Source organism: Pelobates fuscus, chromosome 12 (assembly GCF_036172605.1).
Source record: "Pelobates fuscus isolate aPelFus1 chromosome 12, aPelFus1.pri, whole genome shotgun sequence".
NCBI classification, from domain to species: Eukaryota; Metazoa; Chordata; class Amphibia; order Anura; family Pelobatidae; genus Pelobates; species Pelobates fuscus.
In genome coordinates, this window is record NC_086328.1 from 89,647,206 (window position 1) to 89,771,385 (window position 124,180).

Sequence of the window (124,180 nt, forward strand, 5' to 3'; positions counted from 1 at the left end):
TCCTTACCAAGAATAACGTAGGAAGTGAAGAAAGAGATTCAAACACTGTGTAAGTATATATAGTAATGAAAGGAAAGAAAAACAAAGGAAGAACGATCACATAGTTGAGTAAGAGTTAAAGGACATGAAGTCCAAGCCAAGAATTACACAGGAGCCGACTTTAATCCAACCATTTTAATGTATTTACACAGACAGGAGCAAAGGGATCTGAAAGCTAATTACTTTGTAACCGAGGCACTTACACACACAACCACAAACAAAGCACTTGTCAAAACAGAGACATCATTCATACCACTTTAATATAGAGAATAAATCAAAATGTACACACAAGCACATCAATAGCCTCTCATGTTCTTATTATTAGGGATATGTCACTGTCACATGCATCGCCTCTCAAACATATTTTATGATACATGTTTCCCCCTCCAAGAATATTGGCAGACATACATTAGTTGCCGTCATGTTTTTATATAATGATATCCATGAGATGTGATATAAAAGCACATATACACCCCTTTTTCTAATTTATTTCCGGATATCTCCAGTGTAGTAGCATGCACGCTCAGGGATATATCTTTACATTCTAATATTCTGACCATTCCTCAGCGTGGGAAAAAAAAAAAAAAAAAAAGAAATCTTCTCAAAGGTTATGAACACTTAATTTGGAAGATTTGGGGACCTGATTACACGAAGAAAACAAATTCATAGGATTATTTTGTAATGTACAAAACATAGGAACTGTTTGTCTATGAAAGTCAAAGATCTAGGATGCTTTTCGATGTAAAAAAAAAAAAAGCCAATTTTAATTACAATTTTAATGTGGAGAGCAAGGCCTAGGGGGCCCAAGAAAATGCTTTGCCCAGGGTCCTATTCATATTATAGACGGCCCTAATTAGAGTGCATCAAAATTGAGACTGTGCCAGTGGTAACAAAATCTGGCCGATTTCTGAAATGGATTGCCTTTGTCAGGATCATATCCTGACAAACAAGACTTCTGTTCCTTTTTATTTCTGTTCCTTTAAAACAAGTTCCTGCTCTGATTTTATTATTTATCACTAGTGGCCTCCCTTGCCTCTAGTTCTGGAATCTCACCTGCTCATGTTTAATGACTTTCTTCAGCTACAAAAGGCTACACCCAACTAACCTCAAGGCCTTTACATTGAAGTTGGTGATTTGCCCGAAATACTTCAGTTGCTGGCTCCTGTGAACCTGCTCCATACTTACCCTCAACCCTGCTCCATACCAACCTACTCCAGACTTGCCTTCAACCCTGCTCCATACCAACCTACTCCAGACTTACCTTCAAACCACTCTTACGTATAATTTTGACCTCTGCCTCTGTTACCAGCCTTCCACTATTATCAACCTGCCTCTGTAACCAGCCTGCCTTTGATACCAATCTGCCTTTGTTTCAAACCTACCTGGAGATCACAGACTTTCTTTATTATTTGCAAGTATCCTGTTTTGTGACATATTGCCTTAATTCCGTTTTTTCTCAAGTTTCATAACTATGAAAAAAAGCACCAATAAATAATGTCTAAAAGCACCAATAAAGTATCAAATAACAACCCTGGCAAAAGTCTCCTATCTGACCTGCACAAGATCATGACAGCCTTCTAGACCTCATCAACAAAATAATTAAACAGTATGGTAGTGCAGGGGAGAAGGGAAAAGTATTGGGTGGCAAGGAAATCGGAAAACATTCCAGCAGAACGTTCTGCGGCGGGGGATATAGGTGGATATTCAGGTAAATATATGGGGGATACCTGGATAAAATGAAGAGTATGGATGTGATAGCATTTCAGTATACTGTCATTGGACTTATACTACGGCAATACTAGACTAATTTGTGCTAGAGCTGGAAGACTCTCAAGTCCTAGGATGAAGGGAGAATTTTGAGGGAAAGAAATTATGAAAAAGGAGTCACTGCAGAAATTATAGGAAAGAAAAACAAATAGACTGGTGGGGGAAATATAAAAGAAATAACTTTGGGAATAAAAGGTAAAGACGTGGCTGTGAGTGCGGGTAATATAAATTCTAGGTTAAAATTCTTCATCAAAACAGTGGTTATAAAGGGGGAAATCCCACAATGTTTGCCAAACAACTTGAAATGGTAATATAGATCACACTTTTATAGTCATTGAATCATAACCACTATAAGTTGAATAGAAGACATCTAAAGGTAATCTAATGCTCTATGGTAGTTGGGATCCTAGGGAACCAAGTTAAGATGCTGGGACAGGACTCCAAAATAAACTAAATAAAATAACTAAATCAGGACAGTTGGGATTCATGGAGAATGGACGCACACCTATAGTAACACACAAACATGAGTGATCCCAAGCACTTACCAACTCAACATGATTCTAAGATTCTAAGTTACAAACACCGGAGGTATGTAAATAACAGCTCATATATCCCAGTCACAGAAAAACACATGCATAAGTCAAACTAATACACACTCATCAATTATTACAATTACATTCTTCTTAGTTCCTCAATATTCCCTTACTAAATACATCCCAGTATCCTCCCAAGAGCTCAAGTAAAGAATAGATCATTGCTTTTTGCAAAGTAGGCAATCAATGATGGAGTTTTTATTTCTCATGCCCGTCTGACATTTCTTGGAGTGCAGTGTTTGTCTTCGGGGACTGTAAAGGCACAATTTCCTTCTGTTTTTTTTGTGTTTTTTTGCTGGATAAAGACAAAGATAAAGAATATACCATCATATAGTGTACGTATTATATACAATACAACTGAATAGGGGCACTTCGTTTATTTAATTAATTTTTCAACTCTATATTTTTATTTTTTCCTAATCATTTACTTACTGTCATTTACAGTGTTGTTTAAAGTGTTGTTTTCCATTGAAAAAACATCAGTAGTCTTCTTGTTCTATGCTTATTGTATGCAGATCACCTACTTGACCCAAACCAGAGCAAGATGACTTTCCACCAATCAGTGGTGAAACAACAGGGGGTCTACATCTGCTAAACTCATCAATCCAGATGTCTAAAATAAGATTGTAGAGATAGCCACCATGCCACCAATGGTATATAGCTCTCTTTTTTTTTGCTGTCCTCAGTCACATTAACCAAAAGCATGATAAGATTTGACATTTCAGCATTTTATGTCACAACATCTAAGGAGCATACAAATTTGTCAAATTGACCCTTATCACTTAATTCCAACAGTTTGTAGATTTCACTGGAAATTAAGACGGTTAAAAACAAATTAAGATGCCAAAGAATGATACTTCTTCTGCAAAAATAAGGATGATATAAATGCCTGGTCTCAAGACCCTGTTATCCCCCCCCCCTCCCCCCCCCCAGACCCTTCTTCCTTTCTGTACCCCTACCTCCCTCCTTAAAAAATTGAAAAACAATAAAAACCTTGAATTAAAAAAAAAAACAAATTAAGACCCTCCATTTGTCCCCTTCCTATATAAAAAATTAATATATATATATATACATACATACGATATATATATATATACTCAATATAACATTTATAGAGAACCATAGCGGACCCTTTAAACTGTAAATAAAAGTCCTCCTACAACCAAAATTAATTTTAAAATCATATTAATGACCTCTAATATGAAAACAAATTGATCATCATGAAATTTAAATTTTTGTATTTTATTTAAATGTTTCACACCCCTTCTGATGTACAATTGTGTTGCATAAACTAGTGACATTGCAAGTAACAAATACATAATCATTAGAATATTTAACATGTAGAATAAAACTTAACTTTTAATACTGTCAAATATAAAAATCCTAATTCCTAAACACCCACAAAGAAAAGAAGATTAAAACTATATACATATTAAAAAAATGAGTCCTGAGTAGTGGTCAATAGTGAACTATCTACTAAATAGTGACATGATCACCAGTGGTGTATCCTGGTTTTGTGCTGCCCTAGGCATGACAAAACTCAGGCAACCACCACCACCCCCTGGCCCGCCTTCTAAATACACACACACACATTCACTGACAGACAGACATACACGCTAACTGACAGACACACATACACGCTCACTGACAGACACACATACACACTCACTAACAGACAACATACACATTTAATAACAGACACACACACTCACTAACAGACACATACAGTCACTAACAGACACACACAGTCACTAACACTCACACACTCACTAACAGACACGCATACACTATCACTAACAGACATGCATTCACACTCACTAACAGACACACACCAACACACTCACTAACAGACACACCCCAACACACTCACTAACAGACACACACATACCAACACACACACTAACAGACACACACATAGTAACACACTCACTAACAGACACACATACTCACTAACAGACACACACTCACTAACAGACATGCATACACACTAACAGACACACACACTAACACATTCTCTAACAGACACACACACTAACACACTCACTAACAGACACACACACTAACAGACACACAGACACACACAAACAGACACACACACACTCACATTTTTTTTTATTCAATCCCCCAGCCTCTCTACCTTTGGTAGTGATGGGGTGGATTCTCGATTTCCCTGGGCAGCCGGCCGGTCGCTGCAGTCAGCGGGGGGCATTGTTCCTCCTGTTCAGCTCCCTCGCGTGCAACGCAGTGATGCCGGGGCCGGAGTGATGTTGCAGCCGGCGAGGGAGCTGAACAGGAGAATCAGTGCACCCTCGCCGCCCGCCAAGTGCCGCCACTGCCAGCAAGGTCAGCTCCTGGGCCCCCAAGACAAGAGGCTGTCAAGGCATTTGCCAGGGCGATAGGGTGGTGTTTTTTTTTGCCACCCCCCCAGAAAGTGCCGCCCAAGGCAAATGCCTTGTCAGCCTCACGGTAAATACACCCTTGATGATCACATCACAAAGCAAGGAACCTATAGAGCCCTAGAAATGCAGGTTTTACTATAGTGCCTCTGTTAACCACGTGGACTCATCTGCTATATGGATCAAGTCCGTGAGTAACGTTTGCCTATAGGTACTGGACAATGTTATGTACTCGGAAGATTCTGTCCATAGGATGGTCTAGAGCAGTGGTTCCCAACTCAGTTCTCAAGTAACCCCTAACAATCCAGGATTTAGAGATTACCCCATTGTATCTAAAGTGTTTATTTTTCCTTAAAAACACCTTAGACACAACTGGGTGATCCCTATATGGGTACTTGAGGAGTGGGTTGGGAATCACTGCTCTGGACCATCCTATGGACTAGATATGTGCAATTTGTTTTGTTCCCAGTGTAAATTCTGACGAATTTTGGAATTTTGGATGCATGGGGTAGGGTTAGGGGTTAGAGTAGAGTTAGGGGTAGGGGTTAGTGAATTGACGAAGTCCCGAATTTCGGAAGTGCCGAACCAAAGTGCCGAATTCCCGATGTCCCGAATTTCGGAAGCGCTGAACCTAAACAATTTTTTTTGTTTGGACAAAATCTCCCAAGTACATAACATTGCCCAGTACCTTAAGGCGGAAGTTACTCACGGACATGATTCATATAGAAGATGGTCCTTTGTTTCCTGAGTCCACGTGGGTAACAGAGGCACTATAATAAAGTCTGAATTTCTATGGCTTTATAGTTTCCTTGCTTTGGGGTGTGATCATGTCACTATTTAGTAGATAGTTCAATACTGACCACTACTCAGGACTCATTTATTTTAATATGTATATCGTTTTTATCACCTTTTCTTTGTAGGTGTTTAGGAATTAGGATTTTTATCTCTAGGGGTTATTGACTTTTCTTTCCCCTATCTACATCCTGGCAGCCCATTCTGAGGCTCCCACTCCTATAGCAATACAATATACTATTTTCGCTCTCTCCTGGCAATCTTTGCTTTATTTTAAATACTTAGTGACCCCATTTCACTAGGGGTTATTCCCCACACAGGAGGTTTATAATTAATACGCCTTTTCGCTCATTAGCTGCCATTACAATTTTTAACATTTTCAAAAAATTGCAATAAATTAATGGACTAAATATGATGGACAACTCTTTACAATTGGCTGTAAATGGATGTTTATATATTGTGAAAGGGGGAATAAGAGGGAATTAACCCATGACATGGTAGGTCTTTCTTTCTTTATGAAGCCTAGGTTTTTTTATACATATATGTGTAAGTGTAAAAGAAGAATTCTAGGATATGCAGTGAGGGAAAAAAATATTTGATCCCCTCCTGATTTTGAATGTTTGCCTACTGACAAAGAAATGATCAGTCTATAATTTTAATGGTAGGTGTATTTTAACAGTGAGAGACAGAATGACAATTTTTTTTTTAGAAAAATGGATGTCAAAAAAGTTATAAATTGATTTGCATGTCAATGAGTGAAATAAGTATTTGGCCCCTTCGACTTAGTTGGTGGCAAAACACTTGTTGGCAATCACAGAGGTCAGACGTTTCTTGTAGTTGGCCACCCGGTTTGCACACATCTCAGGAGGGATTTTGTCCCACTCTTCTTTGCAGATCCTCTCCAAGTCATTAAGGTTTTGAGGCTGACGTTTGGCAACTAGAAACCTTCAGCTCCCTCCACAGATTTTCTATAGGATTAAGGTCTGGAGACTGTTTAGGCCACTCCAGGACCTTATTGTGCTTCTTCTTGAGCCACTCCTTTGTTGCCTTGGCTGTGTATTTTGGGTTATTGTCATGCTGGAATAGCCATCCATGACCCATTTTCAATGCCCTGGCTGAGGGAATTAAATTCTCACCCAAGATTTGACAGTACAGGGCCCCGTCCATTGTCCCTTTGATGCGGTACAGTTGTCCTGTCCCCTCAGCAGAAAAACACCCTCAAAGCATAATGTTTCCACCTCCATGTTGACGGTGGGGATGGTGTTCTTTGGGTCATAGGCAGCATTCCTCCTCCTTCAAACACGGCGAGTTGAGTTGATGCCAAAAAGCTCAATTTTGGTCTCATCTGACCACCACACTTTCACCTAGTTCTCCTCTGAATCATTCAGATGTTCATTGGTAAACTTTGGGACTTCAGTCCTTCACGGCATAGTGTGTTACCAATTGTTTTCTTGGTGATTATGGTCCCAGCTGCTTTGAGATCATTAACAAGATCCTCTTGTGTAGTTCTGGACTGATTCCTCACTGTTTTCATGATCATTGAAACTCCACGAGGTGAGATCTTGCATGGAGCACCAGACCGAGCCTTGCCCCGCCCTGCAAGTAGGCTCAGAGCACTCTGATTGGTGGGTTTAAGCCATCCAATCTGAGTGCTGTGACAGGTAAATTAAGAGACTGACAGGAGACTGAAATCCACCAAACAGAGTGCTCTGTGTAATTTTACACAGCGTGGGAAAGTTCTTTGGAATTTTCCCACGCTGTGTAATTTGACTCATAACTCTCTGATTGGTGGATTGAAAGTAACCAATCAGAGTGTTGTTATGAGTCAAATTACACAGCGTGGGAAAATTCCAAAGAACTTCTCCACGCTGTGTAAAATGACACAGAGCACTCTGATTGGTGGATTTCAAGCCAACCAATCAGAGTGCTGTGACAGGTAAAGGTAGAGACTTACCTGTCAGAGTACTCTGATTGGATGGCTTAAACCCACCAATCAGAGAGCTCTGAGCCGGAATTGCACATGTCTAGTTATTTTGTGTTTCTTCTATTTGCGAATAAGCGCACCAGCTGTTGTCACCTTCTCACCAAGCTGCTTGGCGATGGTCTTGTAGTCCCTTCCAGCATTGTGTAGGTCTACAATCTTGTCCCTGACATCCTTGAATAGCTATTTGGTCTTGGCCATGGTGGAGAGTTTGGAATCTGATTGATTGATTGCTTCTGTAGACAGGTGTCTTTTATACAGGTAACAAGCTGAGATTAGGAGCACTCCCTTAAGAGAGTGCTCCTAATCTCAGCTCGTTGCCTGTATAAAAGACCCCTGGGAGCCAGAAAGCTTGCTGATTGATAGGGGATTAAATACTTACTTCACTTATTGACATGCAAATCAATTTATAACTTTTTTGACATGTGTTTTTCAGTATTTTTGTTGTTGTTGTTATTATAGACTGATCATTTCTTTGTCAGTGGACAAACGTTCCAAATCAGCAGGGAATCAAATACTTTTTTTCCCTCACTGTACCTCACATTTTTAGAAAAACACTGTATTAATTGTATAACTTGAGTGAAAAGGAAAATGATAATTGCATTATCAGCCTTCTTCTTCTTTTAGAAATTAATTCTCCATCATGCTAAATCACCATACCATTATTTTTCATAATTCTACAAGTAAAATATAGTGCTTAGATTAATTGCTTGCATAATGAAAGCACTTACCCCATCTCTATTTCCTCTATAGTGTCTGGCAGTGGTTTGTTGACAGTCTCTGGTAAGAAGTAGACCATGAGTCCTGATATGATGGGGGCTCCTCCGTAGATGACAAGAGGCAGGAAAGGGTAAAAATCTCCCAGCATTTTTACCAGAGGTGCCACAATGCCACCCAGACGTGCCATGGTGCTGCCCAGACCGAGGCCACTCTGTCTGAGAACAGAGAATAATATTGATCTATTGCACAATAAGAATATTATATAACTGAAACAGTTATCATTCTGATTTCAGTGGAACCTATGCATTGTAAGAGTAGTACATAGTTATACGCTGGTCAATGCCACTTTAAGTGGATTCAAAAAGAAATATGCAAATCCTGTTTGTGCAGGCTCTGTATCTCTTCAAGTCTGATTTCATAGCGCTATTGTGCATGATTTATTGGAAGGAACACTTCAAGCACCGTAATCAGTGCCCTTGCACTGTCCCAGTATAATTTGTAGAATTGTTAGGTCTTCTGCAGGAGAAACTGTATGTCTGTAATAGAATCACGTATGGCCAATCCAGGACCACTCTTATTGGCTGATTGCATCTTCTGATGCTCTCAACCAATGCTTGATCCCAATCTAAAGGACAATTCTGAAAGCAGGGTATGTAGTTGTTTGCAAACCAGCAAGACCCAGGTAACTTATCAGACCATCGCAAAACACTGTGACTGCAACAATGCATTTATGACACCATAACCACTAAAGCAGGTTGCAATGGCAATGGTACTTGGAGTATTGCTTTAAGGTTTGTGTAACCCTCACTATTTCAGGGACCCATTACAATGCTGGGTCTTAAAATCCCAGAAGGGCCATTATATTAAGGAAGCTCTAAAATACTCAACAATGAATAATTCAATTCTGTTCTAAAGAAAAGCAAACAGGAAGTGGCACCCTAATATTTCATATTAAATAGTGGTGAGATCAGGCAGCAAATAAAGTACATATATTATAACAATAAAAAGCAAAGCACGCATTTCTTCAACTTTTCATGAGACTTTCTTTTTAAGGTCCACCTTCTTTGACAATAAGAGTCTCATGGCTATTTCATACTGCAATCAGACTTGTAATATTTTGCTATGTTTTCTAAAGAATGTTCTTATCTATTTAAGGGGATACTAATATATATTGGATGCAAAAAGGTTTAACTGTCATGTAGAATTTCATGGAGGATGAATGATATTTTAGGACTGTTCGTATGGTTTGTCTATACTTCTAACTTCCAGTCTTAACACTATTACATAGAAAGATGTTTCAAAATATACAGTTTTGTGCTAGCATGTAAAATGAGGTTTGTTGCTACTACAATAGTTCACCAAACAAATATGAATAAATACAGAAATAGCCTCAAATGTATCACAATAGAAGGAGCTGGAAGTCAGACTGTTATCCATGCCCAGTTGTCCAACATCAATGCCCGACTACTCTAATGCGAATGGATCAATAAATGGCTATTGTATCTAGCGGCTGAATATAGACAAAATTGGAGATCTTGTGGAAACTCTATAGAAGAGAACAACAGCAAAGGGTAGAGAAGGATTAACACCCACAGGGCCCTAAATAAGGCACTGGTTTCCACTCCACCCTCCTTATTCTTCACATTGTGATGGTGAATGGGGCCATATGAAGCAGCCTAACTCTGGGCCATGGGAAGTAGCCTAAGGTCACCTAAGGGTTCATCCTGCTATGGCAAAGGAGGGTGCTCCATATTATTTAGGGCTTGACTGACGTGTTTGAGTATTTGAGTTTCAGATCAAGGGCTTGGGTTTATGGAAGATTGGGATCAGTAAAATAGATCACCAAATTCAGTATAGTTTTATGTTTTACAGAGCTGCCATTACTTACAGGACTGCCCTAAAGAGGGACACTTAGAACAGAACCTGTTTTTACATTGTTATAATAAATTATGACAAATGAGCAGCCAACACCGGTGATTGTTGTGGGACATCCTAAAATCCAGATGGAATGAATCAATCAATCCAAGATTTACCTGTAGAATCGTATTCATTGAATAAGACTACACAGCTAAATCTCAGATGGATCAAGTAATTCCGGTGTGGATTAAAAGAAATTTGATTTGAAGTGAATTTTTCTCAAACTAATTTTTGCATATGTCTAGCGTTAAATATCTATGGATATATCTAGACACAGCAGTGGGAGAAAGAGATAGAGAAAGACATATGAGGGTGGAGAATCTGAGAAGAACATAAGAAAAAAAAAGAAAAACACACAGCAGAGAAATGAAAGAAGAACATAGAAGTGGGAAGAAGGTGGAAAGGACAGAATAGAAAGAAAGAGGAAAGAGGAAAAACACCAGGGGGAGATAGAAGGAGATATACGAGTAGGATATGGATTGAGGATGATATAGTTGTGGAGATAGATGGAAAAAGTAAATGGTGTAAGATGGAAATGGACAAAGTTATAAAAGGGGGATGGGCAGATACACAAAGGGGGAAGATAGAGGGAGATACGAATGACATGTGTAGAAATACAGAATGGGGTACAGAGAGACACATGAGTGGGGGTATAGGGGAAAATGCAGAAGTTGAGGTTATGAGAATCGACGCACAAAATGGGAAGGTGGAGAGAGACACATGTTTTGGATGTAAATGAAAAGGAACTTTTGGAACTGATAAGATCAATTTATGTATGGGATAGCACATACAATTAGGGGAATATTTATGTGGAGATGGAAGGCAAAACACGGAATTAGCAGAACATATTGATCTTCATAAAGTCAATTATTATTAGTTATTAGTGACAATTATTATTAGTTATTATTGTAAATTCTGAACAAGTAAACACCCCCAAACAATTGATATATATGAATCGACATGAACATGGACATATGGACACCACCATGCATTATATGGTAATGTCACTCACATTGCCCAGTGCAAGAATCCCTAATCTTGGAGCAACATGCATGTCCTGGCCTACTGAAGAACACATACGGTATACACATCTACTAAAATCTTCACTTATTGTAAAATGAAAAAGATGACACACTATTCACACATGCAAGCTGAAGTGTGTTAGGGGTCTGGAATGTCCCTTTAGGGGCCAATAACAGTCTGGCCTGTAAAGATCTTATATCCCAATGCCATGTACCACTTATTTAACAATTGCAGTGCTGTAAGGAGTCGCAAATAGAAAATAAGCAGGTTATTCCATCCTATCTGATCAGATTGTGGTCCTTAATGGGATGTGTTTGCAGTCCTTCAAGGATTAATAACGCCGTCTTGTGGTTCTGGAGACATAAATAAACCACCTGACTTCCTTCTTGTGGTTTATTAAAATAGGGGTTATTTGCTAAACACAATATTGAGTATAGTTAAAGAGATACTCTAAGCACCAAAATCACCATGTCTGAATGCAGTGGTTTTGGTGCATAGACACTGTCACTTTACTCACAATGTAAAACATTAACATTTCTGATAAAAAGCAATGTTTACATTATACCAATAATGCATCTCTGGTGGTTGTCAGACTGACACTCAGTAGACATTTTCACTCTTTAAGATGGTGATTTTCAAAAGTTATCATTCTCTATGAGAAGCATTGAATTGGAAAGAAGTGATCAGACCTTATGACTTCATTGAAGGCTGAGCAACTGCTGTGAACACTCAGTTCTATATATGAATAAAGGTGAGTATTATGGCGATTTCAATAAATTGTAACACTTACATACAAGGTTATTCACTGAAGTGAGAATTCAATGTGAATTTCAAATAACTGACTTTTTCCATTTCAACTACTTTGGACTTTGGAAGTTCGAAATTCACTTTGAATCCTCACTTTAGTAAATAACTCTGATAATTACATAGTAAGCGAAAAACGAATGTATTCCATTCCGTGGAGACTGGAAGAAAGGTGCTTTCACCTACAGCAGAGGAAAGGGTTTTTACAGTAAGAATATTAAAGATGTGGAATTCTCTGCCCAAAGAGATTTCCGATCAGATTCTGTATATGTTTTTTTTTTTTTTTTAAAGCATAGGTTTATTAACCCCTTAAGGACTGAGCCAAATGTACACGTTGTGAACAGAACAAAACGTAAACAAAACCTGGCATTAGCGCTATATGTCTGTCCAACCGTAATTGACCTCTTTCATATTAAATGAACCCCCCCTTATTATATATGATTTTATTCAGGGAAAACAGGGCTTTCATTTAATATCAAATATTTAGCTATGAAATATAATTTAATATGAAAAAAAATGGGAGAAAATAAGAAATGTTGTTATTTTTTTAGTTCTACATGACATTTTAACTGTCAATGTCATAATACTGTTTGCTTTTACTGCAATAAAATACACATATTTGTATTCAGCAAAGTCTCACGTGTAAAACAGTACCCCCTATGTACAGGTTTTATGGTGTTTTGGGAAGTTACAGGGTCAAATATAGGGTCTTACATTTGAAATTGAAATTCGCCAGATTGGTTACGTTGCCTTTGAGACTGTATAGTAGCCCAGGAAATAAATTTACACCCATAATGGCATACCATTTGCAATAGTAGACAACCCGAGGTATTGCAAATGGGGTATGTCCAGTCTTTTTTAGTAGCCATTTGGTCACAAACACTGGCCAAAGTTAGCGTTAGTATTTGTTTGTGTGTAAAAAATAAAAAAAAAGCCAATTTTGGCCAGTGTTTATGACTAAGTGGCTACTAAAAAAGACTGGACATACCCCATTTGCAATACCTTGGGTTGTCTACTATTGCAAATGGTATGCCATTATGGGTGTAAATTTATTTCCTGGGCTACCATAGGGTCACAAAGGCAACGTAAGCAATCCGGCAAATTTTTATGTGAAAAAAATGAAACTCAAGCCTTATATTTGACGCTGTAACTTTTGAAAACACCATAAAACCTGTACATGAGGGGTACTGTTGTACTCGGGATACTTTGCTGAACACAAATATTTGTGTTTCAAAACAGTAAAAAGTATCACAGCAATAATATCGTCCGTGTAAGTGCTGTTTGTGCGTGAAAAATGCAAAAAACTTCACTTTTACTGGCGATATCATCGTTGTAATAAATTTTACTGTTTTGAAACACTAATATTTGTGTTCAGCGAAGGCTCCCGAGTAAAACAGTACCCCCCATGTACAGGTTTTATGGTGTCTTGGAAAGTTATAGGGTTAAATATAGTGCTAGCAAATTAAATTCCCTATACTTTCGGCATGGGTTGTCAGGCAGGTCCCACTAATTGTAATTAATTAAGATACCTAATTATGTAAAAATATTACATAAATATATATGTAGAATTAATATATGTATATATATATATATATATACATATGTGTATATATATGTATATATATATATATATATAGGAAACATGGGGGGATGGTTGCACTCACCTAAACATGCTTAAATGGGGTGCTGCTGGGGGCCATATTATACAATAAACAATACACAAGATCCAGCGCACTCTCCTATCTGCTAAACAGCAACTTCAATGTTGACAGATTTTATTAGTTTGTAAAAGTTTATATATATATATATATATATAAACTTTTTTTAAAATATTTTTATTTATATATAGGTATATATATAGTGATATATACGTATATATTTATGTATATAGATATATATATTATTTCGTTCTACATGTATTTTGATATAAATATATATATATTAATATCAAAATAAAGTTAGAACGAAATAACACACATCTATATATTTTGTAATAATTTATTTTTAATTATTGTTTTAATTTTATTTTTTTACGTATTTACATATTTTTTTGTTATATTATATATAAATATATATATAATTATAATTATATATATATATTTAATCAGTATCAGTCTACGTGTAATTTGATATTAATATATATATAATTATATATATATTAATAGTAAAATACACCTAGACAGTGTATGTGTATGTATGTATATGTGTATATATATACTTAGATCATATATATATAATATATATATATGATTTAAGTATATATATATATTTTTTTACACTTATTTTAATTTAATTTAATTTCCAGCCAGCAGGGGGACTAACTGTCATTACAGTTAGTCCCCCTGATGGCAATGCCTCAGCCAGCTATCCCGGCCATGTGATTGTGAGGTCCTCGCAAGGACCTCACTCTCACATGGCCGGGGGGCTCCCAAGAGGGAGGATCTGCCGCGGGGGGCTCCCTGGGAGTAAGTAAGAAAAGATCGGAGGGCGTACAATTACACCCGGCGGCGTTTAGAGCCGCTTAAAATAGGGCGTAATTGTACGCCCTCTGGTCTTAAAGGGTTAAAAAGCAGAATACAAGGATATAATTGATTTGCATGTAAACATGTTATTGATCCAAGGAGAAATCTGATTGCTGTTATGGAGTCGAAAATCTCAACATCTGAGGAAAGGGATTTAGGGGTAATTATTTCAGAATACTTAAAGGTAGGCAGCCAGTCAATGTAATAGAGCAGCAGGAAATGCTAGCAGAATGCTTGGTTGTATAGGGAGAGGCATTAGCAGTAGAAAGAGGGAAGTGCGCATGTAGCCCATGTACCAGCGTAGCTAAGGGGAGTAGGCCTTGACATTGCTAGGAGACAGGAATATAATGACGTTGGTGTGTGGGATTAGTTTAAAATAGCATTGTGGGTGGAGCTTACTGGCCATATATAAAGGGGCTATTTTAGGTTAAAGGGACATTTTAATTAATCTGCACTTACCTGTAGTTGTCCCACTCTACCTCCCTTTATTTTCTCCTGTTATGGTCACGGATGGAGAGACAAGTTGGTGGGTATGTCTGATATGGAGTAAAATGTTTAGTTCAGGGACAATAGGTAGGCCTTTGGATTGGTTTGGTAGGTTCGAGCTCGTTGGTAGCGCACAATCTGGGTGTGTAGGGGTATCTCTATATACAGAATAAAGAAAAAAGAAGAAAGGGCCAAAAGAGCCCAAATGGAGAGTAATGGGGGAGGGAAGTCCCTACCTTTTAATGATCCTAAAGGAAAACACAAAACATATAAAATAGATAGGCAGGGGAGTAATACTGGACCAAGCCTGGGGGGATAATACTAAGACAGCTGCTCGCTATGCAGGGAGACAAACTGATCTTTATCCTATTACAGAAAATCCCCCATGCGGCTTGAGAGGCTCACAGTAGCTCACAACAGAGTAGTAAAGTAGACTTGTAGAAATAGGGCTAAAAGGGAGACAGCCCTGTAAGGAAAAAATCCCTACTCAACCCCCACTAGTACTGAGTCCAAAGCAAGGATTCCTATAGTGAGAAGGCTGTCCCTGAATACCTCAGCACAGTGGATAACCCACTTGTGCTTACCAAGTTCCAAGTCCCTACCCAGTCACTGTCTATCTAAATAACTTAGGTTAATTTAAACAAAAATCATAATTAGTGCTACCTATAAAGTGCAAAATTATAAAATAAGTTAAAGAGGCTAGCTCGACGCGCGTTTCGGCGTTACAGCACGCCGTCGTCAGGAGCAGTGAGCTTGTGGTGTCCCCTAAACCTGTTTAAATACCTTCACATATCAGCTTGGTTGGTGCCGGCTGTGTGCGGTCACGTGAGTACGTGCGTCATCCTAAGCTCCTCCCCACGGGTCGTGTCACATGACGCGGACCCGGAAGTGATATCCTAGGTGGGGAGAACGTATGGACGTCATCTGACACTCCGCCCCGTGATCGCGTCATATGACGCGGGCCGGGGGGCAGTGTCCTAGATGATACGAGCGTGTCTCTAAACACGCCCCCGGCCAATCACAAGCGCGGGTGGGGAAGTATACCCGCCCACTGTTGCGAGGAAGGTGTCCGCCCCCCTTATAGAGGCGAAAACGGGCTCGGTCCCACAGGGACCCGTTTTAAATGAAAAAATACCCCTATGTTATACAGGGATATAAACATCAAAATTAAAGGGTCCTTTGTAGTGTAAGCCAGAGTGATGAGTATGAAATCCTGCATATCGAAGGAGCAGGATTTTGTCCTTATTGATGGCAATAGAAAAAAGGAAAAAACCCCCATGTTTAACTGTATATTGCCCCAATCTCATAGGGGGGCATAAAACATCAGTATAAATCAGTATATTGATTGGTCCTTATATAACCGCAAGGGCAGGACCATCTATACCTAAGGTGAGTATGCCTAGTTCAATGCCATTAGAGGACAAAAGCCCCAATATTATGAGGGGACATATTCATCTGTTAGTGGGTATGCTGATAATGCCTGTTAATTGGTAAGAATATGCGTACCATATGTGAGGTAATGAAGGAGAAAAGAGGGGGGGGGGGGGACAGTTTCACACAGTTGGCACCAAGTGGCCTGAGATTAATCTATAGTGTACCCACTGTCATCAGAGACATGGGCATCAATAGTACCAGGTGTACTCATGGTGCCAATTGGTCTGGAAACCACAAGGACATACAGCCCCAATATACAGTTCTGATAATGTTATTTAAGTCGCGTGGTACCTACTTAAAGGGAGAACCTTGCGAGCAAACATCTACAAAACATAAATATACATAAACATAAGTGCAGAAAGTAGTGTATTTACAGTGTAATATATTCACATTACAGGACTGGTGGAGGCGTCCCTCAATTGTGTAGACATCCTGAGTGAGTGTAGAACAGTTAAATTAAATTAAAGCACATTTTAAAGAAAGGCTGAAAAGGAAAAGCCCTCATTTAGGCCTGCCGGGGATAGGGTTTTAAGTTTGTAAATCCAATACGATTCACGTTGTCTTAATTTTTTATCCCAATCTCCCCTCCGTGTAGTTTGTGGGATATATTCAATCCCTATGAATCTCAATTTATTCGCAGAATTTTGATGGTGAATTTTGAGATGGCGCGAGATCGGAGTCTCTAAGGGTCTCCTAACCGAGTTGACATGTTCTCTTATTCGTAGTTTAAAAGGTCTGAAGGTTTTACCCACATATTTTTGGCCACAAGAGCAGGTGAGTAGATATATCACACCCTCTGTCCTACAATTAAAAAAGGAACGTATCGGAAAGGATTCGCTATTCTCGCTGTCAGTAAATTCCTTCGTTTTTTGATCTATGAACTCACAAGCGCTACAGTGTCCGCACTTAAATGTCCCCTTTGGTAGATAATCTTTGCCACTGACTCATTGGCCACTTTATCTGACCTCTGAATCGGCGCCATTATTACTTTATTCATTTTTCGTCATATTTAGGTGTTATGCACCATTTGAGCCTTCCATACATCCTATTAAAAGTGAGCACGTTAATCTAGGATTAAAACAGTTTCTTTCGTATCAATGGCCGGTTTCCTTACAAACAAAATAGACCATAAGCAATGGTGTTCGGATGCTGACACTATATTTTCTACTAGCTCTGCACCACAGACCCTTCCTCCTGTTGATATATCAAGTGGTTTTAATAAGCTAACTAAAATCTTTAAACAGCAAATTTTAATAAGCTAACTAAAATCTTTAAACAGCAAATTAAGACTAGCTGGGAAATTTCCACCCTCGAGACATACTTATCCAAAAAGATCATCCCTAGGGGACTCAGAGTTTTGGTTCCCCCTTCCAGAAATATCGACATTGAAGGATTCACACAAGAATGGGAGAATGCAGCAGCTAACTGCTCTTCCACCTTCATGTCGATAGTGTGTAAATATGAGACTATACATCTCTCAAATATTCAAAAGAATTTAGACACAGAGATCGAAAATATCCAAAAATTTAAAGACGATCCCCAATTCCAAAATCTAGAAGTGAAACTGAAGAGTAACTTGGATAGGTTTTCCTACCAAATTAAAGTTAAGAAACACCATAAATTCATACGAGACACCATCGCGCCATCTCAAAATTCACCATCAAAATTCTGCGAATAAATTGAGATTCATAGGGATTGAATATATCCCACAAACTACACGGAGGGGAGATTGGGATAAAAAATTAAGACAACGTGAATCGTATTGGATTTACAAACTTAAAACCCTATCCCCGGCAGGCCTAAATGAGGGCTTTTCCTTTTCAGCCTTTCTTTAAAATGTGCTTTAATTTAATTTAACTGTTCTACACTCACTCAGGATGTCTACACAATTGAGGGACGCCTCCACCAGTCCTGTAATGTGAATATATTACACTGTAAATACACTACTTTCTGCACTTATGTTTATGTATATTTATGTTTTGTAGATGTTTGCTCGCAAGGTTCTCCCTTTAAGTAGGTACCACGCGACTTAAATAACATTATCAGAACTGTATATTGGGGCTGTATGTCCTTGTGGTTTCCAGACCAATTGGCACCATGAGTACACCTGGTACTATTGATGCCCATGTCTCTGATGACAGTGGGTACACTATAGATTAATCTCAGGCCACTTGGTGCCAACTGTGTGAAACTGTCCCCCCCCTCTTTTCTCCTTCATTACCTCACATATGGTACGCATATTCTTACCAATTAACAGGCATTATCAGCATACCCACTAACAGATGAATATGTCCCCTCATAATATTGGGGCTTTTGTCCTCTAATGGCATTGAACTAGGCATACTCACCTTAGGTATAGATGGTCCTGCCCTTGCGGTTATATAAGGACCAATCAATATACTGATTTATACTGATGTTTTATGCCCCCCTATGAGATTGGGGCAATATACAGTTAAACATGGGGTTTTTTTCCTTTTTTCTATTGCCATCAATAAGGACAAAATCCTGCTCCTTCGATATGCAGGATTTCATACTCATCACTCTGGCTTACACTACAAAGGACCCTTTAATTTTGATGTTTATATCCCTGTATAACATAGGGGTATTTTTTCATTTAAAACGGGTCCCTGTGGGACCGAGCCCGTTTTCGCCTCTATAAGGGGGGCGGACACCTTCCTCGCAACAGTGGGCGGGTATACTTCCCCACCCGCGCTTGTGATTGGCCGGGGGCGTGTTTAGAGACACGCTCGTATCATCTAGGACACTGCCCCCCGGCCCGCGTCATATGACGCGATCACGGGGCGGAGTGTCAGATGACGTCCATACGTTCTCCCCACCTAGGATATCACTTCCGGGTCCGCGTCATGTGACACGACCCGTGGGGAGGAGCTTAGGATGACGCACGTACTCACGTGACCGCACACAGCCGGCACCAACCAAGCTGATATGTGAAGGTATTTAAACAGGTTTAGGGGACACCACAAGCTCACTGCTCCTGACGACGGCGTGCTGTAACGCCGAAACGCGCGTCGAGCTAGCCTCTTTAACTTATTTTATAATTTTGCACTTTATAGGTAGCACTAATTATGATTTTTGTTTAAATTAACCTAAGTTATTTAGATAGACAGGGACTGGGTAGGGACTTGGAACTTGGTAAGCACAAGTGGGTTATCCACTGTGCTGAGGTATTCAGGGACAGCCTTCTCACTATAGGAATCCTTGCTTTGGACTCAGTACTAGTGGGGGTTGAGTAGGGATTTTTTCCTTACAGGGCTGTCTCCCTTTTAGCCCTATTTCTACAAGTCTACTTTACTACTCTGTTGTGAGCTACTGTGAGCCTCTCAAGCCGCATGGGGGATTTTCTGTAATAGGATAAAGATCAGTTTGTCTCCCTGCATAGCGAGCAGCTGTCTTAGTATTATCCCCCCAGGCTTGGTCCAGTATTACTCCCCTGCCTATCTATTTTATATGTTTTGTGTTTTCCTTTAGGATCATTAAAAGGTAGGGACTTCCCTCCCCCATTACTCTCCATTTGGGCTCTTTTGGCCCTTTCTTCTTTTTTCTTTATTCTATTATTATCTAAGGGCTATTCCCTATGTTGGGAGAGTAATTTTTTGAAGGCCTCTGGCACTGACTCATTGGCCACTTTATCTGACCTCTGAATCGGCGCCATTATTACTTTATTCGTATCTCTATATACCCCTACAATTGTAGAACTGTGAAATGGTGGCAATGGTTATGTATTCGACGTTTATTATATGGTGTTATAATGTTGTTGGGATTTATTGTTTATGTAAGATTGGGTCATTGTCAGGGGGTTTTAATTGTATAAAGGCAGGATGCTGGATTTACATGTCAATGTTGGCATCGTGTTGACAATGACCTTCATTTTTTCTTGTTAAAATTTTTTTTACCAACAATATGGTGTCAGGGTTTTTATGGGGATTGGTTGAGGTTAAGCATATACCGCAGGGGCAACTATGCACATGTCATGCCATTGTACATAACACTGGTGAGACCTCACTTGTAGTATTGCCCGCAGGATATTGATATTTTAGAGAGAGTTCAAAGAAGGGCTACTAAACTGGTTCATGGATTGCAGGATAAAACTTACCAGGAAAGGTTAAAGGATCTTAAACATGTACAGCTTGGAGGAAAGACGAGACAGGGGGGATATGATAGAAACATTTAAATACATAAAGGGAATCAACACAGTAAAGGAGGAGACTATATTTAAAAGAAGAAAAACAACTACAACAAGAGGACATAGTCTTAAATTAGAGGGGCAAAGGTTTAAAAATAATATCAGGAAGTATTACTTTACTGAGAGGGTAGTGGATGCATGGAATAGCCTTCCAGCTGAAGTGGTAGAGGTTAACACAGTAAAGGAGTTCAAGCATGCGTGGGATATGCATAAGGCTATCCTAACTATACGATAAGGACAGGAACTAATGAAAGTAATTAGAAAATTGGGCAGATTAGATGGGCCGAATGGTTCTTATCTGCCGTCACATTATATGTTTCTGTAAGTATTTATGAATAAAGGCAAAAAAATCCATTAAAGGGACACTCTAGGTATCCAGACCACTTCAGCTCATTCCTAATTTTTGATAAACTGCAATAATTACAGCCACTACAGGGACTTCCCGGTCGTTAGGTGACTTTGTCTCTCCCTCCCTTTCACTCCCTGTCCTCACACGTACAGCCACTAGGTTCTTATCTGCCGTCACATTCTCTAGAGCTGCACCGTTCCTCTGGAACTCCCTTCTTTTTTCCGTTAGACGCTCACCCAGTCTCCACTCCTTCAAAAAATCATTAAAAACTCACTTTTTCACAAAAATGTTCCATTTAAACTGTTAATGGCTCCCAATTGATTGTCATTAAAAAACAAAGCAAAAAAGAAAACACAATATTCAGTGAATACTATTCTACCAATCTACTTCCCTAATGCTATCCTTACCTTTTGTGTCACTTTACCCCATTCCTCTAGCATGTAAGCTCATTGAACAGGGTCCTCAACTCCTCTGTTCCTGTGTGTCCAGCTTGTCTGTTTACAATTACATGTTTGTTAGCCCACCCACTGTAAAGCGCTGCGTAATTTGTTGGTGCTATATAAATATAATAATAATACGGTTTCTATGTTTCTTTTTGTGGCATAGTTGACCATTACTTCAAATTCAATTTTTGGCCTTCTTTTGGATCAACAGGATAAAACGGTTTTAAATGTTAAACTCAATGCGACGAGGGCTGACGGTATGTAAATCTCACCTTTCAAAGTCGCCAGGGAATTAGGGGGGTCGCCGGGGAATTGGGTAGATTAAAACTATAGCATTAGGAATCTTTTACCATGAAGATTATATATGCATGGAAATGTTTTTATCTGGAGGACCCTGTACCTCATATTCCTTGGTGGGGAATATACCACATAAGCTATTTAGGATTTAGCAATACCTAATTTGCTCTTTCATTGTGAGTATACCTTCTTTAATCATATTAGCATTACAGGGAGCACTATCTATCTATATTTATTTCCTTTTATGCACTGGATCACTATTACTGGCACAGTACAATGCACTGAATGTGAACATCCCCATAACTACTGGCCACTAAATGCTGACTACTGGCCTAAGGACATCTTTCAACATAGGACCAGGACCATCAGCATATGTATAGACAGGAATTGGATCATAATTTTAAGCTCCAGAATATTGTAACTGCAATGTCTTGTATTTTAGCATCACTACACCCTAAATACTACACTATAGGATGTGGAGCAGAGGACTTTATATTAAAAGTGATACTTCCTGGCATTCTTTTATCTATATCTACCTACAGCCAGAAGGAAGAGACTCTGGTTTGGGAAGTCCTAGCTGCTACACAAATCAAACAAGGCCAGAAATCTCTCTCATTTTGCACTGGTATAGCACGATTTGTGGGCTGCTACCTCACAGGACAACACAAATAATATTTATTAGAGGCTTTCTCAGAGAACAATAAAATAAGGGTTATTCACAAAAGTGAGAATTCAAAGTGCATTTCAAATTTAAGGCCAGAGTAGCCAATCTGAAAGCATAGCAAAGAGCAGGGGTGCCCAATAGGTAGAACCCCAGATGTTTAAAACTACAGCTTTGTCATTCTAAAGGCATGCAAAGCATCATGGGAGTTATAGTTCTACAACGTCTACCTTTTGGCATTGAGGATTTTCCCAGTTTGGCTATTTTGATCTTAAAGGAACACTATTGTAACGGAGCTCCGTGTACTCCGACCGAGTACCCTCCGTTGATGGATGCTCCTAGCGCTTACAGAGGACTCCAAGCACTGCAGATGACACCACAACCACCGCACGCTCCACAACCGCCGGAGCTTAACTGGAGCCGCGCCGTCTTCCTTCCACCCTGGATCGGCTTCTGTCCTCCAGGACCGTGTGGGGAAGACCTCTCCTCCAGGAGAGTGTATCCGGAACAAGCTCTTAAAAGAGCTAAGTGATTAAGCTCAGGGGAATATGCAGAGCATAGCAATCCCCAGTGTGATACAGCAATTCCCTCCAATAACGAGACAAGGCTACGTTTTGAAGGGTCAAGAAGAACTGAGGACTGGGACACCCAGCCTGCTTTTTATTACAAAAAGGTACATACAGGACACTCCCAGGGGGAGGATGAAATTAACCAATCACATACATGGTACCACCCCCACGTCTCCTCCCCTCAGATAAACATATAACATAATTATAGCATACAGTAAAAATACAGTTTTCACACATACACTGTAACTTTAAAACTATACATTCAATCTCCATACAAATTACATATTTGCTCAGCACACTTCAAACATAAACACTTCCATAAAATCAGCCAAATCCCTCCAGTGGATCAAAAGTTAGCTGGAGGTCCCTTTATGACTGACCGCAAGCACAATTTCCTGCCCAAAACAGTTCCATAGATTTGGGCTGTGCGGTCGGACAATTTCATGCGGAAAAACGACTAAGTCCCATTTCGAACGGGACTTAGTCTCTGGAGCTGAAAAACGAAGTGTAGGAGAAGGTAAGGGTCAGCGGTGTTCGGTAAAATGTGTAGCCGATTTCAGTTCCACAGAATCTTTAGCATACACCGCTGACCGCATTCGACTGAACAAAGATGGCCGCCGCCACGTGCAATTAACCTGCAGTAACCTCACAGCCTGGGAGGTAAATTGCCTGCACACTTTAACTCCTGGGTGGTCTGCCTGTGTGGTACTTGGTTCAGTAAGCCCTATTTACTGAACCAAGTGGGAGAGAGCCAGGGGCAAGTTATTTTACATGTCATGTGTCCTTAAGGGGTTAAGTAACTAGATTATTTTATTAATATTGTAGTCCACTTGTTGCATTATCGGTATAAAACATTTAATACAAAAATAAGAAAGAATCTGGAGCGTGATGTGACAAGTTTTGCCTGCTTGGGCTGCTTGTTTTTTATTGCCCCATTGTCAGTACTCTATTGATTGTATGTATTTAGTTCATTTGTCTATTTATTGTAATAACTGACATCCTATCAGGCACTTGGGGCTATTTTTAGTGGACATGTATAAATGGTGCGTGAGTTCTTGGTTTCTTTATGCTTGTTAGCATATTAAAAAGTAAAGACAATATTTTCTATTGGGTGGAGTAGATTTATCAGCTTGAAGCCCCAGGGGAAAGTGTTTTAACGTCTGGAAAAAAAATGTGATCATCGTTCACTGAACATGTTTCTTTGTGGCCCATGATCTCTCTTATTACCTAAACATTTTAACCACAACTGGGATAAAGAGCAATGATCTTTAAAAAAAAGTATGCTTGCTCATTAGAAATAACAGCATTAAAGATGAAGTGGCACCTTTGTGGACCATTTCTCTTTACTAAACACTTTTGAATTGAAGCATCTACTTGCAGTGGAGGGAGCATTAAACTTATTGTCCTCTGTCACTCTTACTGGTGATCATTGTCACTATCTCCTGGAGATGCCAAGTTTTTCCATGAATCATAGCACCCACACAAGCTGTCATTGGCTGTGCAAAGAGAATTGTGGGACTTTTCTGCATTTGCATGGTACATAAGCCATTTATTACACTTGCTGCAAACAGCGTATTAGCAGTACACACCTAATTTTATGAAGATTAATGCATTGTACCAATTAGGGGACAGCGCACACAAACGAAAAAAGTAAGTTTTTACTTTTTACCGTGTTACTTAAAATCACCAATTAATGCATTGTTCACAAGTGAGATATCATTTTTCATTTACATCCAAATAAAACGGTTGGAAAAAAAACACAACTTCACCCTCTCAATGATGTCAGATGAGGAAGATCAGGTTGCAGGGAGAACTTAGACTCAACGATAGAATGGAGGTAAGTTTTTTATCTTTATTTTTAAGATCGGGGGACTACCTCAAAAAACGCTTACTTTAATTACAACCAATGGTTTATGAAAACACAGTTTTTTGGTTGGAGTAACCATTTAACTAAACATCTATACAACTATATACAATAGCTTCATTAAAACTTTATGACTACTAGATACCACAGCAGCTCCCCATTGTGGCCAAAAATATATTTGTGCTGCTACAGGGAATTATCAGTTTTTAAAATATTTATATGGCTTAAACCACTAGAACGCAACGCTGATTAAACTGATATCTCAATAAACTTACACCAAAAATGCTATTCACTAACTGGTACGACTTCACAATGTCTATTAGGAAGAGATTTGTCCGGATGGCGGGTATTTCGAAAAAACAAAACAAAATAAACTACAAGGTCATTAGCTAGTCACTAAATGGAGTCACGGTTTTACTGGCTGAAAAAATGCTCTTTTACGGGTGTAAAGTCTCACTAGGCTAACTATACCGGTCTAATTAACTCTTTCAGTGCAAAAGCAGAAAGCAATGCTGTTTGCAGCTTTCCCTTGTTGTGACATTGATACGTAAGTAAATGAAAAAAGGATTCATACTGGGGTCTGTACGACATCAAATTATAGTGTTCTGATGTCATGCTCAATGCCAGCCTGCAATCTGAGATGTGAATATCACAGATCTTTAAATTAAAAATGTAAATAGCGACAGCGCTGTTATTTACACGTCTTAGTGAGTGACGGTATATTTTCTGTATTAAATAATATCCTCATATTATATTAAGTATTTATAACATATGTACACATATATTACATAATGGAGCACAATAAAGAGTGATCTATGGATTTGTGACTCTTTGCACTTTCTTTGTAGGGTGTGCCATACATACCTCGATGACAGTCTCTTTACCATTTCCTAGAACTGGTCATGTGTTTTCTCAACAGCCATGACAGATACCGTTTAAGAAAAAAACAAACATGGCTTGATTCAAAAGAGCCTGACTGTTTCTATTAGCATAAAAGAAAAAAATAACAATCTGGAACCTGTAAAGTCCACAAACACATGTTTGTTTTAATATATAAAAACTTTTCAGCCCACAAACACATTTTTATTTTGTTTCAATAGTTTCACACCAAATTTACTGTGCTATTCACTAGTTGGCCTAACTTTTCAGCAACTCTGATTGGTTGAAGGCTTCCTACAGAGTGCTCCATTGGAAACCATAGAAACCCAGTACAATACGGGCTGTGATTTCACCGGCTGAATAAAGCCCTTTTACTGGCATGAATGTTTTGCCTAGTGTGGCCAGGCAGCCGATTTCTCTAGGCATAGAGCAGTCTCTTTAAAATGCCAGCAGAGAGAATGGATCGTCTCTTTTAGGTCAATCGCTTCTCTCTACTAATAATTGCATTTTAGAAAAGAAAAATATGCTTACAGCTCTTTGCTATATAAAAACTGAGGTCTTCTTAATAAAGACATTGGATTGGGAACATGCAGATGTTTCAGGCAGATTTATTAGGATGGTTTATGCAACATTTCGTCTCTAACTGGGCTCTTGAGAAAGGCTCAATTTTGAGCCAAAACATTGCATGGACTATCCTAATAAAACATCTTGAACCACCATCGTGTTCTGGGTCCAATGTATTTATTGATACTGGTTAACGGAAAATAGTTTGACAAAATCCCAAAGGACTTCAGCTTTAGTCTACTGGCACCACACCCACTATAACAAGCTGTAGTGGGTGTGGTTCTTGGAGTGTCCCTTTAATATTTGCAAACTTTCTTTAAAGTAACAGTGCAGTCCCTTATAAATGTATTTATATCATTGGGATAAATTTATATCATTAAGAGAATGTTTATGCGCAGGAAGCCATTTTCCTTCCTGATCAGGTTAATTCACGGAACCTGTGACATCAGAAGGAAGTGACACTGTAAGCGTTCTAGCGATGCTCTACGGGAAATTCTGCTTATGCCCAAGAGACACTGGGCAGTAATTGAAATATTGTGTTTGTTCACTCTTACCATAAATAATAACAAATATGTTTTACAGCACGTTTACCCAACTATGACGCACAACACATCGATCCTGAACCACTCACCTTATAACAGTAGGGTACAACTCCGTGGTGTAGAGAAAAGCACAACTAAATGCTGAAGCAAAACACCCTTTACCAAACACTGCCAGGCTGGTCCTCAGGACCGGAAGATCTAAAATACACAAAAATATAGATTGTGAGTTTGTTCCATAAAGTCTTCCATTTACACCACCTAATTAAATCTACCTTTGTTACCATATTATTTTTTTTTAACTATAACCATGACGCCATTTGTAACTGTAGCTTACCAGTATAATATTGTGTGCGTGCATTTTTTAATATTTTCAGCGGATATAATGCACCAATATTTCATGTACAAATATTTATTACAATGTTGTCCGATAGATTTTGGTTGGCACAATTTTCAATTGTATATAACAAATGCTTGCTTTACATCACCCTCGCTCCATCCCTTACCCCTCCTAGTAATAACTACACTTAGGCCTCACTCTAGAAACCCATCTCAGCGAACGTACAGAGAAAGACTTCATTTACAATATCCACCAGCCATAGATACAGGGATACCGACTCTATGTGAAGTATACAAAATAAAAAATATGGCTTAAAAGTTCAAGTCCTGTGCTTTTAGCTATGTCGTCAAAGTTATTAGTTACTGCAAGCCTAGAGGGTACGTGGCACACTCAACAGAGGTAAATGTCTACTCATCAGGTCTAGGTTTTAACTTGCAATGGCTGGTGGCAAGTGAACATATTGAGCCTTAGATATAGCATTTTGTTGGTTTTTCATATAACATCTATTTACCAGCTGCTGGTATGGTTGCATCTAAGAACATTTGCTAAGGTCTTTGAATCGTTGGTCTTTGGTCTTTGAACTCTTTATTCAGATTTTCACAATCAGCCCAGTCAAGCTTACTTCAAGGTAAACAGCAAAATGCAACTGAATCCCCTTTGACCACTATTGCTCCATTACTGGACTGTTATTGGCTTATGGGCTGGTGTATGATACATTAGACTACTAGTTAATACATGTGTCCCTAATAAAGGAGCATTTGCACCAGGGAACGTAGCATTCTTGGTATTTGTTACTTCTTCTCTTATTCTGTCGACATTGCAGTTGTTCTCACCAGCTGGTACAAAGATGTTTGCCAAAACAGCCAGTCCACCAAGAAAGAGTGAAATGCACTGGGTGACCCTCCGTCCAATGTAGATCATGCTTGTGGTGGAAACTAGTTTAGCAGGTATGTCAACAACCCCAAAAATAACCTGGATGAGATAGATGCTGACTCCAAATTTCTGAAGATCCATAGCTAGTCCATAATAGGCAAAACTGGTGGAGAACCTGAGTTAATAAATCAAGCAAAGAGACAAAGAGTGTGAAGATCACAAGAGCTGTCTCTGTCTCAAAAAAAACTATTTAAGTAAATATAGTGAAATCTGTTCAACATACTGAAGTATAACACATTAAAACAAATTGTGTTATTATATGGGTTATATATGAAAATCGCAAAGTGCTCAACAATGTATTTTGTATGGCTGTCTGCACCTGTAGTATACAAGTTTCATGACAAATGTGTGTCAACATAATTACTGTATGGACAAAAATGTGTATCAGGTATTTATTAACCAATAACTATACAAAACAGGTTCTAATTATTGGAACCATACCCATCAACAGCTCATCATGATAATGCCATGTACACGTTTGATTGATTACCAAAATCTTGGCACTACAAATCTATCTTAACTAAATTTCCAATCACAGAACAAGTAGTTTACAGACACCTGCAGTACCAGTGTTAGCCACTACTGAGCAGCCAAGGCTGATGACTAGGGTCCCTCACAGGTAGACTTGGTAATTTGTTTAACTACAAACTGCAATTCGTCTGACTTTAGGCTGATTAGCTGATCAGTCGAATTCCCAAACTTCCAGCCAAAATGTAGCCGAATCCAAAACCAAATGAAATGCATAATGGCTAAGCATGTTTGTTTTGATTCTGAATGTGGTGCCAAAAAAATAGATGATTGAAGGGAAAAAAGATTATTGATGGCTAAGGGACATCCACCAAATGTTGATAATATGTCAATACTTGCGCGCCTTTTGCTTAGTCTGATTCATTTTATTATTATTATTATTACTATTATTATTATTATTGCTATTGGCTGCTAAGATCACATGGTAAATTAAGCCATCTTACCACACAAAGCTCATGCCACAAGATATTCTGCGCATTGTTCCAGTTCTGACCAGGTCTAGAGCACTGTAGGTTTCCTTTCCACAAGCCATCTCTTTTATCATATCAGTTTTCAGCGTCTGTAAGAAGTAGGGAGGATGAAAGTTTGCACATGTGCACGCTATACTATTCAAGCAGAGAATTACATACTGGCCGAACCAATTAATTTTGCACTTACAATCCCATCACCATGCTGAGCTAGAGGATCCGTCAATACCAGGGGTCTTTGAATCATACTCCAACTCAATCAGGATCAGCATTTCATCCAGATGATATCTTTATGAAATACTGAGAAGTGATGGAGCCGCTTTAAGGAAGTTGTTGTCCAGAAATTGTTATGGGCTTACACTTTGCCGTACCATATAAATACAAGTTGATTTTATGTGCCTGCCACATAATCTGATGACCACCTACAGCATAGCACTATTTGTCACCTACAGCATGCATGAGGCACATTGATGTCCTGTAACAGCAAAGAAGAACCCCCCAACTGCAATGACAGAATGTTCCTGTGTGCACTCCAAGCTCTTTAACCAAGGTCTACTGATGTCCAGAATGGACCTTTAACAATATTGAAGTTCCATCACAGTTTAAAGGAACGCTCCAAGCTTATAACCACTGTAACTTTTTCCTGTGGATTCCAGAAAAGAAGTCAAACCATTAAAAAATGATTTTACTACTTACATGGGCGGGTGGGGATGGGGGAGGGGGGGAGCACGAGGGCATTCCTGGCACCATAACCACAACAGTACACTTTAGTGGTTATGGTGTTTGGAGTGTTCCTTTAACAAGTATTTTCACGTGACTCTTTTGTGAAACAGTAGTCACTGAATGACAAAAGAAATGTGGTCAGTCACTAACAGGATGGGAAAAAAACAGAACAGGATGTGTTTTGTTTTCTCTTTTAAATATGTGCATTTTTTGTGCTTTACTTAACCCCTTTAAGACCAATGTTAGTTAATGCCATCATCAAAATGGGGTCCCTATATTCCTATCGCAGCATTTAGCATTTGCAGCTGTGTACAAACCAGTTACCTGAAATGGTTGGTATATTACATTATGATAAAAAAAAAAGGTCTTTAACCCCTTAAGGACACATGACGTGTGTGAAACGTCATGATTCCCTTTTATTCCAGAAGTTTGGTCCTTAAGGGGTTAAATGCAAGTTGTTTTTTTGACGGTCCGTAAGGGGTTAATGTATCATGTCGCTGTGTACCCAAAGCTGTTAAGTAACTTACAGATCTTTTTTTTTTTTTGCATAACTTGTCCTATCCAATAAAAAATATGAATTAAAAGAAAGCATTGACATCCCTGCGTCAGAGAAGGATATCTATAAATAAAATGTAAACATATAATTTTTATTACTGTTAGTAATGTCTATACTATAATGAATATGTAAAAGCAGTAATATATTTCTGGGTGCCCTAGCCCAGCTTCTTTATTCACAGTACCACATGGTTTCACCCCTGCACTCACATAATATGAACCATGTATATACGCACAGACACAGGGTTAAGTAGCAAAGTGAGAATTCAAATTCTGAATAGAAAACTTAGCTGACTTAGATAATTTTTCCAGTTTGGCAAGTTTTGACCTTAAATATTACACTAACATTTAATTCACCTTGAATTTTCACTTTAGTGGAGAACCCAGACAGACTCACACATAAAAAAAGGTTACCTAAAAATGGTTTCGATCCCTTTAAAAGCGGTGAATACTCAAAAGTAGACGAGATACTATGTTCATTGAAATGAATATGCCTATGTTTAAGAGTGACTTGTTTAAAGGGACACTCCGGGCACCCAGACCACTTCTGCCCATTGGAGTGGTCTGGGTGCAAACTCCCATCACCCTTAATCATGCAAGTATAATTATTGCAGTTTTTATAAACTGCAATAATTACCTTGCAGGGTTAAGTCCTCCTCTAGTGGCAGTCTTTCAGACGAAAAGTGTTTTAAATGAAGCTGGCGTCCTCACGCTATGCTTGAGGACCTCCAGCGTCGCCGGAATCCCCATAGGAAATGGCTGACGTCGGCAGGGGAGGAGCGTGGGCGTAGTCTGACCCACTGCCTAAGGGAAATCGGCGCTGGATTCAGGTAAGTCACTGAATGGGTTTTAACCCCTTCAGCAACATGGGATGGGAGGTTGCCCAAACACTTAAATGTTGTATAAAGTACACTAAACTAAAGGTATAGAATGGAGACCAAAAAATAATTTTGGAAGGACAAGCTTTGCAGTATAAAGTACACACATATAGACCCATAAATGTAGCTAAAGATATATTGACCACAGGATGGAGACCAAAAAAAAAACAGCATTTCGGCTGGAAGCTTTTCTCAAAGAGATCTCATGGATCTTAGTATGGATATATATATATATATATATAATTCACCAAAAAACAGCTGCTCACCGGTCTTTTAAAAGTTCCAAATTTTATTTAAATATAGATTAAAAGAGACCAACGTTTCAGTCCCAGCTCGGGACTTTCCTCAGGGTAACAAAACAGTATTTAACATTATCACATAACTGACAATATATAGGATACAAGTAATTAAGTGAAACTCACCCAGGTGCAGAAAACTACTGACGGCGGTAATCCGGTGCACTTCCGGGTATGCGCGCGCATACGTCAATTCGCTCCGCCCCCTTACGTGCACGTGATACGTGCCGATTTCGTGAATCTGTGTATATACGGTTACTTAGCAACCAACAATGCCAAAGCACTGCGGACATGGAACCCGTGCAGTATATGCCCTAAACATATTATGTATATATATGTATGTATTCATGTACGTTTTTATTATTATAGCTCTGGCGCTAGTGTTTTGTATGTAATGTGCATTATGTAATATACTTGTATAGTCACACTTGCACACTATCTCATTAATTTAATTATTATCTTTTATTATATGTGTACATTTTGGTGTTTTTTTCTGCATCATATATTACACACATAGTCTCATTTACACAAGTGTTTACTTTATGAACATAGTTCTATTATGCACTTTACAGATACTAACTAGCTTTTGGCATATATTTTGCATCTAAATTATATATATGCACTTTATTCCCTTCTCATATATATATTTCTTTATGTCACTTTGTTTAGGGCATATACTGCATGGGTTCCATGTCCGCAGTGCTTTGGCATTGTTGGTTGCTAAGTAACCATATACACAGATTCACGAAATCGGCACGTATCGGGGCGGAGCGCATTGACGTATGCGCGCGCGTACCCGGAAGTGCACCGGATTACGGCCGTCAGTAGTTTTCTGCACCTGGGTGAGTTTCACTTAATTACTTGTATCCTATATATTGTCAGTTATGTGATAATGTTAAATACTGTTTTGTTACCCTGAGGAAAGTCCCGAGCTGGGACTGAAACGTTGGTCTCTTTTAATCTATATTTAACCCCTTAAGACCGTAGCCAAATGTACAAGTTGTGATCCAAAAAAAACGTAAACAAAACCTTGCATTTGCGCCATATGTCTGTCCAACCGTAATTCACCTCTTTCATATTAAATGCACCCACACTTATTATATATCATTTTATTCAGGGGAAACAGGGCTTTCGTTTAACATTAAATATTTAGGTATGGAACATAATTTAATATGAAAAAAATATTTTAAAAAATGGGAGAAAATAAGAATTTTTTAAATTGTTTTAGTTCTGCGTGACCAGGGGCGGACTGACAGGTTGGGCAGATCGGTCACTGACCGAGTGCCCGAGTCAGTCAGGGGGCCCGGCAGCACAGCCATGCTTCTGCTACCTCCACAGCAGAAGGAAATTATGCAAAAAAAAAGTGCTGTAAGAAGGTTGCAGGGGCCCATAATGACTCGAAGGGCCCCTGCAACCCATCAATCCCCCCACTCCACAAGAGACCTGGCAGTATTATACCAGCTCTCACTGCCAGGTCTCTCCTCTCTCTCTCCCTGCTCCGTACTCAGTGCTCAGTGTGAGGATGGGAGGCGGGGCAGGAAGTGACATCACACTCTCTGCTTCCCTCTCACACGGAGCACACTGACAGCATGGATGGAGGGTGAGAAGAGGAGCCTGGCCTGACAAGTGCTGCTGGAGGAAGATGGAGGGAGAAAACCATCAGATTGTACAGGTTAGCAGGCCCATACACACACTGCCCCCCCCCATACACACACTGCCCCCCCCCATACACACACTGCCCCCCCCCCATACACACACTGCCCCCCCCCATACACACACTGCCCCCCCCATACACACACTGCCCCCCCCATACACACACTGCCCCCCCATACACACACTGCCCCCCCCATACACACACTGCCCCCCCCATACACACACTGCCCCCCCATACACACACTGCCCCCCCCATACACACACTGCCCCCCCCCCATACACACACTGCCCCCCATACACACTGCCCCCCCATACACACACTGCCCCCCCCATACACACACTGCCCCCCCCATACACACACTGCCCCCCCATACACACACTGCCCCCCCATACACACACTGCCTCCCCATCACACACACTGCCCCCCCTACACGCACACTGCCCCCCCTACACACACACTGCCCCCCCTACACACACACTGCCCCCCTCCCCCATACAGACTGCCCCCCTCCCCCATACACACACTGCCCCCCCATAACACACTGCCCCCCCATAACACACTGCCCCCCTCCCCCATACACACTGCCCCCCTCCCCCATACACACTGCCCCCCTCCCCCATACACACTGCCCCCCTCCCCCATACACACTGCCCCCCTCCCCCATACACACTGCCCCCCTCCCCCATACACACTGCCCCCTCCCCCATACACACTGCCCTCCTCCCCCATACACACTGCCCTCCTCCCCCATACACACTGCCCTCCTCCCCCATACACACACTGCCCCCCCATATATGCACACTGCCCCCCATATATACACACTGCCCCCCATATATACACACTGCCCTTCCCCCCCATACACACACTGCCCCCCATACACACACTGCCCCCCATACACACACTGCCCCCCCATACACACACTGCCCTCCCATACACACTGCCCACCTATATACATACACTGCCCCCATACACACTGCCCACCGATATACATACACTGCCCACATATATATATATATATATATATATATATATATATATATATATATATACACACTGCCCACCGATATACATACACTGCCCACATATATATATATATATATATATATATATACACACTGCCCACCGATATACATACACTGCCCACATATATATATATACACACACACACACTGCACACACTGCCCCCACCCATATAAATACATACACTGCCCACCCATATATATATATATATATATATACACACACACTGCCCACCCATATATATACACATACACTGCTCAACCCATATATATATACACACACACACTACTTACACTGCCCACCAATATATACACACAAACTACATACACTGCCCACCAATATATACACACAGACTGCATACACTGCCCACCGATAGATACACACAGACTGCATACACTGCCCACCGATAGATACACACAGACTGCATACACTGCCCACCGATAGATACACACAGACTGCATACACTGCCCACCGATAGATGCATACACTGCCCACACATATGCACACACTGCATACACTACCCACCCATATATGCACACACTGCATACACAGCCCACCTATATATACACACTGCATACACAGCCCACCTATATATACACACTGCATACACTGCCCAACCATATACACACACACACACACCCATAGCATACACTGCCCACCCATATATATATATATATATATACACACACATACACATGTACACACACACACAGCATACACTGCTCAACCCATAAATATACACACACACACGCAGACACTGCCCACCCATATATACACACTGCATACACTGCCCACCCATAGATACATACACACACACACACACACACACACACACACACACACACACACACTGCATACACTGCCCACCCATAGACACACACACTGCATACACTGCCCACCCATAGATACACACACGCACACACTGCCCACCCATAGATACGCACATGCACACACTGCCCACCCATAGATACGCACACGCACACACTGCCCACCCATAGATGCACACACTGCACACACTGCACACACTGCCCACCCATAGATACGCACACACACACACTGCACACACTGCCCACCCATAGATACACACACGCGCACACACACACATTGCATACACTGCCCACCCATAGATACACACACGCACACACTGCCCACCCATAGATACGCACATGCACACACTGCCCACCCATAGATACGCACACGCACACACTGCCCACCCATAGATGCACACACTGCACACACTGCACACACTGCCCACCCATAGATACGCACACACACACACTGCACACACTGCCCACCCATAGATACACACACGCGCACACACACACATTGCATACACTGCCCACCCATAGATACACACACGCACACACTGCCCACCCATATACACACACACACACTGCATACACTGCCCACCCATAGACACACACGCACATGCACACACTGCCCACCCATAGATACACACACACTGCACACACTGCCCACCCATAGATACACACACACACACACACACACACACTGCACACACTGCCCACCCATAGATACGCACACGCACACACTGCCCACCCATAGATGCACACACTGCACACACTGCACACACTGCCCACCCATAGATACGCACACACACACACTGCACACACTGCCCACCCATAGATACACACACGCGCACACACACACATTGCATACACTGCCCACCCATAGATACACACACGCACACACTGCCCACCCATATACACACACACACACACTGCATACACTGCCCACCCATAGACACACACGCACATGCACACACTGCCCACCCATAGATACACACACACTGCACACACTGCCCACCCATAGATACACACACACACACACACACACACTGCACACACTGCCCACCCATAGATACACACACACACTGCACACACTGCCCACCCATAGATACACACTGCCCACCCATAGATACACACACGCACACACTGCCCACCCATAGATACACACACGCACACACTGCCCACCCATAGATGCACACACTGCCCACCCATAGATACACACACGCACACTGCACACACTGCCCACCCATAGATACACACACGCACACACACACAGCATACACTGCCCACCCATATATACACACTGCATACACTGCCCACCCATAGATACATACACACACACACACACACACTGCATACACTGCCCACCCATATATATATACACACACACACCCATGTACACACACACACAGCATACACTGCTCAACCCATAAATATACACACACACACACACTGCATACACTGCCCACCCATGGATACACACACGCACACACTGCCCACCCATAGATACGCACACACTGCCCACCCATAGATACGCACGCGCACACACTGCACACACTGCCCACCCATAGATGCACACACTGCCCACCCATAGATACGCGCACACACTGCCCACCCATAGATACGCACACACACACTGCACACACTGCCCACCCATAGATACGCACACACACACTGCACACACTGCCCACCCATAGATACGCACACACACACTGCACACACTGCCCACCCATAGATACGCACACTGCCCACCCATAGATGCACACACACTGCACACACTGCCCACCCATAGATACACACACGCACACACACTGCACACACTGCCCACCCATAGATACACACACGCACACACACACTGCACACACTGCCCACCCATAGATACACACTGCCCACCCATAGATACACGCACACACTGCCCACCCATAGATACACACACGCACACACTGCCCACCCATAGATACACACACGCACACACTGCCCACCCATAGATACACACACGCACACACACACACTGCACACACTGCCCACCCATAGATACGCACACACACACACTGCCCACCCATAGATGCACACACACACACTGCCCACCCATAGATACACACACGCGCACACACACACACTGCACACACTGCCCACCCATAGATACACACACGCACGCACACACTGCCCACCCATAGATACACACACGCACGCACACACTGCCCACCCATAGATACACACACACACGCACGCACACACTGCCCACCCATAGATACACACACACACGCACGCACACACTGCCCACCCATAGATGCACACACTGCCCACCCATAGATACACACACGCACGCACACACTGCCCACCCATAGATACACACACGCACGCACACACTGCCCACCCATAGATACACGCACGCACACACTGCCCACCCATAGATACACACACTGCCCACCCATAGATACACACACACACACACACACACTGCCCACCCATAGATACACACACGCACACTGCACACACTGCCCACCCATAGATACACACACGCACACACACACAGCATACACTGCCCACCCATATATATATATACACACACACACACACACACCCATGTACACACACACACAGCATACACTGCTCAACCCATAAATATACACACACACACACGCAGACACTGCCCACCCATATATACACACTGCATACACTGCCCACCCATAGATACATACACACACACACACACACTGCATACACTGCCCACCCATATATATATATACACACACACACACACCCATGTACACACGCACACAGCATACACTGCTCAACCCATAAATATACACACACACACACTGCATACACTGCCCACCCATGGATACACACACGCACACACTGCCCACCCATAGATACGCACACACTGCCCACCCATAGATACGCACGCGCACACACTGCACACACTGCCCACCCATAGATACACACACGCGCACACACTGCCCACCCATAGATACGCACACACACGCGCACACACTGCCCACCCATAGATACGCGCGCACACACTGCCCACCCATAGATACGCACACACACACTGCACACACTGCCCACCCATAGATACACACACGCACATACACACACACTGCCCACCCATAGATACGCACACGCACACACACGCACACACACTGCACACACTGCCCACCCATAGATACGCACACACACTGCACACACTGCCCACCCATAGATACACACACACACACACTGCACACACTGCCCACCCATAGATACACGCACACACACTGCACACACTGCCCACCCATAGATACACGCACACACACTGCACACACTGCCCACCCATAGATACACGCACACACACACTGCACACACTGCCCACCCATAGATACACGCACACACACACTGCACACACTGCCCACCCATAGATACACGCACACACACACTGCACACACTGCCCACCCATAGATACACGCACACACACACTGCACACACTGCCCACCCATAGATACACGCACACACACACTGCACACACTGCCCACCCATAGATACACACACACTGCACACACTGCCCACCCATAGATACACACACACACTGCACACACTGCCCACCCATAGATACACACACACACTGCACACACTGCCCACCCATAGATACACACACACTGCACACACTGCCCACCCATAGATACACACACACACACACACACACACACACACTGCACACACTGCCCACCCATAGATACACACACACACACACTGCACACACTGCCCACCCATAGATACACACACACACACACACACACACACACTGCACACACTGCCCACCCATAGATACACACACACACACACTGCACACACTGCCCACCCATAGACACACACACACACTGCACACACTGCCCACCCATAGATACACACACACACACACACACACACACACACTGCACACACTGCCCACCCATAGATACACACACACACACACACACACACACACACACACACACACTGCACACACTGCCCACCCATAGATGCACGCACGCACGCACTGCCCACCCATAGATACACACACACACACACACACACACTGCACACACTGCCCACCCATAGATACACACACACACACACACTGCACACACTGCCCACCCATAGATACACACACACACACACTGCACACACTGCCCACCCATAGATACACACACACACACTGCACACACTGCCCACCCATAGACACACACACACACACTGCACACACTGCCCAACTACAGATACACACACACACACACACTGCACACACTGCCCACCCATAGATACACACACGCACGCACGCACTGCCCACCCATAGATACACACACACGCACGCACGCACTGCCCACCCATAGATACACACACGCACGCACGCACTGCCCACCCATAGATACACACACACGCACGCACTGCCCACCCATAGATACACACACACACACGCACGCACTGCCCACCCATAGATACACACACACGCACGCACGCACTGCCCACCCATAGATACACACACGCACACACTGCCCACCCATAGATACACACACGCACGCACTGCCCACCCATAGATACACACACGCACACACACACTGCACACACTGCCCACCCATAGATGCACGCACGCACGCACTGCCCACCCATAGATACACACACGCACACACTGCCCACCCATAGATGCACACACTGCCCACCCATAGATGCACACTGCACACACTGCCCACCCATAGATACGCACACGCACACACACACACACTGCACACACTGCCCACCCATAGATACACACACACACTGCACACACTGCCCACCCATAGATACACACACACGCACGCACACACTGCCCACCCATAGATACACACACACACACGCACGCACACACTGCCCACCCATAGATACACACACACACACGCACGCACTGCCCACCCATAGATACACACGCACGCACTGCCCACCCATAGATACACACACACACACACACACACGCACGCACTGCCCACCCATAGATACACACACACACACACGCACGCACTGCCCACCCATATATACACACACACACACACACACACACACACGCACGCACTGCCCACCCATAGATACACACACGCACACACGCACTGCACACACTGCCCACCCATAGATACACACACTGCCCACCCATAGATACACACACTGCCCACCCATAGATACACACACACACACACTGCCCACCCATAGATGCACACACTGCCCACCCATAGATGCACACTGCACACACTGCCCACCCATAGATGCACACTGCACACACTGCCCACCCATAGATGCACACTGCCCACACTGCCCACCCATAGATGCACACACACATTGCATACACTGCATACACTGCATACACTGCATACATTGCAACAGAGCTTGGTTGCTTCATCTAAGTGTTGCTTCTAAGTGTGTGTGTGGTTGGAGATATTCTGGAGAGTTTTACAGAAGCTTCAACTGTCTAAGAGCTGTGCTAAGAGTTCTTTTTTACTGTTACAGGTAAGATTCATCTGTAGGAAAAGGTTACTGACTGCACAAGGTTTGATTTCCTGTTGGTAATTATAAGGCATTTGATTGGATTAGGTAGCTACTTGCTATTGATTGCTATTTAAATTAGCTATTGTTTGCTAATAAGCAGAGGCCTACCCAGGTGTTAAACATTCCTAGTGGGAGGTGATTTTAGGAGTATATAAGGGTAGTTGTCATTAGCTTGGCTAATAGAGCTTGGTTGCTTCATCTAAGTGTTGCTTCTAAGTGTGTGTGTGGTTGGAGATATTCTGGAGAGTGTTGCTTCTAAGTGTGTGTGTGGTTGGAGATATTCTGGAGAGTGTTGCTTCTAAGTGTGTGTGTGGTTGGAGATATTCTGGAGATAAGCTGGAGGTAATCCGAGGTATTCAGGAGGATAAATAAAAAGTTAAGGGTTGTTTGATTTCAATTATTCACCTGGCAGGAATGGCAGACTTAGTTCAGTGTAATAGTTGCTTTGCATTTGTTTCACGTTCCACTTTTTGGAGATTTGGTTGTTGTCTAATCTGTAGACAGTTCTCTATTTTGCGGCAGGAGATTGTATTTTTGAAGTCTGAGATTTGTAAATTATCTGGTAAACAAACTCAGGCTGGAACTGCTGCAAAGCCACTGCCGCAGAGTAATACTAGGAATGGCAGATGGATTACTGTAGGATCTGGTAGACTTGGAGTTGTGGATAAAAGGCATATTGCACAGTCTGTTGCTCTACATAATTCATTTTCTGCACTTTCAGAGTGTAGTGGTGTTGTGCAGAGAGGCACTGAGGCTAGTGGTGTTGTGCAGAGAGGCACTGAGGCTAGTGGTGTTGTGCAGAGAGGCACTGAGGCTAGTGGTGTTGTGCAGAGAGGCACTGAGGCTAGTGGTGTTGTGCAGAGAGGCACTGAGGCTAGTGGTGTTGCGCAGAGAGGCACTGAGGCTAGTGGTGTTGTGCAGAGAGGCACTGAGGCTAGTGGTGTTGTGCAGAGAGGCACTGAGGCTAGTGGTGTTGTGCAGAGAGGCACTGAGGCTAGTGGTGTTGTGCAGAGAGGCACTGAGGCTAGTGGTGTTCTGCAGAGAGGCACTGAGGCTAGTGGTGTTGTGCAGAGAGGCACTGAGGCTAGTGGTGTTGTGCAGAGAGGCACTGAGGCTAGTGGTGTTGTGAAGAGAGGCACTGAGGCTAGTGGTGTTGTGAAGAGAGGCACTGAGGCTAGTGGTGTTGTGAAGAGAGGCATTGAGGCTAGTGGTGTTGTGCAGAGAGGCACTGAGGCTAGTGGTGTTGTGCAGAGAGGCTTGGTGAGGCCTAATAGAAAGCAGTTGTTGGTGGGGGATTCCATCATAAGAGGTGTGGAGATGGACAATGGTGGTCTTGTGAGGTGTCTTCCCGGAGCTACTGCTCACAGAGACAGGAGACGTATCGGTAATATTGTTAAGCAAGCAAAGCAGGAAGGGGAATTGGATGTACTTGTCCATTTAGGGACAAATGACTTGGCTTGCAATGAGGTTTCAGAGGTTAAGGAAGTTTTTAGTGTTTTTGCCAATGATATACGGCAGGTTGCTTCCACATTGTCATTCTCTGAAGTTCTGCCTGTGCATAACACTCAGAATGACAGGCGGATGCGTATTAGGGACTTTAACTTGTGGCTTGGTGAATGGTGTCGGGAGCAAGGATTTGGCTTTATTGCTCATGGTAGCTCTGTTTGGAATGGAAATAAACTGTACAAAAAAGATGGTTTGCATCTTTCTCAAAAGGGAACAAATGTTCTCAGTGAGCAGTTCAGAGGTTTTGCTAGGATGTATTTAAACTAGGAGGGGGGGGCAAAAGGGTGATAAAACATCAATCCAATTGTCCCCCAAAACAAGGACAGAAGGTGCCTGTAGCAAGTGTGTTAAAAAATGATAAGCTTAGAGTCATGTCTACAAATGCTCGCAGTTTAGGGAATAAGATCCATGAACTTGTGGCAATAATGGCAACTGATAGTGTAGATTTAGTCGCTGTTACTGAGACATGGTATAATGAGAAAAATGACTGGGACATAGCAATACCAGGGTACTCTTTATATAGAAAAGACAGGGAAGGCAAGAAAGGGGGAGGGGTGGCCCTGTATGTAAAGAATAGCATAAAATCTAGTCTAATAAAGGTTAGTGAGGCGAACATAGAGTCAGTTTGGGTTACGTTAGAATTTGGTAATCACACAGTAACTCGTGTAGGTGTGATTTATAGGCCCCCAGGACAAATTGAAGAGTTAGATAATCTACTAGTTGAAGAAATAGCTAAAATGACAATGAAGGGGGAAGTTATCATCATGGGTGACTTTAATCTTCCTGATATAAATTGGAAAACAAAAATAGCTACTTGTGCCAGGAGCACACATATTCTAAACTCCCTACTGGGATTGTCTCTAAAACAAGTCGTTGAGGAGCCAACTCGTAAAGAGGCCATACTAGATTTAGTGTTAACAAATGGAGATTTGGTATCAGATATTACTGTAGGTGAAAGTTTAGGATCCAGTGATCATCAGTCAGTGTGGTTTAATATAAGAACAGTGACTGAGTCACACCACACAAAAACAAAAGTTTTAGACTTTAGAAAAACAGACTTTTCCAAAATTAGAATATGTGTAAAGGAGTCATTATCAGACTGGAGCAATTTAAATGGAGTCCAAAAGAAATGGGATTATTTAAAAGTTGCACTACTGAAGGCAACAGAAAATTGCATTAGGCTTGTCAGTAAAAGCAAAAAATTCAAGAAACCACTGTGGTACTCCACAGATGTAGCCAAGATAGTAAAAAACAAAAAGTTAGCATTTAGTAATTATAAAAAAACCCAGAGTGAGGAAGACAGAATGACCTATAAGATTAGGCAGAAAGAGGCTAAGCAAGTTATAAGAGCTTCCAAATCACACACAGAAGAGAAAATAGCACAGTCAGTAAAAAAGGGGGACAAAACCTTTTTTAGATACATAAATGAGAAAAGAAAAGTAAAACAAGGATTAGTTAGATTAAAAACAAAAGAAGGAAGGTATGTAGATGAGGATAAAGGTCTAGCTGACTGCCTCAATGAATATTTTTGTTCGGTATTTACAGATGAAAATGAAGGAAAGGGACCTCAGTTAAGAAAAAGGATAAATGAGTCATTTATTACACGTGAGTTTACAGAGGAAGAGGTTCTATTTCAACTGTCAAAAGTAAAGACAAATAAGTCAATGGGACCTGATGGAATACACCCAAAGCTATTAAAAGAGCTTAGTGGTGTACTAGCAAAACCATTAACAGATTTATTTAACCAATCATTGATAACAGGAGTAGTCCCAGAAGATTGGAAGTTAGCGAATGTTGTGCCCATTCACAAGAAAGGTAATAGGGAGGAGTCGGGCAACTATAGGCCAGTAAGCCTAACTTCAGTAGTGGGGAAAGTGATGGAAACCATGTTAAAGGATAGGATTGTTGAACATCTAAAAACACACGGATTTCAAGATCAGAGACAACATGGGTTTACTTCAGGGAGATCATGCCAAACTAATCTTATTGATTTTTTTGATTGGGTAACTAAAATTATAGATCAGGGTGGTGCAGTAGACATTGCTTACCTCGATTTCAGTAAGGCTTTTGACACTGTTGCACATAGAAGGCTTATCAACAAACTACAATCTTTGAGTTTGGATTCCAATATTGTTGAATGGGTAAGGCAGTGGCTGAGTGACAGGAAACAGAGGGTTGTAGTCAATGGAGTATATTCAAAGCTTGGGCTTGTCACCAGTGGGGTACCTCAGGGATCTGTACTTGGACCCATTCTCTTTAATATTTTTATTAGTGATATTGCAGAAGGTCTTGATGGTAAGGTGTGTCTTTTTGCGGATGATACTAAGATATGTAACAGGGTTGATGTTCCAGGAGGGATAAGCCAAATGGAAAATGATTTAGGTAGACTAGAAAAATGGTCAGAGTTGTGGCAACTGACATTTAATGTGGATAAGTGCAAGATAATGCATCTTGGACGTAAAAACCCAAGGGCAGAGTACAGAATATTTGATAGAGTCCTAACCTCAACATCTGAGGAAAGGGATTTAGGGGTGATTATTTCTGATGACTTAAAGGTAGGCAGACAATGTAATAGAGCAGCAGGAAATGCTAGCAGAATGCTTGGTTGTATAGGGAGAGGTATTAGCAGTAGAAAGAGGGAAGTGCTCATGCCATTGTACAGAACACTGGTGAGACCTCACTTGGAGTACTGTACACAGTACTGGAGACCCTATCTTCAGAAGGATATTGATACCTTAGAGAGAGTTCAAAGAAGGGCTACTAAACTGGTTCATGGATTGCAGGATAAAACTTACCAAGAAAGGTTAAAGGATCTTAACATGTATAGCATGGAGGAAAGACGAGACAGGGGGGATATGATAGAAACATTTAAATACATAAAGGGAATCAACACAGTAAAGGAGGAGACTATATTTAAAAGAAGAAAAACTACCACAACAAGAGGACATAGTCTTAAATTAGAGGGACAAAGGTTTAAAAATAATATCAGGAAGTATTACTTTACTGAGAGGGTAGTGGATGCATGGAATAGCCTTCCAGCTGAAGTGGTAGAGGTTAACACAGTAAAGGAGTTTAAGCATGCGTGGGATAGGCATAAGGCTATCCTAACTATAAGATAAGGCCAGGGACTAATGAAAGTATTTAGAAAACTGGGCAGACTAGATGGGCCGAATGGTTCTTATCTGCCGTCACATTCTATGTTTCTATGTTTCTATGTTTCACCCATATACACACACGCACACACACACACACACTGCCCACCCATATACGCACACACACACTGCCCACCCATATACACACACGCACACTGCATACACTGCCCACCCATATATGCATGCACACACTGCCCACCTATATATACACACACAATGCACACACTGCCCACCCATATATATATATATATATATATATGCATACACTGCCCACCCATAGATACACACACACACACACACACACACACACACACACACTGCACACACTGCCCACCTATATATACACACGAGGCACACACTGCCCACCCATATATATACACACACACTGCCCACTCATATATACACACACACACTGCATACACTGCCCACCCATATATATATATATATATATATATATATATATACACACACACACACTGCCCACCCATATATATACACACACACTGCCCACCCATATATATACACACACTGCCCACCCATATATATACACACACTGCCCACCCATATACACACACACTGCCCACCCATATACACACACACTGCCCACCCATATACACACACACTGCCCACCCATATATACACACACACTGCCCACCCATATACACACACACTGCCCACCCATATATACACATACACTGCATACACTTCCCACCCATATATACACATACACTGCCCACCCATATATACACACATACTGCATACACTGCCCCCATACACTGCCCTCCCCATACACACATTGCCCCACACACACATACACTGCCAACACACACATACATTGCCCCCCACACACACACACACTGAACCTTTCACACACACTGCACCACTCACACACACCACTGCTCCTATGCCCTACTACAGCCTCACGTCCCAGCAGACCCCAGGTAAGTTGTCAAACTGTTCTCAAACGGTTTGACTACTTACTTTAAAATTCTTTTTAAACATTTACTTAGTCCTTAAAGGACCACTATAGGCACCCAGACCACTTCAGCTCAATGAAGTGGTCTAAGTGCCAGGTCCCTCTAGTTTTAACCCTGCTATGTTTCACTAAGGGTTAATCCAGCTTCTAGTGGCGGTCTCACTGACAGCCGCTAGAGGCGCTTCCGCGATTCTCACAGCGAGAAGACAAGCTGGACGTCCATAGGAAAGCATTTAGTAATGCTTTCCTATGGGCGGTTTCAATGCGTGCGCGGCTCTTGCCGCGAATGCGCATTCGAATCTGACGTTGGCAGAGGAAGGAGAATTCCCCAGAGCTGAGGGAGCCCGGCACAGGAGAAAGGAAAGTGGCTGAAGGGGTTTTAACCCCTTCAGCCCAGCGGCAGGGGGGCCCTGAGGGTGGGGGGGGGGGGGACATAATGACCCTATAGTGCCAGAAAAACGAGTTTGTTTTCCTGGCACTATAATGCTCCTTTAATATTTTGTCTTCAACGGTCCCTGGATCTAATTTTGTCCGGGGGCCCAGAAGGCTGTCAGTCCATCCCTGTACGTGACATTTTAACTGTGAATGTCAAAATACTGTTTGCTTTTACTGCAATACAATACACATATTTGTATTCAGCGATGTCTCACGTGTAAAACAGTACCCCTATGTACAGGTTTTATGGTGTTTTGGGAAGTTACAGGGTCAAGTATAACGTGTTACATATTTCAGTTTTTTCACATTGAAATTCGCCAGATTGGTTACATTGCCTTTGAGACCATATGGTAGCCCAGGAATAAGAAAATTCGCCAGATTGGTTACATTGCCTTTGAGACCATATGGTAGCCCAGGAATAAGAATTACCCCCATGATGGCATACCATTTGCAAAAGTAGACAACCCAAGGTATTGCAAATGGAGTATGTCCAGTCTTTTTTAGTAGCCACTTGGTCACAAACACTGGCCAAAGTTAGTGTTAATATTTGAAAATACAAAAAACGAATTTGAACGCATATTTTGGCCAGTGTTTATGACTAAGTGGCTACTAAAAAAAACTGAACATACCCTATTTGGAATACCCTGGGTTGTCTACTATTGCAAATGGTATGCCATCATGGGGGTAATTCTTATTCCTGGGCTACCATATGGTCTCAAAGGCAACCTGGCAAATTTTAATGTGAAAAAACTGAAACGCAAACCTTATATTTGACTCTGTAACTTTTGAACACACCATAAAACCTGTACATGAGGGGTACTGTTATACTCAGGAGACTTCGCTGAACACAAATATTAGTGTTTCAAAACAGTAAAACGTATCACAACAATTATATCATCAGTGTAAGTGCCATTTGTGTGTGAAAAATGCAAAAAAAGTCACTGTCTCTGACGATATTGTCGTTGTAATATATTTTACTGTTTTGAAACACTAATATTTGTGTTCAGCGAAGTCTTCCGAGTAAAACAGTACCCCCCATGTACAGGTTTTATGGTGTCTTGGAAAGTTACAGGGTTAAATATAGTGCTAGCAAATTAAATTCCCTGAACTTTCGGCCTGGGTTGTCAGGCAGGTCCTGCAAATTGTAATTAATAAAATGACCTAATTATGTAAAATTATTACATAAATATATAGATAGAATTATTATATTTATATATATATATATATTTGTGTTTATTTATATATAGGTATATATTTAGTGATATATACGTATATACTTATGTATATAGATATATATATTATTTCGTTCTACATGTATTTTGATATCAATATATATATATTAATTTTAAAATACAGTTAGAACGAAATTACGCATGTTTATATATTTTTTTTATCTATTTATTTGTTATTATTTTTTTAATCTTTTTTTAACGTATTTATATATATTTTTTTATTATATATAAATATATATATAATGAAAATTATATATGTATATTTAATCAATATTGTATGTGTATTTTGATATTAATATGTATTAAGGCCTTTTGGCCTGTAATTGTGGGAGGGGCGTATGACACACCTCTTCCCTACTTAAGGGACACCCCTTACCTGGCTCCATATCGTTCGAGGTCAGCGCTGCAAAAAAAAAAAAAAAAAAAAAAAAAGAAAACAGAAGTTCAGGACCTGGAGGGTTTTTCCACTACCTCAGCTCTGTTTGAGATATATCCCATCGTGACGGTTGCCGTGGCATGGGTGCATTTATGGGCAGGTTCGTCTGTACGTTGCTACTCAGACAACCAAGTAACTTGTCACATTATAAACAAGGCCGATCCAAATCACTGACTATTATGAGATTCTTGAGGAAACTCACTTGGCTGGCTGCATGTCATAATTTTCTCGTTTTGTATTCATGTTCCAGGTGTATGTAACACTGCTGCTGACAATTTGTCTCACTTTAATTTCCAGGCTTTTCGTCAAATACTCCCGTCAGCCGCACTCACAGCCACGAACATCCCACTATTCCACCATCTAGTAATGGACTAGATGCTATTATGCAACATAGCAGAACATTGTCCCAATTAGCACTGTCTACTAATACCCGGGAAACTTACGATAGAGCTTTCATTTGATTTAAAGATTCCTTTCTGAACACAACATCTTACAACCTTTCATCGTGACATCCTGGTTGGGCTTTGCTTCTTTTTGCCACCTCAAACTATCATACAACACAATCAAACCATATCTGACAGGCATCCAACATCACATGCTAACTTTACAACCAGACAAATCAAGTGTCCTCCTACCAATTAAGAACATCCTTAGGGGTATTCAGAGATCCGAACCCCCACGTACGGCCCAGAGGCTACCCATAGATTTCCATATTTTTAAAGACTTATACAATTCACTAGATTTAAACCCTTTGCCAACAACACAAACCTCATCGTTAAAACCGCCATATACGTAGCCTTGTTTATGGTTTCTTGAGACCAAGAGAATTTACCGCCATCAGCACAACACAGTCCACTCACATCCTACTTCATTCACACTTAACAAAACACATGGACTATTATATCTTGACTCTGCCTCACTCCAAAACCAACATGCACTTTCAGTAGAGGTTAAGTACTATCCTACTCACAACAGGTGGAGCCCCGTCAAACTACTGGACTCATATACCCAGCATAACAACGAACCACCATCTCAACCACTTTCAGTCTACAAGGTTCAGTACTCACTACCACCACCTTTATGACACACGTCAGGTCTTTACTTACACAGCTGGGCCTCAAATCAGCTAACTATTCGGGCCACTCCTTCCGCATAGGAGCGGCCTCCACAGCATCCAGTGCAAACATTCCAGTTCATGTTATCAAGTCACTAGGGCGCTGGAAATCATCGGCTTACTCTAGATACATACCTAACCCGGTACAAGAAGTAAGAAATGCCTTTCAAGACATGTCTGGTTAAAGTATGTATATTGCTGGTATGTAATAATTTAGATTTTCTACTTTTGCCCTCTTTATTTACAGGCCTACCTCATCGTCGGTTCCGGCACACCACAACCGACTTGCTCTTTTAATACCATCCTACACTTATCAGTGTTTGTATCTTCTGTATCTTCTGTACTATCATGAGCCCTTAACACAAGTATTAAGGCCTTTTGGCCTGTAATTGTGGGAGGGGCGTATGACACACCTCTTCCCTACTTAAGGGACACCCCTTACCTGGCTCCATATCGTTCGAGGTCAGCGCTGCATCACCCTCCCACCCACTCCTCATTATTAACTCCTTTTCTCTTTACATTTCTTCTTGGTGGGCCCTCTTTATTTACAGGCCTACCTCATCGTCGGTTCCGGCACACCACAACCGACTTGCTCTTTTAATACCATCCTACACTTATCAGTGTTTGTATCTTCTGTATCTTCTGTACTATCATGAGCCCTTAACACAAATATATAATTATGTATATATTAATATTAAAATACACATCGACAGTGTATGTATATTTATGTGTATATGTGTGTATATATATACTTAGATCATATATATAATAAATATATATATGATCTAAGTATATATAATCTTATTTTTACACTGTTTTAACATTTTATTTTTATTTTTCAGACAGCAGAGAGAGTACTTGTCATTACAGGCACTCCCCCTGCTGGCATTGACATGGCTATGCCGTCCATGTGATCGCGGGGTCCTCGCAAGGACCTCGCGATCACATGGCCCTGGGGGGCCGAAGAGGACAGAGGGGGACTCCCTGGGCTCCCAGGTAAGTCCCCCATACCGCGATCGCCGGCGACCGGGTAAGTACAAAAGATCGCAGGACGTTCTATGGGCCGTCCTGCGGCGTTTAGAGCCACCAAAATAAGGACGGCATAGAACGTCCTGCGGTCTTAAGGGGTTAAATAAAATGTGGAACTTTTAAAAGACCGGTGAGCAGCTGTTTTTTGGTGAATTATACGTTTGGAGTCCAAGCTATGGCACCCGGCACATTGGAAAACTACTAAAGCGTGAGTGCGGGGGATTTGTTTGTATATATGTGTATATATATATATATATATATATATATATATATATATATATATATATATATATATATACACTTTCTGTGTACCATTCTTGAATTATATATTCTTGAACAAAGTCTATTTTTCATTACGTATTTTATGTGCCATTGGTTTCTTTTTTCATGTTTATAGTTTATCCAAGTTGGTAATAGGATTTTCCCATTCGGTACTCTATTGATAACTTATTTCTATTACCCACACAGTTGATCGCTCTGCCATGTATTTGTTTACTATTATCTTTTTGTACTTAGGGAACTACCATATTGTTTAGGGTAATTGCATTCAATGTTTTTCCACAAATATTTGAGGGTGCAGGATGCACTGGGGGTACACCTCAATACTGTTGTGTGAGCACTGTTACAATGTATATCGTTATTCAATGTACACGTCTTGCAATACTATGCCAATGCTGTTCACTATATTGCAGCTATTACCATAGTGGCAAGGTTGTTTTGAAATGTTTACATTTGTTATAGAGAAAGCTGGAGTATAGGTTATTTGTTCTTTATAGTTATGACTATATACAAAATGTTAATGTATTTTACCAGTGGTGTATTTTGGATTTGTGCTGCCCCAGGCACGACGAAATTCGGGCACCCCAAAATCTAAATCCCCCACCTCCCCAATTCGTGTCAAGGCCACTTTTTTGACTGACAGACACATGCCCTCATTGATACATGCACTGATATACACTCACTGACAGATAAACAGTAATTGGCACACACATACAGTCATTGGCACACACTGTTTAACCAACACACACTTTCACTGACAGGCACACACTGACAGGCACACATACAATGACATACACACACTGACACACACTCATAGGCACACCCATTCTCACTGAAAGACACACACTTTCACTCACTCACAGACCCACACTGACAGCTACACACACTCACAGTAAGCTGGACAGCCACAGAACATGAGGCAAACAAGGCATTTGTCTGGGAGCTTGGGGTGGCTTTTTTTGGCGCCTCCCTTCCCCCCCCCCCCCCCCCCCCCTCCCTGAAAGTGCTGCCCTAGGCAAATGCCTTGTTTGCCTTGTGGTAAATACATCCCTGGTATTTACTTCATCTACCTCAAGAGCAAGTGGAAGAGAGAACATTGGGAAGATAGCATGCATATCCATCAGGTTCTGAGCAGCAATAGGTAGTCTAGGAAACATTTCCAGGCCTAGTTTTTGATAGAATACTATCTAAAAAGAGCTTACAGATTCTTAGAACTGATGTGTGGGTCTAAAGCAGATCAGACCTAGTGTCACTAGACAGAAAGCAGCGGGTGAAGTCTATCCTTAAAATGTCATCCAAGCTGAAGTATGAGATCTGAAACCTAGAAGTTCTATGAAGGTGTTTGATGTGTGTTTAAGAACTTCTGGGATCCATAATTTTTATGACTATTCTATTGCACATTCCACCGGTAGTGAAGGTTAAATAAGTAGCTCTTTGAGTTGTGATGAGAAGTGTAGATAAATAAATATATGTCCCGTTACCTCTAAAGTTATCTTCTCCCCTTCTTCTCTCTTCCCATTTAAAATTGCTACTTTTTTCATCCCCTTGACTGCTTGTTCAGGTTTTCCAGACAGAACAAGCCAACGGGCAGATTCAGGAAACCACCTAGAAGGAAATCAAATGTGTTTTTTTTTTTTTTTTCTTTTCAAATGTTAGAAGTAGAAGCCTTAATGTGATAGTCAAACTATACCATTTCCAATGAAAAAGGAAATTCTGATTGAGTTTTGTTGAGACAGGTTTAAGGGTAGAAAACACAGTACTCTATAAAAGCTCTTATGGCACCAACCTACGAAGATTTATATTAGGCCTGGATGTGCCAAAAACTGTTTCACCTGGCCCGAACGAATATTATTTTTCTTTCTTGTGTTATCCTTTCCTTATCAGAGCTCAGTGTAGTGTTTCAATTACAGAATTACAGGGAAAACTAAATTTGACAGCTGCTATTTACCAATTAACCCATCCGGTCTGCCCCTAATAGTTATCTGACGCAAATTAGGTTTTCTACCTTTTTGGTATGCCTTGCATTCCCTATCATTCAATATTTTTTGTACAGACACATCCATAAAGTTCATTAAGGTAAACCATTGCACTTGATAACAGAGGCATACACTGTCAATGTAACTGAGCAAGGTACATAATGAAGGTCTGTACATTATTGTGTTGTAAAAAAAACTATAGGAATGGTTGTAATACTAACCAGGAGTATAAAAAGAAGAAAATAAAAGGTAAAGAGACACATAGCTGCAGCCAACGCCAGTCTCGTATGCCATACGCTAATCCTGCCAGGAGAAGTTGTCCAACTGTGTAACAATATCCTGCTATTGTGCCTGTGATTGTGCGAACTTTAGTTGGAATCCACTCCACAACTAACAGAAAAGAAAAATATCAGAATTAATATATATGTCACGGCAAACTATCCCATTATAAGCCCCACCATCCCATCTCATGCCCTATCATGCCTCACCATCCCATCTCATGCCTCAACATCTCATCATATGAATTATCCCATCCTCTGCCTCACCATCCCATCCTCTGGATCACCATCCCATCCTCTGGATCACCATTCCATCCCATGGATCACTATCCCATCCCATGCCTCACTATACCATCCTATGCCTCACCATCCCATCACATGGCTTACCACCCCATCCTATGGCTCACCACCTTTTAACATCCAATGCCTCAGCATCCCATCCCATGACTTACCACACCATCCTATCCTATGTGTCACTATCCCATGCCATTCCTTACAATCCCCTGCCTCACCAACTCATTCTATAGCGCACCATCCCATATTATGCCTCACCATCCCATGCCTCACTATCCCTTCCCATGCCTCAACACCCTATCACATAGCTCACTACCCCACAACATACCCCTCAGCATGCCATCCCATGCTTCCCTATCCCATATCATGGCTCACCATCCCATCCAATGGCTTACCACCCCATCCAATCCTGTTCCTCAATATCCCATGCCATGCCTCACTGTCCCATGCCTCACCAACTCATCCAATAGCTCACCATCCAATCTTATGCCTCGCTAACCCATCCCACGCCTCACCACCCTATCACATAGCTCACTACCTCACAACATCCCATGCCTCAGCATGCCATCCCATGTCTCCCCATCCCAGGCCTCACTATCCCATCCAATGGCTCACCACCCTACTCTATCCTGTTCCTCAGCATCCCATCTCCTGGCTCACCACCCCACTCTACCTCATCCCAAGACTTCATTTGAATTAAGTCAATGTTGCTTATTTAGATGCCATCAGTTAGAAACAGAAGCACTCAATGTGTATGTGCACTTAACCAGTGAGTCTAAAATTCCAATGCAGTAACTCACAAAATCTTTAATGACAGCCCTCAGTTTTTTACAGTAACAGAAAAAAATATTGTTTCCTTTGTGATATAATTTTTTAGCTCTTGATAAGTTGAACATTTTAGTTGATCCCAACAATATGATCCCACTTCGTCAATGACATCCTTTGGACCATCTACAGTGAAGGGCGATGTCCTCTTTTCAGTTCCATCTTCTACCTAATGAGCTTCCCTTACCAGGAATTAAATATGGTTTTATCCTGTTCCCTTCTTACATTTATTTTTTTATTTGTCATATATATAATAATGTGAATGTATTTTTTTTAACTTAATCTATTGGTATTACTGCACAAGCTTTCATGCCTTCTTTCATGATAATTGTTTTGTGTATTGTATTTTACATTCACAATAAAATTAATACGTACAAACAACAAAAGAACACCCCCAACTGACGGGATATATTACTCTATGGTACTCCCCTTTCAATCTCCCAATGTGTGGCGACTGAGGGGTTCATAATTGGCACATGGGCATCAGCGGCTAGGATATTAAAAAGTGAGAATATGTGGTTCCAAAAGCCAATATAACTCGTGGCTGAAGAGTTATATATAATTATATATATTTATCCACAAGGAGGAGTAAGAATTTCTCCAAAAACCATCATTTGAAAGCAATGTTCCCTAAATCCCTTGTATGAATGTTCAAACCTGCCAACCCCTTTCCACACACCCTTTAAACAATATAGTTTCTCTTAAGTCACAGATGTAATTCCTTTAAATAAGGAATGTAGCTTTCATAAAAGCTTTACATGCAAATTGGTAAATCATTGAGCTAAAACACATTGTAAAATGGTTATCTAACCCAGCAGATCTTCGATGACAAATCATAACTGAGATCTTGATCTACGCAACACTTTACAAACAGTGTAATTACAATAAGCACTTATAAATGTATGTATACCTTGCTTTAATAGCATATGATCTAGGTTGGCTACTCGATTGTAGAAACAAACATGTCGATTTACGAGTTGCTGTCTGTGTTGGTTTTTTTCCAGAGACATTAAACTTATTAAAAAAGTAAAGTCTCTCCACTGGAAAGCATAGATGAGAAAAAAAGTAGAGTGTTCGAGACTCCAAACATAACTGGGAGGGATCAGGGCAGGTATAAGTCCTCCTCCGTAGCTTCCTTTGACCTCTTTCACAGAGAAAGTGGATAGCAAACATACAATTACTATGAGAGAGCCTTAAATTGGCCCAGTTTCCTTTCTCCACCCTGTGTACAGTGGGGAAAGTATAATTACTATCAGGTTGGGGCACTGCGAATTACCCCAAACCTTGTATCCACTCCATGGCTTTTTAAATGGAGGGTAATGTTAATGGTGGTTTAGGCTTGATGGTGAAAGGTAGGGATATTTTCTGTGCCAACACACGTGGTAGAGGAAGAGGGTTCTAATTGCTTTTACTCTCTGGTTCATATTGGGTTATGGGTACACACAATTTTTTAATCCCTCCATCGTACATGTATTAGGTGTAAGTGAGAGGGTCACCATGTTCTTAGGTCTTGTAATAGGATCTCACAGGTCCTATGCCTATATGAGTGGAAATTCTTTATAAAGCATACCTGAGAACAATGTATTCACAGTTTTGTGAACTGGATTGTGTACAGTGACTACCCAAGACTCCGACTGCGCATTCATGCAGCTACCACTCAGGCTAAATCCGGGGGAGGAAAGCCACACGCACAGGTTGGATGAAACCGATTCAGCAAATGAGAACTTGTCATGCAGCAAAATATTTGCTATCATGCAAAGTTGCTATGGTGCCCTTATTTAATGTATGCTACAAAGACTGTTATTGGGCCACAGATAATAAACCACAGTTTAACTCTCAGTCTTCTTTTATGAAGCATATTTGACACCATCAAAACAAAAGATTGCAGAATAACTTTGGATTTCCACCCTTTCACATTCCACCAATGTGACGGACCGCCTTCACCCTGACTGGGTGCCTCCGCCAATCACTGCTTCCTAGTACCTCAGAGTACTTCCAAGCACTCCACCAGACACCATCAGCACTGTAGTCCCCACTTCCAGCGTTACAGCTTGGCTGGGGTCTCGCCGTCCTCCACCTACCCTGGACCCAAGATCAAGTTTCCAGTGGACAGACCTCTCCTACTCCAGAAAGTGTAGCAGGCTGCTCTTACAAGAGCAAGTGATTATAACCCAGAGGAGTATAGTGATATAGCAATCCCAAGAGTAGATACAGCTGTTCCTCCCACACATGAGATGAGACTCTATGTTGAGGGTAGGCAGGAACTCATTTAGTGGCGGCCACAATTGGCCTTATATGCAGGTCCCCATGCAAGGGGCACTCCCCTCTGGACCTGAGAGTAGACTACAGTAAAAACAACCACACAATAGCATTGGCTCTCAGGTCCAGGACACTCCCATACACAAATAAAATAATCTCTCTTCTGTGCCTGGGAGATAATTAAATCAGGAACTGTACTAATCCAATCCAATTATCTCCAAGCACAGAAAAACATACTTTTTAACAGTACCCCGAAAGTACCCTCAATACCCATGGAAACCCCACAAAAGTTACATCCCCTGATAGCCCTGATCTGGGTGACCAACATATCCAAATACACCAGATCGGTTCAGGGGTTTAGGAATTTCCTGGAAGTCATAGTTTTGACCGCACGCATGTTCCAATGCCCAAAACCGTTCCATGAAATCAGTGCGGTCGGTCAACTTCGGTAGTCTTTTACAGGTTTCCCTGCAGGACCCATAGTCTGTGGGCAGGAGGCTGGCAAGCAAGCTCCTCCAGGAGCACATGGCAAACTTACATGGGATGGGGAGTTTGTCACAACCTATTAATAATTCTAATGTGATTGGACACTGGACTTGCACTTTTGGAAATTTGAAAAGTCAATGATAATTTTTAGGCAAAAAAAAAAATCAACATGGAGATGTCAAGCTAGACGAAACGCATTCGATAAACCTCAATACCATGGGTTTCTTGGTCTTGGGACTTTTATTGTCATTTTCACTTTGATTTTTATTTTTATTTATTTCTAATCATTGTTCTTCGAACAGCCAGTTTGGGGAGTACACTCACACCACCTTGATCCGCTGGATGCGGAGATATGCTGTTTTTTTGGTTTTTTTTATCTTATAAGTGCAATATAAATAAATCATGTGTGTTTATGTCTACCATCTGCACTATCTTTTGTTCTCTGTTCTAATTACAAGCAAATAACATAATTACGCTGGAAATGAAAAAGTGTCTGCCTACAATTACTTCTACGCTGATATTACTTTGATGGGCTTACTTATATCCAAGTTCCTGTGAGTGCAATTTACAATTTGCAGGTCTACTGGTACCTGACAACATTACCCTATGTTGATTCTGTTTGCCTTTTAGATATCTGGATATATTTTGCCTATTGTTTCTTAAGGTGGTATTGCCTCCTTTATCTATACCCCACTTATTGGTTGTTTTTGTTTACTTATTGTTTGGTGTGCAGAGGGCACACTGTTTATTTTCTCTCATGTCAGCTTTTTTTCCAGCTCAATTATTTTGGCCTTAAGTTTGCAATCTCCTTGCCAAATCACCACCACTCCTAGTTTAGTGAATAACCCTGTGTCTTGTGATTCCTTAACTTGTTCAGTGAACCCAAGAAATAGTGTAAATGACAGGTGATTGATTATGGTATGTCAGTCTGGTTTAACTAATAGCTTCTAACATTAGATTTAAAAATTATCTCTACTTTCTCTGTACTAGTATGATCTATCTTGACCAGACACAACACTAAAACCACTGACAGGTAAAGTTAATAACATTACTTATATCATTACAATGTCACCTCACAAGGAGTGGAATAATGAAGCCAGCAAGTAAACGGCCAGTTCTCAAATTTTATGTGTTGGAAGCAGGAAAAAGAAATACGGGCAAGCAAAAAGTAGTGGTGGGGTGGAACATCTCCAAAATGGCAAGTCTTGTTGGGTGTTCATGGTATGCAATGTTTAGTACCTACCAAATGTGGTGTAAGGAAAAACAACTGGTGGACTGGTAGCATGGTCCTGGGCACCCAAGGCTCACTGATGCACATGTGGAGCGAAGGCTAGCCTGTCTCGTTCAACACAGAAAAGAGCTACTGTAGCTCAAATTGGTGAAAAAACGTAGTGCTGTCCATTATAGAAAGGTGTCAGAAAACACTGTGCATTACTGTTTGCTGGGTATGAGGCAGTGCAGCTGAAGACCAGTCAGAGTGCCCTTAATCCATCGCCTAAAGTACCTTCAATGTTAACGTGAGTGTCAAGACTGGACCATGCATGGCCGTCTTTAAAGAGGCCCAAAGCAGCTACGCAGTAAGCCCCGCTGTCCGCCCAAATTTTTTTTATTTGCCCCATGGGCCAGCCGGTGCTGCGGCTGCACCGGGACCCCACACATTAAGAGGGCCCAGTCGGGCGCTGTGGCCTTTTAACAGCGCGACCGGACCCCCTTGTTTTACATCAGCAGACTGGGAGGAAGTGACTGCCGTGAGTCACTTCCTCCCATATAGAGTGAAGCCGTGCAGTATGGAGGAGAAGGCCGTCAGGAGGGAGCTGGAGTGCCAGAGCCTCACACTCCCAACTACCTCAGCCTGTTACTGGACCCCATTGAACCACCCTCCTAAACCCATAAAGTAGGGCTGGAGAGTGACTTTATAAATGTAAACTTTGCATGTGTGTCAGTATTGTGTGTGTGTCAGTATTTGTGAGTGTTTTAGTATGTATGTGTGTGAGTATGTCTGTCAGGGTGTTTGTGTGTGTGTGTCACCATTTCTGTGTGTGTGTGTGTGTGTGTGTGAGCCTGTCAGTATGGCAGTATGTCTGTCAGGGTGTCTGTGTGTGTCTTAGTATGTCTGTCTGTGTGTGTCTTAGTATATCTGTCTGTGTGTGTCTTAGTATGTCTGTCTGTGTGTGTCAGTGTATGTCTGTCTGTGTGTGTCAGTGTATGTCTGTCTGTGTGTGTCAGTGTATGTCTGTATGTGTCAATATGTCTGTCAGGGTGTCTGTGTGTGTGTGTGTGTGTGAGTATGTCTGTCAGGGTGTCTGTGTGTGTGTGTGTGTCCCTATTTCTGTGTGTATCAGTATGTCTGTCAGTGTGTGTGAGTATGTCAGTATGTCTGTCAATGTGTATCTCTGTTGTCAGTATGTTTATCTATGTGTGAGTCAGTGTGTTTATCTGTGTATCTGTATTTAGTATAGCTATGTTTCTCTATGTGGTCTGTGTGTATCTGCATGTGTGTCAGGTTGTGTATCTGCGCGTCTGTATGTGTGTCAGTGTGTCTAGCTGTATGTTATCATTGTATGTATTTGTGTATGTGTATGTTGTCAGTGTGTGTACCTGCGTGTGTATATCTGTGTGTGCATCTGTATATAGTCAGTGTTTTTATCTGTATCTGCATGTGTGTCAGTATATGCATCAGTGTGTCTGAGTATCCATATGTGTCAGTGTTTGTATATATGTCTTGGTATGTGTGTCAGGTTGTGTATCTGTATGTCTGTATGTGTTAGTGTGTGTATCTGTGTCAGTCTGTATCTGCATGTGTGTTAGTGTGTGTCAGTGTTTATATCTGTGTATCTGCATGTGTTTCTGTGTGTGTGTGTATGTGTATCACAGTGTGTCTGTGTGGCAGTGTATGTGTACATGTGCATACATCTCATCATTCAAATCGCCAACACTACACACAAGTACACCCCTGCATTCAACCTTCAACACTACATACAAACACAGTCCTGCATTGAAACGTCAATAGTACATACAAACACACCTTTGTGCTAAACACCAAAAATATACACCCCAGCATTAAAAAAAAACTACACATAGATGCATGCTTGCATTCACAAACCAACACCACATACAAACACACCCCTACATTTACACAAACATACTCCATACAAAACATGCTTCCATTTAAACACACAAACACAGCTCAGTGCTAAATATAACTCTGCAAGCATGGGAAAATGGTTCCGCTACTGCGTTGGGAAGTTGAGAGCGTGATTGCATGTCAGGGAGTGGAGGTCAGGGGGCCCCATCAAAGGCTTGCCCAGGGCCCAATCACTATTAAATATGGCCTTGGGACCACGGAGCAGTGGTAGAAGGTTGCCTGGTTTGAGGAATCATGTTAGATCTGGTGGATGGCCGGGTAAATTAACAACATTTACCTGGGAAAGATATGGCTGCAGGATGAACTATGGAAAGAACACAGGCTGGTGGAGGAAGTGTTATGCTCTTGACAATGTTCTGCTGGGAAACCTTGGTTACGGCATTCATGTGGATGTTGCCGTGACATGTATCACCTACCTACAAATAGTTGCAGACCATGTACACCCCTTCATGGGAATGGTGTTCCATGATGGCAGTGGCCTCTTTCAGAAAAATAATACTACCTGCCACAATTTAAAAATTGTTCAGGAATGGTTTGAGGAACATGACAAAGGTGTTCCCTTGGCCTACAAATTCCCCAGATTCAGCATCTGTGGGATGTGTTGCAACAACAAATCCAATCCTTGGAAGACCCACCTCACAACTTGCAGGATTTGAAGGATCTAATGTCTTGGTTCCAGATACCACAGGACACATTCAGAGGTATTCTGGAGCCCATGCCAAGACGCCTCAGAACTGTTTTGGCAGCACGAGGGGGATCTACACAATGTTGTGACTGATCAGTGTGTGTCTCTTAAGTTTACTACATGAAGTTGTTTTCTGGGCTCCCTAGTATGCCGAACACAGGTGGAGGAAAGAAAAATATAACACAGTCCGTATTGGTGAACATAAAAATAATATATAAAAGAAATGTATGAATCATAATGTTTCAAAACATTTTGTGGAAAAGCATGGAGGGCATCAGTGGCTGCATGCTGCCTTGAAATACTGGTGACTGGGCAGCTATTGCTGAGGCCTTAGAGACCCCTGGTCCGCAGGACAGGGAGCTACTAGCTGCTTGCTCTTTAGTGGACATGCCCACTGTGGTGGAACCAACCTCGCCACTGTGCACTGGAGAAGCCAGGTTGCTCGTCTGCTTCCTTTAGACTATGGCCCCTGTTCTTTTTCCCTGCAGCAAGGCTGGTTTGTGCCTTTCTGCGGACTGCTAAAGCCATGCTACCCCAGATAGCTATGCCATGGAGCCCAGCCGTATACTGAAAGACTGTATGAAAGTGCCATCCGGTAATAATGTGCGCTCAGATCTAAGCTATCTGAGGATAGGTAGAATGTCTGTATTTTATGTAATAAATTTAACCTTGTGTATTTTATTGTATTTTACTGTCTTTTTACTGCCATGTGCTTAATGGAGTTTTGCCTCTGTCCTTGGAGATAATTGGATTACTTCTCAATTATCTCCAGGATAGAAGACTCTGTGGAACTGGTTTTGGGCAGAAAAGCCATGCTTCATTTGGTCACAAAGGACTTCAATCTATCTTTTGAACCAATGGACCAATTTGGATGAATTTGGATTTTGACATATGTTTGTATTTGGAGTATGCTGATTCGGAAAATGTAAGTTTTATGTGAATGTGATGCATACTTTCAAAGTTATGAATAATGTGGGAAAACTGTATTCCTCTGCCTATGATAATTATATCACCCATTGTGTTCAGTAATCATACAGGCAGAGGGGAGGATTTTGTGTGGGAGTGTCTGTGTGTATTGTACGGATTGATTGGTTGTTCTGTAAAACCCAGTACTATGTTTGTGGATTGGGAATAAAAGAGGCTGTATGTGCCAGGACAGTCAGATTCTGCTTAACCCTCAAAACGAAGTGTCGTCTCGTTATTGAGGGAATTGGATTGTATGCTGACTGCCAGGAGTGTAATCCTTTCGTATGGTTTTCCTGTTTAGATATTTCCAGGGTTCATGTGGTGAGCAAAACGGTCCGTTACACCCACACTGTGCCATGGCGGGTTAGAGCATATGTAAAACATCTCTTGTACTTATATGGGTGGGCAACCCCATAGGCTTTTATTCCATTGCTTTTTTTTAATGACTAACAAAGAACCTAGAAGAGTTGTAAAAAAAACAACTATTAATCGTTAAGAGTATGGGCTCCCAACCCGTGGTACGCGTACCCCAGGGGTACAATTCAGTACCCGAGGGGATACGTGGAAAAAAATGTGGTGCAACTGCCCCACAAAGACTGGGGACCGCAAGGTGAGTGGGTCAATCGAGTGGCCCATGCACTCAGGGCCACCTGATGGACATGCACCATGAGGGGCACGGTCGTGCGCTGCAGTGCTTTAGTAGCGCGACCGGGACCCTTCTAACCTGACAGGAGTGCTGGAAGCAAGTGAGAGCAAGACGCACACTTCCTCCCAGCTGTTACCAATGGGGCGGGACAGAGGAGACTGGGAGAGGAGATAGCCCTTAACTCCCCACAGCCTCAGCCACAGAAGCCACCCAAAAGGTATATGTGTGTGTGTGTTTTGGGTGTCAGTATGTATGTAGTGTTTGTATCTGTGAGTACCTGTGTCTGTCAGTGTATCTGTGTATCTCTGTGTGTGTGTGTGTGTATATGTATGTATGTGTATCTGTGTGTGTGTCAGTATATCTGTATGTCTGTGTATCTGCGTGTCAGTGTATCTGTATGTCTGTGTATCTGTGTGTGTGTATGTGTGTACCTGTATGTCTGTGTATCTATGTGTGTGTCAGTGTATCTGTATGTCTGTGTATCTGTGTGTGTGTGTCAGTGTATCTGTATGTCTGTGTATCGGTATGTATGTGTCAGTGTATTTGTATGTTTATGTAACTCTGTGTGTATGTGTATCTGTGTGTTTATCTGTATATCTCTGGGTGTGTCAGTGTATCTGTATGTCAGTGTATCTGTATGTCTGTGTATCTATGCGTGTATCTGTATATCTGTGTGTGTACGTCAGTGTATCTGTATGTCTTTGTGTGTCAGTGTATCTGGGTGTGTATCTGTATGTCTGTGTATCTGTGTGTGTCAGTTTATCTGTATGTCTGTGTGTGTGTATGTGTATATCTGTGTGTACCTGTATGTCTGTGTATCTGTGTGTGTGTATGTGTGTATCTGTGTGTGTGTCAGTGAATCTGTTTGTGCATCTGTTCGCCTATGTATCGGTATGTCTGTGTATCTGTGCATGTATCTGTATTTATTTGTATCTGTGTGTGGATCAGTGTGTGTATGTGTCAGTGTATCTGTATGTCTGTGTATCTGTGCGTGTCAGTGTATCTGTATGTCTGTATATCTGTGTGTGTGTACGTCAGTGTATCTGTATGTCTGTGTGTCAGTGTATCTGGGTGTGTATCTGTATGTCTGTGTATTTGTGTGTGTGTCAGTGTATCTGTATGTGTGTGTTTCTGTATGTGTGTCAGTGTGTGTATCTGTATGTCTGTGTATCTGTGTGTGTCAGTGTGCATATCTGTATGTTTGTGTATATGTGTGTTTGTCAGTGTGTGTATCTGTGTGTCACTGTGCACATTTGTATGTCTGTGTATCTGTTTATGTGTCAGTCTGTATCTGTATGTCTATATCTGTGTGTGAGTGAGTGTACCTATGTGTGTATCTGTATGTTTTAGTGTGTGTGTGTATCTGTATGTCTGTGTATCTGTGTGTGTGTGTGTCAGTGTGTCATCTGTATGTGTGTGTCAGTGTGTCATCTGTTTGTCTGTGTGTGTGCATCTATATTTCACCCCTGTCAAAGTGCCAGGAAAGCCCAGGTTATAACATTGATCCTACTGAAGTTCTGGCACTCTGAGATTACCAGCTGTGCATCCTGAAACTTCACTTACAGCAATTTGTTGCATGGCTGTTGCTGTGGGCTAGCCCCCGGGAGTTTAAGAATTCTCCTTTGTGTCTGGCTATGTGTGCTGTTATGGCCAAATAACCAGCACAGGCAGCGGGACATGCATGAGTGCAGGAGTCGGGGACACACACACTACATCCCAAGCACACACACAGACATAGCACATCTCCAGCATACACACACACTATATCCCCAGCGCAAACAGACACCCTACATCTCTAGCGCACATAGACACACTACATCCCCAGCACGCACGCACTACATCCCCAGCATACATACACACACACAAACATACTACATTCCTAGTGCACAAACAGGCACACTACATCCCTAGCGCACACACACATACATGCTACATTCCCAGCATACACACACAGACACACTACATCCCCAATATACACACACAAACACACTACCTCACCAGCACACCACTACATCCCCAAAATAATGGCATACATCCAACATGACAAATTAACTTACTCCTTTTTGGTTTGTTATTGCTAGTGATTGATGTATATTGTACTTAGATAATATTTTAATACCACTGCAGGAGCATATATGTTGTGACGTTTAATTTAGTGTGCATTGATCTAAACATGTTACTGGAATGTATTTATCTAATCATGATATATTCAATTTTAGTTTTAATTATCATAATGCAACACAATGAATGTGGGCGTGTTTTGGGTGGCGTATTTTTGGGAGACTCAGGCAGAAAAATTATTGGGCCGGCTCTGGTATCTGTGTGTGTCATTGTATCTGTATGTGTATGAGTGTGTGTATCTAATTGTCTGTATATGTATGTGTGTCAGTGTATATGTGTGTGTGTGTCTGTATGTCTGTGTATGTGTCAGTATGTGTATCTGTATGTCAGTTTATCTGTGTATGTGTATATGTGTGTATTTGTGTGTGTGTCTCTATGTGTGTCTTTCTATCTGCATGTGTATCGGTATCTGTATCTGTATGCGGGTCAGTGATTGTATCTGTGTGTCTATTAATCTGCATGTGTGGCAGTGTTTGTATGTGTGTCTGTACATATATGTGTCACTGTGTATATTTGCATGGGTATCTGCGTGTCTGGATGTGTGGCAGTGCTTGTACCCGTGTATCTTTATGTGTGGCAGTGTGGTTATCAGTGTGTCTGTTCAACTTTATTTATATAAGGGTTGCCATCTGTTTATCTGCATGTGTGGCAGTGTTTGTACCTGTGTGTTTGTACATTTGTATATGTGTTAGTGTGTATATATCAGTATGCCCTTGTAACTATATATATATATGTCAGTATGTGTATCTGCATGTATGCCAGTATGTGTATCAGTGGTTCTGTGCAACTCTATATGTGTCACTGTTTGCATCTGTATGTCTGTGTATCCACATGTTTGTATCTGTTCTGTGGGGTTCCTGAAACAGAGAAAATGGGAGATGGGACAGAAAAAAAGCATATACATTTGAAATAGCAGCAACTATAATAATTATAATTTATGGAAATGGACTGCCAAGAGGTACTCAAGAGAAAAATGTTTGGAAGCCACTGTTTTAGAGCATGATGACAGGGTAGTACAGGCAACTATTGTAGCATACTCAACAAACCTGTATTTTGTCCACAGTGATCTCTCCCTGTCTTAAAAAAAAAAAAAATTAAAAGGGGCTAAAGGGTGATGGGTTTGATTCTATATTTCTTTCAAACAATGTTTGTAATTCACAAGTATATCTTTATATATGTATTGTATGTTATGCTGGCCTTCACTATAGTCACCCATTTGCCAACTTCACAATACAAAAAAGACAGTGATATTTATAAACAGGCACAATAGAAATCCCATGGCATTTTTTTCCACTTTACCTTATACCTACGTACTTAATGCAGTGGTGTTCAGACTAATTCCAGACAAAGCCATTCCCCCAAGGAAACGGAACACACAATAAGCGATGTAATTTGGGGAGAATGCTGTGCAGATCCCACTGACAGCCATTTGTAAGTAAGACCAGATGAGCAGTGCTCTTCGTCCATACCTAGAGAAATTCCAGAAAATGCTTTAAGATCCCAGTGTCTATCATGCTCTGAAAGAACAGCAGGTTTGTTTAAAGTGGCCCCGTAGCTTGATGTTTTCTCTACTTAAAATTGGATTCTCAAAACACAACATTTATTATCACACCACTCTATAGCAAACTTATCTGGCTGTAATTACTTGAGGATCTGTTTACCAGTAAGAAGGCAGCCATCTTGAATAGAAGTTTTGTAGAGAAAATGTAATGCCAACTGCCAATCACAGTTGAGCTGATTATGTTTCTTCCACTGACTGTCGATGCTGAACATGCAGCACGCCCACACAAAGTCCTTTTTTTCTTAAATTAGTATAAACTGCTCAACAGATTAAAAAATGATCCAAACAAGATACATACACCGTTTTCAAATGTGATGATGCAAGGAAATGTTCTGATGTCAAACCCATTTTATGAAAACAAACGTGTACTGTGAAAATGGAGGATACAATGTAACCTACTCACCTATCCGAAAGACCACCTAGGATGATGGCTCCCACCAACACTCCTGCCATGTATATGGATTGTGCCAACTGACGTTTATTCTTTTGGCTGCACACTAAATCCCACTGCAATGCAAATCACCTTAATGTAACTTAAATAATTAGGTACGATAGTATATATAGCCTTTCTGTAGTAGAAGAGAGAACATATTTTATGGCTACAACTGTAGGCAATATTAATTCCTTCCATTGGTAAGACACAGAGTTTATATCATTAAATACTACCTACCTATGTACCTCTGTGTAATAAACTGACCACTAACACTACTGCATTCTATACAAAGTCCTGTACACATAATTCCAAATTAGGTTCAGATTGCACTCAAATCATTAATTAGCTTTCAATTAACCATGCTCACTAGATTAAAAGGCACCCGAGGATCAAGGACCTCTCTCAGCAGTCACTGGCTTTACTGGATGGCTTTATACACTTCACAAATGTCTTCGAGCAGGTCTTTCAGTAAAGCAGAATGAGATGTATGTTGAAAAGAAAATCTGTTTAAACTTTCCCCTTACGCTCAAATCAGGGGTAGGCAACCTTCGGCACTCCAGATGTTGTAGACTACATCTCCCCTGATGCTTTGCCAGCGTTAGGGCTGTAAAAGAGCATTATGGGAGATGTAGTCCCTAACATCAGGAGTGCGGAAGCTTGCCTACCCCTGATTTAGATACAGGTAATCAGTCACGGTACAGTGATACATTAAAACCGGATTTGTTTTGCAGTTTTCTGCTTATTTACTTGTTTTCTTCAATCATTCACCACCTCTACTACCTGGATGATTAGTGGCACTCTAAACCTCGACTCTAACCTTTCTTCTCTTCCAGTAAATGCATCAACATCAGAGGATAGACTAATTAAAACAATTACTGGCTGCTGCTAGCCTGATCTGTCTGCGGCCAAATACTCCACTCCTACAAGTAAACAAAATAAATCTACTGGGGTTAGGATCTAATGACTTATCTGAGATTTCTCTATATTTTAAGTGTGATTTTTCTTTTTTTTTTTTTTAAACAATTGTTGTTTTTTTTCTCTAAAGTTATGGTAGACAATTTCAGATTTCCTCTGAGTGATCATATGGAAGTTCTATGAACCCATGGCAATGTTTTTATTTATATTTAAGTATTTCTTAGAGAGAGAAAAATCCTTAGATACAGTTTTTAGTGTATGTAAGTATACTACTGGTACTATATTATTTTATTGTTTTTACTGTGGCGCGACCTAACTCTATTTTTATTATATAACTTCAGGGCCAAGGTTAGCAAGTAGCAAGTAACATGGGTGAGCGGCCAGCGTTCTGACCAGAATCACTGAGAGCAACAAGCACTTTATGTCAGAACAGGTACTGCTCGGCCACGCGCCATATAGTTAGAAGGTACAGGAGGGGGAATCCAGGAGTGTAATCCTTTCGTATGGTTTTCCTGTTTAGATATTTCCAGGGTTCATGTGGTGAGCAAAACGGTCCGTTACACCCACACTGTGCCATGGCGGGTTAGAGCATATGTAAAACATCTCTTGTACTTATATGGGTGGGCAACCCCATAGGCCTTTATTCCATTGCTTTTTTTTAATGACTAACAAAGAACCTAGAAGAGTTGTAAAAAAAAACTATTAATCTTTAAGAGTATGGGCTCCCAACCCGTGGTACGCATACCGCAGGGGTACAATTCAGTACCCGAGGGGATACGTGGAAAAAAACGTGGTGCAACTGCCCCACAAAGACTGGGGACCGCAAGGTGAGTGGGTCAATCGAGTGGCCCATGCACTCAGGGCCACCTGATGGACATGCACCATGAGGGGCCCGGTCGTGCGCTGCAGTGCTTTAGTAGCGCGACCGGGACCCTTCTAACCTGACAGGAGTGCTGGAAGCAAGTGAGAGCAAGACGCACACTTCCTCCCAGCTGTTACCAATGGGGCGGGACAGAGGAGACTGGGAGAGGAGATAGCCCTTAACTCCCCACAGCCTCAGCCACAGAAGCCACCCACAAGGTATATATGTGTGTGTGTTTTGGGTGTCAGTATGTATGTAGTGTTTGTATCTGTGAGTACCTGTGTCTGTCAGTGTATCTGTGTATCTCTGTGTGTGTGTGTGTGTGTATATGTATGTATGTGTATCTGTGTGTGTGGCAGTATATCTGTATGTCTGTGTATCTGCGTGTCAGTGTATCTGTATGTCTGTGTATCTGTGTGTGTGTATGTGTGTACCTGTATGTCTGTGTATCTATGTGTATGTCAGTGTATCTGTATGTCTGTGTCAGTGTATCTGTATGTCTGTGTATCGGTATGTATGTGTCAGTGTATTTGTATGTTTATGTAACTGTGTGTGTGTGTGTGTGTGTATCTGTGTGTTTATCTGTATGTCAGTGTATCTGTATGTCTGTGTATCTATGTGTGTATCTGTATATCTGTGTGTGTACGTCAGTGTATCTGTATGTCTTTGTGTGTCAGTGTATCTGGGTGTGTATCTGTATGTCTGTGTGTGTCAGTTTATCTGTATGTCTGTGTGTGTATGTGTATATCACGCGCCATATAGTTAGAAGGTACAGGAGGGGGAATGCGACACAAGGAGGGGCTGTGGTGGAGTGGGAGAATAAGACAAATGTGGGGTAGAATAGGGAAATAAGGCACATGGAAGGGCTGGGGGGATAATGAGACACATGAAGGGGTTGTGGGTATTGGGAGAATAACACACGGGGCAGAAAGGAGAAATAAGGCACATGGAGGAGCTGGGGGTAGAATTGGGGCATAAAATACATGAAGGGGCTAGGAGGCTGGGAGAATATGACACATGGAGGGGATGGGAGAATAAGACACATGGATGAGATGGGGGAGAGAATGAGACACATGGAGGGGCTGGGGGGAATGATACATAGAAGGACTGGGGGAGAATGAGACACATGGAGGAGCTGGGGGGAATGAGACACATGTAGGGGTTGGGGGAAGATGAGACACATGGAGGGGTTGGGGGATAATGAGGAATAGACAGATGAAGGGGCTGGGTGGGAATGACACATGGGGGATGGGGCCAGGGCAATTTTTTGCATCGAAGTCCCGTGGTTTCTAGTTATGCCTATGATTTCCGCTTAAAATAATTTCCACTTAAGATGGGCAAAATTGCTCTGTCAAGTGAGAGCAGTCATTCTACAGTTAACAATTTAATTAATTTATTTATTCATTCATAAGTTTATTTTGTATTTTTGTTGTAACCCCTTATTTGTTGTAACCCCTTATTTTTCAAAATGTCTCTGTCACAAACGTTTTAGTGGCTAAAGGATGTTTTTATTTATCGGTAAAGTGAAATAATGGTATAATAAATATTTTTGTCTACCATTTTTTGCATTAAATCTGACCCTGGGTCTCTTCTGCTATAAACTGTTCCATGGTGCGAGGGACATGCTAACGTGTGTCTTATGGGTAATAAAGAATAACTTCCAGGATGCCGAGAACTCTTAAAATCTAACAACATTGTTAAAGCAGTTTATCTGAATGGATGTAAATTGTTTTCAATAAGTCATTTGATATGTATAAGTTACACTTTAAATTGCAGCAAGCTAGTTTTCTCTTTGCTAATAACTTAATCTTTAAATATTCTAAGAGCCATTATTTATTCAGAGCTCGGAAACAGAATTTAAGATGATTATAAATTCTTCTTGTCTCGGATTATGTTCTTAAATATATTGTTAAAAGTAGTGGAATTCTTCTTTCAATTTCCATGTTTTAAATTCAGAAAATTGTAGATTTATTAATGGAATTTTCAGGGGAAAAATTCTTCTATTGTTTGAAGTATACACAAAACATCCGTAATAATTAATCACTCATAATCAGACTTTAAAGGAATACTATAAGTGCCAGGAATACAAAGCTATAGTTCCCTCTGCCGCCTCCCTACTCAAAACCCCACAAGTCAGTGAATATTGACTCACCTTATCCAAGAGCCATGTCTCCACGACGAGCGGGCGCTAATGCGACGAGCGGGCGCTAACACGACGAGCGGGCGCCACGCAAGCATTAGACTTCCACATAAGAATGCATTGAACAAATACTTTCCTATGGAGAATTATCTGACGCTGAATGTCCTCAGGCAGAGTGTGAAGACGCCCAGCGACAGATACCGGACCAAAGGTCTGTTTGGATGCAGGAAGCGCCTCTAGAGGCTGTCTGGGAGACAGCCACTGGGGGCAGACGTAGTGCTGCAATGTAAACATTGTAGTTTCTCTGGAACTGCGATGTTTAACATTGCAGCACTAAGGGCAATAGGGACACTGTACCCAGATCACTTCAATGAGCTGAAGTGGTCTGAGTGCCTCTAGTGTCCCTTTAAATTCAAGTTGATGGGAATGTTGCAGGATCCACATTCTATTTTCAGAATACAGTAGTGCCAACCGATGGCACTACTGTATTTTCTTTGAGGCCATTTCTAGGGTGTGAAGGCAGGATGCCTTTAAATGGTTATTCACTAAACACCAGATTTTGTCCGAATCGACAAAATAGTAATATGTACAAAGCACCAAATTTAAAATGAATCGAGACTAGATGTATCCTGCAGGATGCACATTCGCAGATTATCATAGAAGAGCCTATATGGGGTCCAAATTACTCTCATAATAATACAAGGAAGGCTTTTAAATCTCCCTTATGCCCCCATCTGCCATGCCTCAGTAGGGAGCATATATACTAAATCAGTGACTGCTTGCTGTAACATAAACTAGTGACTAGGCAGCAATGACCATGGTCAGTGGGTGGGTCATTTTTTAATAGCCTGGGGGAACTAATGTTTCTCCCAAGGCCCCATTCATGGGTGGTAGGTGGGGGCTATTAACTTAATAGGTTGGGGAACATAATGTCCCGCCCAGCACCCACCCATGCATTTACAGTGGGCAGGACTACTAATAAACTAAAGAAGGGGATGGAATACCATTTTCCACCCCTCCAAAACGTTGGCCATTGTCCTCCTCCCAAACCCCCTTGGGTGGCTAGAGGTTCCCAAGCACCTAGCTCCTCCCTCACTCAAAAAAAAATCTGTATACTTCCCTTACCCAATAAATCTAAAACCCTGCAAAATAATTCTATTTACCAGATGTATTCTTTCTTCCTAAATCCTCTTTACTTCAGGCCCACAAGAAACTACCCTCCCCCTTCAAATGAATTATAAATTCAAAAAAAGACTGGATTCACAAAAAAGAAAAAGAAAAGAAAAACAGCTGGGGGGCACATTAGGTTTTACCATTTCTTATTGAATAAATAGCCCCTACCAACTGCCACTGGGTGCGGACTGTCAGCAAAGCAGAACCTCCTCATTTATTTTTATAAGTAGCCTGCATGTGCTGAACACAGGTGGGAGTGATTGTGGCAGTAGAATGTCCCCTCACATTTTTTTTTAAATTTAATAGTTTCACCCACTGGCCTGTCATTTAATATAAATCCCCCACCTGATTCCCACTGTTCCAGCCCCCCCTTATTTATTTACTAGCAACTGAGCTGCCATGGCGTCTATGAGGAGCATTGGATTGGACATGTTGAGAAGGCCAGATGATGTTGTTGGAGGTACAGCATCTGGCATTGCTCAGGGAGCCTTGGCACTGTAGTAAAGGTAAGGAACTTTTTTCATGTTTTTACTCCAAATGGTGGGGGAGTGGTCAGGAAACTAAAATAAACCTGCTTATGAGGCACTATAGGGTTAGGAATACAGATATGTATTCCTTACACCACAGTGTTCCTTTAAACCTGCATTTTTTGTGTTGGGTTACATCACTTTACCTTGGACTATGTCTCCCAGGAGCCTCTGTTCTCTACACTAAATATTTATGTGTATAGTGTGTATACATGTTTTAATGACAAGGCACGGACCTTCTTTTCCCAAGGATGGTATCAAAAGGAGCCAGAGATCATAAAAGAAGAAGTAACTCATAACTTTTTACTTTTGAGTTGTTTTATATGATAGCTGCTCTTTAAGAAAAGAACATGTGGGACATAATATTTCTTGGAGACAGGGCCACTTTGGTATAGAATAATAAAGTACTCCTATAAAAGCATTCTATGAATGCCACTATGCCATTTAAAGGTAATAACATGTTTACTTTTGTAGTGCCTTGCAGATTGAAATAAAGACCATATCTTGTAGGTTTCCAAATGTACAACTGGATTGTTCTATTTTATTCTGTTATCTCGTGATAGGAGAGGTCAACTCAACACAACACGCACTCCACATTTTCTTTAATTATTTCATAGTTCCACTTACCTCTGTGATAATGGTTGAACTGAACTCTTTCTTGTCGTATTCCCATCCATTTTTGCATGATCTTGTGTCCACATTGGTGGCATTGTCCCAAGAGTTGTTTGCAGACACCATCCTCCACTGAATGTTAACAAACTCCAAACATCTGTGAATGCTGCCATCAGAATCCATCGGAGAGAATACCATTTTCCACCCTTCCCTATCAACTGTGCTGGTGTTAAAGGCTGCACTCTCGTTTACTTTACATTTGTGGTCAGGGATTGCAGCACTAAAGTTCTGAAGAAGGTTATGACTAGCCATCAGAAATATTGGAATACAGAGCAGGACAAGTTGTATAATTTGAAAACGTCCTAGCCCTCCAACTCTGTCTAAAAGTTCAGCAAAACCCATTCTAGATGTTTTGAAACTTGGATCGATCTATTCTTCTTCTCCTCAAAATTAGAGGTTGTGTACCCAGATTGTTACGTGAAAATGGATTACACTATTTTTCTCTTTGATAACTCTATAACATTGTCAACAACATTACTTATGCAGTGTTCTCAGTAAATTCTTCTTGCCCGGATTAAGTTCTTACGTGATATTACTGTAGAAACTCTGCATTCTCTTTCATTGTTTTAAATATATGCGAGTGAGAGTGTAAATCCTCAGAAAGCAAAGAAAAAGGATTTTGATCTCAATATATATCAGGTTGAATCTGAATTTGGATACAAAACTAGAACAAAACTGTCTTGCTGTAAGGCCTTGATGTATTCCTGAAGTCCACTATGATGCCTTCATATAACCTTTTCCTTTTTCTTTTTTTCTGTATAATGATAATAAAATAAACTTTTAAATAGCCATATTTAAAGTTTCAACTTTCCATTAATAAAGCTCAAGAAGACAAGAAGACCAATAACTCTATGTCAATCTATTCAATCGACTGAATATATAAATGATTGTAAGCTCATTGGGCCAGAGAACCATGAAACGTAGGATATCTGGATACTTGCAAGCCTTCTGTTTTTTCCAATTACAGTCACTAAGGACAGATTAAAAGCCTGTAGAAAGCAGTCAATGAGTGTTTATTATATTCTTAGTTCTGCACTGCAGTAAATCATTCAGCTCTAATAAGCATTTCATTGCATCTTTTTAAAATTAGAATCAGTTAGTGAAGCATGCTTTTCATAATATGATTTAATATTTCAAAAACATTACTTGCAAGTTCCAGGAATCAGGTCAGGTTCCAACTCAAAGTTCCATCCAGGATTCTGTAATTCCTCAAAAAATTCTTGAAGAGAACACCAAAGGCTCTAGAAGATGTACAATCCACTATAGTATTTTTTATTTGCCTTTAGGATTTTTTATTTGTGAAGGACCTGTGCACACAGATTAAAGTGTCCTGGATTGGTACTCCAGGGTCGTCAACTCGCTAAGTGGAAAACTTTGTTACTGGTAGTTTTCCTGTATCTTGGGACTCAGAAGGGATTATATAAGGAGTGAAAGTTTGACAGAGTTAACGAGTCACTGCAATCAGTGGGGGATTAATGAGGGGAAGGAGAAAATGTGGGGAATGTACTTAGAACTGAGCAAAGTCCAAAATGTGCATATGGTGACAGCTTTCTGTAGCATACACTTTTTTGAATATAGTAGAAACTGTACATGTGCAACATTATATGCTTTACATTTCCAATTTCATATTAAAGACTCGGCATTTGCTGAAGCCACATACTAATAATGGCTATCATGGTTAAAATCAAAGTGCACACACAGAGGTGGGCTGGCCTGCTAGGAAACAGAAATTCGACAGCGGGGCCACCAAAGCTGGGGCTGGTTGCTGCTCACTAGGTTATTGTTATTGGTGGCTTACAGGGTTATTTTTGTAATAAATATTGTGGAGAGGTGTGAGGAGCACTACCAGCCAGCCACTCCTCTGGATGCACAGGGCTCAAGGCCATTGGGATACTGCATGACATCAGCGGGAGAGAGTGGGGATATGATGCTCACAGCATGCCGATTGCTGCTTTCTCAGTCCGGGTAGAGGATAATGAAGCTCTTCTACAGCAGTCCACAAGGCCACACTATATAGAAGTAAGAGAAGGGGAACTTGGAGACACAACAGACAGGATAAGAGCCAAACTGGGGGGTAATAGGAGACACAATGTCATGACTCCAGCATCCTTTCGTCGAAGACGTGCATGTATTGACATCGTTCGGCAGTCTTCTGTAATATTTGAGGCAAAAATGTTTATCCTTTGTCTTGTTTTTAGACTGTGTTTTTTTACTTATTCACATTAAGCTCGACCACCCTAAGAACCAGTAATATGTATTATTTATTTATTATCTTGTGTCTTAGGTTTGCGTTTTGGGGTATACATGCTTTGACACACAGTATAGTTGGTTTTAAATATGAGGTAGGCATAAGAGACACAATTAAGGAGTTAGGAGACACAATACAGGATATATGAGACACAAAAGGGAGCAGGAGACATTGCAGTAGGGGGGCAACATACAGCTTCCCCCCGATGCCAGATAAGCTAAGTATGCTTTTACATGGTTCATTTGGAAAGTTTGTGCCATTAGGTTTGACATGTAGAAGAATTTTATTTTTTTATTATTATTAAAAAGTTTGCACAGTATAAAAACATGTATGCCACTCACACTTTTCTATATTTATGTTTTAGGGTTAATTCTAACCAAAAGATGATGAATACAAAATAAAGAGACTCTACATTTTTAGGCCATGAATGATTAGTAATGGGTTAATAATTAGCAGTGTGCTATGGATTGGTAGGAATGAAAACTATGGATGAGACTGCAAGAAGATATATTGGGCAAAAGCATACTAACAGTGACATTGCAATAAAACAGCTTTTCAAGCAAATTCAACACACTCTGCCCTTTTGAAATTATTGGTATGTTTTGAAATGGTCTTAAAAGTGCAGCCAAAAGGTATAATGCATACTAAAGTCTCCAATGGGAAGACTACTACACAACCACCAATCACAGTGCAGAACTTCTAGAATGCCAAGCTATCATGATAGTTGGCATAGCCCATAAATATACAACATTCTAGTATTAACTATTAAAGGCATTTTGCCTCCAACGACTGGCAAAGATAGTTATTTTATTTTATATTTACTTTTTGTAGTTTGTTTATTATTTAAATTTGTACAATTTTTCAATTAAAAATATTGGACTATGTAAGGAAACCAAGTGTATTTAAACCTCCTTCGGTAGTTTCCTCCCGAACCGGCAGAGCCTAGTATATATAGCTCTCTGTTCGGTAGTTGCAATAAACAAAATCCATACAAAATAGCAATAGCTTCACAAGATAATTCCCTTAGTAAAGCATACGAATTCCAAATAACAGCCGAAGTCAAGAATCAGGATACAAGATGAACTGACTTTAATTCACACACACAGCCTTTTATGCAATTCCTTATGCAAGGGGACATCCCACAGGGAGGGACAACATGTAACCAATCCTGTACACTAAAAACATAAAGCACACCCAGCACAAACACATAATTCCCTCCCCTAGCCCTGGAGATAATCAAGTCTGATAAAGTAATAACTTGATTATCTCCAGGCAGAAAAATCACTGTTTTCCCCAATATCTGGAACCCCCCTTTATAAATGGAGTATCCCAACAAATAATATGTCCCCTGATAGCCCCGATCTGGGTGACCAACATATTCAAATTTCACCCAGATCGGTTCAGGGGTTCTCAAAAACCATGGAAGTCCTTTGTGACCGGTTCACCGTGGGTGGGCTGCCCAAAACAGTTCCACAAGTTTGGGTGGTTTTGCCGGTCACTTTAGAAAAGGGAGAAAAATGAATAAAAGTATCGAATGGATTCCCCTGGCTCCTAGCAGCGATTGTTCCCCTCATTCGTATGCACAACCGTACCGAATAGCGCTCTTCTAGCTAATCGGTACATATAGTTCCAGCGTTCGTGTGATTGAGACCAGTGTTCGGGAAGTCGAGTGTCCGATTTTAGTTCCAGACACTCAACGACCAAGTCCCGCTGCCTTTGTCCGTATGAAAAAAGATGGCCGCGGTTTTCTCAGCCACGTGGCGTTCGGCAGTACGAACGCTGGCCGCACAAGTAGGGGTTTTAATTGATGCCGTTTTTGAAGTTAAATGAGCCAGGGAGTGGTCTTTGTTCGTCAGTTTCATCTGCTGACTGGAAACATGAAGAAATAGAAGGGAAACATGCAGAAATACTGAATACAAGGGTCATTTCCTCACAGACTAGAGGTCACTTTTCTTTAGAGAGAAGCGACAACATTTTTTACAAATTACAAATTACTAAATAAATGATCAAAGAGTTAGTGGAATAAAAACATAAAGAGCTAGTTTAAGTACAAAATGCAAAGTATAGAACATCATGAGACCACTCTCATTACCGAGATTTGAAAAATATGGGCAATGGTCACTCAAGCTATAGTCAATCAAGTAGCATGGAACTCTTAGCTCCAAGTTGCTTATATCAATTTTGTCCTTATCTGTGCGTAATATGCATAAAACGAAAAGCTCTGTCTCTTTCTCAAAGAGAACTGAGCTGTGCATAAACTGATATCAGCTAGTATCCGTCAATCATGGTCTTTAATATTGTTTGGACTCTTGGCAAGCATTTGCTTAGGCCCCAAGGACCCCCACTCACCGGCATGCAATCATACCCTCTACACCAACCTCTTCCTTTCCTCCTAACAAAAAAACAAAACAAAAAACACTTTCAGATACACATATTGACACTCATACAGATACAAACACTGATACACACCGATACACAGAGGCACACAATGACACATATACAGATACACAGATACACATGCAGACACCTATAGATACACACAGACACAAATGCAGATACAAAGACACACATACAGATACATGCAGATACACAGACACACATAAGACATATAGACACACATACATACAGACATACATGCAGACACACAATTAGCTAAACAGAGATTAAGATAGACATACATACACACAGATACACATACAGATACACAGATAAACATACAGACACACAAATACACATAGAGTCACTCAGATATACACATACAGACAAACAGATACACAGACAGATACAGAGACACACATGGAGACCCAAAGATGCACATGTAGACACATAGATGCACATACAGACACACATATTCACATACAGACACACAGATACACATACAGACACACAGATACACATACAGGCACACATGCAGACATACAGACACACATGCAGACTGTAGCGGTACTTACCCAGTTCTCGTGTCAGCCGGGATCCTCTGCTCCTGGCTTCTGGCGGGCCACACGCGCCGAAAGGTATGATCGGGCGCACAGCACATACAGTATTAAGAACGCTGCTCACACTGCAAGCACGCTCTTAAAGGGGAAATGGGAACCTAACCTTGCAGTCGGCTTCCATTGGCCCACGTCATTCCGGCAGCCCCATTCATGCACATTTTGGGGCGCAGGCATGACGTGGACCAATCAAATGAAACACAGGATTATTTAAACTTACCTGGCCCTAGATACTGGGCCCTATTGTGGTTTCTGTTCCCAGTACCCTTTAGTGTGCCCCTTGTATATTTTGAATTGTATTATTTGTATATTTTGGTATTGACCTTGGTTTTGTTTTCTGACTCTGAGTTTCTCTTTAAAGGGACACTATAGTCACCAGAACAACTACAGCTTAATGTAGTTGTTCTGGTGAGTATAATAGCTCACTCCAGGGACAATTCCAAGTGGCCACTCCTGGAGGGGCTTCCTGGCTCAGGGCTGCACAGTAAGCAGCCCTGCCGTTCAGCGTCCCCACGGTCTGCATGGAGACGCTGAATTTTCCTCATAGAGATGCATCGATTCAATGCATCTCTATGAGGAGGTCCTGATTGGCCAAAATGGCATGTGGCCCCGCCCCATGCCGTTTTTTTGCCAATCCAATGCTTTCCCTATGGATAAAAATCTGCCATGTTGATGATGTAAAAAAGGGGGCGGAGTCAGCAGTGGTGGACCCGCGCAGCGCTGGAAATAATGTGAGTTTTATACTTTTATAGGGGGACTAAGGGGAGGCTAGCCACCTATATGGTGGGTTTAGCACTATAGGGTCAGGAATACATGGTTTTGTTCCTGAACCTATAGTGTTCTTTTAACCCTTGCCTGTCTTGTTTGCCCATTTCATTGTAACTGTGTACCTGACTTTAGCTAGTACTTGTTTGTGCAGTCTCTCCATCACCCAGACCTTGGCTTGTATTTCGACTAAGCTTTACTCTGTCTTACGTTAAGTCTGGCCACTCTAAAGCCAGTTAGACATTTAAATTTTCCTTTTTCTGTTCTTTGCTATCCTAAACACTGCGTGTTAGGGTTGTACTTTGTGACACAGACATACAGACACACAGCTACCCAGACAGACACACAGTTACACATGGAGACACACACATGCAGAAACACAGATACACATACAGACACACAGGTACACATACAGACACACACATACAGACACACAGCTACCCAGACAGACACACAGTTGCACATACAGACACACACATACAGAAACACAGATACACATACAGACACACAGGTACACATAAAGACAAACAGATACACAGACAGATACACAGATACACATACAGGCTCACAAACAGACAGATACACAGACACACATACAATCACATTCAGATTATTATTATTATTATTGCAATTTATATAGCGCCAACAGATTCCGTAGCGCTTATACAGATACACAGACACACATACAGACACACATGCAGACACACACATACAGGCACACAGATACACATACAGACACACATATTCACATACTGACATACAGCTACACATACAGGGACACAGATACACATACAGATGCACATGGGATGAAGTGCTCTAACATACTGCCGGACCAGACTGACCTTCCTTCTATTGACGCTTCACTGCATTCCAGTCATCGGTATTCATTACCGCCAGTTTTTTTTTTTCTGTGGAGGGGCCCCGCCATGGACAGGTACTTTGGGACGAGTAACAGCTTTTTTATTATCTTTTCTAGTCAGGTCACACACATATTCACATATATATGTGCTGCTGTATATATATATATATATATATATATATATATATATATATATATATATATATAATTCTCTATTTTTGTTGTGCATTGTATAACAAAAGGCTTGATCAGCCACAATAGCAGTCACAAGCAATCATAACGTGTCATATGAGAATACAGTACAGTTTTAGTTATGTATGAGAAACTGAGACACATTAATTGAGCTTCTATGCATAGAGGTGTCTGCACATTTTTAGGTATATAGTACTTGAGAAACAGGCTAGTCTAAAAGGTAAAGTGCTACTGTATATTTTTTAATATTCAAATTTTTTGGGGTGGTTCACTTTATTAGCAATTCTGCCATTTGTGTGTGGTTTGCACATATAGTGTATTTTATGTTTGGAATTTGAGCCACACTGTTTCTACCAGGATTGTTTGTTACAATTTTGATACATCTTATCTTTATTTTTAGGCATAAGATTTGATATATTGTGTTTTATGTATAGTGTATCTGACTTTAGATGGAATTGTGATTCAAGATCCTGTGATTACACATACAGACATACAGACACATGCAGACACACATATTAACATACAGTCATACAGATACACATACAGGCACACAGATAAACAGACAGACAGATACACAGATACACATACAGACATGCAGATTCACATACAGACACACAGATACACATACAGGCACACAGATAGATACACGGACACAAAGATTCACATACAGACACATAGACAGACAGATACACAGACACAAATACAATCACGGGCAGGTACAGAAACACATGCAGACACACAAATACACATACAGACACACAGATACACATTTAGGTACACGGATACACATACAGACACACATGCAGACATACAGGCACAGAGATACATAGACAGACAGATACACAGAGACGTGTAATAGTAAAAAGATTGTATGAATGGTTTCAGCTGCTTTCTTTTGTATAGAGAGTTCATTGGAAAAGCTGTGAACCTTGGGAAACTAAAGCAAAAGGAAAATGATCCAATTTTTACATTTTGTTCCAGAATTTGCCGTTTATACTTAGTATTTGCGTGCACTTCTACCTTATGTGTTTGTGAGGATTTTTCTAAAAATACAAGTATTTACCAATAAATTGTCACTACTATTTCATGGCATGTCAAAACAGCAAGTTTGAAAGGTTGCCTGGAGAGCTAAACCCAAGTCAGTTAAGTGTCCAACTGGTTTCAACAAATTTATCATATTTGCTGTAAACACAGTGTATTTCATTTTTTAAGCATGTGGTTCACTTTGCTTTACAGAAAAGGGCTCAGCTGGTAAGTGAGTTAAGAATTGGCGATCCCAGTGCAGAATGGATTCTCTTTTAAATACAAGTGCATTATCCTAACTCCTAACCTCTAACCCTACAACAAATGATTTATGGAAGATCCTAAATTTTTTGTAATAAAACAAAGTAAAAATGCAAAACACACAACCTTAGTGATGTTTCTTACAATTCTCACCTTAGTAAATGACCCTGTAAGAAACGTCACTAAGCTCCCATTTCCCAGGACTATGCTAGATACATTTTGGGGCAAAGTGCAACAGCTAAAATCTGGCTGGACTAGCCATAAGGTAAACCAGACTAATACATGGTGAACATCAATTAGAAATCTTCTAGACCTCCCATTAGATTTAAAGAGGCAGTGCTATATCTATTTGCATATTTTTGTAAAGTTTTATTGTCTGAGAGTGCTGGGAGCAGGTTAGCCCTGTGCTCTCAGCCTGCCTGTACCTCCAAGGTTGGACAGAATTTACATTGATAATACAAAAGTTTTAATATTGCATTATCAATGTGGTTGAAGAGGGGGCAGCATCCAGTTGCTGTTGAGAGTTCCAATTTTTTATCAAAATGTTTCTAAACATTATAAACTGGGACACACATCTGGAGACTTTAGGTCTAGCCTACTTAACCACCACATCAAGCTTAGAATGTTCCTTTAATCTCTGGGCACGTACTGTGTTACAAAACTCATTTAAATGTAATTGTGCAGCAAGTTTGCGAGTATGTGTCAGTGAGTTTGTGCTGATGAGTCAGGGAGTGTGTGAGTGTGTGTCAGAGAGCAGAAGTGTGTGCCTTCCTCACATATGTTTTTGCTGTTGATCCAAAAGAAGGCAAAAAACCCAGTCTGAAGCACTTCCAATTTTGCAACAAACTAGGAAAAAATTCCTTCTTGACCCCAAAATAGCAGTAAGATGTCTCCTTGGATCAAGCAGCTATTACCCCACTAATTGTGCAGTTTAACCCCTTAAGGACCAAACTTCTGGAATAAAATGGAATCATGACATGTCACACATGTCATGTGTCCTTAAGGGGTTAAACATCGGTATAGACTCTGACAAAACCACCTCTTCAGGCAAAGAATGCCATATCCTTATTGCTCTTACTGTAAAAAAACCTTTTCTTTGCCTTAGATGAAATCTCCTTTCTTCCAGACTAAATGTGTGACCTTGTGTCCTATGTATAGCCCTGTTTATGAATAGATTTCCAGATAATGGTTTGTACCGTCTCCAAATATATTTGTATAATGTTATCATATCCCCTCTCAGGCGCCGTTTTTCTAAACTAAAGAGATTTACATTTTTTTAACCTTTCTTCATAACTAAAATGCTCCATTTCTTTTATCAATTTTGTAGCTCGTCTCTGCACTTTTTCTAGTGCCATGATATCTTTCTTTAGAACAGGTGCCCAAAATTGCACAGCATATTCAAGGTGTGGTCATACCAGCGATTTATAAAGAGGCAAAATTATATTTTCATCTCGAGAATTTATGCCCCTATTTATACATGACAAAACCTTACTGGCCTTAGCAACGGCAGATTGACATTGCATATTGCTGCCTAATTTGTTGTCTATAACAATTCCCAAATCCTTCTCGTGTGTGGTTATCCCTAGTTCTTACCATTTAGGGTGTAAATTGCTTGTGCATTCTTAACCCTGAAGTGCATAACTTTGCATTTCTCTACGTTAAATTTAATCTGCCATTTTAGTGCCCAGTCCCCCAATCTATCCAAATCCCTCTGCAGCAAGGCGATATCCTGCTCACATTTTATTACTTTACAAAGTTTTGTGTCCTCTGCAAACACTGATACATGGCTTTCAATGCCCATTTCAAGATCATTTATAAATGTGTTAAATAGAAGCGGTCCCAAAACAGAACCCTGAGGGACACCACTTACCACTTTTGTCCAGTTTGAAAATTTACCATTAATGACAACTCGTTGTACTCTATCCTTAAGCCAATGTTCTACCCAAGAACAAGAATATTCATCTAGACCAATTTCTTTTAGTTTGAAGACTAACCTATTGTGAGGAACCGTATCAAATGCCTTGGCAAAATCCAAGTAGATCACATCCACTGCAACACCCTGATCTATACTTCTACTTACTTCTTCGTAGAATGCAATTAGGTTAGTTTGACATGACCTATGTTTCATAAAACCATGCTGATTATTGCTAATAACACAGTTCTTCCCAATGAATTCCTGAATATTATCCCTTAATAGCTGTTCAAATAATTTCCCAGTCACAGAAGTTAAGCTCACAGGTCTATAATTTCCAGGCAAGGATTTTGAACCCTTTTTAAATATAGGAACAACATCTGCCTTCCTCCAATCCTCCGGTACAATACCTGAAACAAAAGAATCTTGACATTTTTTTCTTTTATATCCCTAATTAATTATTGTAAAGCACCGCGGAATATGTTGGCGCTGTATAAATAGTACTACTAATAATAATTAGCAGAATCTCTGCAATATACATACTTTACATTTCTGGAGGATTTGTATCACAGGCCTCCCAACAATCCCAATTTCGGTGGGACATTTTAGGGTCCTATTTTTTTATTTTAGGGTCCTGTACCACCATAACAACTTTGTTTTCTGCTTTTGGGGGCACCAAGGAACTGTCCCCAGAAAGTGTAGTATGTGCACATCATTACACATACTCGTGCTACGCTCAGGGAATTAGGACCCTGCAAAAAGTTCTGAGACAGCTCTCTCTGCATGGTCCACCTGACATTACTATAGGTACGTGAGTGGCGCCAGGCATCACTATTGATTGGGATGATGCACACCAGTGACATGGACGGCTGATAGAAACCATGCTGGCCCTGGTAATGTGACAGTGACTCAATGCATTTCTATGAGAAGCATCTGATTGGACACACGTGGTCAGTAACAGTGACTTCACAGGTGGCAAATCAGAGCTGCATTGAGGAGACTTTTCCTTATTGGCATTTTGTAGCACTAACACATTCTGGAGCACTTTACAGTTTTAACGTGGGGATATAGCAGAACATGAAAAAGATACAAACTATTATAAAAAAGAAGAGGTTATTGAGGACCTTGCTTGAGACAGCTTACAATCTGGTGGAAAGAGTGTGAGTTAAGATCCACAGGTGAGTGTGCTGGAAAGCATTAGAGTTGGAATGTAGGAGAGCCGAGTGGAGTGTGGAGCCACTAATTAAGCTAAAGAAGGGGTAAAAAGATTAGGGAACAGATACTGCACAGGGAGGCTACAAGCTAGCCCGAAAAGAGGAGTTTTAAAAGAATTCTTAAAGAACTATAGACTAGGGGGCAGTCTGATGGATTGAGAAAGGCTGTTTCATAGGAATCCAGCTGTCCTTAAAATTCAGCAGTATGGGTGCAAACAAAGGACATGGGCATACCTGTGTAGGACAGAACAAGTAGTACGGATGTGAATAGAGGACAGTTGTGTACCTGTATAGGACACAACTAGCAGTACAGGTGCAAACATAGGACAGCGGTGAACCTATGTACTAGTGAAGAAATGTCATAGTGGATATAGTTGTTAAGAACCTTATATTTGAAAGTTAGTATCTTGAATTGAATACTCAAGGGTACTAGAAGATTTAACGATTGGCAGAAGGGCAAGGTGTGAGAGGAGCATTGAGAAAGGAAAATACATATATCTGTCAGCAGCATTCATTATGGACTGTAGAGGACAGTATGGGTTCTGGTGAGACCAATTAGGAGAGAACTGCAGTAATTGATGCAGTAAATTATAAGAGAACAAGCTTAGTAGTAATATCTTGATGACCAAGGGTTAATATTTTTAAGGTGAAAACAGCAGAATTTCATTCAAATTTACTGGTCTAAATTTCACTAGTTGTTTTTTAATTTACCAATGCTCATTATTTCATAAATAATTTTTTTTATTTTTTTTTGTAAATATATGTTTATTGAGTGTTATTTCAACTGTACTTTTGAGAGGAAAATTTTTCAGTAGGGACTCGCAGGTCCCGTCAATCAAACTAACAAAGCCCCTAGAGTTACGGGAGACATTACAATCTTATACGCAGGCATTAGTGGCGCGCAGGCCACATTGTGTTGTGGTGAACCCAGCATGTTGGACTCGCAGGTCCAATGTTTGATAGGCGGTTGTAAATTCCCTTCGATAATAAGTGTAATACAAGTAAAACAAGCAGACGTGATAGTCACATAACTTAACAGTGCATAAATACATTTTTGTCTCATCATATTGTAATTTCACATGAACTAGCTTTTATCACATTAATTCAACTCTACACAACGCACATAAACCTTGTGAATAACACAACTCACACACACTGCCTATGCTGTGTTTACTACTCAATACGACATGTCTACACTGTGAATTCACTGTTTTGTGTATAACACATACTCTGCATCAAAAGGATTTAGCAGCGGGTGTGAAGCTGCATGAAAACATATTAAAATTCCTTTACGATGGAAGAGAAAATTCAGGATGTAGCTACAGTTACTAAAAGTTATTCTTAGACAAAAGAGACTGTTCTGAAAAGAGACAACTAATCTCAACTTCAACTCATTGAAGTCGTAATGGGGCAGGAGTGTAAAGATAGCCCTCTAACTTCCTTCATCTCGATTGATGGAGTATGAAGGTTTTGCTGGATGGCCGTTGATACGCAAAAATTCTCAAACTGTCACTGGCCACCCATTGAGGGAAATGGCATGCAGAATTTAGTAAATGGAAATTGTATGTACCCGATACTACTGTCGCCATAAAAACTTACTATCCTGTGTCTACAAGGTGAATTCTAGGGTACTTGGTGCCTTAAAAAATTAATTTTAGAGCTTCAGTATAAGCACTAAAATAGAGTAAGTGGCAACTCTTGGTGCATCCTGTTGCCTCCAAAAATAGAAAAAGAGGAGCTTGAGACCCTTATATAAAAGGCTAGGCCATCTGCTCCGATCACACAGAAGAGCTACTGTAGCTAAAATTGCTGAAAAAAATGGGGCTGCGTAGTGGCAGACTGGTCAGAGTGCCCATTATGACCCCTGTCCACTGGCGAATTTGCATTCAATGGGGACGTGAGTATCAGAATTAGACCATGGAGCAATGAAAGAAGGTTGCCTGGTCTGATGAATCATGTTTTCTTTTAGATCATGGCTGTGTGCATATGCATTGCCTGCTTGGAAAAGAGATGGTATCAGAATGCACTGTGGTAAGAAGGAAGTCCAGCGGATGCTGTGTTATGTTCTGGGAAATGTTCTGCTGGGAAACCTTGGGTGCTGGCATTCATGAAGATGTTACTTTGACACGTACCACCTACCTAGAGATTGTTGCAGATTACACACACTCTTTCGTGGCAATGATGTTCCCTGATGGCACCTAATGTACCCTGTCACACTGTAAAAATTGTTCAGGCATGGTTTGAGGAACATGACACAGAGTTCAAGGTCCATGGAGGTCCTGCCTTGCAACCCCAAACTTCTGGAATAAAAGGGAATCATCACATGTCATGTGTCCTTAAGGGGTTAAAGGATCTGCTGCTCATAGCTTAGTGCTAGATACCACAGTACATATTCAGAGGTCTTCTGGAGTACATGCCTCGATGCATCAGAGCTGTTTTGGCAGCACGAAGGGGACCTATATGATATTAGGCAGGTGACTTTAATGTTGTGGCACCAAACAGTTTCTTAACATTGTCTCACAATCAAGATATAATATTTAAGTAGTATCTGCCTCTGATAAAGAAGATTGTAAATAATTGCATATCAGAAAAAATTGTTGAAATAGACAATCTAAACTCATCATAATTCATAGAATGCAAGGAGTTTTCCCATATTACAAACTTGATGTATATAATAAACCCTATATCTGTCCCAAGATGTTCAAAAATCAGAAAGAAATTTTGAATTTCTCATAAAAGAAGAACTTTTAAAATTGTGAACAATGCACTTATTCTTTCTCATTTTATCCCAGATGGAAAGGGGAAATCTTGTGGTAGGGAGAATGTTTTACAAGCATGGCTTTTCATAGAGACCCATATGGTGGGAAGAGAGAATGCAATAGATTAACAAACATAAAAAAAACTGTAAATAGATACACAGCAAATGCACTGCAAATGCACTGACCTCCACCACTGAATATCCCCCAAACACATTGCACCCTATCACCGCATACACCTTTAAACACAGTTAAACACTTAGGGCTGGCGAGTCCACAAGCACAAGCGGCTGCCTTAGAGCGCACTGGCCCAGGGGGTGCTAGATTAGAGTGACTGGCAGGTGGTGGGAGCACAGCGCTCCCTCCTGCCAGTCACTCAGTGTAGCATGGCCGAGCGGAGCAGACCGCGGTACAGGAGGATCTGTTTCCTGTACCCAGCCGTACTCACAGAAAGTGCTCACTGTATCTCGATCTGCTCTACTCGGCCACGCTACAAGAAAGGTAGGAGAGAGAGAGAGAGGAACACTAAGGGACGGGGGGAGAAGGAACACTTAAGGGACAGGGGAGAGTGGGGGGACCACTAAAAGGGAGGGAGGGGAGAGGAACACTAGGGGGAGAGAAAGGAACATTAAGGGGGGTACTAAGGTACAGGGCAAGGAAAGGAAAAGAAGCACTGGGTTAGTGGGAACCACTAAAAGGAAAGGGGGCAGGGAGAAACACTAAGAGGGGGGTGGGAGGAGGGGAGAGGAACACTAAGTGACATGGAGGGGAGAGGGGCACACAGGGAGCCTGAGTGGGGAGAAAAACCACTAAGGGACAGATGGGGGGAGGCAGGAGAGACCACTCAGGGACAGATGGGGGGGAGAACTCTAAGGGACAGGGGGAGGAAGAGCACTATGGGATGGGGGAGGAAGAGCACTATGGGACAGGGGGAAGGGGAGAGCTCTGTGGGACAAGGGGTGCAGGGGAGAGCATTAAGAAGCATCAGGGGGGCAGGGGAGAGCATTAAGGGATGGGGGGCAGGGGAGTGCACTAATGGGTAGGAGAGAACACTGAAGGACAGAGGGGCAGGGGAGAGCACTAAGGGACAGAGGGGGGGGGAGGAACACTAAAGGGGCAGGGGGCAGGGGAGAGCACTACCAGAAAAGGGGTGGGGCAGGGGAGATCACCAAGGGACAGGAAAGATCACTAAGGGACAGGAGGGCATGGGAGATCACTAAGGGACAGGTGAGGAGGGGAGGTAACTAAGGGCTGGGAGAGCACTAAGGGATGGGAGAGCACTAAGGGATGGGAGAGCACTAAGGAATAGGAAGGGATTAGAGCGCAATAAGGGATAGGAGGGGATGGGAGAACACTAAGGGACAGGAGAGGAGAACACCAAGGGACAGGAGAGAAGAATTCTAAGGGACAGGAGGGGATACGTCTAAGGGACGGGGGGAGAAGAGGCGATGAGACCACGAAGGGACGGGGGGGAGTGAAAGAGATCATTAAGGTTCTCACACAAAGACACACCGAAACATACAATGCATCCTGCACTCACACAGAAACACTCCATGCTTTACTTACACACACAGAAACACTGCATCCATTACACACACACAATGCATCCCTTAAACACACGCACACACACAATGCATCCCTTACACATGCACAATGCATACCTCACACACAAACACAATGCATCCCTTACACATGCACAATGCATACCTCACACACAAACACACAATGCAGCTCTTGCACACATACACAGAAGCACACAATGCATCCTTTACATCAGTGGCGTACACACAACCCATGGGGCCCCGGTGTGAAAACTGATCCGTGGGCCCCCCCGCGCTTACTCTGCGCGGGCTGGGGCCGCAACACATGGCGGCGGGCACCTGGTCGCAGGGCTGCGAACCGTGCGACCGCGGTATGTACGCCAGTGCATGCATAAACACATACACTTAAAGGACCACTACAGACACCCAGATCAAATCAGCTCAATGAAGTGGTCTGGGTGCCAGGTCTCTAGTTTTAACCCTGCAGCTGAAAACATAGCAGTTTCAGAGAAACTATGTTTCACTGAGGGTTAATCCAGCCTCTAGTGGCTGTCTCATTGACAGCCGCTAGAGGATTTTCTGTGATTCTCACTGTGAAAATCACAGTGAGAAGACGCTGAACGTCCATAGGAAAGCATTGAGTAATGCTTTCCTATGGGCGGTTTGAATGCGCGCGTGGCTCTTGCCACGCATGTGCATTCGGAGCTGAGAGGCGGATCGGGACGGAGAGATCCCCAGCGCCAAGGGAGCCCGGCGCTGGAGAAAGGTAAGTGCTTTAGACACACACACACTCTCATGAACAGACGCACACATTTACTGACAGACACACACTCAGTTGCAGACACACACACACTCACTAACACACTCACACACACTCACTAACACTAACGCACTCACTAACACTCGCACTCACTAACACTCGCACTCACTAACACTCGCACTCACTAACACTCGCACACACTAACACTAACACACTCACTAACACACTAACACTCACTAACACAATCACTCACACTAACACAATCACTCACACTAACACAATCACTCACACTAACACAATCACTCACACTAACACAATCACTCACACTAACACACTCACACTAACACTAACACACTCACTAACACACACACACACTAACACTAACACACTCACTCACACTAACACACTAACACTAACACACTCACTCACACTAACACACTCACTCACACACTCACTCACACTAACACACTCACTAACACACTCACTCACACTAACACACACACTCACTCACACTAACACACACACTCACTTACACACTCACTCACACAATCACTCACACAATCACTCACACAATCACTCACACTAACACAATCACTCACACTAACACAATCACTCACACTAACACAATCACTCAAACTAACACACTCACTAAGACACTAACACTAACACACTCACTAACACACACTCACTAACACACACACACTAACACTAACACACTCACTAACACACTCACTCACACACTCACTCACTCACTCACTCACACACACACTCACTCACACACTCTCTCACTCACTCACACACTCACTCACACACTCACTCACACACTCACTCACACACTCACTCACACACACACTCACTCACACACTCACTCACACACTCACTCACACACTCACTCACTCACACACTCACTCACACACTCACTCACACTAACACACTCACACGTTTTTGTTTTTTTTTAAATTTAATTTAATCCCCCCAGCCTCCTTACCTGTGGGAGAGCTGGGGGGATTCCCTGGGGTCCAGTGGTGTTGCTGGCCAGGCTGTCACCCGGCTGGCTGGCGGGCGCGCGAGGGAGCACTGTCCCCTGAGTGCTCCCTCTTCAGCTCCCTCGCGCGCCGCGTACTGATGCCGGAGCCGGAAGATGACGTCATCTTCCGGCTCCGGTTTCAGTGCGGTGCGCGAGGGAGCTGAAGAGGGAGCACTCAGGGGACAGTGCTCCCTCGCGCGCCCGCCAGCCGGGTGACAGCAGGGCCAGCCTCGGGGGGCCCGGAGGTGGCCGGCTCTTGGGCCCCCCAGCAGAAGAGGCTGGCCCTGTGGGTACATACCTGGGTCGCAGGGCGGCCGGGCCCCCTGGTGGGCCGGGCCCGGTCGCAGCCGCGACCCCTGCGACCCCGGTATGTACGCCACTGCTTTACATACAAAAACACATAATGCATCCCTTACGCACACAAACACACACTGCTTCTCTTACACATACACAGAAACACAATGCATGTCTAACACACACTCAATGCACCCCTTACAGACACACACACTGCATTGCATTACATACATATACACACACACACACAGAAACACACACATTGCATCCCTTACACATACAAACACATATTCACACACACACACACACATGCACACACACACCCAGAAATACACAGTGAATTCCTTAAACACAAACACACACTGCATCCCCTATACACACACTACATCCCACACTACAAACACATTACATCCTCTACAATAACATATAACTCATCCCCTACACACATACACTCTATTCCCTGTGAGTGAACTCTCGGGTGGGCCTTGAAGGCATAAGGCTTATGGGCAGGCCTTGTAGGCATACTCATGGTCAGGCCCTGTACGGGGCCCCAAAAAAATGTAGCTGGTTCCTGTTCGTTGATTTTTGTGAGCTCTGCCTCCAGAGAGTCTGTTTTAACTAGTGGAGCCAGACTGCAGCCTGAGCCCATCATCATCCTCTTGTCCTCATCTGGTGGTAAGTAGGCAATCCAGTATATTATTAGTGGCACTAATCTCTAATTTAACTCACATTAAAGGGACACTATATTCACCAGAACCACTACAGCTTAATGTTATAGAATGTCTTTAATATTCAGATATAGGAATATGAATTTTAGGACATCTCGGTCTCAATGAGACAATTAAATAGTTCAGCTATTCCAGGACAATGTCCGTTATTTGAAGGTTATATATACTTTATCTCCATTACATATGCAAAAAAAAAAACATAACCTATTCACCAACTCCAAAACCAGTTGTATTTTGGCACTTATCATAGAAAAGGACATTTATACATTCGACACATTCTTCTGAATGCATCCCTATTTGTTGGAACTGTTTCATACCTCTATTGGCATTTCCTTACCTCATCAATGGTGCCACATCTTTTCAGCCTCCACACAATCACAACACAATGTGCAATCCTTGACTTGTTTCCCTAGATATTCCACAGAATAAATTTGTTGTCACATATCAGAATCACAACTTAAATATGTATTTCTCAGTTGTGGTGAAAGAGTTCATCTCCCACCATCAGTACTGTAATATATCTAGGCTTAGTAAAATGAAATATGAGAAGAATGTGTCATTTTGTTTAGCAAACTTAGGTTTAGTTGTGTGCTAATGCATACTACAAGACCTTCATAGCGGAGTTGAAACCCAGCTTTTTAATGGCAATCAACTCCCTATCCTCAAACCCCCACCTTCTCCCAGCTAGCTTAGAAGCCACAATAACTTAAACTTCTAGCTAGGTGGTATTACACCAGTGGATATTCACAAATTTGCCCCGACGACCCCAGAACTATGTTGGAGATGTCAGGAGGTAAAGGGCACTCTCCACCATATATGGTGGACGTGTACAAACATAGTGCCATTCTGGAAAGAGGTGCATGACCTCATTTGGGACGCGTTGGGTATCCACTTAGAGATAGATATTACCTCTTTTCTTTTTCATAGAGTGAACCTTTTCGTAACAAGTATAAATGTCCCACCCTATATTTTATACTCTCAGCTGCTAAACTGGTGGTCACTACCCTATGGCGATCCACCTCCCCATCCACTGTCCAGGCACTGATGCCAAGGGTAGAACACTTTAGAACATTGGAGGAGATTTGACGGGCACCTTTAGGCAAATACTCCCGATACAGAGACATCTGGCAACCGTGGAAAAAAAGTTTGACCAAAAACACATAATATTTGAAGGCTTGTCACCCATATTACAGAACCTCTTACAACAAGCCATAACCACTATACATTGGTGTCTGATATTGGGTGGACAGGGACTCTCCCCATGCAGTCTTCTTAGCCCTACCCACCTCCCCCAGATGTTACTTCTAACCCTCCTACCTTACCTTATAATTTTACTAGTTCCATTTGTATTGGTAAGTTCGGCCAGACCTCACACCAATTTGAACAGAGGGATCCATACTCCTCCTAATCCGACAACAAACTAGAAATCTTTCAAACACTTGGCACTTTGCTTTACATGTTATTATTTGTAGTTGTATTTTTTATGTTCTTATGTTAAAACATTAAGTTGATACTATACATGCAGAGGACACCTGGAAACCACAGCTTCCTCTTGGTTCATTCCGCTCTAGAATTCGCAACCCAGACAATCTACACACCTGGTATGGCGAATGTACGTCTTATGTCTTTTTCGTTCTCCTTCATCAACCACTGCATTGAATACATTGTGAATCATGGCCACATGTTTAAACGGTACTGCTTGTCATGTATGTCTGTTAAGAAATTCTGTACGTATCTGACTGAATGTAACCACCTTATTTACTCTGCTGTAATTGTACACAGTTCCTTATTTTGTGTGAAAACAATAAAAATATAATGAATAAAAAAAAAATATATATATATATATATAGATACTCCAGTGCTGTATACGGTGATGTAGTGCAGCTCTATCCAGTCCACCCAATAACCCTAAAGGGAAATATTTAAAGTTTTTAACTCAGAACGGCAGCAGCAGACGTGAGCCCAGAGTACAAGTGACCATCACACCCCTAAAAAAAAAGAAATCGTTTATGCTAACAGATCTTCTACAATCAATCTGCATTAACTCTGTGATGCCCGGAGCTGGAATATGACCTTATTCCGACCCCGGCATACTAAACAGCACGCGAGAGGGAGAGGAAATGTCAGATAACAGCACAGCCCCACACTGGACCCCAAGGAGAGGACCCACACCACCTCTCCAAAAGGTAGGGAGGCTGGGTGGGGCTCAAAAAATTTAATTGTGAGATTGCGCAAGAGTTTTTGAGTCTGTCTGACAGTGTGTGTGTGTCTGTCTGTCAGTGTGTGTATCTGACTGTGTGTATCTGTCAGTCAGTGAGTGTGTGTGTGTCTATCTGTCAGTGTGAGTGTCTGTCAGAGTGAGTGTCTGTCTGTCAGTGTGCGTGTCTGTCAGTGTGTGTATATTCCTGTCAGTGTGTGTTCCCACCTGTCAGTGTGCATGTCTGTAAGTGTCAGTGTGTGATCATTTGGGAGGGTGATTTAAATGAAGCAAAAGAATTTGTACGATACCTCAACAATAATGAATGGGGGCTATCTTTTACGAGTAACATGAATAAAACCTCTATTGAATTCCTTGACCTGGTTTTATGTAGCAGACCAGGTTATGTTCTCACAAAAACCTACAAGAAAGAGGTGGACGTAAATGGATTTTTGCATTCGACGAGTGGCCATCACCCTACTTGGATAAACAATATCCCATTTGGTCACTTTACGAGACTGCGCCGTAATTGTAGATTATGCTAGCTTTAGTGTACCTATAATCTTAATTGTATTAATGACAGGAGGCGAGTATTTGCTTAAGTCTCTCTTTACTAGAACTCCACAGCAGCACAGAAAAACAACCAATCAGAAAAAAGTTAGGTACTATAAAACTCCCCTCCCCATGCATCATTTCCTCTTTCAAGCTGCGACAAAACAGAACAAAAGGCAGAAAAACATAATGGGGAGAAACGAAGTCCTAGATACAATGAAGTCCATCCTCCGAGAAGAACTGCCACATCAGATAGTGTTGATGGACTGTAAACTGAAACGAGAGAAAAACAGAATCGAACAGGTTGATTATCCAATTAAATGTACTCTGAACAAACATGCAGGTACCCAATGTAGCAACCAAAATTACCTAAATGTGCAGATATCCCAGCCCTACTTATGAAAAACAGATATAGAAACAATAGACAGGTAGCAGAGACAACAAGCAGAGTTGCATACGTACCTGATAATCTAAACTATGAAATTAAACAAGGGAGGGATAAGAATGGGGGGGAAATACTCGCCTCCTGTCATTAATAAAATTAAGATTATAGGTACACTAAAGCTAATATAATCTACAATTTTATAACATGACAGGAGGCTTCGTATTTGCTGTTTCAACGCTCAGTCCACCAATCCAACGCTGATTGTGTCGCTGGTACCTATTCCAGGAGATATCAGAGTAATCCTAATTGGACTTTCCAACTGCGATAAACGACAGTAGACTGATCAAAGAAGATGCCAGCCGACGAAGCATCTCAAACACGGAAAAAAACACCATCCGCTGAAAGATCCATTGTACGTGGCGTTGCGACCTGTTTCCTATCAGTCGGTCCACGAGCTGGCAAGCTGACCTATCAGCCATTTTCCTCTAGCAGTAAAAATCGAAGGTCATTTGCGGACTTAGGGACGCGAGAAAAAACTGCCACCATGTCTCAACTCTTGATCTGCAAGGAGGTTCCTCCGCTCGTGCCAGGATCATCCTGTGATGTGGCCTTGCAGATAGATCTCCAATCTCAAGGAATGCGTCTAAGTCCACCACCAATATCGCAATAGAATCGAGTAGGATCTTTCGTTCCCTCCTGGTCTACCCGGTGAGATGTCTCATTCGAGATAGAGGAAAGACTCCAAAAAGGCGTCTATTCAGGGTTCCGAACTGAACTTGTGTGGAGAAACGGTGGTCGACTATTCAGGGAGTAGTGAATTCCAGAAATATTCAAAAGGGATGGGAAGCGTAAAGCGGAGTGGAGATTTCCATCCAGATATGTCCTCGGCTAGGAATGAAAGATGTACGGATCCAATGGTGATAGGGACCTGTAAACCACAAAGCTGTAGTGAGTGAGTGAGATAATCCGATTACTCATAGTACGATCCTGTTCCATGCCCGACCTGTCAAAATTGGTGTAGGGGTTCCTGGTATACACGCCACCTACAAGATAGGGTAAAATATAGTGAGACCCTTAGGTCCCTGTACCCCTGACTGTCCAGGCACGTAACTCCCAGAGTAGACCCTAGGTCAAGGGACCCAGGAATGTGAGTTTGATAATTGAAGCCAAAGTCTCCCTATAGAGGGATACCTCCCTTCTTATCTTGGAGTCCCGCATACAACATCGTGTTCTCCAATGCGCAGGCAAGGCGTAAAGTACCTTAGTTCATGACAGGTGACTCCAGAGAGCAGATATAGCGAAAAAAGGAAGGGTCTAGCTTCAGCCGTCCGAACATGTGGTGTCCTGTTAGAGAAAATCGGCAGCCCTATCTGAGTCTGCTACCATCCTGAGCTCTACTCAAGCGGCAGGATGTGACCCGACATTGATGTGGGAGTCGAGGCACACCAGGTACCTCCCTAGAGTCTCGTAAGTCACCTTGACAGTAGATGAAAAGGTGGGTTAGTGCGAATCCAAAACAAGACGGCTCCCGTGAGGGATCTATAGAGTATAGACGGAGGGCTCACCATCTCCAAACCCTGTGCACCAGGTACGTGTTCTGAGGAGATGGGGCATTCCTGTCATCTTATCCCAAGATCGTAATGACCGGGGAATTCAAGACAACCGGGGTGTCCGGTCTTACCATGCGATCCATGCGTACGGTTTACCTTCAGACCGGGTAGTAGGCCTTCCCTAGTCTTGTTTAACCTAGCAAGGCAGTGCCCGTTTGCTCCATGAAGGTCTCCGTATCTCCTGTCGACTTGATATGGGAGAAACTGTCCGCGCAGTTCTTTTCGAAATGGTCTGGATCTCCAAAACAGAAAAAAAATTCTTTTTTATGGTGCAGAATATACCAAAATCTGCATTCTCGGAATACCTGAGGCTCATCCGTTAGCCGTACCATCTCCAGGAGTGTGCGTAAATAAGTGGGAGACTCCCCCCGTTATACCCCTGTGAGTATTTCTCGCGCGTGGTACAGTGGTCCGGATCCAGTAGATCCATTACAGGAGATAAAATAGGGGATCCAGTCTAAATATGTATATCATGCATGACCAGGCAGTCCTCTATAACGAGATCAGTAGCACGGTCTTCAGATCTAATTGGATGCAGGAGGGACGCCCCTCTATGCAGTCATCAATGTCTTGCACAGGCACAAGCCTGTGTGATGAACAAATGGACGGCACCGTAGAGTGTCGAGTGTATGAGAGAGCCGCACTCTCTAATAATGTGATCGAATTCCGTGACAGCGTCCGGCTGATAGCCTGAGCGGACCGCACCCGTTAATAACCAAACAGTAGAGAGTCAAACAGTAGAGAGTCTACCATTTCCCTCTGAGAATGTGTCATTCCTAACATGTCCTCTGTATCCAGCTCAGTATCTGGCTGAGGTTGAGGGAGGGCTGCGTCCTCTAATAGCAAATCAGTGTCCGGTCCTGTATATGAGAGGGGTACGCTCTCTGTTTCTGAAAATAAGATATTCTTGGATCGAGGTGATGGAGGGCTGCACCCTCCTGTGATCCAAACTAAAGTCCCTTAGAGATTCAGGGAGACCAACTGCAGGGGTACACCAACTTCCAATATCAGCATAAGACTGAGGACCTTAGGTGGGTCTCTCCCCGACCACGAGACTCCTCTCTGAATCGCTCACCTGAGAAAGAATTAACTGGCAGTAAACCAGACCGAAGGTATAGAATACAACCTAGGGCCGTGTCCATCCTTAACAACAGAAAGGAATGGTGCGAAAATGCAACCTTCGGAACAAAGATGAAAAACTACCAACTGACCGCCCGGATCCCGTGCGCGCGCGCGGGGACCAGGAGGACCGTTGATAGCCTGAGGAAAGCTGGAGACGTTCTCCGCAATCCACGAGCACTCGGGAGATCGGAGGAGGTCAAGTCAGGCCTCTCGACGACCCGAGTGAAATAAAAGGAAGGCACGAAAACAAAAACAATAATAAACGTAGATAAGAGTGAAAACGTAAATTCTATCTCGGACAGAAGGCAAATAGCAGGCCGGAAGAACAAGGCAAGTAAGCCCCACTGAACAGGGCCAGGAGCTAACCTTACGCAGGAACAACCACCGATATCTATATGGACACCGCGAGGCAGATAGAGGGTTAGATGCTAAAGACAGGGAAACACCGCGTCCTCCTGTAGGTGTCTGAGTACCGGTCCTTGCCTGTGAGAAGTTCTCCTTAGAGATGTGCCGTCGCCGGTCTGGCGTAAATCGTGGATGTGTGCCCGGGGTCTACATAAGAAACCTTGCCCTCCAGGCATGAGGTTTAGGGCCTTCACCCTTCCCACCGTACTCAGATGGCTGTATACTGGAGCCTCTTGGATAGTATGGCAATGGTGCTTGCCTGGGCACCTGCCTTTCTCCATGTGACTGGTGGGCACTGGGTTTTCCTCAGTGGTATACCTCCAGAAGGGCACAGGCCCAGCAGGCCAAACGAATGGACACAGAATATTCGGCCAATCAAATAGGCATAGACATAGCAGGCCAATCAATGGGGCACAGACATAGCAGGCCAATCAATGGGGCACAGACATAGCAGGCCGTTTTAATGGGCACAGGCCGTTCTTATGGGCACGGGCATAGCAGGCCATTATTATGGGCACAGACATAGCAGGCCAATCTTATGGGCACAGACATAGCAGGCCAATCTTATGGGCACAGACACAGCAGGCCAATCTTATGGGCACAGACACAGCAGGCCAATCTTATGGGCACAGACACAGCAGGCCAATCTTATGGGCACAGACACAGCAGGCCAATCTTATGGGCACAGACACAGCAGGCCAATCTTATGGGCACAGACACAGCAGGCCAATCTTATGGGCACAGACATAGCAGGCCAATCTTATGGGCACAGACACAGCAGGCCGTTTAGTAGACACAGCGGGCCATTTAAGTGGGTACAGACATAGCAGGCCATTTCAGTGGGCACAGACATAGCAGGCCATTTCAGTGGGCACAGACATAGCAGACCATGAAAGAGGGCACAGACAAATCAGGCCATTTCAGTGGGCACAGACATAGCAGGCCATATCAGTGGGCACAGACATAGCAGGCCACTTCAGTGGGCACAGACATAGCAGGCCATTTCAGTGGGCATAGACATAGCAGGCCAATCAATGGGGCACGGACACAGCCGCCCACTCGCAGGAGTTGTGGTCTGCCAGCAGCAGGGGAAAATCTGCGTGGGTAGAGTCCCATTTATACATATATATATATATATATATATATATAATCTTGGGGGTAATTGTGTGTACAACCTCCTGAAATACTAAACCTTCATGGTAGAGTGAAAATGGGGGACGGCCAGGATTACTATATCCGTGCTCTTAGCACAATTGCCCTGCAGGCACTGGTCATTGTGGTATCCATGCTGTAGAAAATCCAATGTAATACAGACTAAATAGTACCCAAACCGCATCCCAACCTAGATTCTTCAGTATTATGCTCTAGAATGGTTGCTATGGTGACCGGTTTGGGAAAAAATTCGGAGCGGGCCAAGGAAAATACATATAACAGCCTGATATGGTCACATGAAAAACTGTTTAAACCTGTTGACAGTATGAGATAATGTAACAATGGTGGCATATGTTACTGCTTGCTTAAAAATAAAGGAAAGCGAGCACTCCATAAGAAAAATGAAAAATGTTGCTTTAAACTTATGACAGCAAAGTATGAGGGTATAGCATCGATATTAGTTACCAACATGTAATGTTAGTGCCTAAAGTAAGCATGCTTACTGAATGTATGGTAGTAAAATACCAACGCCCATTAGAACAATGTAGTAACATGAAGTCAGGCAGATAGGAGCCTGACTTCCAACGAAGCAAGACTCCTGTAAGCAGATCTCCATAGAGGTATGTACAGCCGGTGGAGGAGCCGCGATCAGGGCGCCCCCTCCTCCACCCGGTCGGACACACGCGGTCTGGAGCTGGAGCCGGAGCCGGCCGCCACGTGTGGAAGAGATCCGGCCGTCGGGTACTCGTGCTTGATCACGAGTACCCCAGGGACCGGCAGGAAAAGCATGGGACCGCCGGAGGGGGGTCCGCGGTCCTGGGGCTCGGGGTTCGGAGGCAGCAAGCTGATTGTCAGCCTCCAGCAAACACCCGAGCGGCACACGCAGATGTAGCTACTCTGACAGATGGGCAGAGGGGGAAAGAAAAATAAGGGGATAGAAGGGCAGAAAAGTCCCAAAGACCCCTAAACCAAATGCATAAACACAGAAACCATCAAGGCATAAACTACAGAAAAATTCCCCCACAGATAAAATATAAGTACTGAACATAAATAAATGAATAAATCCCAAAGCCCCCAACTAATATTAGCAGGAGGCAGTGGTACTCTGACCTGTACTGGTGCGGAGCAGCAAAGAAAGAGGAAATGATGCATGGGGAGGGGAGTTTTATAGTACCTAACTTTTTTCTGATTGGTTGTTTTTCTGTGCTGCTGTGGAGTTCTAGTAAAGAGAGACTTAAGCAAATACGAAGCCTCCTGTCATGTTATAAAATTGTTTTCTGTTGGAGAACTTTGAAGAGGAGTCATTGGACCTATGCCAGCGCTTCCTAGACAAAGACTATGACCCTAATGTCATCTGTCGGGCCTACTAAAAGGATAGAGATCTCAACTGAAGCTCCCTAATTGACCTCCGTTCTAATGATGAGGCACCAGATTCACTATTGACTTCATCAGTCAAACATATGGAGATTTTATCATTATTGGAGAATCACCCCCCAAAAAGAAGATGTACATCTCGAGGAAATTTTTACATCAGCACTAGGGATGTTACTCAGAATAATGGTCCTATTTTTACTACTACCTTCAATAGGGCCTATAATCAGATCATTGCTATATTGTGCAAGCACTTGTCGATTCTCAGGTTAGATCCCTGGCTTAAATGTAGTATTCCTGAACTCCCTAGGGTGACCTTTCGGAAAAACAGAATCTTGAAGAATTTACTAGCCCCATCTAAATTTTCATCTATTGAATCTCTTAATACACATATATCACATGGAGTGGGGAACTTTAAGTGTGGTGCAACATAGTGGCTTACATGTCAATATATATGCCATGGGAAATCCGATTTTAGCTCTTCTTCTAATAATGAGAGCTTTCAGGTATCCACTAGAATAACCTGTAATACGTATTTTGTGGTGTATTTGCTCAAATGTACCTGTGGCTTACTATATGTTGGTCAAACTACTAGATCTTTGAAAGCGAGGTTTAGGGAGCACAGGTTAGCCATCCATAATCAAGATAGGAAATCTCCGGTGGCTAGGCATTTCCAAATGGCCCATGAAAGCAGTTCAGCTCAAATATTAGTGATGGGTATTGAAAATATCCCAGAGAAGATTGGTAACAGGAATTCAGCCCTGATTATCACTGAAACTAAGTGGATTTTTCGGCTTAATACCCTCAACCCTTACAGGTTGAATGAAGAAGTAGAATGTGCTGTTTAAAATTTGCTATATTTGGGGGCGTGGCTTGGACGCCGGACAAGATGGCGGCGTAACCCGCGAGCTCCCGCTATGCTCTCCGCAAAAACTCGCCGAACCGGCACCTACACCCGGCAACATGGGGAAAACACATCGGGCCACGCAGGCCGCCCAAGCAAATAGCACCCCGCGGGGATCCCAACCGGCGGGAATGCGCCAATTTCTCACGGCGCCGGCGGAACACGCCGCACAGGCCTCGAGGGACACAGAGGCCTCCGACCTCTCCACGCCAGCATCCCCGCTGGAGAGGCAGCCGGAAGAACGCACACGGGACCCTACATGCATCCCACAGCCAGACTGGATGGCCCTGCTCAATAATCTGCCTACAAAGGCAGACTTAAAGGAGGCGAATGCTGCACTACAGCAAAGTATCACGGGTGAACTGCACGCTATCAGAGAAGACATGCAAGGTATGCAGACTAAGTTAGCACAACTGGAGGCGGACTGCGACCACATGACAATGGCGCAGGCTGCAAATACAGGTGTAATAAGGCGCCAAGAGACACAACTCAGGCAAATGGCACTACACCTTGAAGACCTAGATAATAGGGGACGTAGACACAACCTAAGAATAAGGGGCCTACCTGAAGAAAAGGACCAGGTCGCCTCCATAAGAGACACTCTTACAGAACTGTTCAACGACCTCTTAAACAGGCCGAAAACCACGCACATTGAATTTGTTAGGGCACACAGGGCCCTTCGACCGCGTGGCCCGCCAGACTCCCCGCCTAGAGATGTAATATGCTGTCTCGCCCACTTTCAAACGAAAGAAGACATACTCCGCAAGGCGAGAGACACTAAACAAATCCTACTTAACGGGGTGGAAATCCAAATATACCCGGACCTGTCTCCGGCAACGCTGGCGTACCGCAGGGCACTACGCCCACTCACTAGGTCACTACAAGCCAACAAGTTCAGATACCGCTGGAACTTCCCAACAGGCCTACAGGTCACCACAGCTAATGGACCTTTCAACGTGAAAAACGGAGAGGATCTTGCCGACCTACAAAAGGAACTACAACTACCACCAATCCCAATGTCGTGGCCGGACCCGATGACATTCTACGCCTTCCAGACGGATCCGCAGCAACAACCAGTGCAAGCCGCTAGAACGAGGAGGACCCGACAACAGGCCACTCGCCCATCGGGAGCTAACGCCTAAGGCCCAACGCACAGAACGCCCTCCCGGCGCATCACGGACTCTCACCTATGGCCTACAACACCTCCCGCACAGACACCGCACGCGAGACCCTATGGACTAATTACAAAGACACTGAGCACCCAGCAAACCGCAAGTATTCCGCCGAGTCGGCGGTCCCACTAGACACTTGCCTGGACATTATGCTCACCTCACAGAGGGGGGGAGGGTGGGGGGGTGGAGAGGGGGGGACATGGGAAAAGGTACCAAGGAGGCTGATAGTGGTGCTGGGGTCCCCCTCCCCTTCCTCTTTCCGGACCCGTAGAGCAGGCTAAGATTAACAAAGACTACCAACAGGGAAGATGGGAGTCTCATGTACTACTGTAATATGGATATAAGGTTCACTTAAAGAGGGTCTACGACGGGGAACAGGACACAGATAGGGGGAACTTGCACACTAGCCGAGCCTCGTGACAAATGCACATGACGAGCACATAGGAGGGGTGGGGGGATGACCGCCTGGCTGGGCCCGGCCGCCAAGGCTACCCGACCTGTGACGAACCAAGGGGAGCAGGCGGGGGGGGCAGCGCCGGGGGGGCCCACCCGGGGGGGATCCAGCTCCCACGAGGGAGCGGAGAAGGGAGAGTCGGAGACACACGAGGCCTGAGTCACTACATGGGAAGTAAGCGTGTGGTAGGAGGAATGAGACACCCGGGATGGGGGAGGGCGGTAACGGTCACTTGTTTTATTGTTTAATACTAGTTTTGCTGTCATACGTTGATAGAATGTTATTACATGTTGATGCTTATGCTATGTTATGATCTGCTACCAAACAGAGACACACCCATAACCCGATTTACACACACCCATGTCGGCCTTCGGGCCACTGTACACCAAGGCGAGGAAACACAATACACCAAATCAGGCACCATTCCACAGAGCCGAGTAGGGACGAAACGGGACATAGCCCGACATACCCCGAGGACGATAGGAATCCCTGACGGTATTGGACCAGAACCATCCCATACTGACAGGTACATCTGGACGTCCTTCCGACGCACCCACAGGCAGAGGCGTCACCATACAGGTGAGCGAACCACGCATACCACAGGTGGTAGCGTGAGACACCGCTCCCCGACGCCTGCGCCTTCACCGACGCAGACTAGCGACGGACATTGGGGTAGGTTACCACAACCACCCACTTTGCAATATCCAGACCTTCTTCTCACGACCTGTTTACTCCTGACCCCCGAGACAGACGACAGACACTACCCCCCGATCGGTATAACCTGCCCACCCCCAGAAGAGACCGACACCGGACAGAGACGAGTACAGTAACCCCAGTTACAATACCCAAACGACATGGCGCTAACACCCAAACCCCTAACTATTCGAACGATTAACGCCAAAGGACTGAATAAACCAGAAAAACGATCAGGTGCCCTGAGAGACTTCCACCGACGCAAGGCCTCCATAGTAATGATCCAAGAGACGCACTTCAGGGAGGGAGCTAGGCCCAAAATGACCAACCATCACTACCCTCACGGATACTACAGCGACTATCATGGGGGTAAGTCCAGGGGGACAGCCATTCTCATCCACAAAACGGTGCCGTTCCAGGAGGGGGGATGCAGGGTGGACAGAGAGGGCAGGTACATATTCCTCAAAGGGAAAATAGCGAACCAATCGTACACATTTGCGAATGTATATGCCCCGAACAAACACCATTACCGCTTTCTCACCCACACGCTACGCAAACTCCAGGACTTCACAGAAGGGATACTCATCCTGGGTGGGGACTTTAACATAGCACTTGACCCCACATGGGACTGCTCCTCGGGCACCTCACAGGCCCCCTCATACCAACTTCAAAACATAAAATCTCTACTCCGCAAACACCGACTCATAGACAGCTGGAGAGCCCACCATCCGGACGTTAGGGACTACACATTCCACTCCTACCCCCACAACTCCTACTCCCGAATTGACCACCTCTATGTAACACACCATAACCTACCCTTGGTAACCGACGTGAACATAGGCGAGGCGACGTGGTCGGATCACGCCCCGGTCACACTGACACTAAAATCTAACCTCTTTCGCCCCACCATCACCAAATGGCGCCTCAATGAATATTTACTCGCTAAAATAGACACCAAAGCCTCCATAGGAGAGGCGATCAAAGAATACTTTGAATTTAACACCTCTGACCAGACATCGCCAATGATCAGATGGGAGGCACACAAAAGCGTGTTACGAGGCCATTGCATCCAACAGGGGGCGATCTTGAAGAGACAATCCGAAGCCCGCCTATCGGAGATTCTGGCCGACATACACAAACTGGAGGAGTTAAACAAGCATACACAAACAAACACACGACAAACCCAACTACTGCAACTGAGACGGGACCTTTCCACGCTACTACACTCCAAACACTACAGGGACGCAACCAGACATAAGGCCTTTTTTGCCCTTCACGGGAATAAGAGTGGCAAACTACTAGCCAGGATGCTGAACAAGCGGAGACAACAAACGTACATTGACAAAATTAGGGACAAACACGGGACACTACACCGACTCCCGACAGATATAATGAAGACGATACGAACATATTACTCAGACCTATACAGCATACCACAACCGCAGACCGAAGCAGCGAAATTGCGACTGCAAGACTCTATACGGACTTACCTCGCCAAATTCCCAATGCCAACTCTAGATAGGGAGACGGCGGCATTGATAGACGAACCTATCACGATAGGGGAGCTGGCGCTCGCTGTCAAACACACGAAACAGGGCAAAAGTCCGGGCCCGGACGGATTCCCGACAGCATACTACAAAACCTACGCAGAACATCTATATCCCCCAATGGTAGAGGCGTTCAACGCCATTAGAGAAGGGCACCAAATACCCAAACAAGCCTTAACGGCTCATATCACTGTTATCCCTAAAGAGGGTAAGGATGGGGAATATTGCGGGAACTACAGGCCCATCTCGCTCATAAATTGCGATATCAAACTCATGGCCAAAATCCTAGCAACGCGGCTCACACAACACATCCCCTCACTGGTCCACCCGGACCAGGTGGGATTTGTGGGGGGTAGGGAGGCGAGGGACAACACAATTCGAACACTGACCCTCATGCATGGAAAAAGAGGACAAGAGAGGGGCCTTCTCCTGCTGTCTACAGACGCGGAGAAGGCGTTCGACAGGGTCCGATGGACGTTCCTATTTGAAACCTTAACACACCTGGGGATTGGACCACATATACGGAGATGGGTAGAGGCACTTTATTCGGAGCCAACAGCCCAGGTCCTAGTCAACGGAGCACTCACAGCTCCATTCCCCATATGTAACGGCACCCGGCAGGGCTGCCCCCTATCACCACTGCTATTCATACTGGCCCTGGAACCTTTCCTAACCCACGTCAGGCAAAGCAGGGACATAACCGGGCGTGAAATAGACAAAACTCATCATAAAGTAGCAGCGTTCGCAGACGACCTCTTGTTCATAGTCTCCAACCCAGAAATCACACTCCCTAACATCATAAAAGAACTTCAAGTATACGGAGAAGTCTCCAACTTGAAAATTAACAATTCCAAATCCTTCATCCTCAATATAAGCATACCGACCAAACGAGCCGAATCGTTACGCCAAAGCTTCCCATTCCACTGGGCGGACAGTAAGATAAGATACCTAGGCATATGGCTAACGAGGAAGAGCAGTGACTTGTTTAGGGAGAACTTCGCAGACATGCTTAAAACGTTCCAAACTGACATGAGAGACTGGTCGTACCCACACATATCGTGGTTGGGACGTATCCAGGTCATTAAAATGAACTTCCTCCCGCGACTCCTATATCTCCTACAGGCCATCCCAATAACTATACCGAAAACGTTTTTCACCACACTTAACTCCGCGATGACTAGATATATATGGAACGGGGGGAGGCCCAGACTCAAACTCACCACCCTGATGCAACCCAAAAACAAGGGAGGGCTGGCCCTGCCGGACTTTCACCTTTATTATGTCACCACACACTTACAAAGGATAATGGAATGGTCGAAAGAGGGAGTCTCTAAACTATGGAAGACAGCGGAGGAGGCGGAGGCAGGTAAGCCGATATCAGGGATACCCTGGAGGAAAGAGAGCACAGATAGCCAGGAAATGTCAATATACACGAGACACACCCTGGAGGTGTGGCGGCGGACCGCGAAGCAAAGGGGACTAGCGCCGTACCCATGTCCCCTAACCCCGCTAACCCATAACGAGGCCTGCCCACCTGGCCTAGACGCACGAGCATTTCGGCACATCCTCCCGAACCCCACACCGCGCCTACACCACATAATACGAGACGGGAAATGCAAACCGCTACAAGACATGATAGGAGACACTGTCCCCTCATTCATGCACCAATTCAAACATACCCAACTCAAGAACTTTGTCCTCACTCTGCCCCAGGGGTCAGCGCTCACCAGGAGCCCTACCACATTTGAAAAGTTTTGCATGCAACCAACCCCAACCCCACACGGCATATCCCTACTATACTCCATGCTCCAAGCAGAGACACCGCAGGAGACGCCCCAATTCATGGGCAGATGGGAGACGGCACTGACCACCACATTCTCAGACACGGAGTGGGACAACATATGCTACCTCACACACCACTGCTCAGTACATAGCAAGACGCAGGAGACGGCCTATAAGATATTGACTAACTGGTACAGGACGCCACACACCCTCCACGCCATCGACCCGACCCACCCCGACCTCTGCTGGAGGTGCGAAAAAGACGTAGGTACAGCAAGACACATCTGGTGGGACTGTGAATTAATCAGACCATACTGGGAGGGGATCCACAGAGTTCTGGAGATGTTCTCCGATGCACCCCCCCCCCCTGGAACCGGCGGCAATGTTACTCCACCATACCGCAATACCCGGAACGCGGTACAAAAAATCTATGACCATTAGGATATTGAATATAGCAAAACAGGTCCTTCCCCAATTATGGAAGCAGAAGAAAACCCCCTCACTACTAACCTGGTTTAACCAAATGGAGGGACTCAGAGCTATAGAAGAGCTGACCCTGACGACCACGACAAACCCAACAATCTACACTGACATATGGACACGATGGATCCTAGAGACAGGACGGGAAGACTTCCAACGTAAGCTCCGACAAGACTTTCAACCTGACACCGACCACTAGGCCTCTAGGCGACTGAACAACTCCCAGTCGTCTATAGCCAACTGACCAATAAGGACGCCCTACACCTCCCCTACCCCCCTTCCCCAACCCGCCACGACACTGGACTGGACACCCCTACCCCACCGCACAGGACAAATCGACCGACAGGAAGAGACTGGGGAATGAGTACCCCCGACCACTTGAAGGACCAAAGGTACAGGAGGGAGACGGGTCTAAATGAGAATGAGGAAAGCATGACCATACCATGAACACGACATATCGGGCAGGGGATCCACAAAAGGGCGACAGGCAACATGCCCAACAACACCAGAGGGGGAGAGCGATCCGATCCCAGATGCAGGGAGCGGCGTGAGCTCCCACCCTCCCCAACCACCAGATACCCACAGAGTTGACACTGACACAGTAAGAAGTAGCTGCCTAACCCACAAACAACACACAACACGCAGGAACTACTCCTTGAAACGTATATGGTATTTGAGGCCTGCGAGCCAAAAAGCGAAGCACTTAACCAAGGACCTGCGAGTCCAATACATGCTGAACAACAAGATACCCCTACGCAGCCCACTGTATATATTATGTAGTCATGGACAACCACATTTCCCAACACAACATAATGCGGTCAATGGAATTCTCAGACTTACTGAAGTTCATATAAATTGAAAAACTTACTTAAAATGAAAACTACAAGAAACGGGAGACCTACGCATCTCAAAAGTATGTTGTACGCAGAAGGGAAGAAACCTGCGAGTTTCGGAATCTATAAGTGTAAAATTAACACTACAGGTTAAAAAGAGAGACCTGCGAGTCTCGATGTTTATTGTTCATATATGAAAATAAATTAAAAACATATTTACAAAAAAAATTAAAAAAAAAAAAATTTGCTATATTTAAAATTTACATATTATGATGTTTATATTTCTTATACATCTTGTTGTCTATCTATATTACCCCTGTATTGAGTGTGGAGGGTGATTCTCCTTTAAGTCATTTCATTGACATTTTTAATGTCCTCAATTCCAGAGGTCTGGTTTAGTACATATTGATTTAGTTTTTTATTTAGCACTAGTGAATACTGATCTACCATTTATCCCATTGAGTGTGTATACCTTATATGATCAATAAGGGTTTTTTTTACACTTGCATTTATAATATTTAGAATCTTTAGGGTCAGCTTTATATATTCATATATTGGATGTATATCGACAGATTCATTAATTACTTTAGAAATTGTATTTACCTATTACAGGGGTTATACTCTTTGATGGGGTGAAGGTAGTCTTTATTTAGCATAAATGTGTGCATTCATGTATTATAACTTTCTATATTTTTGTATACTATGATTCCAATAATTGCATGTGTATTATCACTTGTATATTTGTTGCTTAAATATTTTTTAATTAATTTGTTTTTAGGTAATTAATTAATTGTGACCACTTTAAGAGAGGGTTTATATACCCAGTCCGGTGACAGTAGAACTTTGTCTTGAGAAAGTCCTCTAGTAAGGACGAAACGCGTAGACAGTCTTCTATCTGTTACTCTGTGCTGTACCTCCTTTCCGTTCCTTCATTTGCGGTCCGGCTGTGATTTCTGGTAGCTGTCGTGATTGGATCGTTTACCCTTCCACATCTCGTGTCAACGGGTTGGCGTGCTCCCCTCACCTCGCTCGGAGGTCGGGTGAAAGGGTAAGCTGCTCTGGCTGATCCCCAGGGTATTTATATAATATTTTCTACTCCGGGTTATCACCATTGCAACCCCCCCTTAGCCCAGACCCGGTAGCCTGGTTGGTTTATGAGCTCCCCCCGACAGGGATAGAGCAGGAGCCGGGGGACTGTTTATCTTTCTTTTTTATATTTTATGTATATTTTATATTATGTGCACAATTTTTTCACCAGTAGCCATTTTACCAGTGTTTAGGGGACCCCACACTGTGTCTATTTTTTCCTAAACATCTGCTCTGGACTTTTGTGTTGCTGGTATATACATCTTTGCAGTATTGATTTGATGCTATTACATTGTGTCTATGTTCAATAAATAATGTTTTACACTTTTGACACACGGCAATATTATTAATGCTATTCACTTATTCATTTATATTAACCCTGTGTTGCTACCAGGTCCTATTTTGTTTTTATTGATATATTGATTGGGGTACAGTGCTTCAGTGGTCACTATTTTATTGTCTTTTACTTTTGGAGCGCTCACATACCATTTTGTATTTTTCAGTGTGTTTGTATGTCTGTCAGTGTCCGTCTGTCAGTGTTAGTGTCTGTCAGTCAGTGCATGTGTGTGTGTGTCAGTGTGTGTGTGTGTGTGTCACAAATGTATGGGGGTGGGAGAGACACGTGGAGTGGGTGGGTGTGAGAGATATATGGGGGGCTGGGAAAAAAATATGAGGGATGGGGGGGGGGAGAATGAGACGTGTGGAGGTGCTGGGAGAGGGAGATGAGGTGTATGGAGGGGCTGGAGGGGGGATGAGACACATGGGGGGGCCCCAGTGCAGTTTTCACACCTGGGCACGGTGAAATCTAGTTATGCCTCTGACTTGGCAAGTACAAATTCATCTCTGGTGGGTATGCCATGTACTCCAGACTTGATTATTTTTGTAAATTTCTGTTTATTAGAAATAAATTTCTTCCTTTTTACTGTTGTGTAACCATCCAAGAGATGTGCAGACTTGATTTTTAAGGCCTGGCTGGTGGCATAGGACTTGAAACTTTAAGACCTGCTTTAAATATTATCACTTTCTTAATTAAAGATTCATTATGGACATCTTAAAGGGACACTATAGTCACCTGAACAACTTTAGCTTAATGAAGCAGTTTTGGTGTATAGAACATGCCCCTGCAGCCTCACTGCTCAATCCTCTGCCATTTAGGAGTTAAATCCCTTTGTTTATGAACCCTAGTCACACCTCCCTGCATGTGACTTGCACAGCCTTCCATAAACACTTCCTGTAAAGAGAGCCCTATTTAGGCTTTCTTTATTGCAAGTTCTGTTTAATTAAGATTTTCTTATCCCCTGCTATGTTAATAGCTTGCTAGACCCTGCAAGAGCCTCCTGTATGTGATTAAAGTTCAATTTAGAGATTGAGATACAATTATTTAAGGTAAATTACATCTGTTCAAAAGTGAAACCAGTTTGTTTTTTTCATGCAGGCTCTATCAATCATGGCCAGGGGAGGTGTGGCTAGGGCTGAATAAACAGAAGCAAAGTGATTTACCTCCTAAATTACAGTGAATTAAGCAGTGAAATTGCAGGTGAATGATCTATACACTAAAACTGCTTTATTTAGCTAAAGTAATTAAGGTGACTATAGTGTTCCTTTAATGATATAAAACTTGGCAAGAAAACTTCTTGTATTATAGAGGACTGGCAAAACAAATTGATAAACAGATCATGTGTTAATCATTAAAAACAGAGAAAATAGCAAAAAAAAAAAGGAAAGAAATAGAAGAGATAGAAGGAGGAGTTAAACAGAACAGAAAGACGTAAACAGAATAAAGGGAACACAAAGTCTCCACGATTTGGGACAGCCCTTATTTAAAGACACAGTCTCTCTACTCCCTATCAGTACTCATATTTTATTTGGAAGGCATTTCAGACAGTGAGGTCTGAAATGATATTCTCACTTTGGATGTCTTGCACTTGAATAGACTGTGGAATTCATGGAAAATATATAGATATATATAAGCAGATGTGGGTCCGGCTGTCATGTCCAACAGCCTAAGGTCGCTAGTCTCCCACAATCCTGTCTTGTTCTTATCATTTATCACATTCCACTCTGACTTTGGGAGCTGCCACTGCCAGAGTGACCCAGGGGACTGTCACATTTGCTGAGTGGTAAAGAAGGGGATAGGCTTGTAAAAACATACATGTGAATTTCAAAGCCAAGGTGTTATGGGGAGGTCTGAAGCAAATACATCATTCTGCCATGCAATGGGTTATGTTTCTCAGGCAATGTTAGAAAGGCTTGATTGATACATTGTACCATTCTTTGGCATACTAAATGTTTTGTCACGATTTATTTAGCAAATTTTCCATGTTTTACTTAAATAAATATGCATCATGTTTCTCAGGTTTACTCTGCTATACTGAGAGCATGGCTTCCCTCTGCAGGCTGAGTTTAGAATTCTGTTCGGATAATAAACAGTGCGGCCCTTCAAAAAATTTTAAATGTATTTAATGTTATGTTCTTTTTGTCTGTTTTCTGCTCCTTGTGTTCATTTGCGTCACTCATTGCCTTATTCTTTCTGACCAGCCTACACTGACGGCCGTTAACACACCAAAGTCGTATAGACATGTTTGTGTTTTATCACAGTAAAAATGTAATACAAAACTTTGCTATTTAGCAATTTCATACTTCAGATGGAACTTGAGTATGCACAGATCTCTTTCTGTTATGTATATCATATGTTGTATTTCCGTAGAATATACACTTTATCTCCTATGCACTATACCTGTTGTTTCAAGATCTTATTACTGGTGTAATGTCATTGAGCAGGGCCCTCCACCCCCTCTGTTCCTGTACGTCCAGTTGTCTGGTTACAATTCCATGTCTGTTAGTCCACCTATTGTACAGCGCTACGGAATCTGATGGCGCTATATATAAAATAAAATAATCATAATAATAATAATAATAATAATGCTATTAAAACCTTGAAGAACTATATGTTAATATTTTGGATAGTATATGTAGTTAGTGTTTCTGGTTAATTATTTACTTTGTATGAATTTGACAGTATAATTGATGTCACGTGTGGTATAAGATGAAAATGATAGAACAATACAGTGGATAAATATATTTATTTAAAAAGAAAATTTGTAGATATAAAAGGTTCAACTTTGGAGTATGCTCTACTGATCCTTTAAAATCGTTGACCAAAATGTTGACCAAAATGTTGACCAAAATGTTTTCAGCACCGATCCTTGTCTTGATGGAGATGCTACACAAATGTATTGTTACTTACACCCTTTTTTACAATTTACAAAATGGTAAATGCCAAGCGGAGGTCGATATCATTTGAGCCATATTTTTGTATCATGCTAACATTAACAACAAAAGCGAACTTTGGAAACCCGTCAGTACTTTGTGGCTCTACATATTTACTAGCTGTTACTAATAATGACAGTTTGTGGGTGATATTTACTAACAACACTGGAAACATGCTCTTAGTCCGAAAATATCATGGAGAACAAACTGTGATATTGGTGATTAGCTTACATGTTCAGCAACAACTAAATATCAGTATTTAAAAGTTAGATGGATTGAGGGAGAAATGTTGAAGTATCCAGTTTGGAAATTTAAGAAGATGTTATTGCGTGATGAAAGATCGAGGAAGAGAACCTCTCTGATGGACAGGACTGTACAGGAGAAATGCAAGAATATGCCTTATAATAAGGATTGCCAAACCTGCAGGCTAAAGGGATTTTATATGAGAAATATATTTGAATTCTTCAATATGTTTATCCTGGAAAAGAGGTAGTGATTGATAGTTTGTAAAAAAAAAAAATACTTTTCTGTCAAACGTTCACCCCCTTGAGAAGGGAAAATTCATATCTCCACTATACTAATCTTTTTTTCAGATAAAAAGAAAAATTACCATTTGGAGTTTAATGGTTAACAACAATGCACTTTTGTATCTATTCCCAGTTGTGATAGTTTTGAGATGGTTTGAATCTCCTAATTTCTGTATTGTAAGTAAGTGACAGGAAAGGGATATAAAAGAAGTGTTACCCAAATTAAACAAAACAAAAATAATAGCACAACCCCACCTCCTATGAGCACATCTGGGGAATTCATTTATTTATACGATATTTACGTGGTAATCCTAATCTCTGTGCTCCTTCTGTAACAGGAAGAGAAGAAAGGAAAGAGAATCTATGACATGCCCAAAAACTTGTAGAGGGTAAGTTGCCAAAACCTACAAAATCAAAATGATGTGTTAGTTTATGTATTCCTTAATATTATCCTCACATGCTCCTAGAGTAGGGTGGCCAGATGTTCCAAATATCTAAAATAGTTTCTGTCCCTTGGTATGTGTCTCTATAGAATGTCCCTTGGTTTCCAAGTACTTGCTAAATAGGCCGTTTATAATTTTGTTACTCAATAAACAAGACAAGCCAACAAATATATTTTTTTTGGTTCAATACACAGATACAGCAGTTCAACACATATTGTCAGTGAGGACAATATGCAACGAAATACAGCAACGTTTAAACACATCAAGAGAGAGTTGTGAGCATAAACCTGCATAACAAACTGTGAATTTAATTGTTTAAAGGTATAACATATCCAGGCTAGGCATGCATGTCTAAGATCTAGATAGAAATGGGCAAAACATTCAGTTCAGAAATTCAGGAAAGTAAACAACTTTGGCAATTCAGCACTTTGGTTCGGCACTTCCGAAATTTAGGACTTAGGCACTTTGGTTCGGTTCGGCACTTCTGAAATTTGGGACTTTGGCAATTTGGACATTCGTAAAGCATCCCTCTCTTGCCACCACAACCACTTACACATCTGCAGGGCTCCCTAACCCTAACCCTAACGCAACCTTTACCCCTAACCCTAACCACCACAACCACTTACACATCAAGGGTTAAGCTTAGGGGTAGGGTTAGGGATAGGGTTAGGGGTAGAGTTATGGGTAAGAGTAGGGTTAGGAGTAGGGTTAGGGTTACGGTAGGATTTGGTGCCCTGACTGCCACAACAACCACTTACACATCTATAGGGCTCCCAGTGCCAGGAATTAGCTTATTGGTCTAAATTCCAGTCATCATTCATGTAATTTCCCTCCCTCTCTTGTTTTCCACTTTTCAGAAATCCAAAGCACATCGGAACTTTGGAAATTCGGCACTTCAGTTCGGCACTTTGGAAATTCGGCAATTTGGACATTCGGAAGAATCTGAATGTCCAAATTGCTGAAATTCGTTCGAATTTACATTCGGAAAAAAACAAATTGCACATGTCTAATAGAAATGACGCTAGTAGGCTCATGAGAGAAGGTAGACATGGAGAATATCAGTTGGTAAAGAATATAAATGAAAATAAATGATGCAACAGAGTATGTGTCTGTGTATCTGTCTCTGTTTGTCTGTATGTATATCTGTGTGTCTGTATATGTATCTGTGTGTCTGCATGTGTATCTGTATGTTTATCTGTGTGTCTGTATTGTCAGGATATTTATATCGGCAGACATTTTGTGCTATGATAGAAATTAAAAATGTATATTGTCAGAGTCATTCTGAACAGACCAGACTTCATTTTGTTATTTTCAAGTTAACAAAGAGACACGAAATTTCTATCCTTTCTGTAAAACTAACTACATTGCCAGAGCTAAGGAATGCTTAGTATATACAAACCTGTTGATAAGAAATGAGAACGGGGGATGGACAGACTGTTAGCTAAATGCTAATGGAATATAATTAATTCTAAACCCAGACATTTGTGACAGAGAAGATTAAATAATTTAATTTTACTTTCGATATTGTATAACGTCCCATTGTAAGTTTAGGGATCATACTTAGTTATAACTGTCATATTAGAAATTATAGCAGAATTTGGAGACACATAGTCTGAAGAAAACCCTTTGAACTGACGGTTAAACTTAAATTATATTAACTATAAAGATAAGGTAAATGACGTCAAAATAGCCACCAGAAAAAGTTAACTCTTTCCTGGATAGGTATGTTTAGTGGGACGAGACTGCCCTCTATAGACCAAATACTTAAATTGTTATCTGGAAGGTAACCACACCTCCAATGTTTCTATTGGTCTATCACCTAGTGAATTTTTCCTTTAAAAGTTAAGACAAAGGGAAGAGAGAGGTATGCAGAGAGTATGCAGAGGAAGCAGTTGGAAGCAGGCTAAGTCAGGAGACAGAGAAAGAGACCCATGACATTCAGTTCCTGAGACTACCTACTAATATGATGAAAATATCTACTTAACTGGTAATTATACTGGCTTCAATTAATTAATTAAAATTTTCTGATAGCATGATATATGACTGGATAAATCACGATCAGATTTCAATATTTAGAAATCTTAGTTAAATAAGAAGTACATGGTTATAACCATTCTATTCTGCAGATAGAAAGGAATAATAATATGTATTAATGTGACATATCACATGTTAGCATATCGTGATATTTATCCAGGTGTATTGATTTGCTCTAAAACAAGATAAAATATCTGGTTAGGCAAGTTAAAATTCTGCTTACAGAACATGGTAGATTACTCTTATTGGATGGTTCCAGGAAGTGACTAATGAACTGGTTTAATTGTTATGTTATTTAAAATCACACGAGAATAGATCTTAATTACCTAGGAGGTCTAGCCAGCATTGAAAGGGTTATTCTAACTGTTAGCTAGTTTTATGGCTTTACGCTGCAAGCTGTGTGAAACTTTTTCTTTGTCTCTGTGAACTACCGTCATAAATCTTGTCTTGACAATTAAGGCTGTTAGCCATTGGGAGATGTTTTTACATTACCATATTGTATTGCATACTCATGTTAAACTGAATATTCATTGATTATTGTCACGCATGTTACTTATTATTATTATTTACATTGTCAGAATAAATTGTATCTATTTTTATAACAAATTGTGATTTTATTTATATGGAATACATTTCACTTACACGATAACGATCTTTGGGATCTGAGAATTGAAATAGTGGGCAATTCTCAACTGTTTGCTATTATTATCCCATAAATATTCCCACAGTATGTTTATTTGTGTGTCTTTATGTGTATCTGTGTGTTTGTGTAACTATTTGTGTTTGTGTATCTGCATGCATGTCTGTATGTGTATCTGTGTGTCTTATGTATGTCTGTGTATCTGCATGTGTGTCTGTGTATATGTTTGTTTTTGTGTGTCTGTATGTTTGTCTGTGTTTTTATCTGTTTGCATGTATATCTGTGTGTCTATGTATCTATTTGTTTGTCTGCATGTGTATATATGTGTATGTGTATCTATAAATGTGTCTGCATGTGCATCTGTGCATCTGCATGTGTGTCTGTGTAACTGCATATGTGTCATTGTATGCCCCTGTGTGTGTATGTCAGTGTTTGTATCTATATGAGTGTCAGTCTCTGTATTTGAATGCCAGGGAGTGGAGGGGGGGGGGGGGGAGATCCAGTGTCCAGGGGGTCCAAGCAAATACTTGTCCAGGGTTCAACCAATATTAAAGACGCCACTACAGCTATGCACTGGGCTGAAGGCTAAGTATTGAAGGCTCCTAAACGTATAAAGATAAAAGAAAAAATACGCTCATAGGGGATTAACGTAAAAACACAAATGCCCCTTCTATTTGTGTCACACTCACAAGATATATGTGGTTTTCAGGCCCATCAATTAGATGAATTTTCTTGGATCCCTCAGGGTCAGAGTCAAAGTAGTAGTTTAGACATGTAAAAAATAAAAATTGACATAGTATAGCGTTGTCACTGTCAGTCTCTACTGAAGTCTTGAAGCACTCCACTACTCCTGAGGAAATCTGGTGATCCGGACGAAACGCGTAGAGACTGACAGTGATTGCTATCTGTTATTTTATTATTTTACCATTGTGCATGTGTTATGCCTGCCTGAAATCTCACCAAGGACGTTTGGCTCCATTTTGATGGGAAAAACAGATTTGTGCGGATGGGCCTTTTTACAATTGTTACACTGTAAGTGCAACCATTAAAGCTGTTATATTATTTTTTAACAACGCTATACTATGTCAATTTTTATTTTTTACATGTCTAAACTACTACTTTGACTCTGACCCTGAGGGATCCAAGAAAATTCATCTAATTGATGTGCCTGAAAACCACATATATCTTGTGAGTGTGACACAAATAGAAGGGGCATTTGTGTTTTTACGTTAATCCCCTATGAGCGTATTTTTTCTTTTATCTTTATACGCTTAGGTACATTCTATTTTGTTTCCATATTTGTGAGGATTAAGAGGAATCCTCTTGTTTTACCTGACGAGAAAAAGGAAGTAACTATCCTTTTTATTTTATTTATTCTTTCACTGCACCTGGGTGGTCTAAACTTGTATAAGTATTGAAGGCTGCCTTAATTCCTCAGCCGCTGTACACAACTCGGGTAAGAACGTAGGTCTTTCTATTAACAGGACACTGCAATCACGTTAGAAGTGCCCACTTATTACAGCAGAACTGTTGGTGAGCTCTCTGAAAGGGAATTTAATCACGATTTCAGGGGCGAGCCCCCAAGGGCCTCAAGCTTTCAGTCAGTGACCGTTTTGCCAGAGTGCAGTCCAACCCTGGCTAGGAAGATACAGCAGTAACCTAAACCTAACCAGTCACACACTAGAATCAATGACACAAACTCTCACAGTGTCTCCCTCTCTTACACCAGCACAGCAAGGGTAAAAGCAGGCAATCCATGTCTGCCGGTCCATCTCCCACAATAGCTGAAGTCAAATTGTTAACAAGAATCCTGCTTGGAAATATAGTTGTTCTATTGCTTCTCCTGTTTTCCATCTAGTTCAGTGATGGCTAACCTTGACACCATAAATTGTTTCTGGACTACATTTCCCACTGATGCTCAGCTAGCTTTTAAACTCTAAAAGCTAGCTGAGAGTCACTGGAAATGTAGTCCAGAAACAATTTATGGTGTCAAGGTTAGCCATCACTCATCTAGTTGATGTCCCCTAACCATCATTCTTATAATTTTTTCCAGCTCTTGACAGTCCACATTTTTAGACAGACGTTCTGTTAATCATGGCAAACTAAAAAAAAATCTGCTTCCCCTCCATTCCATTCCTTTTTTTAGCACTAGGAACAGAACCACAAATCCCAAGCATCCAAGTCTGTTCAACCATCACCTAGTCATTTGTTCAATTCTACCTTGGCATGTCACTTCGGAGATACAAAATTTTGCCAAATAGTCAATAGACCCTAATTCGGCCAAAACTGAATGCACGTGTTTACCTTGCAATTACAACAGCTGGTAGGATCACTTCAGTTTGAACAATTGTCAGCTTGACAGTCGGAGGTGTTTTCAAAGTATTTTATTAAAGTGATGATTTGTCTTGACTTTATAACTTTGATAAAATGAGGACCTACTAAACACCTCTAAAGAACTAGAACTAGCTTTGATTTAGGTGTATGGAGTGTCTTTTTAAAGGAACACAAACGTCAACAAGATAACAAGTGCATTTGAAAACTTTAGATTGTTCTCCCTTTTCAAATCTGCTTAGTTTTGCAGCAAAACTCCAAACTCTTAACAATGGCCTCCCTTTTCCATAAAAGGTCCTCATGGTTGGAAGATAGTTCAGTCAATGTACGATCAGTGTGAGCTGAGCTGCTGACTTAACCCCACAGATAATTAGTATCCTCCTTTCATCGGTACAATAATTGACAGTGATTGAATATATAGTGGTGTCATGTCAACTGCTCAGCTCACCCTGATCTCTCGTTGGCTGAGCCGAGTACATACTCAGATTATGTCTAAAAAAGAAGTTGCTTTGTGAAAATAGGGGATGTGGGTAAGGTGCAAAAAACTGCATTTAAAAAAAAAAAGTTTTGTTTGTATGCGATATGACTGGACTGTCCTTTTAAATCGTGCTGCTTTTTGTTGTATATGTATGCTATGGTTGAATTATAACTCTCCCATAATCCTTTACTTAGACCATTAGCAAATCAGCACTTTTTTTAACCTAACCCTCCTCATACCTTTCACCTCGAGCTTTAATAAACAGAATAAAATATTAACAAAGTTTTTATGGTTAGATAAACACAACAATTTTGTAGTAAACATTGGCAACATAAATAAAAAAAAAATTGTGGAATCAAGAAGTTTAAGAAGTAAGACTCCTCTTCTGACTTCAGGATATCCAATCAGTTCTGAGTCTGATCTCTTTCTTTAGAATAATGAAGAATGAAATAGAGTATATAATATGGGTTTATTGGTTCTCTTGAAACAGTGGCATCGATGTGAGGCTTCTGCCCCACATGTGGGGTCCAATAGACCCAAAATGCATCCTGCTAGCCAATGCACAGTTGCACCTTATGGGCCGGTGGAGATATTATAGATCTGTGGGTGCAAGTGATGGGATTTAGGGAGGGGCCGTGGTGGAACTTGAGCAAGGAGTCACCAATTTATTTTTGCCTATGTGCAGCTTGTTATTTGACAAATCTTGACAATAGGTGGAGCTTAGGTCAGCATGGGAAGGTTCAATCTTGTTTAGTTCTCTGTCCATTTTGACTTGGTGGAAGCACTGACTGAAAATAAAACGGCATAGAAAAGTAGTGCTCACACGTCACTGCCAGGCACTTAAAGATGGAAACAGCTACCAGGAAGATTTGTTGGGATCCAGATTGGATTCAAATAAGGTAAAAAAAAAGGGGGACCAGAAATAAACAAAAACAAACATTAACTATGGGACTATGGTGATGCTAACCATGGATGGGGATGATGATACAATAAAAAGGATGAGCCCATGACAGAGCTTCTTTAATATTAAATTTACATATGTATAGACCTGGAGCTCAGTATTTTAAAAGTTATACAAAGTAGGATTTAAGGTATTTCGAAAGGAAAGGAAAACATACATTTATAAGGAAATATATATTTTTTTTATTGATGTATTTTCATAGAAGGGATATAGAGAGGGGTGATTAAGTAGAACTCACAGGTCCCCGTCACTCCAGCAAAGATCACAATAAACATCAGTAGTGTATAATCAATGCGATAAACTAAAAGAACATTGAGGCGTATCACATAGCAAATGTTATAAAGTAATAGTACAGTAAAAACCATTTAGTGTATGCTGTACCAACACTCGAGAGAGGTGATCTGATGTCAGCTGTATGGCCTTCATCCCCACTACAAATATATTTTTAACTGCATTATTCAAGGGCATTACAAAATGTAAATTTTATAACCTTGTGTCTTGTGTCATTTGATAACCTTGTGATGTGCACACTTTATCATGATTGAATAGTTTACAGTATTATACAAAGAAAAGAAACATTGTTTTTCTCTAGGAATAAAAAAACATCCGCTTGTCTTTCTATGAGTGGTTATGACTCATTTTCTTGAGATTAGAGAAGTTATGCTCCTTTATAGCAGAAAGTGAATGACGACAATAAAAATATGAGTAAATAAAAGTGAGTAAGGATATATTGATAATTTCAAGATATCTTCCAAGAAATGACTATTAATCCTTAAACAGAAACATTAGAGGAAAGCCTTTGGGACTTCTAACATAAAGTTATTATAATATAAAAACAATAAAAAATTGGTTTAAAAGTACACTCTGAGTAGCATGACCATAAAGGGTTAGCACCAGCACTCTCTGCTGATCCGTCAATCCCCACTGTCCAGGGTGGACGATATTGAGATTGATAATGTGATAATTCTGCATTAACAATGTGTCCAAGCCGGGGATATTCTCTACATGTCAATAAGAGTCGTGTTTTAGGTCAAACTTGGGCTGTGTTTTTGGAGCTGTGATTTCTTGCCTGGGGTCTGCTGGACACTGCTCCCTGTCTCCGCTACTAATGCTGAAGATCTGAAAGATTCTAAGCAGGAATTTCCGTTGCCCTTGGATGCATGGCTTACAGTATCTCACAAAAGTGAGTACACCCCTCACATTTTTGTAATTATTTTATTATATCTTTTCATGTGACAACACTGAAAAAATGTAAAGTAGTAAGTGTAAAGCCTGTATAACAGTGTAAACACAAAGCCATTAATGTCTAAACCGTTTGAACGAAAGTGAGTACACCCCTAAGTGGAAATGTCCAAATTGGGCCCAATTAGCCATTTTCCCTCCCTGGTATCATGTTACTTGTTAGTGTTACAAGGTCTCAGGTGTGAATGGGGAGCAGGTGTGTTAAATGTTGTGTTATCGCTCTCAGACTCTCTCATGCTGGTCATTGGAAGTTCAACATGGCACCTCGTGGCAAAGAACTCTCTAAGGATCTAAAAAAAAGAATTGTTGCTCTACATAAGGATGGCCTAGGCTATAAGAAGATTGCCAAGACCCTGAAACTGAGCTGCAGCATGGTGGGCAAGACTATACAGTGGTTTCACAGGACAGGTTCCACTCAGAACAGGCCTTGCCATGGTCGACCAAAGAAGTTGAGTGCACGTGCTCAGCATCATATCCAGAGGTTGTCTTTGGGAAATAGACGTATGAGCAGTGGCATACATATAGCCCATATATGCCCTGCGACCGGTACCATCCACCATGTTTTGCGGCCCCGGCCCACGCGGCAAACTGCCAGGCCGCACGTTCAATTTGCCCATCAAGTGGGACACCCGATGGGTATGGATTTCCAGGGGGTCCCGGTCAGCGCTGTGGCGCTTTAACAGCACGAACGGGCCCCCTGTGATGAGATCACTGCTGGGAGGAAGTGACTGCCCCAGTCACTCCTCCCAGCTATCAGAGAGCCGTGCAGGAGGAAGCAGAGGGAGTCAGAGTGGGAACTCTGACTCCCATCAACCCGAGCTACCACTGGACCCCAGGGAAAATCACCCTCCTGTACCTAAAAGCTAGGAAACAGGAGGGTGACTTAAACATTTTATATAGGTGTGTGTGTTTCTTTGTATGTATGTGTGTATGTGGTTGTGTGTGTATGTGTCTGTGTGTGTTTGTTTGTCTGTCTGTCTATTTGTATGTGTATGTGTGTCTGTCTGTCTGTCTGTATGTGTGCCTATCTGTTTGTATGTATGTATGTGTCTTTGTATGTATGTATGTGTCTTTGTATGTATGTGTGTCTTGTGTGTGTGTGTGTGTGTGTGTCTGTCTGTCTGTATGTGTGTGTATGTGTGTGTATGTATGTATGTATGTGTCTTTGTATGTGTGTGTGTCTATCTGTGTGTGTGTGTGTATGTGTGTCTGTGTATGTGTGTGTCTGTTTGTGTCTGTGTGTCTGTCTGTCTGTATGTGTCTGTGTGTATGTATGTGTATTTGTATGTATGTGTGTCTTATGTGTGTGTGTGTCTGTCTGTGTGTATGTGTCTGTATGTATCTGTCTGTCTGTGTCTATGTGTGTGTCTCTATGTGTGCATGTGTCTGTGTGTATGTGTGTCTGTATGTATGTGTGTCTGTATGTATGTGTGTGTGTGGGGGGGTGGGGGCAATGAGAGGGAGGGGAGGGCCCCATGGATCAGTTTCACAATTAGTTTCACAATCCCTATGGATTGTGTGTACCCCACTGCGTATGAGTGCTGCCAGCATTGCTGCAGAGGTTGAAGGGGTGGTAGTTAAGCCTGTCAGTGCCCAGACCATACGCCGCATACTGCATCAAATTGGTCTGCATGGCTGTCAGTCCAGAAGGAAGCCTCTTCTAAAGATGATGCACAAGAAAGTCCGCAAACAGTTTGCTGAAGACTAGCAGACTAAGGACATGGATTACTAGAACCATGTCCTGTGGTCCAATGATACCCAGATAAACTTATTTGGTTCAGATAGTGTCAAGCGTGTGTGGCGGCAACCAGGTGAGGAGTACAAAGACAAGTGTGTCTTGCCTACAGTCAAGCATGGTGGTGGGAGTGTCATGGTCTGGGCCTGCATGAGCGCTGTCGGCACTGGGGAGCTAAAGTTCATTGAGGGAACCATGAATGCCAGCATGTACTGTGACACACTGGAGCAGAGCATGATCCCCTCCCTTCGGAGACTGGGCCGCAGGGCAGTATTCCAACATGATAACGACCCCAAATACACCCCCAAGACCACTGCCTTAAAGAAGCTAAAGGTAAAGGTGATGGACTGGCCAAGTATGTATCCAGATCTAAACCCTATTAAGCATCTCTGGGGCATTCTCAAATGGAAGGTGGGGGAGCACAAGGTCTCTAACATCCACCAGCACCATGATGTCGTCATGGAGGAGTGGGAGAGGACTCCAGTGGCAACCTGTGAAGCTCTGGTGAACTCCATGCCCACGAGGGTTAAGGCAGTGCTGGAAAATAATGGTGGCCACACAAAATATTGACACTTTGGGCCCAATTTGGACATTTCCACTTAGGGGTGTAACCACTTTTGTTACCAGCAGTTTAGACATTAATGGCTGTATGTTGAGTTATTTTGAGGGACAACAAATTTACACTGTTATACAGTCCGTACACTTACTACTTTATATTGAGTGCCATTTCTTCAGTGTTGTCACATGAAAATGATTACAAAAATGTGAGGGGTGTACTCACTTTTGTGAGATACTGTAACTCTTTGACTGAGAGCACTACTGAGCATGCCAGTTGTTCTCGCAAGCCCCCACAGAGCGAGAGAGTGTGTGTGTGTGTTTATGTGTGTGTGTGTGTCAATACTGCCCCTGTTCCCTTACCCCCATAATGCTGCCCTACTTCCCCATACTGTTTCTATCCCCCCCAGTACCCCACAATGCATATTCCCCTGTGTAGGCAAAAAACCTTGCACCGGCCCTGACCAGGGTGCATGTTCTTAAAAGGAATCTGTCATTACTCACTTCCCCTTCCGATCCAGGACTTCCATAACACCAACTTCTAGTCCTCTCTTCATGCGCAATCTTTATTGATTTGTTCTACTTGGAGACATTTACTCAAGCAGGGCAAACCTCCTCTGTAACACCGACACACTGGCTTGCTTTGCCAGCATCTGAACGGAGTTCCTATACTCTCTAGCCAGCACCAGCTGCACTGTGGTTGCTATGTGTGGAGAGCAGTAGGACTGTCAGTTGGAGATCTTTTCTACTCGCCCTTGTTAGTCATTTCTTCAGCATAGAGTCTAGGCCGAAGAATTGTTTGACATGTGGGGAAAAAAACTATTTTTAAACACGTATAATCAGAATTTAATGCCCTTTGAAAAGAGCCTACGTTGTTTCTGTCATGACAGGTACCTTTTAAAAAGAGAAGTGTAAATATTCCTCCAGTTTGCTAACCCTTAGCAT

General features: G+C 42.1%; 1 protein-coding gene across 1 annotated transcript; it reads right to left on the bottom strand.

Annotated features, from left to right (window-relative positions):
• Window positions 1-1,570: 1,570 nt before the first annotated feature.
• LOC134579183 (solute carrier family 22 member 6-A-like) lies at window positions 1,571-73,994 on the bottom strand. Its single transcript, XM_063438383.1, has 11 exons — window positions 73,848-73,994; window positions 72,657-73,455; window positions 66,383-66,486; window positions 65,733-65,887; window positions 52,935-53,103; window positions 52,219-52,342; window positions 29,088-29,203; window positions 28,017-28,231; window positions 26,936-27,044; window positions 8,300-8,503; window positions 1,571-2,694 (listed from the first exon to the last, which is right to left on the bottom strand). Exons 2-11 carry the CDS (start codon window positions 73,041-73,043, stop codon window positions 2,598-2,600), a joined length of 1,680 nt encoding a protein of 559 aa, XP_063294453.1. The 5' UTR covers window positions 73,044-73,455; window positions 73,848-73,994; the 3' UTR covers window positions 1,571-2,597.
• Between the last annotated feature and the right edge of the window lie 50,186 nt (window positions 73,995-124,180).

Coding starts and splice junctions, on each gene's coding strand:
- LOC134579183 (XM_063438383.1), bottom strand. CDS start 73,043: ATGGGTTTTGCTGAACTTTTAGACAGAGTTGGAGGGCTAGGACGTTTT. Junction 29,204..52,218: donor GGGAGAAGATAACTTTAGAG/GTAACGGGACAT, acceptor TACTTCTTACAG/ACGCTGAAAACTGATATGAT. Junction 2,695..8,299: donor ATAGAGGAAATAGAGATGGG/GTAAGTGCTTTC, acceptor GTCTTTATCCAG/CAAAAAAACACAAAAAAAAC.